General features: G+C 39.1%; 3 protein-coding genes across 4 annotated transcripts; all 3 read left to right on the forward strand.

Annotated features, from left to right (window-relative positions):
* Positions 1–3,777: 3,777 nt before the first annotated feature.
* On the forward strand, positions 3,778–31,738 carry MMP2 (matrix metallopeptidase 2). The gene is made up of 14 exons (XM_004057657.5): positions 3,778–4,162; positions 4,340–5,148; positions 8,418–8,644; positions 9,525–9,673; positions 10,833–10,961; positions 11,138–11,311; positions 14,039–14,212; positions 15,150–15,323; positions 17,314–17,469; positions 18,667–18,802; positions 22,430–22,566; positions 23,793–23,952; positions 28,278–28,387; positions 30,837–31,738. Exons 2-14 carry the CDS (start codon positions 4,996–4,998, stop codon positions 30,938–30,940), a joined length of 1,983 nt encoding a protein of 660 aa, XP_004057705.3. The 5' UTR covers positions 3,778–4,162; positions 4,340–4,995; the 3' UTR covers positions 30,941–31,738.
* A 1,830-nt stretch (positions 31,739–33,568) lies between these two features.
* On the forward strand, positions 33,569–110,702 carry LPCAT2 (lysophosphatidylcholine acyltransferase 2). 2 transcript variants are annotated; one of them, XM_055364255.2, is made up of 15 exons: positions 34,790–34,850; positions 45,078–45,136; positions 50,966–51,105; positions 53,832–54,049; positions 55,291–55,403; positions 57,366–57,426; positions 58,274–58,332; positions 59,888–59,922; positions 63,034–63,088; positions 71,239–71,321; positions 74,828–74,953; positions 76,354–76,507; positions 100,020–100,118; positions 104,504–104,639; positions 108,306–110,702. In XM_055364255.2, exons 2-15 carry the CDS (start codon positions 45,134–45,136, stop codon positions 108,488–108,490), a joined length of 1,467 nt encoding a protein of 488 aa, XP_055220230.2. In that variant the 5' UTR covers positions 34,790–34,850; positions 45,078–45,133; the 3' UTR covers positions 108,491–110,702. The 2 variants fall into 2 exon arrangements, with proteins under 2 accessions (XP_004057710.3, XP_055220230.2); XM_004057662.5 differs by lacking the exon at positions 45,078–45,136 and having other exon boundaries at positions 33,569–34,850.
* CAPNS2 (calpain small subunit 2) lies at positions 92,042–93,644 on the forward strand. Its single transcript, XM_004057661.4, has one exon. It carries the CDS (start codon positions 92,128–92,130, stop codon positions 92,872–92,874), a length of 747 nt encoding a protein of 248 aa, XP_004057709.1. The 5' UTR covers positions 92,042–92,127; the 3' UTR covers positions 92,875–93,644.
* Positions 110,703–144,179: the final 33,477 nt, after the last annotated feature.

The raw sequence follows: 144,179 nt of genomic DNA on the forward strand, positions 1-144,179 counted from the left end.
CGGGTTGAGCCCAAAAGGAGAGTCAGCGAAGGGAGATAGGGGTGGGGCCGTTTTATAGGATTTGGGTAGGTAAAGGAAAATTACAGTCAAAGGGGGGTTGTTCTCTGGCGGGCAGGGGTGGGGGTCACAAGGTGCTCAGCGGGGGAGCTTTTGAGCCAGGATGAGCCAGGAGAAGGAATTCCACAAGGTAATGTCATCAGTTAAGGCAGGGACTGGCCATTTTCACTTCTTTTGTGGTGGAATGTCATCAGTTAAGGCAGGAACAGGCCATCTGGATGTATACGTGCAGGTCACAGGGGATATGATGGCTTAGCTTGGGCTTGGAGCCCTGACATTTGTGGCACTTCAAAACAATTAAATAGTAAGATCAGAGATCACTGATCACAGATCACTATAACAGATATAATAACAATGAAAAATTTGGAAATATGGCAAGAATTACCAAAATGTGACACGGAGACAGGAAGTGAGCACATGCTATTGGAAAAATGACATCAATAAACTTGCTTGACGCAGGGTAGTCACAAACCTTCAATTTGCAAAATTGCTATCTCTGCACAGCACAGTAGGGCAAAGTGTGAATAAAATGAGGTAACCTGTACCTCCAGCTAAAGTCCCAGAATTAACTTTCCTTGGCTCCAGTGGATTCACAAGCCGGTATCTGAATCATCACCTCACCAAGATGCCTGGATCTGCCTTTTAGCCCAGCTTGGGTCACATTGCCACTGTGGAGCCAGGAGGTGGGTCACATCTGCTGAACTCAGACGTAAAGTTGGGGAGAAGTGGCTTCCCAATGGGAAACTAAGGGGCAGCTACTAAAAGTAGGAGGACAGGGTCTTGGGAAGGCTTACATGGCACATGGCCACTACCTCCCTCAATGCTCTGTCCCCTGCTTAGTGTCCCGCACTGTAATTTCTGCCTCTTCATCAATAAAACACCACCTTAATGCCACTGTACCCCAGCACCAAAAACAGTGTTCATCAAAAACTCCCCGAATAAATGACAGAATTCATGTCATATCGCGACGTCTTCTAATCACAGCCTGCGTAGTTTTCTGGGGCTGCTGTAAAAAAGCACTACAGACTGGGTGGCTTACAACAGAAATTTATTCTCTCAGAGCTCTGGAGACTAGAAGTCCAAAACCAACATGTCAGCAGGGCCACGATCCCTCTGAAACCTCTGGGGAAAGAATTCCTTCTTGTCTCTTCTAGCTTCTGGGTTGCAGGCAACTCCTTGTCTTGCAGGCATTCCTTGTCTTGCAGGCATTGCTCCAATTTCTGCCTCCATGGTCACATGGAGTTCTTCTTGCTGTGTGTCTCTGTGTCCAAAGTTTTGTCTTCTTATCATGACAACAGGCTTTGGATTAGAGCCCACTCATCTTAACTTGATTGTATCTGCAAGGACCCTATTTCCATGTGAGGGCACAGTCACAGGCATTGGGACTTGAACATATCTTTTTGGCAACACAATTATATCCACTAAACAGCATTTTTGCATCTATATTAAGAATGACTAAAAGATGCTGCAGTAACAAACATATCCCAAAAGCTCCATGGTTCATTGCCTAAGAGTTTGTTTTTCACTTACAAAGTCTGTAGTGGGTCTGGTTGCTTTCATTTTATGACTTTGCTAGATCAACACAGGGCTCCCAGGGTTACCATGGCAGGGGAAGAGAGATATACAGGAGTGCACAAGGGCCCTGGAGCATATTGCATGTGCTCACCAACAAGCCCATTATCATCAGATACTGCCTGTTCTCTCCTCGTCCCCCGGGCCATTCTAGTCCCCAAGTGAGGGTTCTTGGATCTCACACAAGAAGGAATTTGAGGCAAGTCCATAAAGTGAAAGCAAGTTTATTAAGAAAGTAAGGGAATAAAAGAATGGCTATTTCATCGGCAGATCAGCCCCAAAAGCTGCTGGTTGCCCATTTTTATGGTTATTTCTTGATTATATGCTAAACAAGCGGTAAATTATTCATGCTTCTGCCTTTTAGGCCGTATAGGATAACTTCCTGATGTTGCCATGGCATATGTAAACTGTCGTGGCGCTGGTGGGAGTGTGGCGGTAAGGCTGACCAGAGGTTTTTCTCATCATCATCTTGGTTTTGGTGGGTCTTGGCCGGCTTCTTTACTGCAACCTGTTTTATCAGCAAGGTCTTTATGACCTGTATCTTGTGCCAGCCTCCTATCTCATTTCATGATTAGGAATGCCTTAACTTACTGGTAATGCAGGCCAGCAGGTCTTAGTCTAACCCCTATTCAAGATGGAGTTGCTCTGGTTCCAATGCCTCTGACATAGTCATTGCTGGGCACAGAAGCCTCTCTCTCACTGAGTGCTGCTTCTGCAGCCATTGCCATCTCTGAATGGGCACCAAGCCCCACACTGGAAACCGATACCCTTAGAATGCCAAAACCACAGAGGCTGTGAAGAGGTACAGTCAAAGCTGCCCTCTGCCAGAGGAGCCCCAAAGCATGTTATGCAGACTCCAGAGACTTTCCAAAAAGGTTAAAACTCAAATTGGGCAAGTGTAAATGAACAACACCTAGTGAAGGGAGTCACATACAAGGCAATACAACAGAGAGTGGTGAGGACTGTGGCAAACCAAAGTATGTGCCTCATCTAAAGGGAGCAGTCACTACTCAACTTCAGCAAATTATTGCCATATGGAAACTGGCATCCAGTATTGCCAGATTTTTGGGAAATTTTTTGAAAAAAGAAAACCAGAAAGTCAGATTTTTACATGAAGTTTCCCAAATTTCAAAATGCTGTTCAGGCTGGATTTAGCCCACAGGCCACGAGTTTGCAGCCCCTGCTTTAGTGAGATAACTTTTTCCATTTTCACTCTCAGCTCTCAGCTCTCCAACTTGGCTCTCTGGCTATCCACAGGACGTGGACATGAGCCCAATGGGGCTGGGCCAGGAGGCAATCCCCCTTCCCAACTGACCTCAGTCTCGCCCTCTCCAAAACAGCCAAGGTTTCTCACTGGGTCAGGCTGAAGGGCCTGGCTCCCTCCTGCGGGGCAAGGTCCCTCCCAAGAGGCTCCTTTAAAACTGACTCTGGAAAGTCAGAGCACACACCCACCAGACAAGCCTGAACTTGTCTGAAGCCCACTGAGACCCAAGCCGCAGAGACTTTTCCAGCTGTGATGATCAAGACATAATCGTGACCTCCAATGCCCCCCACAAGCATATTGCTCCTGATTCTTTCAGCCCCTGACCTTACTTCTCAAACTGTTCCCTGCTGACCCCCAGTCCTATCTGCCCCCTTCCTAGGCTGGTCCCTACTGACCCCTCCAGCTCCATCCCCTCACCCTGTGCCCCACCTTTTTCAGATAGAAAAAACTTTCTTCTCCAGTGCCTCTTGCTGTTTTTCATCTCTGGGCCATTGTCAATGTTCCCTAAAACATTTCCCATATTCCCCACCCAGCACTCCACCTCTTTAGCTCTTCAGGTCTCAGCTCAGAAGTCACTTCTTCCAGGAAGCCTTCCTTGATTGGCTTTACTAGTTTAGGGGCTGAAGTCAGGCGTTCCCAACAGCCTGCTGGAGTTCCCCATCACAGCTTATCTCTCAACTGTCTTTCCTGAGAGAGGGAGAAGACATTCCTCAGAGACGGTTGTCACAGGGAGAACTTCAAAATTGGGATTCGACCTGAGAGGCCACATGGATTCTTGGCTTGGCGCAGGAAAGGATTCAAGAGTGAGTGGGGAATTCGTGGAACTGAGGGCTCCTCCCCTTTTTAGACCATATAGGGTAAACCTCCCCACATTGCCATGGCATTTATAAACTGCCATGGCACTGGTGGGTGCTTCCTTTAACATGCTAATGCATTATAATTAGCGTAAAATGAGCAGTGAGGATGACCAGAGGTCGCTTTCTTTGCCATCTTGGTTTTGGCTGGCTTCTTTACTGCATACTGTTTTATCAGTGGGGTCTTTGTGACCTCTATCTTATTAAACCAGTCTTGCCCAATTTCTATCTCATCCTGTGACTGAGAATGCGGACCCTCCTGGGAGTGCAGCCCAGCCCCCTGTTCAAGATGGAGTCGCTCTGGTTCCAACGTCTCTAACGCGGGGCCCGTGACTGCTCTATTTCCCAAGGTGTATCTAGCATCTCGCACTATGCGAGGCCAAGTTAAGGCTGACACATTTGCAGAAGGAAAGAGGTAAGGAAGCAACCTGGGACCTTCCACTGTCTCTGTTTCCATCTCTCTCTTTCCATCTCTGTTCATCCCAGAATCTCTCTGTCCCTATCCCTAAATATCGAAAATTTCTGTCTCTGACCATCTATCATTGTGGCTGATCATCTGTTTCTGACCATTCCTTCCCGTTCCTGACCCCAGGGAGTGCAGGGTGTCCTAGCCAAGCCGGCGTCCCTCCTAGTAGTACCGCTGCTCTCTAACCTCAGGACGTCAAGGGCCTAGAGCGACAGCGCCAGATGTTTCCCAGCAGGGGGTTCTGAGGCTGTGCGCCCAGATCGCGAGAGAGGCAAGTGGGGTGACGAGGTCGTGCACTGAGGGTGGACGTAGAGGCCAGGAGTAGCAGGCGGCCGGGGAAAAGAGGTGGAGAAAGGAAAAAAGAGAAAAGTGGAGGAGGGCGAGTAGGGGGGTGGGGCAGAGAGGGGCGGGCCCGAGTGCGCCCCCCGCCCCCAGCCCCGCTCTGCCAGCTCCCTCCCAGCCCAGCCGGCTACATCTGGCGGCTGCCCTCCCTTGTTTCCGCTGCATCCAGACTTCCTCAGGCGGTGGCTGGAGGCTGCGCATCTGGGGCTTTAAACATACAAAGGGATTGCCAGGACCTGCGGCGGCGGCGGCGGCGGCGGGGGCTGGGGCGCGGAGGCCGGACCATGAGCCGCTGAGCCGGGCAAACCCCAGGCCACCGAGCCAGCGGACCCTCGGAGCGCAGCCCTGCGCCGCGGAGCAGGCTCCAACCAGGCGGCGACGCGGCCACACGCACCGAGCCAGCGACCCCCGGGCGACGCGCGGGGCCAGGGAGAGCTACGATGGAGGCGCTAATGGCCCGGGGCGCGCTCACGGGTCCCCTGAGGGCGCTCTGTCTCCTGGGCTGCCTGCTGAGCCACGCCGCCGCCGCGCCGTCGCCCATCATCAAGTTCCCCGGCGATGTCGCCCCCAAAACGGACAAAGAGTTGGCAGTGGTGAGTTGCTACGCTGGCCTCAAGGAACCACGTTTAGACAAACTTCGGAGGCAAAGGATGGCGGTGTCTCTCCCCCTGCCCTCGGTGGTGGGCACACGGCGTGGGGGAGGGGCTTCAGTAAACAGCTTGTGGGGTCTTTGGCAAGCTATTGGAGTGATCTCTTGCAAACGGTGGGGGATCTTTTGTAAGCAAAGAAAACTTTTGATAAACAATTTGGCAACCTTCAGCATACAGCAGTGGGGCGAAAAACAAGCCAGAGAGTGGGAGAGGGGTGACCTGGCAAACTACTGGAAAGGGACTCTTATGTAAATAGCGGGGACCTCCTCTAGTATCTGGGACATTTGGCAAGGTGGGGGGGCGGTCTTTGTAAACAACTTTTGGACACATCTGGGCAGTTGCTAAGGGCTCTTGCCAAGCGTCTAGGTAGGCCTTTGGCAAACAGCTAAAGGGGTCGTTTTTGCTAATGTAGGACTTTGGGAACGGGGCTCTGGCACACAATTTGGGTAAACTTATGCGCGCATAAGGATGGGAGGGAGCTTGGTCAAAGCGGGGCTTGGCAAATTTCTGGGGACCTTCGGCACAGATCCGGAGAGGGACCTTTAAACAAACAGCTCGAGGGGGCCATTTGGGAAGTGATTGGGGCAGGAGGGAAGCAGAGAGCGCATCTTTTTTCTCCTGGCTTAATGGACAAATTGGTCAAGGGCTGGGCCTCGGAAAGTTTCCTCGAACTTCTCCAAAGGGTCGGAGAAAAGAAGGAGAGAGCTGGCCCGGCAGGAGGGAGGAGGAGTGGGGCAGGCGCTGGAGGGCCCGGCGCGTGGGGCGGGGGCGGACTGCGCTCCGCTCGGGTCGGAGAGCGGCCAGAGAGCCCTCCTTCCTGGCTGGGCTCCCAAACCGCGGTTCAGAAGTTGTCTTGTGAGCGTGCGCGCGCCTGGCTGGAGGGGCACTGAGCCTGGCCGCAATGTTGCGTAAGTAGGGCCTGTGGAGAGAGGCAGGCCAGGGACCCATCAAGATGTCCTTTCCAGTCCAGGGGATATCTGCTCCCTTGTTGCCTCAGCCACCCTGCCCTCCAGCCTCCCCCTCAACCTGTCCGGGAGAAGACGCCCATGCCCTCTGGTCACCCTAGGAACTCCTTCAGGAGGTGACACCTACCCTCTCCCAACTCTCACCCTTTCCAAACAGCTAGGTCTCAGCCCCCTCTGGATAGATGGGTTGGGAAACCTCCATACATTTTTAGAGGGCTACTTTTTTCAAGGATCTGGAGCTGGCTGGCATAATGATGTGGCTGTTGGGTGGGGGTGAGAGTGGAGCTTTGGGACAATGACAAAGCTACTTGGTTTCCTACACCTTTTCCAGCCAATGGGTCACAGGATGAACACCTAAATTGGTTGTGGCCTGGGGGCCACATGGGTTCTTGGCTTGCACAGGAAGGAATTCAAGAGCGAGCCCACAGAGTAAAGTGAAAACAAATTTATTAAGAAGGTAAAGGAATAAAAGGGTGGTTATTCCATAGGCAGAACAGGGAATGGGCTGCTGGACTGAGTATACATATGGTTATTTCTTGATTATATGCTAAACAAGGGGTGGATTGTTTAAGAGTTTTCCAGAAAAAGGGTGGGGAGTTCCTGGACGAGGGTTTCTCTCCCTTTTAGACCATATAGGGTAACTTCTCAATGTTGCTATGGCATTTATAAACTGTCACAGCGCTGGTGGGAGTGTCTATAGTACTTAACATGCTAATACATTATAATTAGCATATAATGAGCAGTGAGGACGACTAGAGGTCACTTTCATTGCCGTCTTGGTTTGGGTGGGCTTTCTCCAGCTTCTTTACTGCATCCTGTTTTATCATAGGGGTCTTTGTGACCCGACCTGTATATTGTGAAATCAGTCCTACCAACCTCCTGTCTCATTCTGTGGCTAAGAATGCATGCCTGCCCTCCTGGGAATGTAGCACAGCAGGTCTCAGCCTCATCTTACCCAGCCCCCACTCGAGATGGAGGTGCCTGGTTTGAACACCTCTGACAAATGGAAGTCTGTGTTGTCCAGAGGCAATGCAGTGGGGGCTTAAGAAGATAACTCTGGACTTAGACCGCTTGGCTTCAAATCAAAGAGTGCATGAACCAACCAGCTGGCCTAGTGATGATGTTGGGCAAGTGACTTCTCAGTTTCTTCATCTGCAAACTGGGAAATTTCCTATCTCAGGGTTAAAAGAGAGGTAATCTTAGGTGCTTACCTAGCACATGGTAAGTACTCAATAAGCACTAGCCATTATTCCATTCTATTATTATTATTGTTATGTCCTCCATTTCCCCTTTCCTAACTACTTCCAACAAGGCTAGGACCATTGTCAGAAGATCTCCTGGCTCCTTTCACCATTCTAACACAGTACTTATCACATACTTCATTTTGTTTTATTTGTGATCTATCAGCCTCCCTGCTAGGATTTGAACCTTGGAGACAGAGTTGTCTATCTTGTTCACCAGTTTTTCCTCAGCAGTAGCACTGGGCTTGGTACATGGTAGGTATTAAAGAGTATTTGTTGAATAAATAAATGAGTCGGTTGCTCCCTGAACCTCTGCAGGGACCTGCTCAGTTTTGGCCTCAGTTTGGGCAGGGCCAGTTTTATGGCTCATGAAGGACAGGACTACTTTCTTTTTGCAAATGGCTGATTCAGGATTTAAACCCAGGTCTGTCTACTGCCAGAGCCCATGCACATAGTCCTTGAATCTCTTTAGAAGAAAACAGGAGGAAAAAAGTCCCCAAGTCACCAGCCGCAAGGTAGACAAATGAGTTGATAGAGGTAAAGGAAGGATGCTGGAGTATAATGATTCCGTATCACAGCCTCTGGAGCCAGATTGCTTTGTCCCAAATCCAGATCTACCATTTGTGAACTGTGTGATCGTAAGCAAGTTTCTTAACCTCTCTGTGCTTCAGTTTCCTCCTCTGTATAATAGGGTTAGTATATCTACATTACAGAGTTTTGAGCATTAAATTAGTTAACATATTCTGACTTTAGTGCCTGGACATATAGTCAGCACCCAGCACCAACAAGTGGTAGCCATGCTCTCTATAGCTGTATGTCCTGTCGCTCAATGGGTGACCGTGCTGGTTTGGGAACCCAGTACTCCACCCAGTGCTCTGGGACCCCTGGCTTATATCCTGTCTGGACTATGGCACTTGGTTGGGGGGCTGATTGCTGCAGCCTGCTTTGGTCAATACTGTGCCATCCTAATGTGGCTGATTGCCTTGGGGGTGTGCATGTCTTTCAGCAATACCTGAACACCTTCTATGGCTGCCCCAAGGAGAGCTGCAACCTGTTTGTGCTGAAGGACACACTAAAGAAGATGCAGAAGTTCTTTGGACTGCCCCAGACAGGTGATCTTGACCAGAATACCATCGAGACCATGCGGAAGCCACGCTGCGGCAACCCAGATGTGGCCAACTACAACTTCTTCCCTCGCAAGCCCAAGTGGGACAAGAACCAGATCACATACAGGTGCCGGGGCAGGGCTTGGGGAGGCAGGGCCATGGGGCTGAGGGACATGAGTCTCCTTGACCCATGCATTCTCTCCACTCAGGGGATCCACGAGGTATCTTTTGTGAAGGCTTGGCATCTTAGGGAGTTTCAATACACAGTTCTTAGAAAATGAAGTCAGACAGACTTGAGTTTCATACTTGCTAGCCATGAGACTTTGGGTTACTTTTCAGTGCTGTGAATGTTGGCTTTCCAATCTACAAAATGGGGCTTAAAAAATGCCCTTATATGGTTGGTTGGGGAACTAAGCTAGGCTGAACTAATACAAACGGCTTCTATGATTTTTGACACAGAGCAAGAGTGTAGTAATGCTAGTCATTGTTATTGTTTTTAGATGAGGTCATTGGGATGGGCAGAAGGAACGTGATGATTGGTAGCTAATTGGGTTTAGCAGCCCAATTGGGTTACAATTGGTTGCTAATTGGGCCAAGAGCTGTGCTCTGTATGGGTGGTGCTGGGTTCCAATGGTGAGATCTTTGCCCTGTGCCCCATAATGCACTACTTATGGCCCTCCCCCACCAGCCAGAAGTGACAGATGGAACTCCTGAGCTGGGGCCTAAAAATGTTGGCTGGCCTGGGACTCCCTGGGTCTTCAAGGCGTTCTGGGAAGGTTGTCCTTGGCAGTGAGCCCTGCCCAGCCTACACACACATACACGCAGGCACATGCTCACATATACATACACATACCTGTGCACCCTTCCCGTGCTTGTGCATATACTTGTATGTTCACATACACACACACACTCAAACTTTTTCATATATCTGTGCACACACACATACTTGCATATACACACACTTATGTGCATGCATACACACTCACATGCTGTTCTACCACCTCCAGGATCATTGGCTACACACCTGATCTGGACCCAGAGACGGTGGATGATGCCTTTGCTCGTGCCTTCCAAGTCTGGAGCGATGTGACCCCACTGCGGTTTTCTCGAATCCATGATGGAGAGGCAGACATCATGATCAACTTTGGCCGCTGGGGTAGGCAGAAGATGGGGCAGAAGAGGGGCCAGCAGGGATCAGTGTTGAGACGAGGGGGTGAGATGGACATTAGAGGGGCGTGGGGATCCTGAGGGCGGCTTACATAGGACAGTAGATGGTGTGGGCCCTGGGGGTGATTTAGTTGGGGGCAGCACAACACGGAGTGGACACTGGAGAGCCACGTTGACATGGGGGCAGATGGTGTGTTGTGGTATAACCTGGAGGCCGTCTAAACCCGAAGCAAGTGGTCTACTGTGCTGTCCAATATGGCAGCCATTAGGTAGAATATACATGGCTGTTTAAATTTAAATTAGTTAAAAATTTAAAATTAGTTTCCTGGTCACACTGGGCACATTTTAAGTGCTCAAAAGACACAGGAGGCTAGTGACTATTGATTTTGGACAGCACAGACAAAGAATATTCCTCTTAATCACAGAAAGCTCTGTTGGATGATGCTGGTAGACACTGAGGAACTGTAGATATATGAGAGTGGTTTGGAAACCACTCCAGTGCTTTGGAAACTGCTCCAGTGGAGCAGTGTAGACCTGAGAGGAAGGGTCGTAGAACCTGGGCCAGGTGGCCATGTGAGTTTATGGTGTGAACACTGCCAGTAGCACAGACATAAAGGTATGTGGTATAGACACTGAGTGGTAAGTGATGAAGGTAAAGAGCAGAGGAAATAATGTAGACAAGTGGGTGGGTGGTACAGGCCTTGGTGACAAGGTGGGCATGAGGATTCATGTTGCAGATATTGGTGACAGTGTGACATGAAGGCAGGATTGTGGTTAAGAGGGGAGTATTGACAGGATGGAGGATGGCATAGACACTGGGGATGATGAAGATGGGGTGAGGACACTAGTGTGGCAATGTGGGTATGTGGTAGATATAGTGTCATGGTGGTAGAGTAGACAATGAAGGTAGAGGGTATGGATACTGGGAGTCATGTAAACCTGGGAGAGCAGTGTAGACCATAGGATGGTAACAACCAGGTCAGCAGATCTCTACTGAGCTCCTGTTCACAGTCCTGGATAACCCCACTGGGACAAGGGAAGGGGACAGATGCTGGGTGGGCTGACAGGCTCCACATGTAGATGGGGTGTGGAGGGGTTTCAGGGTCTAGGTGGCACAGCTAGAAGCTAAGACCCAGTGTGTGTTTCAGAGCATGGCGATGGATACCCCTTTGATGGTAAGGACGGACTCCTGGCTCATGCCTTCGCCCCAGGCACTGGTGTTGGGGGAGACTCCCACTTTGATGACGATGAGCTATGGACCTTGGGAGAAGGCCAAGGTGAGAAAGGGGCCCTCTGCATGCCCCAGACCTTCTCTCCTGTCCTCTCTCCACTCCATCTGCTTGGACCAGAGAGGTGGGAGGGGAGGAAAGTCACACATCTGGGTGAGTCAGAATCTTGGTCTCCAAAGAAGGCCTGGAGAAGTCCAACCTCCCCCTTCCATGTCACTCTTTAGTTGTCCGTGTGAAGTATGGGAATGCCGATGGGGAGTACTGCAAGTTCCCCTTCTTGTTCAATGGCAAGGAGTACAACAGCTGCACTGACACCGGCCGCAGTGATGGCTTCCTCTGGTGCTCCACCACCTACAACTTTGAGAAGGATGGCAAGTACGGCTTCTGTCCCCATGAAGGTGAGCATCCACTCTAGCCCCCAAGACTTTCCACCCCAAGCCTCCAGCTTCCCGGGCTCCCCACTGTGCTCTGCCCTCCACACTCTCCAGGACTGGCTGGCACTGCCAGTCAATGAGCATCCCTCCAACATCCTTCACTCAGTTCCCCCCCATCCTGATCTGAGCCATTGCTGTTTCTCTCCCACCAGTACCATGATGAATGTAGTACTCTAATTAATCAAGTTGATTTTTTTTAAGTTTCACCATTAGCAATCATTTAGGAAGTCACAGATTTGATTTGCTAATCATTTATTTCTAATATATATTGGGGTGAACTTAGAACTATTACAATGCCCAGTGGTTCTCTCTAGAACCAGTCTCTACACTTCAATCAAGATTGATACTTCAAGGGCATGAGGAAAGGCTTGCTGGTAGCTGGAAACCTAATAGTGTGATAGGGAGGCAGGACTCAGACCAGGGCTGGACTCAACCTGGTTTGCGTACTCCAACTGAGGAATTTCAGCTATTGCTCCTGCCTTGGTCCCGATGCTGCCTCTGCTAATGTGTGTGTGTGTGTGTGTGTGTGTGTGTGTGTGTGTCTGGGCACGGGGGTATACTATCTGCCTCTCTTGGGCACTGTCTTTCTGCCTCCTGTCTAGCTTGTGTCTGCATCTCTGTGTCTTGATAAAGACTTTAGGCTTGACTCAGTATTTGTGTTTGTGTGCTTGTCAGTGCCTGAGATGCAACATTTCAGAGATTTTGAAGCCACATGGGGGAAATCTTTTAAAATGGGATACAGATATTGACATACACACTCAATCCTTTTTAAAAATATCCTTGACACACTTAGTAGTCATAAATCACAAAAAGACAATGTAACTTCATACTCTATGAAGTCATCATATTTGATAATTCTGCAGATTGAAAGCCCAGAAAACCTGGCGAAAATGGAAAAAAGTCTAAAAATTTTTAACACTATCTTCTTTCCCATGTCACAAAGACTCTTTAGTCTACATAGACTAAAGACTGTCTTTATGTCTGTAATTTTACGTCTGTGAATCTCCCTAACCCCACTGTAACTGAAAACTAAGCACCAACCATCTTGACAGAATGAAAGAAACAGAGCTAGTTAATTCCCTTCCTGTTTACGCTTTTATTACCAGAGCTAAACTTTATATTAAGTAAGAGTTTAAGCCATTCACCATTAATAAGTCAGAAATTTTGAAATAAAAATATTTTTTGTATCTTGCGTTTCCCGGTAGGGATTACATGTGGCGTTAACCCTTCCCTGTGTCACCCCTCTGATAGGAACAGAATGCTTTGGTGATAGTTAGATGTGGAAACAGCTGTATTTCATACATTTGGGAAGGGTTATTCCCTGCATTGGACATTAGCCATTTACTTTGTGCTTAGCCAGATGCAAGTACGCACAACACGCACGTGTCTGGGTCTCAAGGCAGAGACTGTTGTTACTCAGCCCCTGCTGACTGCTGAGTCAGTGTCTGATTCTTGCCATCCTTGTCAGGGGAATTTGGGAGGAGACAGGGGCTTCCTGGGTGGTAGAAATGGGAGGTCAGAGGCAGGGGGCTGGCATTGGTCGAAGTTAACGCTTTGCCTTTCTCAACTCTGAGGCCACTAAGGTATCTGGACTCAGTCTTGCCTTTTCTCTAGGTGCCATTGTTTCTGGCATTGCAGGACAAGGTCTTTTGGTAGAGAGGGGAGTGGTGAGGATACAGGGCCTCGAGTTCTGTGGTGGGAGGCCAGGGACTGGGCTCCATTCCGGCCATGGTGGAGTTAACGGGGGCTGGTGAGGTCACCTCTGGCGCCGTTGTGCACAGATGGTCCTTGTTATGGACTTGTGGTTTTGCTGGTTGGCAATTCCAGAGACACACAATTTTTTAGCTTTGGGTGGATGAGGGGAGGATGGGGAGAATCCAAGACAGACAGGCCAGGCTCTGAACCCCACTCCCTCCCCCAACTCTCCATTTATGGCCCCTGTCTTGAAGATGTCAAAGTAGGAGCCCAGAGTGTTTAGTAAAAGGGACCTGAAGGCACCACCTCCCTCTCCCTCCCTCCTCCTCTTCTCTCTTTCTCTCCTTCCTACAGAGACTGCAACAAGGCCATCCAGGAAGGGGCCTGGGGTTGACAGGAGGTAAAGCGAGCTTTCTGTGTATGCGTGTGCACACACATACACATGTATGAGAGTGACAGACTGAGCAAGAGAGATTGAGATTAGTGTGTTTTGTAGTTTTTAGTTACAACCTTCATTCACTTCTTTCATTTCTGTGACCATGAGCAGTTTGAGAATCATCTTTGTCCTAGCTTTGATTTCTCCACCTATCAAATGGAGAGAAATTCTCGTGGTCCTGCCTGCCATGACTGATATACTCATGTCATACATCATTATTACATGAAATTTGCATGGTACAGGCGTGGACCAGGCAGAATGGACAGTGCCCTTGGGGCTGAGGCAGGGTTCTAGAAGCCCTTGCTCTGTGCCAGGTGTCAATCATTTTGTTGTTGGGTGGTCCACAAGGTCCCAAGGGAGGGATTGGGATAACCAGGGAAGCAGGGGTTCTCTCTGGGAGCTCAGAGAAGCAGCTCCTTACCAACCAGTAGAGATGTTTTCTTAATATTTTAACAATGCATCAACTTCACTGGTGTGAACCGGCAGGTGGGCAGCCAGCCAGCCCTATGCCCATGGAAGCATGTCTCATTCACATCCTTCCCTCTCTTCCCCACCCTTAGCCCTGTTCACCATGGGCGGCAATGCTGAAGGACAGCCCTGCAAGTTCCCATTCCGCTTCCAGGGCACATCCTATGACAGCTGCACCACTGAGGGCCGCACGGATGGCTACCGCTGGTGCGGCACCACTGAGGACTACGACCGCGATAAGAAGTATGGCTTCTGCCCTGAGACCGGTGGGTGCCACTGCCTCTCCCTCCCTCAGGGCCCAGCACCTGCTGTCTGATTAAAAAAAACCCATAAGACTCCGTGTGCCCACCTCCTTTCCCCAAGACAGGGGTGCTAAGACATCTGTGCGAATGACATCCACACCCAAGATGTCCATGTAGCTAGTCAGGATACTTGTCACCTGGTACGGCCTGGGCACTGAAATCAGAACAGACACTGGGCATCAACAGTTGAATTGGTGACACCTAAATGTCAGGCCTACTCAGGATCCTCTGACCGACCTGCATCCCTTTTCTCTCAGGCTCTCTGGCAGATACTTCTCTCTCCTCCTCTCTGACCCTGCAGTCTCTCTTCCCTGCCTTTCCTGGTCTGTATCTCCACCTTTTAGTCTGTTTTTTATTAAGAGCTCCCTGCTTTCCTCCCTGTCTCCCTCCTGCCCTCCTTCTCTCCATCCCTCCCTCCTTTCCTTCTTCCCTTCCTCCAACAGGAATTTACTGAGCGCCTGCTTTGTGCAGCAGACACAGAGGTTGGTCTCTGCAAAGCCCTGCCCAAGAGGGCTCACAGTGGAGGGGCATGTGCTGGTGCCATCAGCTTCATCCAACTCCCTTTGCCCCTAGCCCATCTGCCCCCTTCCATGGGAGGCTCATTAGAACTCTGGAATCTGGCTTCCTGGGTTTGAATTGCAGCTCTGATACTTCCTAGCAGTGTTGGCTTAGGGAAATTTCATCATCTCTCTGATCTGTTTCCCATCCATGAAACACGGTGCTATTCAGTCCCTCCTGCACAAGGCTGTTGTCAGGGGTGGGTGAGATGAGTCTAAAGATACAGTGCCTGGGACTGAGTCTAACTTAGGTGTGGTTCGTTAAGGTCAGCGTCATGTCATTGCTTCCTGGTGGTAGCCTCAGACTCTTTGCTGCGCCTTGACCCGTATCCCTAACCCCACAGCCATGTCCACTGTTGGTGGGAACTCAGAAGGTGCCCCCTGTGTCTTCCCCTTCACTTTCCTGGGCAACAAATATGAGAGCTGCACCAGCGCCGGCCGCAGTGACGGAAAGATGTGGTGTGCGACCACAGCCAACTACGATGACGACCGCAAGTGGGGCTTCTGCCCTGACCAAGGTACGAGGCCCTGGTCATTGGACAGAGACCCTGGACATTGCCCTTGCCCCTAAACTTGCTCCAAAAACCTTCCTGAGACCTCACCCACTTCAAGCATAGACACTGCCCCCCAGACACCCACCTACCCAGACCCGCCCTCCTGGGCTGAGACAATGCCCATCTCTGGTGGAGCCAAGGTCCCTGCTTAGATCCTGCCCATCCAGGTGGAGGCACAGCCTCCAAAATCAGACCCTGGTAGACCAGATGCTGCTACCCACCTCCTGGATAAGAACTGGCCTTCCTGAGGGGTCACTGCTCTTGCCTTCCCCTTCGGCCACCCTCCAGGCGGGCTTGTGACTACCAAAATTGGCTGAATTCTGAGCACAGATTACCAGAGAGACAATTCTCCTAAGAGACATTCCCACTGCACAAAGAGGTGCCTTCAAGGAGCTGGTAGGCAGTAGAAGAAAGGAAAAAAGGAAGACCCTCATGCTTGATCTGACCCCATGGTCCACGCAGCCCTGGGGGAGCCCCTAGAGCCCTCCCTCCCCCATCAGTCAGCACCGTCTGTTACCAGGGTGTAAATGGTGGGTCCTCGTCAGTCCTGGGTGCTGAGGATGGAGCTGACTGGGACAGCTCTCTGCCCCCTAGGACTCACAAGCTCAGGGGAGAGAGTGACCAGGAGACAGCTAGTGACCTTACTATGTGCTCAGTGCAGTGAGCAGGGTGCTTGGGGCCCTGTGCCCAATCTAGGCTACAGGGCCCAGGGTTGCAGGGTTGCTTAAAGCTCCCTGATGGCTCATAATGGCCAGGTCAGTGGGCAGGTCCAGGGCCTGTCAGAATTAGGCAAGCCTGTCTTTATGTTGCTTTCATTCTTTTTAATCATCATGAGATGGAACTTGGCAGATGTCAGTGGACAGAGGCTGGCCAAAGGAGGTTTTCTTATCCCCTGCTAAATTCCTTGCTAGGACACAGTCTGATTTTACCAGCCTAAAGGTGGGATTCTCCATCTTCCTGAGTGGTTCAAGGATCCAGAGCTCAGTGGCTCACCCAGGGTGAATATTATAGTCTCCTGGGGCTGCCATGACAAAGTGCCACAAGCTGATGGCTTGAAACAAACCCCATGTATTCTTTCATGCTTCTGGAGGCTGGAAGTCTAAAATCACGGTGTCAGTAAGGCCATGTTCCCTCTGAAGGATGCGTCACTCCAGTCTATGCCTCTGTCATGACATGGATGGCCTTCTTCCCACTCTGCCTGCCTCTCCTCCTTTTCTTTTTTTTTTTTTTTTTTTTTTTGAGACGGAGTCTTGCTCTTGCTCAGCTGGAGTGCAGTGGCATGATCTCGGCTCACTGCAACCTCCGCCTCCTGGGTTCAAGTGATTCTCCTGCCTATTTCCAAATAAGTTCACATTCACAGGTCCCTAGGGTTAAGACTTGGGCAAATCTTTTCTGGGGGGATGCATTTAACCACAACAGGGTGTGACACAGGTTTTGCTTGCTGGCTGTGGCTGAGCCTCTGCAACCACGCTAAGTGTGAATGGTTTTTACTGCTTTCACCTGGGCAGAAATGGTGGCAACATGGGGCCAGCCTATCCCCACTCTTCTTACCTCTTCAGAGAGGCTGAGGAGCTGGGTTTGTAGAGCTCATCTTTTATAGAGAGACATAAAAAGCCAGGAAGCAGAATTTTAAAATGAATGGGGTTTTAAATAGAAAATTCGCAGATACTACTTGTTCTGTTCCTTTATAGCACACCTGTCCTGATACTGACTTGGAAAGAGACAAGAAGACTTTGGCTGACCCCACTTGGAAACAATAGGCACTAATCCCAAAATTGTGTATTGATCCCAGAATTCTCAGGAAAAGAAAACAAAATCAATACATGCCGCTTCCAGGGTTCTCAGCCCTTACTGTGGGGCTGTCCTCAAAAGTCTGCATCACTGGGTCAGGTCTTGACTTCTCTCTCATCTCTCTTCCTGTCTTTCAACCCTCTCTCCTACCTCCAACCCTCAGGGTACAGCCTGTTCCTCGTGGCAGCCCATGAGTTTGGCCACGCCATGGGGCTGGAGCACTCCCAGGACCCTGGGGCCCTGATGGCACCCATTTACACCTACACCAAGAACTTCCGTCTGTCCCAGGATGACATCAAGGGCATTCAGGAGCTCTATGGTAAACCTCTGGGCGGGGGTTGGGGGTGGAGGGTGGGGAGGGGGGAGGTCATGTAGCCTGGGATGGAGGCCCAGGGGGTGGGACCAGCAAGATCTCATCCAGCCAGGAGTGCTGGAGACGAGGGCAGGAAATGGGAGTGTTGACCTGGTCCTGGGAAGGCAGAGCAGCTCTCCAAGGGGATACTTGGATAACTCTTCCCTATCCGAACAATGCTAATATCCATGTCACTCTTAGCGCTCCATTTCTGGGTTTCTCCCATTTTCTAGGTGAGTAAGGTCACCTGGTGCAAGGTTACACAGGTTTGAGCAACCCAGTGGAGTTTAGAATCCAGGAGAATAGCCAAGTACAGGACAGAATTTTCCATCATGTGGAATGACCTTAACAATACGGGGGTGGAAGTTTCTAGTTTTCACAATAAGCTTTGATTTTAGTATGTAGTAGAAACAGAACAACCAGTGCCTTAAGCCAATTATTTATTTATTTATTTATTTATTTATTTATTTATTTATTTATTGTTGGTTCTTACAGTGAGGCTAGAGTTTAAAAAGTCAGTTCATTTTTAAAAAATATTTAATGGTCCTGGTGATATCTGAGCCAGGCCAAAATAGTGAAAATGGTGCTCGAGTGATGAAGTTTGGGGACTGCTAGACTCAGGAAAAAGCCCAAGGTCTGCCGTGAGAGGTGCTGGGTTCAAATGTGGCCTCTGCCCTTCACTAGCTGCAAGATATTGTCTAAGTCTTTATACCTCTTTGGACTCAGTTTCCTCATCTCTAAAATAATTGCTTATCATGAAAAGTGCCATACTGTCAGTGCTGGACACACCAGTGGCCCCCTGACTGCCCTGACTCTTGTGGGTATAAGAATCTCAGCTTTGGGTTTGAATCCTTGGGCAAGTCACTCAACTTTTCTGGGCCTCAGTTTCCTCACCTGTGAAATGGTGCAATCATGATACCCCACTCCCAGGGCTATAGAGAGGACTGATTTGGGTGATGTCAGTAAAAAGCATATATAAAGTACACAGGGCCCCGGGACTCCCCAAGTCCAGGCATCTTCTTGTTACCTTACGGAGCTTACACTATGGCCAGAAGGCGATTTCTTCTGACTCTTAGCTGGTTGGGTGGGCACCCCTCGGGGCTCAGCCTAGTGGGGAGATCCTCTGGAGCTGCAGAGAGTCTAAGGTCAGGTGTTCTCCCCCAGGGGCCTCTCCTGACATTGACCTTGGCACTGGCCCCACCCCCACGCTGGGCCCTGTCACTCCTGAGATCTGCAAACAGGACATTGTCTTTGATGGCATCGCTCAGATCCGTGGTGAGATCTTCTTCTTCAAGGACCGGTGAGTGCAGGAGCTTGCTTCTTGTCCTCCTTGTCTCCTGTCCTCTGCTCTTATACCATTATTCTTTTCCCTCACTCTTTGCTGAAGACTCCACCAAGTGCTTCCCAGAATGACCTGTATTAGGCAGTTTCTGCTGTGTATCAAACAACCTCCAGGTTTCAGTGGATTTGCACCCAAGCATTTTGTTTGCTCTCTCATAGTCTGTGGGTCTACTAGTTATCTTGACTTTCAGCTACAGTTTGGGTTCAGGTGTGCTCTGCCTGTTGTTCTCATGGGATTAGCAGCTACTCATGGCAGACGACAGGGTGCAAGAGGCCAAACTGAACTACACAAGCTCATTTAAAGCCTCCACTCACATCTTGTCTGAGAATATTCCACTGCCTGAAATAAGTCACATGGCCAATCCCAACACCTACCCTAGAGGGTAGTACTGCAAAGTCACATGGAAATGCATATGAATGCATAATCCTAAAATCGAAATGGAGGGAAGAATTGGGAACCATAATTCAGTCTACCACAGGCCTTCTAGAATGGCGTTGCCCTCAAATGGCCAAATTACTCTGTGTATGGGTGGTGAGTGACTGCAGAGTAGAAAGAGGTGGTATTCTTCATGCTATAGATAAGGATCACCACTCAGTTGACTAAAGACTGAGGTTTACCCTAATGCCCTAGTTCCCTGGAGAATGGCAGGCAGTATCTAGGACCTCATTAAAGGGTCTGTCCTTCCATTCTTCTATCATCCATCCATCTACCCATCCATCCATCCATACCTATATCTTTCCATCCATCATCCATCCATCCAGCCAGCCATCTGTTATCCATTATTTATTATCCAGCCATCCATTATTCATTATTCATCCATTTATTCATTCATAGAGTGTAGTAGTTGAGAAAATGGACTCTGAAGCCAGATTCTCTGGGTTAGAATTCTGTAACTGCTACTTACTGGTTATATAATCATAGATAAGTTAATTAAGTATCTTCTTTGTACCTTGGTTTCCTCATTTATAAAATGGGGCTAATATTCCAACCTATCTCCTAGGGCTGTTGTAAGGATTAGATGAACTTAGTGCTGAGAACAAAAACAATGCCTGACACAGTAAGTGTATTCATATTAGCTATTGTTATTGACAAATAATTGTTTGGCATCTACTGTGCCAAATACTTTGCTAGGCTTTAGTAGCTGGAGGAGGAAGAATGATGTTCTCGGGACAGTGGGGTTGGGGGCTGCTAGATCAGTGTTCTCAAAGACAGGCGCATGGGCCTCCTATAACAGAACCACCTAGAGTGTGAGTATTAAAAGGTGGGTTTTCTGCCCCAGCTTCAGACCCTCCTGACTGGAACTCTGGGGCTAGGCCCCAGGAATCTGCATTTTAGCAAATTCTCCCAGTGATTCTGATGCACATTAAAGTTTGTGCATCACAAGTCCAGTTTGAGAAATAGGCATGGAGAACTGACATGGCAAGATGAAAGAAAAGTGATTGCAGAGGTGTTAGGTGCTTTTGTGAGCACGTCCCAGTCAAGGAAGGCTTCACAGATGCAGCAGCATTTGAGCAGAGCCTTTAAAGGAGAAGCAAGAATCTGATGGGGGTGACAAGTTAGGAGGTTCTTTGAGACAGAGGGACCTGCAGAGCCAAGCCATAGTGATGTGAAATTTTCTGGATTAGCCAGTGAGAGTCTGGTGAGGCTAGAAGATGTTCCATAAACTTTAAGGAAGAGTTTCCTCTACTCTAGGCACTGGGCCACATTCTGGGGTGCAGATGCCTTGCCCTTCACAGGGTCTGCTGGCCAATGGGGAAATGGCAAGAATGCAATGAGAGATGAGACTTAGAATGTAGTGAGAAATCAGGTCCCATCAGGCCTCGAATGCCCAAATCAGGATATATAACAGCAGATGTCAGCACTGCTCTGCAGTTCCCATTGTAAGGATCTGGCAATGTCCTTCATCTGGAGCTCCTCCCACTAAGAAAGCCCTGACCACACATGCAGATCTCAGATGTGTGGGGCCTAGGAAAGGATGCAGAGCACAGACCCAGGCTGGAGCCATCCCTGGCCTACCACATCACAGTTTTCTTTCAAAAGGAACTTGATGAGTGTTTAATGGGTTTATTTGATTAACCAGTAAATATTAAACTTCAACCACGAGCAAAAATTGCTGCTAGGCACTGGTGAGGGTGGGGGTCATGAAGGACAGTATCGCAGGGTGATTAAACTCAGACTTTGGAGTCAGATCTGGATATGAATCTTGGTAATAACTAATTTACTTAGTCATTGACATAGTAATAACTAAGTAATTTGAATCTTAACCTCTCTGAGCTTCATTTGCTAAATAAAAATTGTGACACTTTCCTATGCTAGGATGCTTTTCTGCAAATAACAGAGACCATCCCTCTGCAAACTCAATCCAGCCTAAACAGTAGAGAGAAATTGCTTTCATTTGGTACAAAGTCCAGGGGTAGAGCTGCCTGCAGGGGCAGAGAGAGGGTCAGTGACTTGATGTCTTTGTGCACTGCTAGCCTCTGCACTGACTTCATCCTAAGGCTGGTTCCCCCTCATGGTCACAAGAAGGTTGCCAGTGGCAATTGGGGCTCTAATCCCTGCCCTCTCCCAGGAAGCGAGAGAGAAAGAGACACGCACAGATACACACACACAGACCCCCAGATGTGAAATACAAGTCTGTGTGTTCCGTCTTTACACCACTGTAAGTCATATGGCAACTGCTGAATCAGTAACAGTGCTAGGGAATGCTAAACTCTGATTGGCTTGGACCAGTAGTTCTCAAACCTTGGCATGCATTAGAATCACCTGGAAGGCTTGTTAAAACACAGATTCTGGGCCCCAAGCCCAGAGATTCTTATCTGTAGATCTCTGTAAGGACCCAATCATTTGCATTTCTAATGAGTTCTCAGGTGACGCAGATGCTGCTGGTCAGGAGACTGCACTTTGAGAACCAGTGGCTTATACCAATCAGTATCTACCCGTAGAATGGGGGTTGGGGACACAGGGTCTGAGGAGGTGATGGCTGGATCATAAATGTGGAGTTTTGTGAAGAAGGATGGTGGGGAAATAGATAATTAATGCTAGGTAGACCATCCAGAGTGCGTGCTGTCTTAAAAGATTGTGAGGATTAAATTACAAGGCACATAAAGCACACGGCATTTAGTAGGACCTCAATAAATGATAACTCTTACTCTTGACAAAGTACACAAATTCATTTCATTTTAATTCAGGAAATACTTGAGTGTCATCAGCTTCTGCCCCGATTGGCCTCTAATCAAATAGGAGAGTTAAGACAAACAGACACTACTGTTCCAGGCACTCAGAGTTGATGATTTTGAGAGGCTTAGAGAGGGAAAACACAATATGGACAGAGGTAGTCAGGGAAGGCTTCCTGGAGGAGGTAGAGGGAGAGAACAGGGTAGGAGGATGTTTCTCAGCTCCAGCAGATTGCAGACAGGAACTCTGCCCGTTCTCCAGTCCTCCTCCAACCTTCCTTTGATCCTGCCTCCCACTCCCATCATGGAATCATCTCTGGGATGTTTCTGGGTGGGTTTGGGGGTGTGTGTGTGGTTCGAGCTGCAGGGTGACTGAAGATGTGGTTTCCTGTGCCCCCTTGCCTCCTGCCAGGTTCATTTGGCGGACTGTGACGCCACGTGACAAGCCCATGGGGCCCCTGCTGGTGGCCACATTCTGGCCTGAGCTCCCGGAAAAGATTGATGCGGTATACGAGGCCCCACAGGAGGAGAAGGCTGTGTTCTTTGCAGGTGTGTGGGAAGCACCCTTCCTTGGCCCTCAGCTCCACAGAGCTCTGCACCAGGGCTCCTGGGTGTCCCAGGCTCACTCCCCCTCTCAAACCACAGTTCCTATGCACCCGTGGGTGCTCCCTTTCCTTTATGGATTCATTCTTTCAACATTATTTCCTGAAGTGCGCAACTCCTCTGGGAGATTGGTTCCGACACCCAACATCAGATAGCATTAACCCTCAGTGTACACATTTCATTTTCTTAATTCTTTTCAATCCGTCTCATTTCTTTTCTAGAAGAAAAAAAGTCTCAGTTTAGTGCTGGTGTGTCCCTAACGCCTTTGTAGTGATACAGTCTTTGGCAGGTAACAGTTTTAGTTCGAATGTTTTAAAGAATATTTGTTTTCATTTTTACTTTTAGACATAAATTGGTTTTAACAGAGGCAGTTAGTTATAATAGTGTGGAGTTTCAAATCAGGACAGAAACGGATTATTCAGTAACTGATATTTTGACAGTCAAAAAACATTTTTTAATAAATTTATTTTTAAAGATTTCAAAATGAATTCACCGAAAGCAGAATGTTAAGTAAATAATAGTACAGGGAGCCCCTAGAAGTGGTAGAAATCATCAAGGTGAGGTCTGTATGGCTAAGGTTTACTCATTTAACATTTATTGGAGCATTTCCATGCGCTGGGCTTTGCCAGACCCTGGGGATACAAGCTCTGCCCTCGCGTTGCTCACAAACCACTCAGGGAGACAGACAGCTGGGCTGTTATGAGGGGTAAAGAAGGACTTAGGAGGTCCCTGTCCTGGTCTGAGGTGGGATCCTAGAGAAGATAAAGGCTCAGCCAAGACTATTGTCTCCACCACCTGGCTCCCATCTCCCCCAATCCACCGTAATAATGGGTCCCGGAGAGGACAACTGCTGGCTCCTAGGGCACCTTTTTGCAAATTAGCAAAAGGTGCCTCTTTATGGCAGCAAGGCCCTTAGAGTGCACGACTTGGTGAGCAGAGTGTGAGCTGGATTTATCCCCCAACTCACGTCCTTGACCAGGCACCTTCTGTAATTGACTTCTAAAGCCCTCTGTGTGAGCCCTGATTCTGGGCACTGCAACCAGGAGTGAGCAGGAAGTTGCACTCTGTTGGGAATGGCTGCAGTGGGGCCCGTGGACAGACAGATGATGGGAGGAACAGGCTGGCCTAGGGCATGTCAGCACCAGCCAACACACCCTTTGCTTCCACCCCAGGGAATGAATACTGGATCTACTCAGCCAGCACCCTGGAGCGAGGGTACCCCAAGCCACTGACCAGCCTGGGACTGCCCCCTGATGTCCAGCGAGTGGATGCCGCCTTTAACTGGAGCAAAAACAAGAAGACATACATCTTTGCTGGAGACAAATTCTGGAGGTAAGGGAGGGTGGTGGGTGGGACAGCAGCACAGTTGGCTGCGAGAGACAGAGAAGCCACCCTGAGGCTTCAAGCCTCCTGGGTTGAGTTCAGAGGTCGGTGGGCTCTGGATGCCCTCTCTCTGGTCTCTAACCTCTTTGGTATCTGGCACCTCTGAGATGTTGCCAAAGGTGAATCATTCTTGTACACATTGCTGATATAATTCTGGTTGGAATATCCTTTCTCTTTGCAGAATTCTTTTGATTGGCCCATGTCTGGTCTGGACCCTCATATTTTGAAATGACTCACTGAAGAAGGGGGTAATAAAAATAAAGATAATAACTGCTCCTATTGACACTATGTGCCAGAGACTGTCCCAAGGGCTGTATGGGATAGGAATTATTATTCCTCCCATTTTACAGATGAGGAAACCTGGGTTCAGGAAGGTTAGGTAACCATGGCTGGGCACAGTGGCTCACGCCTGTAATCCCAGAACTTTGGGAGGCGAAGATGGGCGGATCACTTGAGGTCAGGAGTTCCAGATCAGCCTGGCCACATGGTGAAACCCCATCTCTACTAAAAATGCAAAAAAAATTAGCTGGACATGGTGGTGCATGCCTGCAATCCCAGCTACTAGGGAGACTGAGGCAGGGGAATCACTTAAACCTGGAAGACAGAAGTTGCAGTGAGCTGAGATCACGCCACTGCACTCCAGCCTGGGCAACAGAGTGAGACTCCATCTCAAAAAAAAAAAAAAGAAAGGTTAAGTAACCAGCTTGGAGTCACATAGCCAGGTAGGGACAGGTTGGGATTTGAACCCTGGCATTCTGTCTCCTGGGAAAACATGTTAGTCTTCACTCTTCACTACTATTCTATACCCGAGATGGTGGAATGGGGGTTCCAAGAGATGGGGGAACATGAAGGCAGTGGACAAAATATGAAGAAGACTTAGAGATGGGTGCACCAGTCATCCATAGAAGCCAGCATCCAAATCAGACCCCATGGAAGGAGCAGGTGCCCTGTGTCATGCTCACAGCAGGCCCGTGGCTGTGGGTGCAGGTTGGCAGGGGAACAATTTGGAAGCAGATGGTTCTGTGCTCCAGGTTATCTACAGGAAAGGGTCCAGTTCTGAGGGGCTATAGTCATGACCAGGGAACCTAATATCCAGGAGTGGCTGGTGAGAGGTAGCCCAAACCTCAGGAGTTTGACTGTAATTCTTCACACTTTCTAGAAAAGGAAACGGAGGTCCAAAGAAATTAAATAACTTGTCCAAGCTATTGAGATATGTGTGTTTGCACAAAGCCAGGATTATAGCTACTTCTCTTGTATTCTAACTGAGTACCCCCTCCACTATACCTGCCAGTCCATTTGATTAGTGAGAAAAGAGTGGTTGGGGCACAAAGACTTATGGTGTGTCTTTCCATCCCCTCCCTCCTGGTATCCCCACATTCCTTCCATGGCTGCCACTGCATCTGGGCCCTCCCCAAGAATTTTAGAGGGCACTTCCTGAGGCCTTTGTCTGCCATCCCCAAAACAATCCCGCTTACTTCCTAAGGCCTCTGTCTTCTCCCCCTTCCCTCCTCCCCACTACTCTGCCCCCCAGCTGCCCTGCATTCAGAAACTCTTTATATCCCAGGCCTGCCCATGTGAGGGTGGAATTCCAGACATATTGCTAAGACACTTAGCAACCTAAGCTGATTGATATCTCAAGCCTCAAGAAAGAAAACAGTCAGGCAGGAAACCACAGAACGGGCTTTCCACCCACCGGCTCCAGACACTAGCCCCAGACAGTGTGCATGCGCGTGTGCACACACACACACACACACGTACTGCGAATGGCATCTCAGCATTGTAGGAGCCCTGAATCTCCAAGTCTTAGAATTGTGGCTGGGGAGCCACACAGACCCACAGAAACGTGAATCTTAGAATCCTAAAGCCCTGAAGTTTTCAAATTATGGTGTTGGAAGAACTTTTTAAATCACTTTTCCATGCACTGTATCTATGTAAACATGCAAAAACAGACCTGTTCCTAGCATATAGGAACATGATTGTGTGCGCATGTGCACACACACACACACACACACACACACACACACACACATAGACAGGCATGGAGGTTGTGGCAGTGCCTTGCTGGATTTCCAGGCAGAGTTATTTGCATCCCAGTCCTTTTCCACACAAGCCCACCTCCCAAAGCCAGAGCCAGGACAGACAGCGTGCTCTACAGAGGAACCACCCTGAGACTTCCTGAAAAGGGGCAGAGCTGAAGGGCCTATCAGAAGCTCTGGGCTGGCTTCCAAAAGAGACAGATCTCTATTCCAAGAGAAGTGGTGAATGAGCTTGTGACACTGGCCCTGCCGTGGAGTCTGCAGAGGCCCCAGAGGCATCTTTGCTGGAGAAGGAGAGAGAGCCCCAGAATGACAGAGGCTGAGCAGCTGTCTTCAGCATGCCAGGAAGAGCTCAGGCCCTGCTTGTAGAAGCTTTCACTAAGCTACAAATATATGTTCCACATCTGCTGTGTGCCAGGCACTTAGCTAGCTGCTGGAGAGACGGGGGTCAAGAAATCATCACACCCTGCCCTCATGTAGTTTATAGTAGAATGAGGGAAAATTATGTAAACACATTTGAATCAGATAATGATGGCTCTCAGTATGGGGCCTCTACCATAGCCCAGCCTGAGGCTATGCATGTCACCTATATTTCTCAGTTGAGGTAGATACCGTTAGCTCCTTTTCCCAAGTGTGGAAACTGAGGCTAAAGTGGCTCAAGGAAAAGCTGGGACACAAATATCTGTGTTCTTAACACCTGCTATACATGGCAACTTCTACAGCTGCAGAGAAGTACCACATCTTCTGACACCACAGTGCTTGTATTCTTTCTGGATGAAAAGAACTTGGAAGCAAACTAATTCTCTTATCTGAGCCTCAGTTTCCTCATCTGTAAAATGGGCTTGACTTCTGCCATCCCCACCTTCTGTGGGTAGAATGAGAAAGAAATGAGGGCCAGTTCAAGTGTGGGACACACATCTCCAAACTATCCTAATGCTAGGGAATGTAGTTTGAGGGCTCAGTGGAGGTCCCTTGGATGGGAGTGTTGGGATTTTGAGCTAGGGAACTTGGTTTTGGTGACCCAGGGCATGAGGAAGCATGCCAGGTTTTGTAAGAATGAGTTTTATGCTGCAGCTGGGATTAAGGAAGGCGTTAGTTCTTCGGGGTGATGGCTGAGGGAGAAGTCCCTTTGAGGGAGAAGTCTCCTCTAGAAGGGAGCATATAGGGAAAGCTGCTGTTGGGGTCCAGGGTGGAGGTGGTCAAGGCTGGCTGCAGAAAGGAAGGGAGCCCACTAGGAGGCACTGTGGAGCAAAGGGTGGCTGCTACCAGGATGGGATGCGAACACAGATTCATCTAGAAACAGCTCCACTTGGGCAAGACTTGTTTACTAGGATATCCACAGCTCCCATAGTAGGAGCTCAGTAAATATTTATGGAATAATGAAGTGGAGAGGCAAAGAAATCAACATGACAGCAGCATTTAAAAAGTTTTCCAAAAATCTTAAAAGACAGAAGGGTTGCTAGCCAGGGAGAAGAACATACTAACCGATGCCCAAAGTATTTACCTGAATTAAAGGCGGGGCCCAGGATTGCTGCCGCCGGAACTGAGGTGGCATGTGGCCCACCCTGTGACTAACAGGCCTTGGACTCACACGTACCTTCCACCTTGCATTGTAACCTCACTGCCCCAGCCATGATCATCTCCCAGGGCAGGGACTGTCATCTCCCTGTGGCAGATGAAGCAGCAGCAATTTTTCCAAGCCATGAAGTGAAAGAATGATGGGGCAGATTCCCATCCCTGGGCTTCTAGTTTAGCACTCCTCGGATTACAGCAGGGATTTGTTTGTAAGGGAGCTAACATTTCTTAAGTACCTACTAAATATTTATAAGACATGGGGATAGAGGCTCTGCATGTGCTGTTTTATTTAATGCATGCATTAAATTAAATACACTAAATTAGACACAACCCCATTTTACAGCTGGTAAAACTGTGGCTGTATGGAAAGTGGTTAACATACTGTTTGGCATGTAGTAAGTGCTTTATAAATGTTAGCAGTAATCATGAGATTGTTTTTATGGGGTCATCCAAAGTCATATAATTAAAAGTGGTAGATCTGAGGCTCAGACTCAGGTCTGATTCCATGCCCTTCCTTCCACTGCAGCTGGCTGCTTCCCTGAAGGGCTAGGTCCAGTTTCCGAGGCCTATCCGGGAGCCATCAGCTGGGTGCTCCCATCCAGGCCAGGGGGGAAGTGTCCTTTAGAGAGGTCCTGCTGGTTCACTGTGTCTGTTTCTTTACAGATACAATGAGGTGAAGAAGAAAATGGATCCTGGCTTCCCCAAGCTCATCGCAGATGCCTGGAATGCCATCCCTGATAACCTGGATGCCGTCGTGGACCTGCAGGGCAGCGGTGAGCCACCCAGGACTGTCTCCGCTTTCTAGGACTCCCTGCCCCTAGCCAGGGCCCAGCTCCTTGCAAACACACACTTCTTCATTGTGCAGGGCAGGCAGGCAGGCAGCGCCCGGGAAAACAAATCAACTCCTTCATCCCAGGGCTGGGAAGGTTTCCAGATCCCTGACCTCTGCTCCTTGGCCTGGCTCCAGGCAGTAAGATCCAGAAAGACTTCTCACAGCTGCAGGGCCTAGAGCCAGGGCAGGGGAGGGCGGAAGGCCTGGGCCGGGGGAGAAGGAACATGGGCTCTGTGCCGTGGATTCATTCTGGGGTTTGATCCTGGCCCTTTTGGGTTTTGCAGGAGGCCTGTGACCACCTCCCATTAGCAGAAGGATGGCTCCATTTGAGACAAGGCAAACTTTGTCATGCTCTGTTGCTCATGTGGCAAAGATCCTCCACTCAACCAGTTTGCCCCTGGCCCCCTGCTGATTAAAACACAACCAGTAGCAGCGAGGGATAGAACTTGGAGTTTGAAAATCACACTCTTGAGGAGGCATCTGTGAGCTTTCTAGGGTCCTGGAAATGGGTCCAGTTTGGCTTTTTTAGAGGAGATTTAAACTGAATTCCACAGATTTTTTTTTTGAGCACCTACTGTATGCTAAGCACAGGCCCTGACCTCCAGTAGCTGAAGGTCTTACATGTCCAAGAAAAAGCAGTGTACAATCAGATGCTAGATTAGGAGTTATCTTCAAGAATAAACATCTATTGAGCACCTACTACATGCTAGCATATTAATAGTAAATGAGATTATGTATGTCAGGAGTCACAAACTCCAACAGCTCCATGTGTCAGGCAGGTAGCACAAATGAGTAAAGCAGGCAGGGGCAGACAGTGGGGAATTGTGGAGTCTGTGCAGAATCAGAGCACATGCCTCATTTACAGGAGACACTTTCTTCTCACCTTCAGATAATTATTGGCGGGCAAGATTAGGGGCCTAGGCCAGCTGCCATGGTTCACACCTGTCATCCCAGCACTCTGGGAGGCCAAGGCAGGAGAACTGCTTGAGCCCAGGAGTTTGAGACCAGCCTGGGCAACATAGTGAGACTCTATCTCTACAAAAAATTTTAAAGGACATTAGCTACACATGACAGCACATACCTGTAGTCCCAGCTACTGGAGAGGGTGAGCAGAGAGGATCACTTGAGCCCAGGAGTTTGAGGCTACAGTGAGCCGTGTTCATGCCACTGCATTCCAGACTGGGTGACAGAGTGAGACCTGGTCTCAAAAAAAAGAATGGGGCCTGGTGTTGTTAGATATTCTATATTAGATATTCTAGTTTTTTTAAAGGAAGCCAGAAATCTGTACTTCTGTGTGACTTTTTGGATGTTTACATGTTGGCAAGTTATTCAGATTTAAAGACAAAACAAAACAAACTTGTGAGAGTCAAATAAAACCCATCTGTGGGCCTGATAGGACTGGATATATCCTGTTTTGCCACCTCTGGTACATGGAATGTGCTTAGTTTGATGCTTGTGTTAAGTGGAGTTACTGTTTTTAATAATAGCATATGTTATCTGACTTAATGCTCACTGCAAGCCCTAGAAGGTTGATAATCTTTATCCTCATCTTAGAGATGAGCAAACAGGGAATAAAAGAGCTTATTTCACAGCCATTTCCCTTCTTCCACTCCCAGAGGGGGCTCTTCTGGGCTTTTGTTGTGTTTTGGTTTTGTTTTTGTTTTCTTTTCTTCAATCAGCTCAGGTTGAAACAATTGAATTTTTTTTTTTTTTTTTTTTTTTGAGACAGAGTCTCCCTCTGTCACCCAGGCTGGAGTGCAGTGGCGCGATCTTGGCTCACTGCAAGCTCCACCTCCCGGGTTCACACCATTCTCCTGCCTCAGCCTCCCAAGTAGCTGGGACTACAGGCGCCCACCATCACGCCCGGCTAATTTTTTGTATTTTTAGTAGGGACGAGGTTTCACCATGTTAGCCAGGATGGTCTCGATCTCCTGACATCGTGATCTGCCCGTCTCGGCCTCCCAAAGTGCTGGGATTACAGGCGTGAGCCACTGCGCCCAGCCACAGTTGAGTTTTTTTTGGTGGGGGGGGACAAGGTCTTGCTCTATCACCCAGGCTAGAGGCACAATCGTAGCTCACTGCAGCCTCAAACTCCTGGGCTTAAGCGACCCTCCCACGTCAGCCTCCTAAGTAGCTTGGACTACAGGAATGCACCACTATACCCAGCTAATTTAAATATATTTTTCGTAGAAATGGGGGTCTCTCTATGCTGCCCAAGCTGGTCTCAAACTCCTGGGCTCAAGCAATCCTCCTGCCTCAGCCTTTCAAAGCTCTCTTCTGCTTTAAAAGCTTCTTCCCTATGCCAGGCAGAAATTCAAAGTTCCCAGGAACCTTCTGTGTGCCAGAATGTCAGGATAAGGGGGTCACGGTCTCTTCTTTCTCTATCCCAGGTCACAGCTACTTCTTCAAGGGTGCCTATTACCTGAAGCTGGAGAACCAAAGTCTGAAGAGCGTGAAGTTTGGAAGCATCAAATCCGACTGGCTAGGCTGCTGAGCTGGCCCTGGCTCCCACAGGCCCTTCCTCTCCACTGCCTTCGATACACCGGGCCTGGAGAACTAGACAAGGACCCGGAGGGGCCTGGCAGCCGTGCCTTCAGCTCTACAGCTAATCAGCATTCTCACTCCTACCTGGTAATTTAAGATTCCAGAGAGTGGCTCCTCCCGGTGCCCAATAACAGATGCTGACTGTACTCCTCCCAGGCGCCCCTTCCCCCTCCAATCCCACCAACCCTCAGAGCCATCCCTAAAGAGATACTTTGATATTTTCAACGCAGCCCTGCTTTGGGCTGCGCTGGTGCTGCCACACTTCAGGCTCTTCTCCCTTCACAACCTTCTGTGGCTCACAGCACCCTTGGAGCCAATGGAGACTGTCTCAAGAGGGCACTGGTGGCCCGACAGCCTGGCACAGGGCAGTGGGATAGGGGCATGGCCAGGTGGCCACTCCAGACCCCTGGCTTTTCACTGCTGGCTGCCTTAGAACCTTTCTTACATTAGCAGTTTGCTTTGTATGCACTTTGTTTTTTCCTTTGGGTCTTGTTTTTTTTTTCCACTTAGAAATTGCATTTCCTGACAGAAGGACTCAGGTTGTCTGAAGTCACTGCACAGTGCATCTCAGCCCACATAGTGATGGTTCCCCTGTTCACTCTATTTAGCATGTCCCTACCGAGTCTCTTCTCCACTGGATGGAGGAAAACCAAGCCGTGGCTTCCCCCTCAGCCCTCCCTGCCCCTCCCTTCAACCGTTGCCCATGGGAAACGTCAACAAGTATGAATAAAGACACCTACTGAGTGGCCGTGTTTGCCATCTGTTTTAGCAGAGCCTAGACAAGGGCCACAGACCCAGCCAGAAGCGGAAACTTAAAAAGTCCGAATCTCTGCTCCCTGCAAGGCACAGGTGATGGTGTCTGCTGGAAAGGTCAGAGCTTCCAAAGTAAACAGCAAGAGAACCTCAGGGAGAGTAAGCTCTAGTCCCTCTGTCCTGTAGAAAAAGCCCTGAAGAATCAGCAATTTTGTTGCTTTATTGTGGCATCTGTTCGAGGTTTGCTTCCTCTTTAAGTCCGTTTCTTCATTAGCAATCATATCAGTTTTAACGCTACTACTAACAATGAACAGTAACAATAATATCCCCCTCAATTAATAGAGTGCTTTCTATGTGCAAGGCACTTTTCATGTGTCACTTATTTTAACCTTTCCAACCATATAAATAAAAAGAGGCCATTATTAGTTGAATCTTACTGATGAAGAGACTGATGGCTCAAGAGAAGTGATTTTTCCAGGGTTCCATAGCTATTAGGGACCTACAAGGCCAAAGGATAGCCAGAGGAGCTTTAGCTCTCAAACCAGAATCTCACCACCCTCCGCCACCCTCAAAACCACCCCCACCACCTTCAAAACCACTCCTGCTACCCTCCACCACCCCCAAAACCACGCTGGGTAAACACAGCTAGGGGAGAAATACTGTGCTTGCTTCTAAACACAGCTGGTATTAATGGATAAGCTCCTTACTCCTTCCTACCAGTCTACCCACCCCTAATCTCCTACATGGAAATTCTGGAGCTACTGTTGAACAGAAATTGAAGGCCTGGGGTTTTTCTGAGGCCCTTTCTGGCTCTGATAGTCTGATTGATAGTATATATATTGCTTCTGGCCTCTTATGATGGGGCTGGTGAGGAAGGTGCGTAAGGAGTGAACTCTACAGGTGACCTCCTCAGTGAGCCTGATGTCATTGTTTCTATCTCTTTTTTCTGTTTTTGAGATGGAGTCTTACTCTGTCACCCAGGCTGGAGTGCAATGGCGCAATCTCGGCTCACTGTAACCTCCGCCTCCCAGGTTTAAGTGATTCTCCTGCCTCAGCCTCCCAAGTAGCTGGGATTACAGGTGCACGCCACCATACCCAGCTAATTTTTTTTGTATTTTGGTAGAGACAGGTATCACCGTGTTGCCCAGGCTGGTCTCGAACTCCTGAGATCAGGCAATCCACCCACCTCGGCCTCCCAAAGTGCTAGGATTATTGGTGTGAGCCACCACTCTCGGCCCCATCTTTTCTATCTTTTATCCTCCCATGGCCTGTCCCCTTGACTCAGATTCTTTTTGTTTCTTCTTCTTCTTCTTTTTTTTTCTTTTTTGAGACAGTGTCTTGCTCTGTCACCCAGGCTGGAGTGCAATGGCATGATCATGGTTCACTGCAGACTTGATCTTCTGGGCTCAAGCAATCCTCCCACCTCAGCCTCCTGAGTAGCTGGGACTGCAGGCATGCAACAGCACAGCCAGCTAATTTTTAATTTTTTAAAGAGATGGTGGAGTCTCTCTTTGTTGCCCAGGTTGGTCTCGAACTCCTGGGCTCAAGGGATCCACCCTCCTCAGCCCCCAAAGTGCTAGGATTACAGGCGTGAGCCACTGCACCTGGCCTGGCTTAGGTTGTTGACAGTTGGAAAGACATCTTTCTGTGCAGGTATCTGGCTAAAGAGTCTCAAGGGTCTGCCAGTCCCAACTTGAAGACCCCCTAGACTGGGGAATCTTCTATCATGGCTGTAATGCACTGTTATTAATGTTCCCTGTTACACTGACAGAAAAGTCAGTGGCTCCACAACATAATAATGCTTAAAACATGCCATTTCTTCAGTGTTTCTCTATGAACACTACACATGCATTATTTTATTTAATCCTTGCTACAATTCTATGGAGTTAGAATGAATCTCCCATTCCTAGACAAGGAAGCAAACTCAGGTTAAGTGACTGACTCAAGGCCACACATCTATGTGGTAGGGCTGGAAGATTCTGGCATTCAGAGGGTAACTTTGGAGAACCCCAGGGCTCAGACTCAGATTTTCATCCTGGCCTTCCTACCTGCTGTGAGCAGAGTTGATCAATTGGGATGAGTTGATTATCATCTCCTTCCTTTAACTCTCAGCCACTCAGGGTTGATCAACTGTCCTCAGATAATGGGACAAACCCCTGCCCTCCCACCCCCACGAGCACCCACATAGGTCCAAACAGGCTTGAACTTCCTCAGTGTGAAATGGAGCCACAGCCCAATACATTTCCCTTTTCTGGGTCAGGTTCCTCATCTAGCGTGGAGGGCAACTGTAATTTTTGCCTTTTCTGGTAATAGTAGCTCAGTTTTCCTCTGGAGAACCATCTCTCCCCTGTCAGTCCATTATGTTTTGAGTGAAACAAATTCCACTCCTAGTGCCATCATGGGTGTATTAATATTAGCTCACTTAATGGAACAGCCCAGGGGAAGTGGTTGCTCAATGGCATTACTGGATCCAGGTTAGGATTATCTGAGAATACATTTATCTGCATTTTACGGAAGGCAACTGAGGTTCATAGAGATAGTGATTTGGCCAGCGTCACAGGCCCAGTAAAAGGGATTGAAAATCCAGGTCCGTCCGACCCTAAAGCAGGGAACTGCCTAGTGTCTCGCTGTGGAATGTTAGGGATCCTGGGGTACCCTTCAGGGTCTTGGCTCCGAAGGAAAAGCATTCCCCTCCAAGGGGATGGACTATATTACCAAGGGGGTGGAGCCAGATGCCTGAGGGGGTGTGGCCAGAGCCTGGGGTGTGTCACAGCCGAAGGGGCAGGGCGGCAGCAGCAGGCGTCTAAGTAACTTCAGCGCCTGCGCAGAGGCTCCCCAGCGTCGCCCTAGGCTGGGACTCTAGTAGGTCTTCGGCTCAGTTTTGGCTGCAGCGCCCGCGTAGGTCGCTTCGGCCGGGTTCTACGCCCGGCTCAACTATGAGCCGGTGCGCCCAGGCGGCGGCAGTGGCGGCCACAGTGCCAGGTGCAGGCGTCGGGAACGTGGGGCTGCGGCCGCCCATGGTGCCCCGTCAGGCGTCCTTCTTCCCGCCGCCGGTGCCGAACCCCTTCGTGCAGCAGACGCAGATCGGCTCCGCGAGGCGGGTCCAGGTGAGGGGCGTGGGTCTGACAGGGGAGGTGGTCTGAGGGGGATGTGGGTCTGAGGGGAGAGGTGGTCTGAGGGGGGCCTAGGTCAGAGGGGGGTCCAGGGAAGGGGTGTGGGTCTGAGAGAGGAGGGCGGCCGAGGGGGGCGTGGGTCTGAGGGAGTGAGGTGGTCCGAGGCGGGCGTGAGTCTGAGGAGGGAGGTGGCCTGAAGGGGGCATGGGTCTGAGGAGGGAGGTGGCCCGAGGGGAGCCAGGGTCTGGGGGGCCGGTCCAGGTGACTGGTGTAGGTCTGACGGGGGAGGGCGGTCGAGGGGCGCGTGGGTCTGAGGGGCGTTGTGGGTCTGGGAAGCAAAGGCATCAGAGGAAGAAAGAGCAGTGGATCTGAGAGGAGAGGGCTTTTGAGGGGCCGTGAGCCTGAAAGGGGCAGAGATGTGTGTCTGAGAATTGAGGACATTTAGAGGATGGTCTGAGCGGGCACGGGAGGAGAGAAGATGCTGGGAAGATGCGGGCCTGAGAGGAGAATCCAAAACAGGAAGAGACTGAGCTGGCTGGTGGCGCAGGCTACATTCCATGCCCCAGAAGGTTGAAGGAATCTGTGAATCTGTGACAGAAGCTTCAACTTGAGTTTAGTGGGAGGCAGATCTACCACGGGAGAGTAGATTTGAAGAAGTCTTTTTTTTTTTTTTTTGCCTTAGGAAGGAGAGGAGTCAGTATGGGATGGATAAGAGTGAGGCAGAAGGCAGAGAGCCTAGGTCTGTAGTTAGAACAACAGGTAAGGCTGGAAAGATTTAGCTAAGCAGGAGCATGATGGAGGGTGGGAAGTCAGAATCAAAGAAAAGGGACAACTGAGTCAGCTTAGGATGTTCAAGAAGTTTTGGTCCAGAATCAGTCTTCACCTAAAAACGTTTCCTAAGTTGAAGCATGAGAAGTAGTAGCCCAGGCTGTTTTCCATTGTTAAAAATGGCTATACTGTTATGCACAAAGGAAGTTTCCTTTCCTTTCCTTTTTCTTGTAAAGGGTTCCTTTTACCATTGGCAGTTGCACTCTTTGGACTTCCTCTTTGTTGAAGTTAGTGATCAGAGAACAAGATAGACCCTGCTAACCACATTTGTCCTGTGTGTTCTGCGGGGGTTGGGGGGGTGGGGGAACAATTTTGAAGTTTTCATGTCCATCTCACACATTACTTTGGATTTGAAGCAGTATAATATTTGCAATCAGCTTGTATGCACTAAGACCATTGTCCTCTACAGTGGGGGAAGGTTAAGTGCAGAGCTAAGCAACACAGGTGGTGGCTTGAGTAATGGTAGATGGGTGTCTGGTTGAAGACGGGTGTGAGACAGGAAGAAGATAAAGAATGTAGTAATACTGCTTTGTGAGGAAATTAAACGTTTAAAAATGTGATCCTCATGTCTTTAAATTAATAGATATTCTTTTTGTGTCTTCACATTCTGAAACATTTGTAAATACATAGACCATTGTTCAAGATTAAATTCAGTCTGATTTAATTAAATCATACTTAAATGAAAATATGCCCATCTATTTGACTTCATATTTTGGAAAGAAACAGCATGGAATGTTGGCAAATATTTATATTGCACCTATAATAAATTATTAAGTTTTTCCATCACCTGGTTTGTTACTGTTTAAAGATCTCTTCCAAATAACTCTCTGAGAGTTATAGTATAATGGAATGATAGCTAGTCAGTTATAGGAACTGGTATGACTTTGGCCAAGTCACTTAACCTCTCTGAACTATACTTTTCTCGTCTATTACATTGGAATATTAATAACTCAAAGCAGGGCTACAATTAAGTGAAATAATCTGTTATTGTTTATTGATCTTAATATTGATAATATTGATAGTTATCCTATATATTTTCTACAAAGTATATACTGTACTTAAAATTTACTACTTGGATTAAATGGAATTTAACAAAGTCTGGATATTAAAAATACTTTTTACATTTATATAGATCAGAGATACCAAAGAGGTTTCAGTGGCTTGAATCATCTGGGTAAAGGGAAGATTTGAATAGGCATGGTAGAAAAACAATGTCCATATTATCCAGTTTAAAAGGTGGACACACTTTCATTTAAGTATGGCTTAGTATGATTAATTTAGACTAAATTTAATCTTAAATGATGATCAATGTCTTGCTTAAGGACTGTTGTCCTCACATTTCACTAAGATAGTTAAACAAACAAGTACAAAAATATATAATCTCATGTTTTAGTAAGTGTAATGAAGGAAAACCAGAGAATAACACTGAGAGAAGGCCACCCAATGGAGATGACATATTACCAAATGGAAATATGATGAATTCTCTTAATTTGTCAATGAGTTAACTCAAAATTGATTTACTATTAGGCACTATTATTTGTTGCAAACCTTGAAGATGGCACAGAAAAAAAAGTTGCCTAATATTTTGCAACTTGTTCAATTAAAATCCATATGGGTTGCTCAGTGTAGACATGAGTGACTCTTATGCTAATATACTTTAAACTCATTCCAACTCTTTCTTCAGGGTCTATGCTATATGGTCCTTTCTTTCAGTCAAGATTATTTCTTGTTTTTTAATAATGATACCTCTTTGAAGAGAATCTCAGCCAGTGACCTACCAGAGTGACTTGGGAATTTGAGTCGTCTCATCTTCTCCACAGTACTCTTCCCCAGTATACCACCATACTTCATTGCACCACCATTCAAATAAATATAACATTAGCTAAAAATAGTGTGCTTACCATGTACACAGAGCTTCAAGAAAAATCTCCTGGATCCAAGATCCCTTCTATATTATAGTTCTGAAACTCCTACTCATCTTACCTAATATGTATTCTGTTTTATAGGAAATAAGACTGATAGCATAAGTTTCATTATATTTGTAAGTCAGTTTTCAAGTGAATAATAATAATTTAACAGGACTAGTTTTAGTCTCAGGAATGGTGGAGTAGCTCAATGTAGACAATGTAGACAAACAATTATAAACCCTAGTCAAAATATGAAAAACTACACGAAGGCACTATAGAGCAACACAAATCAGACAGAAACTGGAGGGATTTGTTTCTTGAAATAATACTTCTATACTGTGTAACATTACCCCAGCCCCTTTTTTTCCCTGAAGGTTATCACTTGACACCACATGAAGGGATTGCTAGAAAGCCTCAGCCTTATTGACATGATATATCAGAGCACAAAGTTCAAGACTATCAAAGTGACTAAAAATCGAAGGTGGAAGTCCCAGAAAGGAGGAACCTAGAAATGAGGGAGCCCCTAAATTGGCATATAAATGATCTCAAAACCTTGGCCGATTCCTGAGCTGTGTATTTACAAAGGAGCCTTCAAGGACCCTGGAGGAAAGTAACAGCTGGAAGGAAGAAGAAACTGAGCAGACATTTCAACTGATAGACACCACAGGGAAGGCACAGTTAGAATCCCACCAATTAAGAGGGCCTTGGCAAACATCTCAGGCTTTACACTGAAACCTCACAAAGGTGATACCATAGGAGAAAAGCTAGTCCTATACCCTAGGACTAAGGCTTCAGTCTGAGACTAAGGGCTAGCTTCAAACAATTTTTCCCTAAAAAAGTATAAAACTAAGCCTTCACAAAGTGAATGCAATCAGCCAGAATTTTACCTACCTGCCAGGAGAGAAATCAACATTCTTTAGAAAAGGATAACAGAATCCGGAATATCTGTAATATATCACCCAAAATGGCCAAAATATTATAAAAACTGTACTAGACACTCAAAGAAATAGGAAAATGTGACCTGTGACCAAAAGAAAAATCAGGCAATAAAAACAGACCCTAAGATGATCAAATGTAGGACTTCACAGAAAAATACTTGAAAGGAGCTATTATAAAAATGCTCAAGGACTTAAAAGTAAAGAATGGCATAATGAATGAATAGTTGGAAGGAGCTTAGCAGAGAAATAGAAAATGTAAAAGAGAACCAAATGGGCATTCAAAACTGAAAACTGTTATATCTGAAATGAAAAATTCACTGGATGGGCTCAACAACACATTGAAGATGGTAGAAGAAGGTGTTAGTGAACTTGAAGATAGGTCACTAGAAATTATTCAGTCTAAAAAGCAGAATAAAAAAACTGAGATGAGACATCAGCAAAACTGGTGAAGTAAAGGCCTCTGAAAATTATCTTCTCTATAAAAGCAATGAAAACAAAAAAAAATCAGAATCGACTTTGTCTTAGCTCTGAAAATTAACCAAAGGCTTTCAACAATCCAAGGAGCATTTATTTAAGAGTGCTGACTCTTAGTTAGAATAGTAGGCTTCGTTACAGTTTAATTTTATTCTAATTCCTCATCCTCAGCTCTATAGTAGCCTTAAAAACCAACAGCCTACAGTCATAATGAAAACCAGCAACCTGTCAGCCACTAGAGGGGGAAAAATAGTGTTGGAGCATTTTCAAAGCCCCATTACTGGTCAGTCTGGTGGCTGCCTGGAATGCCTCATTTGGAAGACTGTCTTTATTTGATTTGTCTTGGTGCTTACACAGTGCAAATAGCCTTCTCTCAAGGGTGTTTGTTAAAAACAATCAGAGGAAAGCGAGTGCAGTGGTGCACACCTATAGTCCCAGCTATTCAGGAGGCTCATGTGAGAGGATTGCTTGAGACCAGAAGTTTAAGGCCAGCCCAGGCAACATAGGGAGACTGCTTCTTAAAAAATAAAAATAAAAAAATCAGAGGCAATTGCTTAACATCACAGCTGCCTGAGACAGGGAGTAACAGTTGGAGCAAACAGTAGGCTAGCCAAAAACCTTAAAAGAAAAGCTAAGGGATGAGATGATCATAGGGGACTTTAAAAGCTTTGACATATTCCTAGGAATCTAGAAGGCTGTCCACATGAGTAAGGCTTTGTTAATTCTCAAGGCTATGCACATGTCCTGAAAATATCTAAAAATACCCTAAGCTGTCACCTCTGACTAACCTTGAGGGACTGTACAAGCAGAAAGTGAAGGCTAAGGCAGAGTTGTCATCTGTCACCTGACTGTTTATGATGTGCCCCAACATGTACACAGAGACCCTTGCAAGCATCAGGAAACTTACTGGTTTCAGGTGCTTAAGAAAATCTCTAATTATTAGCTGATTACTAAGCTAACTGGTCAGAGACTTTAACTTTAGTAGCCACATTGACAAAGAATAAAAGCTTTACAAATTAGTTTATAAAAGACACTAAACAAACAAATAACAACAACAAACGGCAACCACAACAAACCCTGGAAAGGGATGAGAATAATTTCCAGAGTTGCTATATTATTTAAGATGTTTAGTTTTCATTTAAAAATTGCAAGGTGTGTAAAGAAAAACAAAGTATAGCTTATAAATAGTTTAAAAAGCAGTCAATACAAACTTTTCCTGAGGAAGCCCAGACTTTAGTCTTACTATACAAAGACTTTAAATCAGATATTTAAAATATGGTCCAATAACTAAAGGAAACGATGTGTAAAGAGCTAAAAGAAAGTATGGAGCAGGGTATCACCAAATGGAGAATATCAATAAAGATGCAATGCATTGTGTGTGTGTGTGTGTGTGTGTGTGTGTGTGTGTGTGTATTCACTAGAGGGGCTCAACAGCAGATTATATCAAACAAAAAAAGAATCAGCAAACTTGAAAACAGGTCAACTGAGATTATCTAGTTTGAGGAACATAAAGAAAAAAAGATGAAGAAAAATGAACAGAACCTCAGAGACCTGTGGACGCTATCAGCTTTACCAACAGTTTCGTAATGGGAGTCCCAGGAAAGGAGAAAGATGCAGAAAGAATATTAGAAGAAATAATGGCCAAAAACTTGCTGATTTTGATTAAAAACACTAATCTGCCTTCCCAAGGAGCTCAAGGAACTCTAAGAATAAACTCAAAGATACCTATATATACAGTTACATTATGTACAAAGAATCCTCAACAAGATTGACTGATTGCTCATCAAGAGCCACAGAGACCAGAAGGGAGTAGCAGGATGACATATTCAAAGCGCTGAAAGAAGAAGACTGTCAACAAAGAATTGTATAGCTAGAAAACTATCCTTGAAATGAAGTATAAATGAGCAAAAACTGAGAGAATTTGTCATTAGCACATATGCCCTAAGATAAATAATAAAGGGAGTCTCTCAGGCTGAAGTGAAAGGATACTAGACAGTAATTCCAATTCACATGAAGAAATAATCAGCAGTGGTAAAGGTAACTACATGGGTAGACATAAAGGACAGTACAAATGTAATTTTTTTGTTTGTAAATCTTTTTTTCTCTTATCCAACTTTAAAAACATCTACATAAAGCAATAATTATAAATCTGTGTTGATGCACATACAATGTATAAAGACATAATTTGTATAACAATAATAGCAAATAGGAGAAAGGAGGGAATGGATCACAGTTTTTGTATACTATTGAAATTAAGTTGGTTGATCCGAACCAAAAAATTATTATAAGTTAAGATGGCAACACTTAGGACAATCACAAAGCAAATACATTTTTAAATATAGCAAAAGAAAGAATGAGGGAATTAAAATGATACACTAGAAAATATTTAACACAGGAGAAGGCAGCAATGTAGACATAGAGAAATTTAAAAAGACCTAAGACATACAGAAAACAAATAGCAAAATGTCATATATAAATCCTACCTTATTAGTAATTACATTAAATATAAACTGATAAAACAATCCAATTAAAATTAAGATTCACAGAATTGATAAAAATACCTAACTGTGCGCTTCCTAAGAGAGACACACTTTATTTATTCATTTATTTACTTAAAGGCAGGGTCTCACTCTGTCGCCCAGGCTGGAGTGCAGTGGTGTAATCACAGCTCACTCTAGCCTTGACCTCCTGGGCTTAAGTGTTCCTTCTATCTCAGCCTCCTGAGTGGCTGCAACTATAGGCATGCACCACCACACCCAACAAATTTTTGTATTTTTTATAGAGATGGGATCTCCCTATATTGCCCAGACTGGTCTCGAACTCCTGGGCTCAAGCAGTCTTTCCACCTTGGCTTCCCAAAGTGCTGGGATTATAGGTGTGAGCCACCATGCCTGGTCAAGAGACATACTTTTGATCCAAATACACAAATAGGTTGGAAGTAAAAAGATGGAAAATGATATACCATGCAAACAGTAGCCAGGAGAGAGCTGGAATTGCTGTATTACTATCAGATAAAATAGACTTCAAGACAGAAATTGTTGCTAAAGAAAGACATTTATAATGATAAGAGGGTTGATTCATTAAGATGTAATAATTATAACCATATATGCATCTAGCAGCAGAGTCCAGAAATACACAAAGGAAAAAGTGACAGAATTGAAGGGTGAAAGATTTTCAACAATGCTAGAGACTTCAATTACTCAATAATGATAGAAGGTAGAACAATGAGACAGTATCATAAGGAAATTGAAGACTTGAAGAACACTATAAACAGACTAGATCTAACAGATATGTATGTAGAACACTCAACAACAGCAGAAAACACATTATTCTAGTGCCCATGGAACATTTGCCAAGGTAGGTCTGTATGTTAGACAATAAAACAATTCTCAATAAATATAAAGTGGTTAAAATAATACAAAGTATGTTCTCTGACCACAGTCGATTGAAACTAGAAATCAATAACAGAAAAAATTTGAGAAATTCACAAATATGTCAAAATTAAATTACTTCTAAATAACCAATGATTCCAAAGTAATAATAAAACAATAAAGAAAAATAACAACTCCAGAAGTTGGTACTCTGAAAAAAAAAACTGACTAATATTTGTCTGCACTGACCAAGAAAAAAATGAAAGAAGACTCAAATTAAGAGAGGACAATACTACTGACCTTTCCAAAATAAAAAGGATTATAAGGAATTATATGAACAAATGCATGCTAACAAATTAAATAACTTAGTTGAAGTGGACCAATTTCTAGAAAGACACAAAATACCAAAACTAATTCAAGAATAAATAAAAAATCAAATAGACCTATAATATATAAAAAGATAACTAGTTATTAAAAACATCCCACAGAGAAAAGTTGAGGACCAGATGACTTCACTAGTGAACACTACCAAAGGGTTAATGAAGAATTAATGCCAATCCTTCACAAGCTCTTCCAAAAAATAAAAGAAGATGGAGCACTCCCCAACTCATTCTGTGAGGCCAGGCCTACTCTGATACCAAAACCAAAAAAGGACATCACAATAAAAGAAAACTACAGACCAATATCCATTGTGAATATATATGCAAAAATCCTCAATAAAATGCTAGCAAACTGAATCCAGCAACTAATAAAAGGAATTATACCATGGCAAAGTCATATTTAGCCCAAAAATGTAATGTTGGTTCAACATAGAAAAATTAACATGAGCACCATATTTATTGAATAAAGGGCACAAGAAAATAGACACAGAAAAACGATTTGACTCACTTTCATGATAAAAACCACTCGATAAACTAAGAATGGAAAGGAATTTCCTCAGCCTTATAAAGGGCATCTGTGAAAAATAGCTAACATACTTAATAGCGAAACACCAAAAAGTTTTCTTCTAAGATCAGGAATAAGACAAAGATATCTACTCTCATCACTTCTATTCAACATTGTACTGGAGGTTCTAGCAAGGGCGCTTAGGCAAGAAAAAGAAAAGACATCTATATTGGAAAGGAAGAAGTAAAACCATCAAGATGGCATGATTTTTTAAACATAGAAAATCCTGAGGAATGCACAAAAACACTTGGAGCTAATAAATCAGTTCAGCAAGGTGGCAGGATACAAGATCAATATACAAAAATCATGGCATATTTTTTCACAAGCAACAATCTTAAAATGAAATTTAAAAACAGTTCGATTTAAGTTAGCATCAAAAAGAGTGAAATACTTTAGCAACAGAAGAATTCTACATTGAAAACTACAAAATATCATTGAAAGAAATTAGAGACGACTTAAATAAATGGGAAGACATCCTGTGTTCATAAATTTGGAAAACTTAAATAGTTAAGATAATGACACTTCCCAAACTGATCTACAGATTAGTATAACCCTTATCAAAATATCAGCTGGCTTCTTTATTTTTTTGCAGAAATTGATGAGCTAATTTTAAAATTCATGCAGAAATGCAAGGGACTACAAACAACCAAAAGAATCTTGAAAAATAAAAACAAAACTGGATAACTCACATTTCTCATTTTCAAAACGTACTGTGAAGCTACAGTAATCAAGACTGTGTTGTACCAGTAACAAGACAGACATATAGATCAATGAAATAGAATTGACAATACAGAAGTAAATTCATACGTCTGTGGCCACTGATTTTCCACAGGATTGCCAAGACAATAAAATGGGGAGAGAGTAGTTTTTGCAACAAATGGTCTGGGACAATTGGATTGACATGTGCAAGAGAAGGAAGTTAGGTCCTTACCTGAGAGCATATACAAAAATTAACTCAAAGCAGATCAAAATACTAAATGTAAGAGTTAAAATCATAAAACGCTTAGAAGAGAACATAAGTGTAGATCTTCATGACCTTGGATTAGGCAGTGGTTTTCTAGACATACAACAAAAGTACTAGCCACCAAAGACAGAATGGGTAAAGAGGACTTCATCAAAATAAAACACTTTGTGATTCAAAGTACACTACCATGAAATTGAAAAGATAACTTACCAAATGGGAGAAAATATTTGCAAATTATACATTTGGTAAGAGTAGAGTGTTCAAAACATATAAATAACTCTTAGAACTCACCAATAAAAAGATAACCCAACCGAACTATCCACCCATAATCCTATATCTAATGAAAATATTATTCAGAAATGAAGGGAAAATGAAGACATTTTCAGATAAGAATGAAGGGAATTTGTTGTCAGACCTGCATTCAAGAAATGGTAAAGAGGCCGGGCACGGTGGCTCACGCCTGTAATCCCGGCACTTTGGGAGGCCGAGGTGGGCGGATCACGGGGTCAGGACATTGAGACCATCCTGGCTAACATAGTGAAACCCCGTCTCTACTAAAAAAAAAAAAAATACAAAAAATTAGTCGGGCGTGGTGGCGGGCACCTGTAGTCCCAGCTACTTGGGAGGCTGGGGCAGGAGAATGAAGTGAATCTGGGAGGCGGAGCTTGCAGTGAGCTGAGATCGCGTCACTGCACTCCAGCCTGGGAGACAGAGCGAGACTCCATCACAAAAAAAAAAAAAAAAAAAAAAAAAAGAAAGAAGAGAAATGGTAAAGAACGTTTTTTGGGTTGTAGGAAAATAACACCAGATTGAGACTTGGATATACAGGAAAGAATGAAGAGCACTGGAAATGGTAAATATGGAAAGAATGATATAAAACTTTTTTCTTTATATTAATTTCATCAAAGAGCTAGAAAATGTAACCATTTAATACAAAAATTATTATTTTCTTGTGTTTACATATATGTAGGGGTAAAACATAACAATACTGAAAGAGTGGTGGATGGGATGGAATTGTACTTTTCTTACACTTTCTGCGAAGTGGTACAGTATTAACTCTGAGTACATTGTCTTATGCTAAGCACACATTGTAATCTTCAGACCAACTGCTGACTAAAAATACAAGAAGGTATAGCGAAGGAGCCATAAAAGAAATTTAAATGGATCACTAAAGAAAAATTTCATGAACTCAAGGAAGAAAACAGAAAAGGAGAAACAGAAACAAAACTGATGGGATATATAGAAAAGAAATAGCAAAACAATAGATTTATACCCAAATACATCAATAATTACATTTAGTATACATTAACATTCTAACTTAAAGGCAAAGATTTTCAGACTAGACAAAAGAATAAGACCCAGCTATACATTAATCCACAATACATGCACTATAAATGTAAATACAAAGATAAGAAGGGAGAAAAGATAATGTGGAAATAATGTAAGTGTAAGAAGCTGATATGACTGTATTAATATCAGATAAAGTAGACTTCAAGACATGTCATGATATCAGATATAAAGAGGAACATTTCTTTAAACGGTCAGTGGGAAAACTTAGCAGCACTTAATGTTTACGTACGTAATATCAGAACTTTGAAAACATGAAGCTAAAATTGAGAAAACTAAACAAAGAATTAAATAAAACATAATTGAGGATGGTAACACACCTTTCTTGGTAATTGACAGAACAATCAAACCAAAGATTAATAATATAGAAAATTTGAACATTGGTAACCACTTTTACTGAATTGACATTTATGGAACACTACCTCCAAAAACACCAGCATATAATTTCAAGTACACATTTAGTGCTTACCGACATAGACCAAATGCTGGGTCATAAAAAACCTCAATAAATATCAAAAGTTTGAAATATTACAGAGAATGTTCTCTGAACACAATAAATTATATTAGAAATCAATAACAAATATATCTGATAAAAATCTACATATTTAGAAATCAAGCTATGTACTTTAAAATAGTCCTTGGGTCAAAAATATATTACAAGTGAAATTACAAAATGTTTTAAACTAAATATAAACAAAATGCAACATATCAAAATTGTAGGATGCAGTTAAAGCAGTGTTTGCAACTAAACCAATACATTTAAATACCTAGAAAAGAAGAAAGATTTAAAATTAATGATTTAAGTTTTTACCTTCAGTAGCTGGAAGAAGAACAAATTAAACACAAAGTAAGTCAAAGAAAGGAAATAATAAAGATAAAAGCAATAATCAGTGAAATAGAAAACAAACCACATAGAAAATTAAAATCAAACATTTGTTTAATAGATTAATAGAATACATTAAAGGAATTGATAAATCCTTACCAAGACTGATAAGAAAACAAGAAAGAAAATGCAAATTACCAGTATCAAGAATGAAACAGCATATATCATTCTAGGCTAAATGGCTAATAAGGGAACATTATTAACAACTTTATGCCGGTAAATTTGAAGCATACATGAAATGGACAAAAATCCAGTGTATCAAAAATAGACACAAGAACTGGAAAATATGAATAGCCCTTTATCTATGAAGGAATTTGAATTTATTTTGTATCCACACATATACATTTAAAGAAAACGTTTCACCAAGATTATTTTACTAGTAAATTTTGTCAAACTTTTAAGAATACAATAAAATCACTCACACAAGCTCTTTCAGAAAGTAGAGAAGTGTGGAACGGTACCTAACTAGTTTTATGGGGCTAACATTACCTTGATACCAAATCTGAAAAAGACATTATAAGAAAAGAAAATTATAGATCAATATTCCTCATGATCATAGCTAAAAGAACTCTTAACAAAACATTAACAGGTCAAATATGGCATTGTATAGAAAGGATGATACTGTGTATATCGCTTCTAAATTTATCTTATATCAGGAATATAAGGTTGATTTAACATATAAAATTCCAATTTCAATGTAATTCACCATATAAGCAGGACATATGATAAAATGCATGTGATCATCTCAATAGATGCAGAAATTTCATTAACTCACCTGACAAAATTCAATACCCACTAGTGATAAAAAAAAATTCTTAGTAAAATAGGGATAAAGAGAAACTCTCTCCATCAGATACAGGGCATCTACAAAACACCCACAATTAATATCATAGTGGTAAAATATTGAATCTGTTTCCTCAAAAGTTTGGAATAAGACAAATATCTTGTTCACCACTTCTGTTCAACATTATGCTAGGGATCCTAGCCAGTGCAATAAGATAAGAAAAAGAAATAAAAGACATACTGATTAGAATGGAAAAAGTATAACTGTCCTATTCACAAATGATATAGACTGTATATGAAGAACTTCCTAAGGAATCAGCAGAACAACTAACTACTAGAACTAATAAGTGAACTTGGCCAGGTCATAGGATAAAAGATCAAAACTTAAAGTCAATCTTACATTTATATACTATAGGAGCAAACAATTGCAAAATGAAATCAAGTAATCTAATTTATAACAGCAATAAAATGATATTAAATACTTAGGAAAAACCAATCTTACATTTATATACTATAGGAGCAAACAATTGCAAAATGAAATCAAGTAATCTAATTTATAACAGCAATAAAATGACATTAAATACTTAGGAAATCTCAGTAAAAATCCTAACAGGTTTTTGTGTATGTGTAGAAACTGACAATTCTAAAACTTATATGGAAATGCAGAGTATCTAAAATAGCCTTCAGAAAAATGATGAAGAAGAATATATGGGCAGACACATACTACTTGATTTCAAGACTTACTTCAAACCTGTAGTAAGTAAGGTGGTGGAGTATTGACAGAAGTATAGATCAACAGATCAATGCAACAGAAAGAAAATCCATACATTAATATTCAATTGATTTTTTGCAAAGTTACCAAGAAAATTCATTGAGGAATGTCAAGTCTTTTGGTGCTGCAACAACTGGATAAATTAATGGTTAAAAATGAACCTTGATCCATACTGCATACCACACAAAAAAAGTCATTTAAGATTGACCATAGATTGAAATGTAAAAGTGAAAATCATACAGCTTCTAGAAGAAAAAAATATAGAATATCTTCAGGACCTTGAGGTAAAGATTTTTTCAGAAGGACACAGAAAAGAATTAAACATAAAATAAAAATTAATAAATTAAACTTCATCATAATTAAAATTACTTTAATCAAAAGATACCATTAAGAAAATGAGAAAGCCACAGAATGAGAGAAAATATTTTCAATGCATATATTGACAAAGGGCTTGTATACATTTATGTAAGGAACTCTTGCAAATTGATAAGAAAAAGACTAACAAACCAGTAAAAATGGGCCAAAAAGACTTGAACAGACACTAATATTAGAAGTTAAAGGAATGACCAATAAGTATATGAAAAATGTGTTCAACATTATTGTTCATCAAGGAAATGTGGATTAAAGCCACATGAGATATCCTTTTATACTCACTTTAATGGCTAACATTAAATATTAAAAAATTGACCATACCGTATATTGGTGAGGATGTGGAGTAACAGGAACTCTCATACCTTGCTGGGGATGTAAACTGGTGAAGCCACTCTGGAAAACAGTTTTATAGTATTATACAAAGTTAAACATGCCCTATGACCCAATAATTTTATTTTTAGTAAAATGAAAATGTATGGTCACACAGAGATTTGAACATTAATGTTCATATGAGGTATAATAGCTGAAAACTTATAATAGGCCAAATGCCCATGAACAAGTAAATAAATAGATCGTGATATATTCATACAATTGAATAGTACTCTCCAATTAAAAAGAGTAAATACTGATATATATGAAAATATGGTTGACTCTCAAAAATATGAAGTGATCAAGCCAGATATAAAAGAGTAAATAAATGCTAGTGATTTTATTTATATGAACATCTAGAGCAGGTAAAACTACAGTGAAAGAAAGCCTATCAGTGGTTGCTTAGGTTTGGGGAGGGTGTAGTAATTGCAAAGGGCAAAAGAAAACTTTCTGAGATGATGTAAATATCTTGATTGTGGTGGTCATTGCATAGGGGTATGCATTTGAAAAACTCATAATCTATGAACTTAAAATAGGTGTTTTTTCTTTTATGTACATTGTACCTTAATAAAGTTTTTTTTAAGTCTACCAAACCAAATGCAAGGATGTACAGCAGCTGAAATGCTCACACATTTCCACTGATACTTTTAAATGACACAACTTTGGAAAACTGGTGGTTTATTATAAAGTTAAATAACATCTATGAGCCAGCATTTCCACTGCTAGGTATTTACTTAAGAGAAATTAAAACATATTCACATAAAGGCTTGTACAAGAATGTTCATAGTGGCTTTATTCATAATAGCCCACAATTGGAAACAACCCAAATGTTCATCAGTAGGAGAATCAATAAACATATTGTCATATGGTCACATAGTGAAATAATACTCTGCAATTAAAAAGAATGAATTACTGGTGTATGAAAAACATAGTGGAATAAAAAGTATGAAGTGGAAGAATGCATGATGTATGATTCCATTTATATAACATTTAAGAACAGATAAAGTTAAATTATGGCAATAGAAATCTAGCATTGGTTGCCTAAGAATATAGGGTTTGACTAGAAGAGACACAAGATGACTTTCTGGGAGTGGTAAATATGTTTTGTGTCTTAATTGCGGTGGTGGTTACATGAGTATATATTTATCAAAGCTCATTGAATTGTATACTTTAGATCTGTACATTTCGTTGTGTTACTGTTTAATATTCTAAAGATCAGATAATTAGAATATTTTGGCATTTTTTTCTAAATTATTTGATGGTGCTCAGAATCAGATAAGGGCCAGCAGAGACAGAAAAAGAAGGCTACTATTTGAGTAATATAATTAGCTTATAGAAAAAAAGGCAATGTGTCATACATAAGCACAGTCTATTTTACTCAAAAGGCAGTACAGTGAAAGAATTAAGAGCACAAACTTTATAACCAAACTAAGTTCAAATCCTGGTTCTACCACTTGTGATCTTAAGCAATTTAACTCCCTCTGTGTTACTCCTTTCTGGTATGTAAAACTTGAAACTTAAGGTTGTAAGAACTAAATAAGTTACTACATGCCAAGTGCTTAGAATGGCTGGTGTATTACATAGTAAGCATCCATGTATTATTTGCTATTCTTTTTTATTTACTTTTCATTTCTTCTTATTATTTATTTTTACTTTCTCATCTATCTCCTTATTGTTATTAGTTATAAAGTTCTGGCAGGTATATAAAACAATGTATTTACTTCTTCACACTCTGATGCCTTCACTTTTCTACCTAAAGCTCTCAAAAAGCAATTTCCCCTTCTTACCTTGCTAGCTCCTGCTTACTGCAAGATTGTTCAGGCTACAACTCCTCCAGGAAGCTTTCCCTGGCTGCTAAATCATATACACCTTTTCTTTGTTCCCCCAGCATTCTCTATTCGCTTTCTTTGGTATGCAGATCATTTGTCTTACGGTTTTCTTCAGTGTTTCTCTTGCTACACAGTAGGCTTTGTGAAGTCAGATATAATTTGTTATTTTTCTTTGTGCTTAAATCCTTGTCTGGTACAGGATAGTAGTCAATTCATCCTTGACTGAATGCATGAACACCATACAACTTTCCTATTACATGTTTCTGTTTGATAGCCATGAATTAAAATAATGTCCATTCATTTATTTTTACCAACTTTGACTTTCAGATTTTCCTTCTTGGGATTATCTTGCTTCCAATTCGTGTCTTATTGGTTGTGTTAATTTTATTACTTGCATGGCCATTTGCTGCAATTTCAACAGTATGCTGTCCTGAAAAGCTGACCCACCCAATAACTGGTTGGAGGAGGTAAGAAATAATTTTGTCCAAAATATTAGGACATAATATTAAATTAAGATATACTAAATCAATATAAGAAGAGTTCATCATAGTTTAGTCAGTGATCTAACTGCTGTTAGATAAAACTATTTTATCTGCCTACTCAATAATAAATTTTACAGTTTTATCTGCCTACTCAATAATAAATAATTTATTTTTATTTCTCATATGAAATACGTAGAAATTACTGCCCAAATGCCAACTACATTATGATAATCTTCTAAAAGTTATAATTGCCTAATGTTAAAATATTTTGTTTTCTGAGTTATTGCCAAATGCGATACATCCCTAGTTCGGAAAGATACCCAACTGCTATACTTGAAACCACTGAAGCTACAAAATACCTTGCTCTCAGTTTTCACATTTGCTTTTCTCCCTCTACAGCTTTCTGCAGTGGCATAAGTGGATTAGTTATACTATTTTTATTAATTACTTTAGTAGTAATTTCTATTAAAACAATTATTAATAACAATTATTAACCAGGACAGTCTTGTTATTTTAAACATTAGCATGAGGCAGAATGGAACTGCTTTTCAGGCATTATCTAATTAAGATAGTAATAGAGGAGAAACTGATCATGAGTTGACAAAGCTACTGGTAAAAGTTTATTCTTATTGAACAGAACCAAATTGTTGTGATCTGTATGCCTTAAAAGTGCAGCCTCTTATGTGGACTCCATGGATTCCATGTGAATTCCAGATCTGTAGATGGGTTTCAGGGCATTGTCAAACCTTTTGAAATTGTTGCCAAATTTTTATATGCAAGGATATTTTTGTATTTAAATCTCAAATGTGAATGCATCCTCCAAAAATTTTGAGAAAGACTGTTCTAGAAACTTTTAAAGAAATACATAGTTTGCTGTTCAGTTCATGTTCCAGTGAACAAATTTCACTATCAAAGTGGAAATGAATTCAATGCTGGCAATGCCCCAGAGAAATCTCAGTTCTTGCAAATCATACTCCTTTGTTTTAAACTCAAGGTTGTGTAGTATAAAACAATGCTTCAAGGAACGTTTTTATGACTCACCAATTCTTTTCAGATTACCTCTTTGATTTTTATTGTCGGTGGCTTATGAAAACCTAGGATGATAGAAGGAATAGTCTAAATAATCCAGACAATAGATATAATAAATGTTAGAAAAGAAAGTTTTACTTTTGTCAATTAAACTAGTACCTCTTTCTCCTCTCAAACAGGTAATGTTGAAGTCTGGGACCAGACTTAGAGCCATTCTTTAAACATGTTAAATAGGAGTGTTTAATGGCTCAGAATATGGGATAAATATAGTTATCAGAAGCTATATCACTATGGATAAAAAATAAGAGGTGTGGAAATTTGATAAAGGAATACACTTCGTATCATTACATGAGTAGAAATCTCATCTCTAAACTAAAGAAGAAAGGGAGGTACAGTTTCTGTGCCCTCTGGGAAAGTATTGTGGTTTTCTTTACCTCCTTCTTGTGAAATAAAAGTCACAGAAACTTCTTCGGAGCTAGTTGCTAATAGCTCCTCAGTATATTATTACAAAAATGTGGAGAAAATTAGATGAGAATCCTATTTTTAAAAGCTGAGGCAGGCGGATCACTTGAGGTCAGGAGTTCAAGACCAGCCTGGCCAACATGATGAAACCCCATCTCTACTAAAAATACAAAAATTAGGCCTGGTGGTGGGCGCCTGTAATCCCAGCTACTCGAGAGACTGAGGCAGGAGAATCGCTTGTACCTGGGAGGCAGAGGTTGCAGTGAGCCAAGATTGCACCACTGCACTCCAGCCTGGGCACCAGAGCAAAACTCCGTCTCAAAAAAAAAAAAAAAAAAAAAAGCTCTCATTAGATACCTCCTGGATGATGTACATATTTTATTTTTCATAAAAAGCTATATGCTTATTCACATACTGAGATATCCCTCCTGTGTTTGCACTTCTAGGAATAATTTTTGTTTCCCTACTCAATTGGATCTTACTTGTCTTGTGTGTCTGGCATAGTTCCTGACACAGTTTGATAAATTAACTAATCTATAATGGCAGAATCTTTTTTAAAGGTTTTAAAAAAAAGTAGTTTCTGGAATTGCTTAAGTGCATCTCTGTTCCAGGGAAGTGAGATGGTGAACTCACTTCTGATGATTGTTGATGATATCTAAAAACTGTAACAATACGGATTACAAGACTTCTAAAAAAATTCCTAAAATAATTCTGAGAACAGTTTCAGTGTGAGAGCTCCAAAAGTGTTTTAGGAGATAGTAGCATCTTCATTACACAAATGTGGATTCCCAAGATAACCACTTTGAAGGACAGTACTGATTTGGATATCTCAGTAGGGGATGTGTGTTGAGAATTCATGTTTAACACTTTATAGTCTCAGAATGATGGAGCTGTTTCTTAGCCACACATACCCTTGGGTGAATTAACTTCTCTGTGCCTCTGTTTTCTCATCTATAAAATGGGAGTAATAATTTCAGAATACCTACTTCAAAAGATTAGGCTGAGGATTAAAGAGATTAATCTATATATAAAGCATTTAGAATAGTGCCTGGCACCTGGCAGAAACAGCTCCATGTAAGTGTTAGCTATTATTCTCCTCAGCTCATATTTTCATATGAAATACTCTGACATGTTTTGGTTTTCTTATTGTATTATAGAGTAAAACCCTGCTGCTAGCTTTAATTAACAAAGCTAATTATGTCTTTTCTATATTTTCAAAGGAAAATTACTCAAACAGCTTTGAAATTTCTGGGTCGTGCTATGTTCTTTTCAATGGGATTTATAGTTGCTGTAAAAGGAAAGATTGCAAGTCCTTTGGAAGCACCAGTTTTTGTTGCTGCCCCTCATTCAACATTCTTTGATGGAATTGCCTGTGTTGTAGCTGGGTTACCTTCTATGGTATCTCGAAATGAGAATGCACAAGTCCCTCTGATTGGCAGTAAGTACTTGTAAGGTAACGTAGATAAAATATTTTCATGCTCATGCTTTAAATTAAAATAATCATATATAGTTCATTGATAACCTTTTTAAAAACTTTAAAATAAACATTCAAACATATTTACTTTATTGTAATAAGTTACTACATGGAAACAGTATATTTGTGAAAAAAGATTAGAGACTTTCCTTTTATAGCTTCATAACTCTTTAAAACTTTTTATCACTATGTCATTGTCTTTCTGTTCTTATGTATAGCCAGAAAGACTAGTTTTCAGATACTATCCATGCTTGATTTGCGAGAATTTAACCCATGTTTGATTTGAGAGAATCTATGAAAACACAGGTATATGCTGTTTCATGAATTTATCTTCAGGATATTAGGCTGCTAAATGCAGTAAGTGATTTCTCCTCACTCTGTTTTCTTCATTATTGCCCCCCAAATCTCCATGAGGGACCTATGTGTAGCTCTTTGAAAATTATGATGTGGAACAATAGGTACTTCCTGCCATAAAAAATAATGACGCAAGTGAAGTGTTTTTCCTACCAGATGCTTTGGTCTCCCTCAAGAATTGTCTCCACGTAACTACTCCCTGTTGTCCCAAGTTTATTGCAAACATCAGATGATGAGAGAGTGTGAAAGTTCCCTGATGTTGCCTCAGTGCTCTGGAGAAGTAATAGTAGTTCTTGCAGCTTTGTCATTCAGCTAAGACATTTTTTTTTAATGTAACTACCATGCTTTGTGTAATATGGCTTTTTCCTGAAAAATTGTGTAGCAATAGATCTTTGGTAAATTGAAGTTGATTTTTCGTGTGTTAGGAAGCTATTTTAAAAAAATGTTCTACTGAAAATTGCAGTATTATGAGTAACGGTTACTCCTACTTATGTGTACTATGAATTCACGTAATCAGTTTTCAAGGTATTCCTAAAATAAAACAATAATCTTGTAGCATATCCCAAAGGTTTAATGTCAATTGAGGAAGAAGACCTTTAGGGAGAAAAGTACATTTGCTTCCTTTTGTATTTTTGCTGCTTAGTTCTGTTAAATTAATGAAATGTTTTTAGTTGTAAATATCCACTTCTCCTTTCAAAATTAGAAGCTAAGTTCTAATAAATTGTTTTTTAATTGTTCTCTTTGATTTACTCATTTAAATTTTCCATACAATATGTTATCTATCCAGTATTATTGCTGTGGTTGCTTTAGCCAAAAAATGGCTTGCCTGTGACTTTTCATTTGTTTTAAAGGACTGTTACGGGCTGTGCAACCAGTTTTGGTGTCCCGTGTAGATCCGGATTCCCGAAAAAACACAATAAATGAAATAATAAAGCGAGCAACATCAGGAGGAGAATGGCCCCAGGTAAAACATGGTAGATGTTAATTTAAATATAGTGGGAGTTTATTAATTGTATGTATATAGACTTACTCATTTGGATCCACAGATAGCAATATCTGTGGACACCTATACTAGGTATCGTTAGCATAATAGATGCAGAATAAATACAGTAGCAAGTATTAAGAAGTCCTCTTCCCCATGAGATACTCTGTGGAATTAAATGTATTATTCTTTTTTATTCTCCAAACTCTTTGAACCAATTTTCTCTTTGTGTTATAAAAATTTGATTCTCTAACTCTAAATTTAATTACCACTTTATAGATGAGATGGGGATACCGTAGTATCTATTACCATTATACGAAAGTATCTCCTATTTCATATTTTAGAAGCTTAATTATATAAGCTCAGTTATACTCAATATTGTGGTGGGTAAGTGATTAAGATTTTAATCTCACCTGAAGTATATTTAGATAGTGCTTTTCAGTTCAAGGGGCATATCAAAATCACCTGTAGAACCTTTTTTCAAACTTTACCATCTCACCACTCCCTTCCCTGGAATGCGGGGGTGGGGGGTGTAACATTTACTGCAAAATAAACCAAGGGTGATTCTAATAGTCACTCCTTTATCTTTGCCCAGTTGAAAACAACTCATCTCTAGCAGACTAATAGTCCTACAGTTATCTAGCCACACATGATGACATGAAGATGTTAAAGTCCAAGAGAAAGTATGTCACCAAACACGTTGTTTTAGAAACCAAAGCATGTAAGGAATGATTAAAAAGAGGATTGAGAATAGGTGGCATTGGGAGTAGGGTTTGATTTTTCTCTGTGGATCCAAAGAATATATCTAGGACTGGTAGATGGGAGATAACAAATATATAAATTTCAGCTCATTTTGCTCATCTTGAGGAACAACTTTCTGTCCAGAAGTGGAATGGTCTGATGTGGAATCCTTTTCTAGAATTTTCAGGCATTGGCTGAACTACCACTATTGTAGAAAGAAATCAAGCATTAGATATGCTAGGTGACTTTTAATGGCCCTTCCAGCTCTGAGATTTTACGATTCACTGTATATCCATTAATCGTTAGTAGTTTAGTTGTTGAATTTTCACTGAATAAAATATATTTGATATTGTATCCCGTTGTCATAGGAATCCCACTTTTAAACTGGAGAATGGAATTATATCTATTCATAATTTTTATTTTATAAATAACCTGTTATTGTGGCAATGTAGCCCAATAATATTTTCCCTATCTAATTATCATAAAAACACTTTGCTAACTGCTGTGAGTGCAGGATTTTACTTTATTTTATTTTATTCACTTAGCAATTTATTCATGGCTAAATTTTAAAAGCATCAGAAAATTAAGTTGCTATTTTACTTAATGGGGAAACTAACGTACTGCATATCTTTTACTTTGAAAACATGAAGAAGTATGTTAAAAGCTAAAAACACTGCCTCAAAAAGAAAAAAGATATTAAGTTGTATTCCATATGTCAACTAATTCAAGTAAACATAAAGCACATTGTACACATATCTTTTTTCCTTTGTCCTCAAGACATGCCTGAACTATATGTTGTGGGAGTAAATATTAATGGGAAAACTGAAACAAAGTTGGAAATTATTTGGTTAAGGATATATAGCAGAAGAAAGAATTTAATGTAGCCTAATGCACACTTTGACCATGAATTATGCTCTACATCTTTTAAGTTTATTCAGATCATTAGTTTTATCATTAAGAGACATTTGTTAAGTATATTCTTTATTCAAAGCTTAAATCCATTTTCTAATTAAATTAGACAACACTTTCTTTACAAGAAAATTGAATAATCTGATAGTAGCTTTCATTAGAATCAAATGTTAGCCTTTTATTTTGTTTCTGTTTTTTAAGCATTGGCAGCTGTTTGTGAAGTCATAAGAAAGCGAGTAAAGAGGTAATTTATTAATTAGATTGAAATATTAAATCTATTCCTTTTTTCCCAAGATACTAGTTTTCCCAGAAGGTACTTGTACTAATCGTTCCTGTTTGATTACTTTTAAACCAGGTGAGAAAAATTAAATTATGTATTCTAACAAAGTAATATGTGAGATTTTGCAAATGATTTTATAGAAATACACAAAATAACTCTTTAGCTTGCTCTGAGCATTTTTTTCTTTTCTGATAGCAACTTTTTAACGTTGTGGATCCACAGAACTTACTGCTTTGCTTTCTCTTTTGGGGTCATAATTCCTCTCCCCTTGGAGTGTCCACTCCATGCATGTGCACTTAGGATGTGTGGCTGTGTGTGTGTTTGGGAACCCTCACGGACACGTAAGGTTCTATGTCATCAAGTAGAAAACCTATCTCATTATCATTATAATGTCTTCAGATGCTTTCTAAGGTTCACCTCTTTTTTAACATTAGAAGTCAGTGAATGCAGCTTTCATTATAATTTTTAATACTTTAAAATGTTTTTGTATTAGCTGCTAGAATGCTCAGCAGCAAAGTTATGACTCACTTCTAGCAAGTGTGGTAGTTCTTGCTTCAAGCATTTGGTTTCATGTAGCTTTTCTTCTTATTTTTTCTTTGTCTTGATTTTATCATTACTTAAAACAATTCTGTTGAATATTAACACTTGGAAAATGAAAAAAAGTGGAGAAACAAATCAATGAATAAACAAATATTTTAAGTGGCATAGGCACAGCATTTAATATTTTGCTTCAGTAGTTCTTAATTCAAAAAAAAATCCCTCATTTTGGTAAGCACTAGGGATTTACCAACATTTAGCAAATGATTTCTGTTACACATACTCTTAAAATATTCAGTCTATTTATACTATTTATTAATTTTCTCTTCATCATAAAACTTTTATTCACATAAAAACACATTATAAACTTTCAATGTGGTTGCAGGAGCCTTCATTCCAGGAGTTCCAGTGCAGCCAGTCCTCCTCAGATACCCAAACAAGCTGGTAAGCACAGTATTTTACCACAGGAAGAATTTCAATATTCCAAGTAGCACAGATTCTCTGGAACCCCTTTTAATATATAAATAAGGTTGTGAACAGATAAATGGTGGAAGCAAATGGGAGAGCTCATTCTGCTTGCCACATCTAGTTTTTAAAATTTTGCAAGATAGGCACATATCCATTGATACCAATATTAAATATTATTTTGCTATTACTGAACTTCAGGAAGATATTTTCTTAGCCTCTACTCTGTTGTCACCATGTTGGTGTGATTAATTCCCAGATTAGGGTCTCATTAAAATGAATAGTTAAAAATCTGTGATTTTCATTAACTCTAGAAGGAAATTTTTCCTGACTCAGTGGTCATTACTAGTGAAGAAGTATTGCAATAGCAGGATAAATATTAAAGAGGCTTGGTCTTTCATTACTGCCTCAGTACTTACTAATTTTGTGAGCCTTGGCAGTAGGTAACTTAATTAAATAAGAAAATACCTGAGAAAACTTAACATCTTTTTTTGTTTTTCGGGTTTTTTTTTTTTTTTTAAGACAGAGTCTTGCTCTGTCATCAAGGCTGGAGTACAATGGCGTGATCTTGGCTCACTACAACCTCCGCTTCCTGGGTTCAAGTGATTCTCTCCTTTCTCAGCCTCCTGAGTAGTGGGGATTACAGGCATGTGCCACCATGCCCGGCTAATTTTTGAATTTTTAATAGAGACAGGGTTTCACCATGTTGACCAGGCTGGTCTTGAACTCCAGACCTCAAGTAATCCACCTGTCTTGGCCTCCCAAAGTGCTGGGATTACAGGCATGAGCCACTGCATCTGGCCTAACTTAACATATAAAGTCCAGAGTTGACTCAGGAAGTAGTCTCTTCTGTTCCAGTTGGGTACATTGTTGTCCTCTAGATATTAATTGTACCACCATTTTCCTAAAGAAAGATTTTTGAGGGAATGTTTTCGTTCTGAGAGGAACTTTCTTTACTAGAGAATTTATATTAAAAGCCAGGATATAATTATTAGTTATCTCTACTATTTAATATTAAGGGTTATTGATCAAATCAGTTTTCTATTTAGAGGCTGGTTTTTCAACCTTGGACATCTATGGTTAAAAAAAGAATTAAAATCTATCAAACTTTTATTTGTTGTACTTCTGCCTATAGGTTTGAGTTTATTGTATGTTCATATTATTTTATTTCCCCCAAATAAGCTTTTTTTTTGAAAACTGATATATTCTGAGTTTTTTGTAATCAAATTAATTATCCAGATATGTTCATATTAGGAGAAAAGTGGCTAAGCATGTAAAATAGTTTTTAAAAAATTAGAACAAGTCATTTCATCAAAAGTTGTTGACATTAGGAAGATCTTTGCTATGTAGATATGTAATCCAAGAATTCATAGATCAGTTCACTGTTCTTTAACAATAATGTATTTATTTTACTTCTCAACATGTTGCTTTTAATTTCAGAAAAAATACATGAATCCCCATATTAAAATAAGATCTTTATTTTATTTAGTATTTTTCCTCCAGACCAACAGCTAAAATAATTTTGTTATTATAGGATACTGTGACCTGGACATGGCAAGGATATACATTGTAAGTCACTTATGTCTATTATTAGTTTATATAAATTTTATTTTAGTGAATAAAAAGAAAGATCATTTATTCATTCTTTAAAAAAGTATTATTTTAGAAATATTGTTATATTTAAAAACATAAAGATTTCTGATCAGAGCCCTAAGTCTTATAACTGATAAGTCTCTGTAGAGAGCATCACTATCTCGACCACTAACCCCTGGAGTCTTCTGTGTGCAAAATTCTAGTCATCTGTCCTATTCAAATGGGTCTCAAGTGTTTGCTAGTTCGTAAGTGACCTAGTTTGCATCATAGTTAGCTTTAATTTTGTAGTTTTATTTCCATTGCAGATTTGGCATTATCTAGTGTCTCTATCATTACTTACTATGTTGGTTTAAGCCATTCAGAAAAATTTAGTCGTATGGCCTGAAATAGCTATGATGTGTCTGATATGAGTTGAAAAAATAGCTAACCAAGATTTCAGTTCTGCTCTTGGATTTGAAAAGCATTGGAATCAGCAGTTTCTATAAGCACTTTACTTAAGAGAGAAGAGGAATACAGTTTCATTATTAAGCAAGCTGATGTGAAGTAGGCCTTTAAAAAGAACAGAACATGTAGAAACTTGGTTTCTCTCAAGATCGTTTGTTTAGTTCCCTCTGAATAAGTCTGAGCCTGTTTAAATTTTGGTGAGAGCCATATGAAATACCTGAATTTGAAGACTTCCCTTAGGATCTTACCCAGTTTTCATATTGTTAAGCACAAAGCTCAGATAACATTGTTGATGGGTAGGTGACAATCACTTGGAAATATTTAAGGAAATCATCAGTTGCTTTAAGCACATTGTAGGCTTTTTAGATAACTTCAACGTAATCCAACCAACTTCTGAAATCAAAACTGCATAATTTCTCCATTTTGTGTATATATACATTGCTTTGAAATAATAAATTTAAATCAGAATAGGTAACTGATGAGACAGTAGAATAAATATTAACACATATGAAACACTTATATTCTTGTTATGCTTCAGTCCTTGATAATTGAAGATAAGCAAATAACGCCAAAAATAAAGAACATAAATTGTAAAAGATATCTAAACAGCATATTATCTTTCACTTACCAGGAAATCAATTTATTCATTTGACTAAAATACATGTTTCATGCCATTACTTATTTTGAATTCCTGATTGCTTTTAGACATGGGAGAATTGGGAGAAACAGGTAGTATGAAAGTATTTGGGAAAACGAAGTGTCTTAACAATGGATGCATAGCATACTTCCACTTTCTGAGGTGTGCCATCCTTTGGGCCTTTACAGGTTAAGTTCCTTACAGAGATAGTGATGTGGCCAATAGGACTTTTTTTGGTTGCCCAGCAGTCCGGGTTAATGTGATGATCAAATAGGAGAAAGCTTTTCTGGAAGAGGAACTGGGGATAGAAAATATAATAGACGGGTTTAGTTAATCTAGCCTTCTCAACTGAGAAGTATGTGAGAAGAAGAAAAGGAAATTAGGAGAAAGAATTCAGGAATGAAAGGGAGAAAAAATATTTTAAGAGTCAAAAATTTTTCAGGACTTTTAAACAAACACAAAATCTTTAAAAGGCACAGCTTTCTTTTGTTCAGTCTATTGCAAATCTCACTTCCACTTTTGTCTTCTCATCTACTTAATATTATTAGCACTGTGTCTGTTACTTCTAAATCTGTTTTCTCAATTGTCCTTACTCAAAGTGCTACTCCAGATACGGATTCTAAGAAACAGATTTTATACCAAAACGAATATCCCAAGGAAAAGGAGACTTGGAATAAACTTAGAGAAGTTTTGTATCAGACTAAGAAGTATTTGGTCTGTCTGTAGGGTGGACAAGACAGGTTAAATGAGATTTTATGTGTGGTTTCATATTTTTTACAGTATTCAGAATTTTCAGAATAGAATGCATCTATTCAAGTAATTGAATTCCACAGCTCCATTTAAATAATTAAAAACAACTTATGCTAGATAGTGTGGATTGACTTTAGAGTTTATAGATAGTAAAAGATTTTTTTCTTTCAAATGGAAGATTTGTGAACTGACACATTAACAATTTATAATTAATTATGAAAGTGATATATCTACTTTCTAAATTATTTCTTTTAACTAAATTCTTAAGCTGCTACATTCCTTAAATAAGTTCCCTCAGGTAATTTTTACAGATAAATTATGTTTTAATTTCTTAACAGTGAAAAGAGATTGGTTGGTTCTTTTTTTAAATGTGTAGTTTAATCCACTCTGCCTGGTTTCTGGGTCAATTGTCTAATGAGACTAAACTAAAAATCCAGTAGAAATCTTATCCAGAGAGTCTAAATATGTACTGGAAAGCTATAAGTAGGAACAACTATTTCAAACATTATCTTTCAGAGGGTTGCTTAACCACTTTAAAGACAACCTTTGCCTGCCTTTACAATGAAATTTGAAGCTTTTCAGATTTCCTCATAACTAAAACATTTATTAATAACTGGGACAATTTTGATAAAGCTTCCACTTTTAAGGAAACGCCCATTGATTTTTTTTAATGTCAAAAAACAGTTCAGAAATGTAATGATCTACCTAGGAGTTTTATAAACACATTTACATACCTTAAAATGTGGCCTTGGGTAGTTTCTCTAGGGACTTGGGCCTTTGAGTCTGTGTTGTCAAGGAAACTTCAAATTTGTGGTTTAGTCTGTTGAGCTGAGGCTCTGACTGAAATACATATTTGGTATTCATTTGATGATTTAACTTTTGAATAATAATTGTCAAGAATACTTGTCTAAGCCGGGCACAGTGGCTCACACCTGTAGTCTCAGCTACTTGGGAGGCTGAGGTGGGAGGATCACCTGAGCCCTGGAGGTTGAGGCTGCAGTGAGCCGTGATTATGCCACTGTACTCCAGACTGGGTGACGGAGTAAGACCCTGTCCCAAAAAAAAAAAAAAAAAAAAAAAAAAAGAATAGTTGTCTAGGCCCAAAAAGTGTTATAGCTGCAGTGTAGCATTTGTAAATGCAAAATATATATGAAGTGTGATGTGAGGGTATTTGTGTATAAAGAAATGATTGTTGAATGATATAAGATGATACTTGCATGACTGTATAAAGATAGACTTTTCTTTTTTCTCTTCAGCATTCAGCTTTGTATGCTTACTTTCTGCCAGCTCTTCACAAAGGTAGAAGTTGAGGTAAGTCATTCAAAATGTAGCCTTGGAACTTGAGATTTGGCCTTTCCTTTAATTTTGAATTTCTAGTCTAGAGAGACCAGATATAAAGGTCCATCACCAGGTGTTTTACAAATTGTGTATATAAACCTAGGCTGTCAGATTTAGCCCTTGAAATCATGTTAGAAAACACCTCTAGATTCTGGGAACTTGAAACATGTAACCACCCTGGCTGGCCAGAGGGGCATCACCTTGCTCTCATCTTTTTACTCCTTTAATGCTGACCTCTGCCAAATTGAATGATATATTTTCACATCCTGACAAAAGGAACTGACCATAGCTGATAGAGCCCCACACCTCCTTAAAGAAAATGTTCTGTGAAAGCTAAGAGATGCTACTTGGGGTCTAGGGGAGAGACATAGAGGTCAGAAGCCTTCGCTGTGAAATCACCCTGCACATGAAAAGCCCAAGGAAATTCTATCTGGGAGGCAGCACGTATCATCATCCACAGGACAGTCTTTTGGTTTGAATTACAGTGGCAGGTAGTGAGAGAGGAGTTATTACAACATTCTGAAAATTTCGACCAGGTTTTTAAGGCTCTGAAGGTTAGTTCCAGAGCTGTTCTTAGTTTCTAGATATGATGTAAAATAGACCCCTGAATTCAGCATCCAGTCGGTTTTAGCAGTACCCTCAGGTAGTCTCCGAAGAGAGACGGTTTGATAATGGGTCTCCTAGATTTTCTAACTGCATCCATGGATTGTGTAACGAAAACCTTAAGTTTGCCTGTGTCATGCAGAGTTCTGAGTGGGGTCTAGTGCCTAAGTGACAGGACTGTGGAATTTAATTCACAAGAATACTATTTTGCTTTGCTAGATAGCTTAGTGATTTGGCCATTTAGAGATTGTCAGTAATACCAAATGTTTTAGGAGGGCAAATTACATTTCAGAATGAGTTTTGTGAAATTTTCTTGAGATTTGCATGTTTTCTGCCTGTCTTGAAAATATCTGTTTATTAATTATATTTCATACACCCCCACTTTTAAAACCAGTTCAGTTATCTCTCACTGTGGCCAAAAAAAAAAAAAAAAAAAAGAAAAAGAAAACCCACACTTGTTCTTGGGTTTTTCTTAGAGGTTCCTGGGGAACAAAAACTAATTTAATAACATTTGGAAGTATCAAGGGAAACAAAATGAATTTTTTTTTTTCTCAGGACTACTCAGTGCCTTTGAAATGTCTGACTTACAGAACCTTTTTCTCTGGATATCTCCCGGAACCAGTGTTCTATAGGATACACTTCAGGAAGCCTTATATCATAATATTTCTAAATACTCTGAGCACTGCTCTCGCTTCTTTAATAGCTGCTCAGGTAGTCTAGGCCTGCTTCACTTTTCTAAAAAAACAAGAAAACTCATACTTTAAAAAAGCCATGCTACCTTCTCTGCAAGATATTGTCTCTTCCTCTCAATGTACCCCTCTGTAGCTAAAACAAGATCTAGCAACACATGTAGAAATGTACACAAAGCTGTCTTTTTTGCCATAGCATGTCAGTGGTCAAACTGCATTACAACAGAGGTATTCAGATTCCTCTTTTTTTTTTTTTTTTGTCATGACCATTATTACCACATTTCCTTTCTGTGTCATGGCTTTCTTTTTTTTTTCTGTCTTTTTTTTTTTTTAAATTACAATATTTGCATTCTCCAGCCAGTTCTGAGACCTGTTTGGATCATATTTTTTTGTCAAAGAAAACAATGTATTCTTTGTTCCATAACTTCACAAATAAAATGACTTTCAGCTGCTTGAAAATAGCCGCATTGACAGAGATTTGATGAATTAGAATCGTAGTGCAGAACAAGAGGATGGGAATTTGTGGACTTCAAATTTAGTACAAATATTCTTATTTTAATTATGTTTACTTTAAATTTATGACTCCCCCTTTCACCCAGGTGACTCCTAAATACTTTATGATATTTTAATATTTTAATACCCACTGTTGGATTTAACTGAAAATGTATCCCAGCAGCCCTTCAGGCACTAAGTATACCACACCCTGGCTTGAAGCTCTGTAAGAGCTGGGCCATCTCTGAGGCTCCAGCTTTTCCACTACGTCTGCTGAGGCCCAGCTTGAGATTGGTTTGTGGTCTCAGTACATTTAGTTGCTCCAGTTTCAATTGTCTTGGTTGTTCTCAAGTAACCCCCTTTTTTCTTTTTTTTTTAAATGGATGGAAATCCTTGTTACTATCTTATTTTAAACATGTTTTTAGAACTTCTTGAATATTAGGTAAACCTAATTCAAGATATATTATTCAAGAATATGGTATTAATTTTATGGTTTTTCAAATGAACTTTGAATGAATTATCAAAGTGCCGTTTTAGACAGTCTTGCTTTTGTGAGTCACATGACACCCCATTATGTTGACTGCCATATCCTTTGGTTTCACAAGTCTCCCCTCAGTAATGATGACTACCAAAGTCTTTAATTACCAAAATCATTAGATATCTAAGATATAATGAGTCTAATATTTAGGAATATTTTCTTACCACCTCTTCCCAGCCCTCTCTGCTTCCCAACATAGAGACATACAGTATTTTTGAAAAGGTTATTATTTTCTCGACTCTTGGATCTTAAAAATATAGTTAGTTATAAACCTCATGTCCTGTGTAATTGTTCTTCTGGCATCCTTGAACAATGATGAAGTTGTCTGTCTACAGAATGGTTCTACTAAAAGTTATTCTTTGAATTCTAATGTGGCATAATGGGTGTTCTTAAAGTATCTTTTAGTCATACTTTTATTAACCAGCTGTTTCACAAGTATCCCTTTATAAGGATATGGCTTAGGGCATAGGGAATAAAATAGCTAGTAGGAAACATTGCAAAATGTTACATGAATTAAGAGTCTGTTCGTTTATCTCATGAGAGAGAATTCATGCTATGTCACACTATAAAGCACTAAGTGGGCCGCAGCTAGTTTATGAATGGAAACAAGCCATTTACACTGACTGTGCAGTCAGTTTCCTTCATAGGCTATATCTCAGTTTGCATTAAAAGCATGTTGACTTTAGAAGCCATTTAGTATCTATTATAGATAAATAAAAATTGTCATAGTGGGCATATTAGATATATAATAAGCCCCCCCTTATCTGTAGGGGATATGTTCCAAGACCCCCAGTGAATGCCTGAAACTGCAAGAAATACCAAACCCTATATATACTAACTTTTTTCCTAAGCACACATACCTCTGATAAAATGTATTTTATAAAATAGGCACAATAAGAGATTAATAGTGATAACTAATAATAAAATAGAACAGTTGTAACAATATAGATAAGAGTTGAATGTGAATGTGTTCTCTCTCTCTCTGTCAGCATCTCATTGTACTATATTCATCCCTCTTCTCCTTGTGATAAAGAAAGAATAGAGAAGGATAGCATGAAATGTTATCACCCTACTCAGAATGGCATGCAATTTAAACTTATGAATTGTTTATTTCCAGAATTTTTCGTGTAATGTGTTTGGACCATGGTTGACTGTTGGTAACTGAAACCACGGAAAGCAAAAACCCAGATAAGGGAGACTACTGTATTTTCTTTAGGAAAATTCCTTTAAAAGCTTATAGTGAGCTTACAGTGGCTAGCATTAGGCCTAAAATACTCTGTGGTGGGCGTTTAATTTCCTTAAAGTAATAGAAAGGTTTGTTTTTTTAATTTAAAAAGAATTTCTGATTTAGGGAAAGATTGCAATTAATAATGAGTATTATGATCAACAGCTACATGTACATATCACTTTTAAGATCTTTAGAGAGCTAATTACTTAGGGAAGATTCAAAGACATTTATATAGTTTAAGTATCCAAATGCACTACAATTATTTGTAGTTTTTAATCTAAAATGAGCCTTTTAGAAAACCTCAATCACACAACTACACACACACACACACACACACACACACACACACACACACACACCCTACATATATACTTGTTCTAACAAAGCTAATTTCTTCTGGAACTTGGTAAAATTCTGGAATTTGTGAATACTAATAGAGAAATAAAAAGGGTATTAACTAGAGTTTTTGTTCTAATCCTGTTACTACCTACCTGTATGTACTTGAGAAAATTAAACCTTTCTAAGCCTGCGTTCTCACTGACAAAAATGGGGATGATGACAGAAAATTTATAGAGTTTTGAGGAGTAATAAAGTTACTTATGTGCTGGTACATAGTAAGTGTTCAATAAGCACTAACTTTTACTTTCTGTCTCATCTAGATGTTTCTGTTCTTTTGGGAAGGAAGCAGCAAGCATTGTTTAAAAATATCTTCCTTCTTTTGCATTTTTTCTCTTCGAAGATTTAAAAGAAGAATTACAGAAAGAACTAGAACTGCGCATTTGTTAAGATTGTCCTTTTAAAATTCTTTTCTGTTACAAGGAAAAAACAAAAGATTGATTATAGTGTCATAATTCTTCAATCTTCCTCATCATTTTTTTAGTAGAAAGGAATGTGCTTGATGTAGTCAAGAAAAAATGAATCAACTAGCTTTAGTGATACTGAGAATCTATGTAAGTGACTGGCTTTGGTTGATGGATGTCTTAAATAGTAGGCTGAAGAATTTTATATATTGCTTGTATGCAATTTAAGGACCAAGAGGAAGTCGGAGACTCTGGGACCAAAAGCACAAATGAGATGTTAACCTGAGAAACATGTCGCTTAGTCTCCTCCTCATCTGGGACAGGAAGGTGCAAAGTTAAGTATGGGGAAGGTACAGAGAATACTGTATTTGAAAGGAGAGGGGAGTGGAGCTGTGAAGCCAGTTTCAGGTGCAATAGAAGGGAATAAATTCACGTAAGCTGTCTTCTTTATAAAGTTGAAAGTGAAGTACCATTTGTACCTCACAAGAGTGAGGTAAAAGTGGAATTGCAACTTGAAAAGCATGGAACATATGTAACATTTTTAGCATCTCTCAGTGGTCCCTAACAGGAATATGAAGGCAAGATCAGGAGAGGTGGCTGAGGATGTGTGATTGGCACTGTGGGCATGGCAGAAGTGAAAGATTCTAAGTAACAGGTCATACAGAAGTATCTGACTCCCAAGTCCAGTGTAGATAGTCAGGGAGATGTTGCCAGAGGGAGTGGATAAAGAGGGATGATTGATCCAGATGTGACCATTAGGTTGTCATGGTCTATGCAAGGCCAGATTAGGGAAGAAATAAACACTAATGGATAATGAGGGGAAACTGAAGAACTTAGCAGAGATTAGAGTCATAAGTTTGTTTCCATGGCTGAGGTAGAGTCTAGAAGAATATCTGTGGCAAGATGTCAAGTGAGTCATCAATGTAAGTATTGAGGATACTGAGAGAAGATGAAGTTAGAAAGGAAAACTTGGGGGCTTGAAGTCATTGGGGTATATAGATGTGTGTTGGGAACCATAAAAGATAGTGGCAGTCATGTTCCCCTCTCTTTGATTGATTTTCCTTTCCAAATAAAGGATACATTCATACTGTGAGCCTTGAATGACTGTACAAAATGGAAATGTGATATAGAGGGCAAGGTCTTATTCTAGGAGAGGTGACTTTTTATTAGAATTTCCATTGAATTGCTTCTTAGGAGGAATGGGGCCTCCAAGGCCCATGGGTGTCAAATTTAGGATTTTAATTATTTTATACTCTCAGTGGAACTTTATTCCTTAAGAATAAGATGTCACGCCAATATGAGAGTTATTAAAAATCATTTTATGAAAAATACTACCTGCACTAATATAAAACCAAACCTGTATTTCATTGTATTATGTTTGGTTAACAGTGTAGCAGCAATTTATTTTTCAAGGTTTTCAGTATGTGCTTTTATGACCTACAAATCAAACAAATGGTTGTTTGACTTTTTTTAAAAATGAAGAATTATATGGCAATTAAAAACTTTAATTTCTTACACTGTTTTGGTAGAGATTTTATGAACGTTGATTTCAACTTACTGTTTTTTTCTTGGATTTTATACTAAGCAAATACAAGAAATTTTACTAGATCAGGATGCAGGGAATTTTTAGAAATATTTCTTTGCAAAGATAGTTATTCTAGATATATAAGGATGTGGGGACCTCTGGTGGCTTAGTTTATTTTTCTATCTTAAAAAACAACTATGCAAAATAGAGAGCCACACACAGAATTCCAATGGGAAGGACTTCAGAGATCGTTTAGTTAAATTTTTTCATGTGACGGGAGAGGGCACTGAGGCTCGTAAAGGCCAAATGACTTTTCCAGGATCACACGGCAGATCTCAAGCAGCAACCCAGTCCAAGAACTCTTTCTGCAGCTTGCAGCTGCCCCCTTAGAGAGGAAATAATCAGATAAATGTGAAAAGTAAATATCCTGTAGCACATTATTCTATAATTCCATACATTTTATCTTAAAAATGCAACTTGCATCCATGCCATCCTCCACATCCTCACTCCCTCTACTCAAGGTCTTATTACCTCTCCCATGATTGCAGCTGCTTCCAGACATTCTCCCTGCTCTTAGTCTCTTCTTTGGTGCATACACTCCTTACCGCTGAAGTTACCACTTAAAAACTTGGACCTGGTCATGTCATTCCCTTGCTTAAATGTCACCCCCTTGCTTAAATGTCACCTCTGAGATACCAGTGCTTACAGTTTTCTTAATATGATTGACAAGACTTGAAAACAGGTCCATTTGGAAAAAAATGGTATTTTTAACTACTTCTAGTTGCATTCTTTATTTATCAAATGGAAGTGGTAAGATTTACCTCAAGGAATTGTTTAGAGAGTTAATCATATAAAGCCCCTAATATAAAATACCCAGCACACAGTAGATGTTTAATGGATGGTAACTCTTATTGGTGGATTTAGCTCACTGTTTCATAAATTTCTACCCTACTGAATGGAGAGCTTCTTGAGGGCAGGGACTTTGCTGTCATGTTTGTAGGGCTTAGTGCAGTGCCTGAGCACCTACTATGGGGGAAAAATTAATGAAATAAAATAACGTATGTAAAACACCTAGCATGATGCCTGGTTTGTAGTTATAATTCAATAAACAGTAACTATTGGCAAAATCTCACTTATTCTTAAAAAGCCAACATCAAGTATTAGTTCTTCTATAGAGCACCCTTAACAGAATTAGCTTTCCTGTGTGCACTCTCTCCCTAGGCACCACCTTCCTCTTTGGCTGCATTTCCCTGGCCCCTGACAAAATTAATCCTTTCCTACCGCTTGCTCTCATCCTCCAGGAAGGATGGTTAGTGGAGAAAATAAGGTTTTTTTTTGAATCTGACAAATCTTGGGCTGAATTCTGGCCATGTGACTTGCATGCCTTTAGGTAAGTTAATTAAGCTATTGAGCCCCATCTATAATTGGGGGTAATAAGGGTAATGACACTTAGCATATGGGGTTATTAATGTGTTGTTCTATACTATTAAAATATTGATCTTCTTTAGAGCAGGAAATAGGGTCCTATTAATCTTGCCTGGTATATAGTAGGTGCTGAAAAATACGTAATAACTTGAATATGGCACTAAAACCTTGTTAATGTTAGGAAACCATAAATAAAAACAAGAACAGTACAATTGAGGCATCACAGAACATCAAGTGGAGAAAAAGTAGAATTAAAAATGCTGAAGCAAAAAATGGTGTTAAGCAAAAAAGCTGTAAAGCCAATACTAAGAGTTTTTTAAAAAAGCAGAATAAATGACAAAACATAAAGTTCAAACAAATAGTAAAAATATGGTTGACATTAGAATGGATAGAGAGGATGAAAGGCAAAGAGAAAAGAAAAAAAAGTTTTCACATAAAGGGATGGGAATTTCACATAAAGGGGTGGGAGTAGTAGAAAATGCAGTTCGAGGAGAAAGATCTTAGTAGCTACAGCTTTACACTTCCAGAATTCCAGACACTGACTTGTTTCACTCACACAATCACCAGGGAAGTAGTGATCTTAGCCCTCTTTTTAGAGTTGAGATGGTTCAGCAAAGTTAAATGACATACTAGTTAACACACAAGCAAACCTAGGGCTTAGAAACAGATCTCCTGAGTAAAGCCCAGTGCCCCATTACCTCATATAACCTATGTTCTAGAAAGGTAGATGATTCAATATATTGATAATGTATAAATTAATTTACTTGGCATTTAATGTCTTAGGCTTAAGACATTGTTATGGAAATGTATATTTGTCTTTCAGTTTATGCCAGTTCAAGTACCAAATGATGAAGAAAAAAATGATCCTGTCCTTTTTGCCAATAAAGTCCGGAATTTAATGGCAGAGTAAGTGTCCATATTTGATTATAACTCATAAATAATTTGAAAATTATTTGTGCATGTCGTTTAACTCATTTTAAGGATTTTTTTTAACCCCTGAAGGCCTCGTTCCCGAATTCATTTTGATACGTAAAATAATGTGCCCAGGGATGAGGTCAGTATAACAATCTATAAATATTTTCCCCAGCTGCATACCACAAATAAGGAAATATATCTTTACCAGAAAGACTGGAGAGGATACAATAACCAGAAAAGACCAGTCAGTGCCTTGCACAGGGTAGATTCTCCTAAGCTGGCCCGCCACTGTCAGATGAGCCTTGTGATGATCTCAGTGGTTCCTGCCGTGGCCCACCTTCTATCCCTTCGACCTTCATATAGCTGCCCAAGGATGAGTGTTTCTAAGGCATTACTGACTATAGCACCAAAAAGGAGAAAGTTTGCAATGCAAAAAGAGATGCATAGAAGAGGGAAAAAGTCACCTCTTCATGGATGGCTATAAAATAGGATTTAGAAACGATAAAACATAAGGTTAATATTTTCCTGCACATAAGGGAGTTCTAACTGGCCGTTATTCTGACTGGATAAATCACCCCCTATCTTGTAATGAAAGAATGTATTATACTATACCACCACCCAGGTAGCCTCAGAGCCCTCCAGGTGTGCATCCTCTTCCCACACACCACCTCTGTCATTCCCAGTAGTAGGTTTGGAGCTAATAGACCAGCAGTGTTTATTCTCTTAGTAAAAATTCAATGAGAACTCTGAATTTAGCTTCATAGCTGAATTTAGCTTTATAGCCAGATTTCATATATATATAGCCAGCCATGTATATATGTATATGTATGTGTCTCTATAAGTATATGTTTTATTCTAATATATGTATCTTAATATTTTTCTGCAGAATAACTATTTTCAAAATAGAATAAATGTTTGGCAAAAAATTTGCTATTAAGTGTATATAGATATGCTTGTTTTATCTAGTTTCTAGATCAGCTACAAAGTTAGTTTTTATGTTTTCTTCTCTTCCTTTCTTATGTTTTCATGCCAGCTTATATCCAAAAGGTAGAAAGCAAGATAATTATTAGAAATTGAGAGAACTGGGCTGCGCGCGGTGACTCACACCTGTAATCCCAGCACTTTGGGAGGCCAAGGTGGGTGGATCACAAGGTCAGGAGTTCGAGACCAGCCTGGCCAACATGGTGAAACCCCGTCTCTATTAAAAATACAAAAATTAGCCAGGCATTATGGCAAGCGCCTGTAATCCCAGCTACTCAGGAGGCTGAGGCAGGAGAATTGCTGGAACCTGGGAGGCAGAGGTTGCAGTCAGCCAAGTTTTCATGCCACTGCACTCCAGCCTGGGCGACGAGTGAAACTCTGTCTCAAAAAAGAAAAAAAAAATTGAGAGAACTTATATCAGATATTTTGGCTTCCCACATTGTGCTTAGAAACAAGAGAAGGGATTTGTTTAGACAGCCTTTTTTTGAATTCAAAGGTGCGGAGGTAATAATGACTTGTGATAAAGAGTAAGAAAAACCTTGATTAGCTGCACAACTTTGGACAAGTCTCCTCCAAATCCCCTTCTCCTCACATGTGAAATGGGAGTTAAAATCATTGCCTTGTCTTTCTCATGGTTTTGATTATTAGGAGACTCAAGTAGGAAAGTATATGATAAAAGCATTGGAAAACACAAGTACTGTGGTAGGCCCTCAACTTAAGTTATTTAACATTATCTTTACATCAACTCTATGATATAAGTAAGAAAGCTGACTTGGGGAGGTGAGTAGTTTGCCCAAAGTCACACTAGGTAGTGACTGTCTGGGCTAGAACTCAAATCCACATTTCCTGTTACCAAAGCCCAAGCTCTTAACTATTATACTGTACTATTTATTGTTATAAGTCCCAAAATATTTTAAAATTTAATTTTCCATCTATATATTCTTATACCAAAACACTTATTAATCAAAGAGCTTAGAAAAAATATTTTAGATAGAAAGAAATTTTTTTTTTTTGGTTTTTTTTTTTTTGGAGACAGTCTTGCTCTGTCACTCAGGCTGGAGTGCAATGGCGCAATCTCGGCTCACTGCAACCTCCGCCTCCCGGGTTCAAGTGATTCTCCTGCCTCAGCCTCCCGAGTAGCTGGGATTACAGGTGCCCACCATCATGCTCAGCTAATTTTTGTATTTTTAGTAGAGATGGGGTTTCGCCATGTTGGCCAGGCTGGTCTCGAACTCCTGACCTCGGGTGATCCGCCTGCCTTGTCCTCCCAAAGTGCTGGGATTACTGGCGTGAGCCACCGCACCTGGCCGAAAAAAATGTTTTATTCTGATTGTATTCATTCAAAATTTAATGTTTCTAGCAATGATTCAACAAAATCCAGTACAGCTTAAAGACATAATTTTATGGTTTTCACTGAATATTTTTGAATAAAAATTTAGTGAAGAGGAATGTTTATCTCATGTACTGCACCTTTTTTTTGGTATTCAGTGTTTTTCCAGTTCTTATAAATATGTATTTTTTTCAAATCTAATTCACTATCATTTAATTTGTGAGTAGTGAAGTAGGAACTAGGAGTTATACTTTACCTTAAGGATGGAGGATGTTTAGGTTTAGAAGAAATATCTTTTGCTTCAGTATTTTTGGAAGATTGCTATGTAGCAAGAAGGTGATCTCTAGCTATAAAAGATGAAAAACATAGACAGCTAGCAATTTGGATAGATTGTTTACTTACACTATATACAAATGCCATTTATCTGTTTATTTTATTTTATTTATTTTTTGATATGGGGTCTCCCTCTGTCACCCAGGCTGGAGTGCAGTGGTGCAGTCTCAGCTCACTGCAACCTCTGCCTCCTGGGTTTAAGCAGTCCTCCTGCCTTAGCCTCCTGAGTAGCTGAGACTACAGGTGTGCCTCACGTAATTTTTATATTTTTAGTAGAGATGGGGTTTCACCATGTTGGCCAGGCTGGTCTCAAACTCCTGGCCTCAAGTGATCTGCCTGTGTTGGGTTCCCAAAGTGCTGGGATTACAGGTGTGAGGCACTGTGTTCGGCTCCATTTATCTGTTTAAACAGTACCCTCCACAGGCATTCTTTTTTTGTCCTTACTATAACCATTTGGAATAAGGATAGTATTCACTCCTATGTACAGATGAGAAAAGTGAGGCTTCATCCACAGCTGGTGAAAAACTCCACTACGACTTGAACCTAAGTCTTCTAATTACTTTCCATGAGACTGAAGGCAACTATTATTATTATTATAGTTAAAACACAAAGCAAAAATTATCAGCTACACATACAGAAGCATGTAGATATAAGGAGATTAACTTGATCCTTAGTAAGCCTGCGAAGAAATGGAGAAACATGTCTCTTTGTCAAGAAAAGCGAGAGTTACTGGTTTAAAAAGTAGTAAATACTTTTTCATTTGCTGTCGTTTGGAACCAGTTAAAGCCTAGTGAAATATGATTACTTTTTTTTTAAAAAAAATGAATTTTAGTTTGCTTCTTAATACTTTTAGAGCTCTGGGAATACCAGTAACAGATCATACCTATGAAGATTGCAGATTGATGATTTCAGCAGGACAGCTAACATTGCCAATGGAAGCTGGGCTGGTGGAATTTACTAAAATTAGCCGGAAATTGAAGTAAGTGTATTTTAAAATGACTACACTTTCATAAAGTTGTCCAAAAGGGATCTGAAATCCTGTTTATTTTCTCCTGCTTTATTAATGCTCAGCTCTAGTTCCCATTTGGTGTATATTAGGAAAGTCAGAGTTGTGAATTTATCTCACATTTTATTCATCTACTTTTGCTTGTTCAAGAACAGTTAACTCAGAGATATGTGCATTGGTCACAGGAGGAGACCAAGGGATAATAAATGTGGATCCACACAGATCTGCCTCCCTACTCAGAGGGAGTTAGTGGCTCAGAGAAGTTAGTCCTGCCACCTTCTTACAAGGACAGCATCATTAGATGATACTGGCATGTGGTAGTCAGAACTTCACATGTGAAACATGAATTGATTTGTATAGTTGCAATTCTTACCACCACTGAACATTAAATACTTGCCCTAGATCTGCCTTTTTTTCTGGATACCTATTTTTTTAAAAAAAAGGCAAAAATCTTCTTCCTGCTCTTTTGATCTAGTTTAAACCATTGAGAACATTCTTGTTGAGCTTTTTGCTATAAAAGGTGTAACCCTCAACCTCCCTCTACCCTTACTGCAGTTCATTCTGTTCTCAGCCCTAACTGGAATTTGCAGAATTTATTAATTAACATCCTGTCTATGAAGGAGCTGAAGAACCAGTTACTATATCAAAGTTCAGTATTAAAGTATAATATTTTGATAACTGATATAGAAAATATTATTTATATTGTAAGATAATAAAAATGTTTTGCTTTTGTTTGCATATTATAGTTACAATGTTCTGTAGATTTAAAAAGTTTAGTTAGTCACTGAAATTGGGCTAAGAATATATGTTAGGTCATTTGTTTAATTCAACAAAGCAAAGATAGGCTATGATGTAAGCTACAGTACATTTTCCAGTGTTTTATCACCGTAGTTTTTCATAACTAATCTTGGAGGATATGTGTGTAGTCTAATGAATCCCCCTATCATAACATTTTGTGAAATATGAATTCATTATCAGCCTGAAAGCTTCTTGAAAGCAAGAATTGTTATTTCATCTTTAAAAACTTAATACATACTATAGACTCACTAAGTAATGTTTAGATTTAAAATATTTGCTTTCTTATTTTCTTCTCATGAATAATTTATTATTCCACTACAATGTTCTTCTTTTCATGTACTTTTCTTTCCCTGAGATATTTGAGATAATTGTCAGTTATACAAGTATCCTTTAAAAGATTAAATGCCTGCATATATGTTGAATATGTGCTTTTAAGTACCTATTTTATTCTCCTTTACAAATTTAACACTTAAAATATTTTTCTCTCAGATACGTTAGTAAAATAATGATCATAAAATGTGCATGTGAATTGGAAAGGGCTAATAACATGTATCTATAATTCTTTGTTTGTTTAGATTAGATTGGGATGGTGTTCGTAAGCATTTGGATGAATATGCATCTATTGCGAGTTCCTCAAAAGGAGGAAGAATTGGAATTGAAGAATTTGCCAAGTATTTAAAGTTGCCTGTTTCAGATGTCTTGAGACAACTTTTTGCACTCTTTGACAGGGTATGTTAAAATTTAATCTTTCACATTTTTACTCTGTCAGTCCTACAGTGAGTAAATCAATATGGTAGGCAATTTGAAAAACTTGATAGGTCAGTGTTAGAAGAATCAAGGCTGAGCCTATGGTTTAATTGCATGATTTTGTTTTTTTCTCCTTAATAGTAATATTAATAATTGTGTGTGTATTGTAACATTTATTATACTGTCATATATAATAAAATATCATATCATATCATATCATATATGTATCTATTATTTAGTGTAATATGATATAATATATGTATCTATTATTTTAAATACCAGGTCAGAAATAAATATTGTGACCATATAACCACATTTGTGGTATGGAACTGGAAGAGTTTATATCATTGGCAGGAATTTTAAAATTTATATCAAAACTCATACATTGATGACATGAGTGTTTAGAATTTTATTCTGAAGGTTTTAGACTTCCACAAACCTGTATGAAGACCAAATAGATTTTTATTTTCAAGTGACATTTTGTAACAAAGATTTTAATTAAAATCTGGCCATTTGCCATTATATTGGGGATACAGTTTGCTGCTTATGAATATTTAAGTACATGCAATTAGATAATTGAATTGTCAAAAAGTTTCCCTAGGAAAACTGTTCACAACTTCAGGTTTTCTATTTTTTAATTTGTGTTTTAATATATAAAATTGATAGTATACAGAAATTAGCCAGGCATAGTGGTGCACACCTGTAATCCCAGCTACTCAGGAGGCTGAGGTGGGAAGATCACTTGAGCCCAGGAGGTGGAGGTTGCAATGAGCCAAGATCATGCCACTGCATTCCAGCCTGAGCAACAGAGCAAGACCCTATTCTCAAAAAAAAATTGATAGTAAAATGCACTCTTTTGGTTACAGTTCTATGAGTTCTAACAAATGCACAGAAGCATGTAACTACCACTGCATTCAAGATACACAACAGTTGAAAAAATATATATATTTTCTTGCAGCTATTCCATTTGTAGTCAAGCCCTTCCCCCAGTTTTAAGTCCTGGCAGCCAGTGATCTGTTCTCCATCAATATAGTTTATCTTTTTCTAGATGTCATATAAATGGAATCATACAGTATATAGTTTTTTGAGTATGGCTTCTTTCACCAAGTATAATGCATTTGAGATCCAGGCATGGTGTTTTATAGATCAATAATTAATTCCCTTTCATTGCTGAGTAGTATTCAATTGTATAGATGTACCATAGTTACTTTATCTATTCCCTAGTTGAGGAATATTTGGTTTGTGTACAGTTGGGGGCAAATATGACTTTAGCTGTCATTCTAAGAATTTGTGTATAGGTTATTATATAAATGTAGGTTTTCATTTCATTTTACTTGGGTAAATACTTAAGAGTAAGAACCCTTTGTTTTATCTTATTTGAGAATTACCTTATTTTGCATTCATTCTGAAGGATATTTTTGTTGTACAGGCAGGTCTTAGAGATGTTTGGGGTTTGGTTCTAGCACTGCAATAGAGGGAGTATCACAATAAAGTGAGCCATATGCAGTTTTTGTTTTCCCAGCGCATAGAAAAGTTTATTTATAATATACAGTAGTCTAGTGAGTATGCAATAGCATTAAGTCTAAATAAACAATGTGTATACCTTAATTTAGAAACACTTCACTGCTAAAAAATGTGAGCAATCATCTGAGCCTTCAGCAAATTGTAATCTTCTTGTTGATGGATTGTCTTGCCTCAGTGTTGATGTCTGCTGACTCATCAGGATGGTAGTTGCTGAAGGCTGGGCTGGTTGTGGCACTTTAAAAAAATAAGACAACAATGAAGTTTGCTGCATTGATAGACTCTTCCTTTCATGAAAGATTTCTTTGTAGGCTGGGTTCAGTGGCTCATGCCTGTAATCCCAGCAGTTTGGGAGGCCAAGGTGGGTGGATTTCCTGAGGTCAGGAATTTGAGAACAGCTTGACCAACATGGTGAAACCCTGTCTCAACTAAAAATACAAAAATTAGCAGGGCATGGTGGTACATGCCTGTAATCCCAGCTACTTGGGAGGCTGAGGCAGGAGAATTGCTTGAGCCTGGGAGGCAGGGGTTGCAATGGGCCAAGATCATGCCATTGCACTCCAGCTGGGCAACAAGAGCGAAACTCCATCTCAAAAAAAAAATTATTTTTGTAGTATTCGATGCTATTTTATAACATTTTACCACAGTAGAACTTCTTTCAAAATTGCTGTCAGTCCTCTCAAACCCTGTCATTGCTTTATCAACTAAGTTCATGTAACAGTCTAAATCAATTGTTGTCATTTTAACAATGTTCACAGCATCTTCATCAGGAGTAGTTTCCATTGCAATAAACCACTTTCTTTGCTCATCTATAAGAAGCATCTTATCCATTCAAGTTTTATCATGAGATTGCAGCAATTCAGTCACATCTTCAGCCTCCATTTTTAATTCTAGCTCTCTTGCTATTTCCACATCTGCATTTACTTGCTCCACTGAGGTCTTGAGCCCCTCAAAGTCATCCATAAGGGTTGTAATTGGCTTCTTCCAAACTCCTGTTAATATTGATATTTTGACCTCCTTCTATGAATCATGAACGTTCCTAATAGCTTCTAGAATGGTGAATCTTTTCCAAAAGGTTTTCAATTTACTTTGCCCAAATCCACCAAAAGAATCACTAGCTATGGCAGCTATAGCCTTATAGCATTTCTTATGGCAGCTATAGCCTTATAGCATTTCTTAATAAGGCTTCAAAGTTGAAATTACTCCTTGATCTATGGGTGGCAGAATGGATGTTGTGTTAGCAGTCATGAAAACAACATTAGCCTATTTCTATATCTCCATCAGAGCTCTTGGGTAACTAGGTGCATTCTCAGTGAGCAGTAATATTTTGAAAGGAATCTTTTTTTCCTGAGCAGTAGGTCTCAACAATGTTCTTAAAATAATCTTTAAATCATCCTATGAACAAATGTGCAGTCATCCAGGCTTTGTTGTTCCATTTATAGAACACAGACAGAGTAGATTTAACATAATGTTTAAGGGCCCTTGGATTTTCAGAATGGCAAGTGAGCATTGACTTCAACTTAAAGCCACCCACTGTATTAGCCCCTAACAAAAGGATCAGCCTGTCTTTTGAAGCCTTGAAGCCAGGCATTGATTTCTTTCTAGGTATGAAAGTCGTAGATGGCATTTTCTTTCATTAAAAGGCCATTTCATCTGCAATGTCATCAATTATCTTAGCTAGATTTTCTGGATAACTTGCTGCAGCTTCTCCATTAGCACTTGCTGCCGTACCTTGCACTTTTATGTTATGGAGACAACTTCTTTTCTCGAACCTCATGAACCAACCTCTGCTAGCTTCAATCTTTTCTTCTGCAGCTCCCTCACCTCTCTCAGCCTTCACAGAATTGAAGAGAGTTAGAGCCTTATTCTGGATTAGGCTTGGGCTTTACAAAATGTTGTGGCTTTGACCTTCTATCCAGACTATTCAAACTTTCTTCATAACAGCAATAAGACTGTTTCACTTTCTTATTATTTGTGTGTTCACTGGGGTAGCACTTTTAATTTTCAAGAACTTTCCTTTGCATTCACAACTTGGCTTGTTTGATGCAAGAGACCTAGCTTTTGGCCTGTCTGGGCTTTTGACATGCCTTCCTCACTAAGCTTAATCATTTCTAGCTTTTGATGTGAAGTAAGAAATATGCAACCATTTATTTCACCTGAACACTTAGAGGCCGTCGTAGTGTTATTACTCGGCCTAATTTCAGTATTGCTGTGTCCAGGGAACAGGGAGGACCAAGGAGAGGGAGCAAGACTGGGAATGGCCAGTCAGTCCATGGAACAATCAGAACACACACATTTATCAATTAAGTTTGCCATCTTACATGGGCAGAGTTTGTAGTGCTCCAAAACAATTATAATAGTAGCATCAAAGATCACAAATTATAGATCACCATAGCAGATATAATAATAATAATTTTTGAAATATTAGGAGAATTATCAACACATGACATGAAGACATGAAGTGAGCACGTACTGTTGGAAAAATGGCACTGATAGACTTGCTCATACAGGGTTGTTACAAATCTTCAAATTGTTACAAAAAATACATTGTCTGTGAAGTGCAGTAAAGCAAAGAACAATAACATGAGATATGCCTGTATGTAGAATTCTGAGTTGACTGTTCTTTTCTTTTAACAGTTTAATAATGTCTTACTTTAAGTGGCCTCCATGGTTTTGCAGCCTTACTAGTTGTTCTTCAAGTTTTGACTTTCCTCACCAATCCTCCTCTTATGGTATTTTGTCCAGAGGTAGTTGCTTATTGTATTTTGTTCAAAGTTTCCAGTTATAGTCGAGAATGATAGGCTGGCTAAAGATTCCATCCATCTTGGTGTGTAGCAACAGTTCCAGTTTTATATTTACTATTGGGAAAAAAAGTAGTTTGTAAAGAAAACATGGCTTGATGACCAAAATAACCAGGGCTTTTTTCTTTTTTCCCAGAGCACACTAAATTCTTCTAATGACTTATTCTGTGATCTCATAGATGAACTATTCTTTAACAAGATGCTGTTAAGCAACCTTCTTTTAGGTGTAGTGCCTGGACCTCTCTTCTGGGCTTGCATGCAGCATACAAATAATCTGTCATCGTCTATGAAATACTAATGTATGACTGCAGCAGTACTACTATAAAGTGCAATGAAGATTTAGGGGAAGAAAGAAGTAAATTATTGTTTATTTGTTTTTTTCTTGAGACTGAATGTCACTCTGTCACCCAGGCTGTAGTGCAGCGGCGTGATCTCAGCTCACTGCAACCTGTGCCTCCCGGGTCCAAGTGATTCTCCTGCCTCAGCCTCCCAAGTAGCTGGGATTACAGGCATTCGCTCCTACACCTGGCTAATTTTTATATTTTTAGTAGAGACAAGGCTTCACCATGTTGGCCAGGCTGGTCTTGAACTCCTGACCTCAGGTGATCCACCCAACTTGGCTTCCCAAAGTGCTGGGATTACAGGTGTGAGTTACCACACCAGCCACAAGTAGATTATTGGATGTAACTGCGCAAGTTGGAAAATTAGAGGTACCTTTTTACTTGTGTGATTACTAATATTTCTGAGATTTATATAGCATTTTCCACTATGGTTTTAGAAACCATGCAAGTAATTTTAAATAAAATGTATATATATATATATGAAACTAGTGACGGGAAAGAATATGGCAGGGATGTACAAACCAGGACAGGAGATAGGGAAATAGGAAGAGACATGAAACAGGGACAAAGAACTAAGTTTATAGCATATCTTAGACATTGTGCTCATCAGGATTTTTAATCAAAATTAAAAATAATATCTGTAGAGCTTGCCCTGTCCTTCAGGTGTCAAACTATTATAGCTAGCAGTTACAGAATTGTTATGACACCAGGGCCGGGCGCGGTGGCTCACGCCTGTAATCCCAGCACTTTGGGAGGCCGAGGCGGGCGGATCACGAGGTCAGGAGATCGAGACCATCCTGGCTAACACGGTGAAACCCCGTCTCTACTAAAAATACAAAAAAAAATTAGGTGGGCGTGGTGGCTGAGGCAGGAGAATGGCGTGAACCCAGGAGGCGGAGCTTGCAGTGAGCGGAGATCGCGCCACTGCACTCCAGCCTGGGCGACAGAGCGAGACTCCGTCTCAAAAAAAAGAGAAAGAATTACTATGACACCAGTTCTGTCTTTTGATGATTGATGATACCTGCCAACACCCTCATTGTTTGTACAGCACTGTTAACTATAGGAAGATTTGAGTGGGGAAGGGCATATAAACCAAAGATTAAAATAACTGCCAGCTAGCTGATTGACTAACTCAGACTAGAGATAACAATTGGCCCAGGCAGTTGGAAGACTGGTGAGCCTTTGCAGCCTATTTGGTTACCGCATTTTCGCATGAACTGATTTGGTAGGCTGACATATTATTTTATAATTGTGGGGTTTTTTTTGATGTTGTTTGTTTGTTTGTTTTGCTTCTTTGTATGATATGTCTGAGGTTTATATATAAACCGTAACTGTTCTTCAAAGCACTTTTCTTTTGATCTCCAACATACTGGATGGTAGAGAAAATAGTCTGGAGAATTAATGATTAATGCATTTTCACCTTTCTTTCCTTCCTTTTTCCTTTTTTCCTTTCTCTATCTCTGTCTCTCTGTCTCTCTGTCTCTGTCTCTCTCTCTTTCTGTTCTGAACACACCTGAATGTCTGTGCCTGTGAAGATTTACTTTGTTTTGAGAAGCTGAATTGTGCAATTGATGCCACACCTTATACACATACCCACTTTCCATGCTAGGCTTCTTTTCTCAGTCTCTGTGAGTGATTTAGCAGAGGGAAGTTTGATGGGAAAGGCAAGAAATTTCAGCAGCTCTATAGTTTGTTTCTCTCAGGGTAGTTTATCTTGCTAAACTAAGTACACAATGGGAGGAAGGATGGGAAAGAGAAAAGGTAAGGTGTCCCTGTTGCTCTTTCAGCAGCTAGAAATTCCTGTAGTGGAAAATGCTCCCATAAGCCCTTCCCATGTTCCCTTCCCACTTTATCCTCCTTTCCCCCTTTCTTCTTTTCTTTTCTCATCTTTCCTCAAGTCTAGTGCTGTTGTGGTTGGCATTTGGGGGATGGAGGGAAAACCTCAACATCTCTCCACCATTCCTTTACTTTTTCTTCCCACCTGCATTCTTGGTTAGTCTACAAAAACTTCATAATAGTTTTTGTCTCAATTTATCCTACAAAAATATGCTATTGGCTCCTTCTAACATGTCTTTACATTCTAAGATATTTGATGGCAGACAGTTTGAAGGCCCAACAAAAATGTGGTATTCATGATCCAAAGCATGGCATAGTTCACTAGTTTGGGATAATTTCCTTTGGAAGGTCTCATATCTTTGAAAAACAAAAAAGACCCTTTCCATCTTTGGGTTTAATTTCGCTTCTTTATTTTCATGAACGTGTTCTTAACTCTCTGCTTCAGAGTTTCATTGGGGATTAGTTAAATGTCCAGATGAGTGAGAGCTAAGAGCTTAAACAATGGTTTAAAACAATGACTTCTCAACATTTTTTATGTTTATAATTCAGATTAAGAGTAGACGTTATGCCAGCACACTTGAAGGGATTCAAAGACACTTAACAAGATTAGGAAATTTTTACACTGGCTAAATCAGAAGTAATTATAGCACAATCATTTTTACAGTTATAACAATGTCTTGCGATGTCCAAACAGCATCATTGTTCATTTCATCCTCCTTCAGCACCACGTTATTCAGCAGTTGTGTGCTGCCCTGGCAGCAGTATCTTGTGTACCTATAAAACAGTTCTCACATATTTCTGTAAGCACATAATTTTTTTTGCAAACTTGCCAATATACTATATTATCTGCCTCTTACCTCCTACCACAAGCAAGTCTTATCTCTTCCACACTACATCTCAAGATGCATTCATCTGAATTTTCTATCTAACACTGTCACCATATTCACTAGCAGCAAAGCTACATTTCAGTCAGGAAACTTTTTCTGTAAAGGACCAGATAGAAAATATTTTTGACTTTGCAGACCACATGGTGTCTGTTACAACTATTCATCTCCACTATTATAGAGCAGAAATGGCCATAAAAATACATAGATGAATAGCATGACTATGTCCCAATAAAACTGTATTTGCAAAACAGGCCCAGATTGGATTTGGCCCACCAGCTGTAGTTCGCTGGTCCCTACTGTATTTCCTAAGCTGATGAAAACAAAGCATGCTCATAGGTTTAAGAAGTGGATTGAAGGATTACTACAAGTCACTATAAGTCTGACTTATAGTGACTGTTATTAATTTGTGGGTATTCTACATCTGATTTAAAGGGATCACTAAGACTCTTTATTATTGACTAATCTGTCTAGCTCTTGTTACTATCCTCCCATAGTTGTAAGTAGTGGTGTATCATTCATCTTCACAGATGAGAGGAAAAGAGTGAGGAAATTGATTTCTTATTCTGAGCTGTAGCCTGGCATGAGCTCACTTTCTCTTTTTACCAACACTATTATGTGCATCATAGATTATTCCCTAGTAAAATTTAGATAGGTGATTATGATTTCCATTCTGTAAGAAATTTAACAACGGTCATGATTTTTCCCATTTCTGCTCCTAACAAGTACTTAGTTCTTCTGGCATTACTATGTACTTCGTTTAAATACTAGACAGGAAAAGTTTGTGTATACTTTAGCACTTTGGCAATCCAGCCTTCTTGGCTATTGTAAACTTCTGTAGATGTTTTATTACTGTTTCACATTATGTGGAATGAATGTGTTTCTTTATTCCAAGTTTTTCCTGTCTGCCCTGTTCTTGTTCTTGGTATTAGTTCAAGTGTTAAATCTTGAGTGCCAATAATAACAAACATCCTTGCCTGCCCCTTCCTGTTAGAGAAGGTAGGGTGCTGTAGTGTACAGGTTTTCTGCTCATGCTGAGAGTTAGGACAGGGCACTTAGGTGGCTTAAATGACTGGAAACAAATAGTAAAGTCTTCTATATTTTAAGTTTCCAGTTAAGGTTTTATATGTAATACAGTATTTCATAATTCACATGAAAAGAACCATTTTGATTCCAATCCCAGTTAATCAAGATTTGCTATATGAAGTCTATTCCACAACTTATATGATACAATTTGCAAAATAAAAAAAAAAAGTCTACAACTTTCTGGGTGTGACACATAAACTTTTCTATTCAGTTGCATAAGCTGCCTTGAAAGTTTGGTTCTATATGTCCGAGTATTTCCCTATTCAATTCTCAGGTTCACTTAGCTCATCCATTTAGTCCATCACAGTATTTTCTATGTCCGAGTGTAGTTAACTAAAATGTCCATTTAGACATGAGAATTATATGCTTTACTTTTGGCTTCTCAATGCAAGCATACTTGGGAGATGCACAGAGGAAACAGAAAGGAGACTGTAAAATTAAAATGTAACTTTTTAAACTAGAGCAAGGGAGTAATTACTGGCCTCCTCCAAGAGCACAAGGAAGTAAAGAACAAGGCTTTGTAAAAAGAAAATTGTGTCAGACCAATTTAATTTCCCTCTATGACAGAGTGACAGTCCAAGATGATAAGGAAAACCAAATAGATTTCATCTGTATGGACTCTAGAAAGGCTTTTGATTTCATCCAACATGACATTCTTATCAACAAATTAGGAAGGTCTGGTCCAGATCATATTGCAGTTAGATGAAGGCCCCACTTGACAGAAAGGCTTCATCTAAAGTGGGAGTTGTGAGTCCTTCTGTGTTATTCTAGACGAGGTTCAGTTCCCCTTGGAATTCTGTTTGGAAAGCAACATACTTAATAGGTTGCAGTCACCAGACAATATGTCAAAGTGGGAATAAGGGCAAGTGAGCATGTCTTTAAAAGTTGTAGAACCAGACCCAGATAAAGAAAGATTAAATTAAATTAACATATAGCATAAAAAGGTGTAGGCACCAGAAGGAAACTAAATACAAGAATGATGTTGCTGTCACAAATCTAGATTCACAGAATTGTGGAGCTAAACAGATCTTTGGGTATCAAATTGCCCATCTTCTTCATTTTGCAGAAGATTGCCAGCTCAAGAGAGGAAGTTACATGCCAAGGCCACACAGCTGGTTAATTGCAGGACTGAGACTAGAATTCCTAGTTTAGTATTCTTTTTTACTACAAACTGTCACTATTTTTAAAAAATAATTCTCTTGAGGCATATTTTACATATCCTAATTCACCCAAGTATACAATTCAATATTTTTTTTTTTGTAAATTTACCAAGTTGTGCAGTCATCAACTTTCAAGCAGTTTTAGAACATTCCCATCACCCCAGTATGATTTTTTATGTCATTAACTGTTAGTTCCTGTCACCTACTTATCCCCTAGCCCTAGGCAAGCACCAATCAACTTTCTATCTGTATAGATTTGCCTTTTCTGGACATTTTATATAAATGGAATCCTATAATGTATGTCTTTTGTGTCTAGCTTCTTTCACTTAGCATAATGTTTTAAGGTTTATCTATCTTGTAGCATGTATCAGTCGTCATTTTATTGCCAAATTGTATTCTTTTATGTGGATATATCGTATTTTGCTTATCCATTTGCCAGTTGGTAAACATTTAGGTTGTTTCCATTTTTGGACTATTTTGAATAATGTTTTTAATAACATTGTGTCTCACTGTGTACTTTTTAAGTCTAATAACTTTGTTCCCCAAATTGGGACTAAATTATCCATCAGATGTGGCTTCTTCCCCTCCCATACTTTTTTTTTTTTTTTGCAGATATGGATGGTAGAGTTCCCACAGACAGCAATTAAGGTTGCTATTAATGTTCTAATAAATAGCCATAGGGGATTAAATCATCCAGAGGAGAAAAAGCTTGTTAATCTAATAATAGTCTTTTATTCTATGATGGCTTATGAGAAACTGTTAGCCAAATGCCCTCCATCTTCACGGAAAATAAATGAGAAGAATTGGATTTAAACCACAGCAAAAAAACACTTCAGATGGGCACAAGGAGGCACATTTTATATGACAGTCGATATTATCAAGTTAATTTGCAATATTATAAAAACAAAGTTCATGTAATTTTCTCTGAGAGAAGCTTATATGAATGGGTTTAAATCTGTCTAAAGCCAGATGGCCCCTTGTGATTCCCTAAAAGGAAGACAGTTCTTTTGTGATACTTTTGCTGAGTAGTTAAAGAAGTCATTTGGTTTTTGGTGTTCACAGAGGCCATTTCATTGTGCCTATGAGAAATAAAATCAGTTGTTGGAAAGTTTTACACAAACCACTCAGTGTGGCAGAAGACAGGACATTGCTCTCATATCCTAGAGAGAGCGATGTCCCTTGACTACTATTCTCTCCCTAATAATAGCTAGAATAATCATTATTCAGTTCTAGAATTACATAATTTCCAAAGTAATTTCACATCTAATCTCCTTTTGACTTTACATTTGAGCTGTCAGTAGTTTCTACAATTACTTGTGAGAGAGACTCTGCCACAGAGCGGTTCAAACCCCTTTCCAATCTGATTCCATTTTATTGATCTCCCTTTATCTCTCATCACTCCTAGCAATAGAGTCTCATCTCATTGTACTATTCACCATCTCTTGAATACCTCATATCCTTTAGCTATTCTGTGTTTTTGCTAGACTGTCCTTTTATATCCCTTATCTATTTGGAGAACTCTGAGACTCAGCCTGTAGTCAGGCCTACACATGATCTCTTCTATAGGTAAATGTTCTCCTTTCCTTTGCCTCAGTAGAATTCATTGATCCCTTTTTGTGTGCCTATACTTGTTTGACATCATAGGACAGTGTACTAGCTGCATGACCTTGGGTAACTAGCTTAACTTTTCTTGAATTTTTCTTACCTTATCTAAAATACATTTGTATCTTTCAGAGGAATTCAATGAAACCTAAATACTAAAACATATTATATACAAATATAATAGATTAGTATTAATAGTAGAAATGTGAACACAGACTTCATATTATAATTATACCAGTTTCCTGTAGTTCTACTTGATTTTTGAGCACAGCCATCCTGCTTTATTCACCTTTGTAACCTAAGTACTGAGCCCAAGTCCTGATACATAATAAATCAGATTGAATCATTTGAAGTAAGCAAGGGCGATATTATTATTATCATTTTGTAGATTCGAAATTGAGACCCCCAAATGCTAAGTAATGTAATGACTTAATCATTAAGTCCTAGCTACTTTTCCCCAAGCTCCCCAGTAGAACTTCCAATAACCTCTGGAGGACTTGTACTCTGACTATAACTAGTATTAAAGGTAGGATTTCTCAAAGTATTATCCAGGCTACCTGTTACAGACTGACTTCTGAAGATGCTTCTTAAAAATATAAAATCAAATCTCAAAAATATACTGTTGAGGGGGGAAAAAGCTAGACACATAAAACCAGAAATGAAAGAGAAGACATTGCTACCAATTTTACAGAAATAAAAAGGATGATGAGTGAGTACTATGAACAACTGTATGCCAACAGATTGCATAAGCTAGATGAAATTGTCAAATTCCTACACAACCTACCAAGACTGAATCATGAAGAGGTAAAACATATGAATAGACCTATAACTAGCAAAGATATTGAATCAGTAACCAAAAACCTCCCAACAAAGAAAAGCCCAGGACCAGTTGGCTTCACTGGAAAATTCCACCAAACATTGAAAGAAGAACTAACACCAGTTCTTTTCAAACTCTTCCAAATAATTAAAGAAGAGGGAATACTTTCTGATTCATTCCATGAGGCCAAAGTCAGATAAAAACACTTGGAGGAAGAAAACTACAGACCAATATGCCATATGAGCATGGATGCAAAAATCAACAAAATACTAGCAAACACAATTCAACAGCACATTAAAAGTATTATAGACCATGATCAAGTGGGATTTATTCCTGGAATGCAAGATGGTTCAATATATGAAAATCAATTAATGTAACACAGCATATTCTCAGAATGAAGGGGAAAAATCACATGATCATCTCAACGGATGCAGAAAATGCATTTGACAAAATTCAGTACTCTTCCCTGATAAAATCACACAACAAACTAGAAGGAAAGTGCCCCAACATAATAAACACCATATATGGAAAGTTGATAGCTAACATTGTGTTCAGTGATGAAAAGACTGAAAGCTTTTCCTCTAAGATCAGGAATAAGACTAGGATGCCCACTCTCATGCTTCTACTAACATGGTATTGGAAATCATCACCAGAACAGTTAGGCAAGAAAAAGAAATAAGAGGCATATGAATTAGAAAGGAAGAAGTAAAATTATCTCTGTTAACAAATGATATGATCTTATTTGTAGAAAACCCTAAAGATTACCCCTCACACATACAAAACACAGAACTAATTAAGGGACTTAGCAATGTTACAGGATATGAATCAACACACAAAAATCAGTTGCATTTTATACACCAACAATGAACAATTCTGAAAAGGAAACTAAGAAAACAATTCCATTACAATGGCATAGAAAAAATTAAAATACTTAGGAATAGACTTCAAGAAGGAAGCTAAAGACTTGTACACTGAAAACTACAAAGCACTGCTGAAAGAAATTGAAGAAGAGACAAATAAATGGAAAGATATTCCATGTTTATGGATTAGAAGACAATATTAAGAGTCAGTACTTCCCACAGTGATCTACAGATTTAAAGCAATCCTTTTCAAAGTCCCAATGTTTCTTTACAAAAATAGAACAATCAATCCTAAAATTCATAGGGAATTTCAAGGCACACTGAATAGCCAAAACAATCTTGAAAAAGAATAACAAAGTTGAAAGCCTGACATTTCCTCATTTCAAACCTTACTTCAAACCTACAGTAATCAAAACAGTGCAGCACTGGTTTCAAGAAAGACATATAAGCCAATGGAATAGAATAGAGAGCCCAGAAGAAACCCTTGTGTATATGGTCATATGATTTTCAGCAAGAATGCCAAAACCATTCAATGGGGAAAGGATGGTCTTTTCAACAAATAGTGCTGGGAAAATTATGTATCCACATGCAAAAGAATGAAGTTGGACCCTTACCTTACACATATCCAAAAGTTAACTCAAAATGGATCAAAGATCAAAACATAAGAGCTGAAACTATAAAACTCTTCAGTGAAAACAGAGGAAAAGCTTCATGACACTGGATTTCTCAATGATTTCTTGAATATTACGCCAAAAGCACAGGCAGCCAAAGAAAAATAGATAAATATGACCACATACAAATTTTAAACTTTTGTGCATCAAAGGACACTAACAGCAGAGTGGAAAGGTAACTTACAGAATGAAAGAAAATATTTACAAATTATATATCTGATAAGGGATTAATATCTAGAATATTTAAAGAACTCCTGCAACTCAACAACAAGAAACCCAACAAATAACCAGATTTTAAAATGGCCAAAATATTTAAATAGACATTTTTCCAAAGATCTTCTTTGGTCAGTAAGTATTAATAAATTAAAAGATGCTCAACATCATTAATCATTAGGGTAATGCAAATCAAAACTACAATGTTATACCACTTTACACCCATTAGGATGGCCATTATTAGAAAACAAAACAAAAGAGAAAATAACAAGTGTTTGCAAGAATATGGAGTAATTGGAACTCTTGTGTATTGCTGGTGGGGATGTAAGTGGTCAGTCAATAAGGAAAAGCATACGGTAGTTCCTTAAAAAGATAAAAATAGAATTATCGTATGATTCAGCAATTCCACTTCTTGGTATACACCCAAAAGAATTGAAAGCAAAGACTCAAACAAATATTTGTATACCCATGTTCATAGCAGCATTATTCCCAGTAGCCAAAAGGGCAACCCAAGTATTCACCAATGGGATAATGGAAAAACAAAATGAGTATATTAATGCAATACAATATTATTCATCGTTAGAAAGGAAGGGAATTCTGACACATGATACAACATGGATGAATCTTGAAGAAATTATGCTCATTGAAATAAGCAAGTCACAAAAGAACAAATACTGTATGATTCCACTTATATAAGGCATGCAGAGTAGTCAAATCATAGAGCTAGAAAATAGAGTGATGGTTACCAGGGGTGGGGGAAGGGGAGAATGGGAGTTATTCTTTAATGGGTACAGTTTCAGTTTTGCCAGATGAAAAAAGTTCTGAAGATAGCTGGTGGTGATGGTTTCACAATGCAAATATACTTAATGCCACTGAACTCTATACTTAAAAATGGTTAAAATAGTATATTTTATGGTATGTGTATTTTATCACAATTTTAAAACATTTGACATTTTTATAATGAAAAAGGAATAAATGAAAGAGTCTGTACTGTCTGATTTAATTTATTTAAGGTGCAAAAATAAATCTATGGTGTTAGATGTCAGGACAGTGGTTATCCTTGGAAGACGGAAGTAACTAGAAAGAAGTATGAAGAGGCCTCTGGGATGTGTGCAGTCTGTGAAATTCTTTGAGCTATCCATTTGTGATTTATATGATACATTTTTTACATGAATGTTACACTTCAAAAAAGATTTTAGCAATGTCGATCACAGACACCACAGCAGACCTATGGAATCAGAATCTCTGGGAGTGGAAATTCAGGACCTTGCATTTTAAAAATCTCCCTTCTAAGTTTTTCTTAAGACTACTGGATTTTGAGAATCTTTGCTAAAGGAAGAGGATTAAATATTCTTCCAATGCCCAAGATTTCTTCAATTCTATTCTAACAATAAATATTTCTTAGAAAAGAAATTTTTGATTTCCTTGCATCATTTACCTTCTTCCTGTTAGGAAAATGCACATCATTTTTTAGGTGCTGAGACAGAGGACTAAGAAATCAATCACATAAAAATGCATACTTTAATATTTTTTCTTTATTATCCAAAGGTGTCCTACATACTATAATTTATAAATATCTGGAAGAGTGAAAACAATTTTATTGAGGCCTTGTAAAATATGGCAGGTGCTAGGACCTCATGGAACTCAGGTATCTTCAGTAGGATGTGAAACATCACATCATGGGGCGTGGTGCAGTGTAAGCAGGTAAAGAAAAGCCAGTTCTTCCACATGTAAACTACTTGAACTCCATTTCATCTTTTTTCATACCATCTCTAAGATTGCTGCCGCATTTGCTTGTTAAACTGAAAGCATGTTTCTTGCAAAGGCTCTATTGGAAGGAGCAGATCGAGGTCTTGGAGAAGCTCTTGGAGGCCTCTTTGGAGGAGGTGGTCAGAGAAGAGAAGGAGGAGGAAGAAATATTGGAGGGATAGTTGGAGGAATTGTGAATTTTATCAGTGAGGCTGCAGCAGCTCAGTATACTCCAGAACCGCCTCCCACTCAGCAGCATTTCACCAGTGTGGAGGCCTCAGAAAGTGAGGAAGTTAGGCGATTTCGGCAACAATTTACACAGCTGGCTGGACCAGACATGGAGGTGGGTGCCACTGATCTGATGAATATTCTCAACAAAGTCCTTTCTAAGCACAAAGATCTGAAGACTGACGGTTTTAGTCTTGACACCTGCCGGAGCATTGTGTCTGTCATGGACAGTGACACCACTGGGAAGCTGGGCTTTGAAGAATTTAAGTATCTGTGGAACAACATCAAGAAATGGCAGTGTGTTTATAAGCAGTATGACAGGGACCATTCTGGGTCTCTGGGAAGTTCTCAGCTGCGGGGAGCTCTGCAGGCCGCAGGCTTCCAGCTAAATGAACAACTTTACCAAATGATTGTCCGCCGGTATGCTAATGAAGATGGAGATATGGATTTTAACAATTTCATCAGCTGCTTGGTCCGCCTGGATGCCATGTTTCGTGCCTTCAAGTCTCTGGATAGAGATAGAGATGGCCTGATTCAAGTGTCTATCAAAGAATGGCTACAGTTAACCATGTATTCCTGAAGTGGGAACTGAGAAGTCAAGATCCTCCCTGGAGGACAGGACTGAAAACCTTGCCAAGCTATACACAGTTGCTGATACCCTGTGCAACAGCTCTCATTTCCTGGCAAGCTCTTTCACAACCCTACATATTTCTGATCGTGTGCTGCCTTTTACTGCTGAATTAAAACAGATATTTCACGAAAAATGTTCTGAGTGGTTTGTATATCAGCTTTTTGAGATTTGGCTTTATATGGACTTGCATATATATGGTGGGGAGGTTGTGGGGTAGAGTTCTAATGGAGTAGATTTTAAAAGGTGTTGCTTATTTAGTGAATAAATTCCAAGGAGTAGGAACTTTATTATTGTTGTTATTGTTGTTAAGAATGAATGTTTTTAATCCTAGAATAAATCAAGAAAGCCCTCAGGAGATACATTTTCCATTTTAAAAAGTTGAGGAGAGAGGTTCAAAATCTGTTTTTCTTGTAATTTTATACCTGGTTTTTCCATTATGTAAAAAAATGAAAAGTGCTTTTTAGGAAACTTATTTAACCATAAAGAAACAGGTTCAGACAATGAAATTAAGCAGTTTTATATAAGGGTAGCATTTTTTTAAATGATGGAGCTACTATCTAAAATTCTAAAGTTCTTTAATTCTGTTTCTTTAGTAAAAAAAGCACATAGCAATTTTGTTTTGTTTTGATACATTTGTAAAGAGAGTCAAAGACATTGAGGAATAAAACAGTATGCTCATAGTTCAAAAATGTCTCTAGCTGCCTTAATGAATCAAAATGTTTGCTCTTACACATACTTCATACAAAATCAGGCATGCCCTGTTGACGTTAGCCAGCTCTTGTCGTGTCTTGTCCTGCCTTAGAGCAAGGAAAATTCTTTTGTTCATCTTTGAAAACTACAGGCAGGAAATAAGCAGCAAACAAAGAAAAACAAAAAAAGAAAAACACATGAACAGTAATCAGTTAAATGGAATGTAAACCAATATAGAGAACATATACTGCTGACTATTGCAATTATTCTCAGCCCTGGCTGCAATTTGGAATCACTGGGAGAGCTCTTTAGGAATACTAATACTTGAGTCTCCAAATATGTTAAATAAGACTCTTTAGAGGTGGGGCCCAGAGATGAATATGTTTAAAGCTCCCCAAGTGATTCTAATGATCAGCCAAGGTTGACAGCCTTGATTGCTTTGAAGTAGGGCCACCTAACAGTATTTTTCAAGCCTGTCTCAGCCAAAACTAAGGCCATGCAGGAGAGTCAGTGTTGCCAACATTCAGGAGAAGGAAGATAGAAATACCAAGAAAATGCCACCCAAAAGCTGGGGTAGTTGTGCCTTTCTTGCGTACAGACCTTCGTTTGGCTTTATAATTTTGATAATAGGCTAATATAGCAGAGCAAACAGAATCCAGAATTCCGGTGCCAGTAGACACAGCTAGAGAGGCTACATTTGTAAGTGCTCAGTTCCTCTGTCTGCTATTTAATTGGTCTCTACCCATTCTGCTTCTCTGATTTTTAATGCATTGTCTCTATCCCAGGCTACTTTGGAGGGTCATCCCGAGTTTGCAGATAAATTCTTTCTTCCTCTTTGGACTCATTTAGAAGAAAGTTGTAACTATGGAAATGATGTAACTAGCCTGTTAACATCCCTCAGCTTCCTGTTAGAAATCCCCAGTGAAATGTGGAGAGGTTGGCTTTTGACCTTTGTGTTCACCATCATCACCATCATACAATATTTATGAAATACCACACACATATAATTCTGAACTGAGCCAAGCACAGAGATCACATCCACTTTCCTCAAGGGACTTGTAATTTAACCTTGGTCTGGTGTGCTACTTAGACCAGGTGTGGTTACATAAGAAGGAGGCTGCTGCCAGCAACCACACATTAATAACAATCTCTCTATTTTAGAATAAGTCCAGGAATATGTTAGGCATGGATGTAGTAAAGTAGCCAAGAAAGGGGAAAGCTGCCAGACATCTTTTAAGGTCTCAGAATATTAGGTTTATAATTTAACCTTTCCATAGGATGGTTGTGGAAAGAACAATGTAACCACATTTTTGTTCCTCACTTTATTGTAAATGTTTCATAAAAGTTAAAACAATCATCTCACACTAGGAGTGGTATTATTGCCCTTGCTTCTCAAGTTGAGGGATTACCTACTTTTACAATTCTCTTCCAGCATGCTCATGGAAAAACATCCCGAAATTACCTAAGTTTCTCTCCTTTTCTCTTCTGAATTTGTATAAGTAATCTCAGACATCAGAGTGGATACTAGAACTAAAAAATCTGGACTTTTTCCAAGTAACCAAATATTTAGCATTGTGTGGAACCAATAGCCTAGCAAGTGATTGAATTTCTTAGTTTTCATTCAATATTTGATGTTTTAAAGGCACATTTTTAATGTTAGAAGCAATATTTAACTTGACACCTTTTTAAAAATTTGCCTGCTCTATATGCAAGACTATATATAGCCTAAGATTTATATAATTCATATAACTCCATGCCATTATTCTCAAATTTCTGACATTAAGTAATTTAATCAATGTAAATTGAAAATCATAGTGATAAAAATATGTGAAATTATACATCTACATTTTTAAATTTCAAAAGATCCCATGTGATTTTGAAAAGTAACTTTCTCTTGATATAATCCACTAAATTTTATAACCTATAAAAAAGGAAAAAGAATCATGTGCTTTGTAACTATGAACAGCAAACTTCCAGAAACATTCAAAATTTGTATGTGATCTTAAAGGTCACTTTAAAAATGTTTTTGGGTAGCAGTGCATGTGTTTTTAAAAGTTGGTTTATCTAGCTACCCCAGTCAGAAATCTTATCAGTACTGGCTAGGCATGGTGGCTCATGCCTGTAATCTTAGCACTTTGGGACGCTGAGGTGGGCTGATTGCTTTGAGCCCAGTAGTTCAAGACTAGCCTGGGCAACATGGCAAAACCCCGTTTCAACAAAAAAAATTTAAAAATCCCCACAACTAGCCAAGCAAGTTGGCGCACACCTGTAGTCCCTGCTACTTGGGAGGCTGAGGCGGAGGATCGCTTGAGCCCGGGGGGTCCAGCCTGAGTGACATAGGGAGACCCTGTCTTGAAAAAACAATTATTTTAAAAAATCTTATCAGTAGTATTAAACAACTACCCATATAGTGGGGACTTAAAAAATATTTGTGGAGGCACTTACAAAGTATGGATATCTAATGTGCCTACTGATCTTGAAGAACCTTCAGAATTGCTTTTTAAAAATATTTAAGTATATTAAAACAATTTTATTCCTAGAAACTGATTCAATTATGTATATGGGTAGAAATATGCTCTTAGAATATTCAGTTAAATCGAATACTTCTTCCCGTACTCTTCTGTACAGCTCAGAATTTACTGTATTTTAATAATAATACTCCTTTGGATTTATAGAGTATCTCTGACGATGTGAAGACTTTTTTCTGTTGGTTGCTGCCAAGTAAATTCTGTTTTATGTAAACGTTTTAAAATTATTTTGACAACACTGATTATCTCTCATTTACAGGGATGATATATTTCAGTTATAACATCAGAAAGAAAAATAGTCCCTCTTCTTGGGAGTTTATCATTGCAAAATGTATTCAAAACCATATCCTTAAATTTTACTAAACATAAAAAGTTATAAAGAGTATCTAATTCCACATGAATAAAGATGTGAATAAATTCAACTATGAAACAACTGGAAGGAACTGATACCTGAGAATCAGACACATGAGAATCACCACTTATTTTTTCAAGAGTTTTAAGTGGACAATATTTGAACAAGTAGCCTAGAGCTTCCTGCTGGCCCTGAAAGCTGGTGTTGCGTGACTAAGCAGATGAAAGGTGCTGGGGGGCCATGAGCTCACAGTGACCTCCCCTCACACACACTTCCATGCTTTTCTGATCCTGCTGACTTCCAGGAGAGGGATGGGGCCCACTGTCTGGAGTTTCCATGAGACCATTATCTTTTCTATTTGTACTTACCCAGTGTAACTCCTTAGTTCTAACTCTGGACTTCTCTGGGCTCCAGATTAGGACAGGTTATGGAGGGATTACGGCCTCGCTCCAAAGAGCTGGTCTCCTTTGAAATGTGGCCCTGAAATATCTTCAAGTCTGGATTTTTTTTTATTAAGTTTATAATTCTTCCTGGGGACCTCAGTAGGTTTTAAAGAAAAGAACCAAAGATTGTGCAATAATTCTTATCATGATACTGATTTGACATTTAAGAATTAAAAATAGTATATTTTGCTGTATAATTTTTATCTGTTTTGGGGTACATTTTATCAAGCTATTTGCTTTAGTAAGCAGCCAGATTATCTAAATTTTAATTGCAGCTATGGCAATGGTGAGTTTTGTGACCTCAAGAGAAACTTTTGTCTCATTTTTTTCATTGGTAAAATGAAGAAGTTGAATGGATGATTTATAAGATTCCTTCCAGTTCTAAATTTTGTTATTCTGAATTTGGAATCTTAACAGTATATTGATTTACTAATCCAATAATATAACCTCTCAGAGTAATTTCCATGCTGCTTTTTCCTTCACATTACTAGGATGAAAAGATTCATATACCCTCTCTTGTGATCATCAAGATTCTGCTTTAACATTCTTTGTCATTCAAAACCACTCATATGTTAATGAAATTAGGGGTCCAGAATGTTACCTTGTTCTGTGACTAGTGGTAATGTTAAGAGTTTGTCACATTTCTATTTCTCCATCTGCAAAATGACTTAATGATGCTTCCTGACAAGTGTTACACATAGGGTTTGGTAGTATAGATAAAAACTGGATATCTCACAATAAAGATACAACATAAATTCAAAGGGGCATTTCCAATTATACAGACAATCTATGATAGTAACTTCAGTGTCCAGAAATCATTCTTGGATCTGTTCTTAAGAATTTCTATTTAAGACTTCTATGTTGCTTAGTGGAAAAAGCTAATTGCAGAAGAAATGTATCTATGTTGAGCAATAAAGCCATGGTTCAAGAAGCTCCTCAACCTCTAAGGTTCAGTAAAAACAGCCCTCCAGAGTACATAAGAAAATTAAATGGTGGTGGCAAAGAAGGAAATGATTTCCTTTAATACTCTGCCTTCTCTGAAACGTCTGGAGTGATGACATGTAGATATTGACTTTGGCGCTGGTTACCATGGTGTATACATTTGTCAAAACACATCAAACTAAGCTGGGTGTGGTGGCACATGCCTGTAGTTACAGCTCCTTTGGAGGATGAAGTGGAAGGATCTCTTGAGACAAGGAGTTCAAGCCTGTAGTGCGCTTATGGTCATGCCTATGGATAGCCACTGCACTCCGGCCTGGGCAGGAGAGTAAGAGCATATCTTTAAAAAAAACAAAGACCAAAAAACACATCAAACTGTACATTTAAAATGGATGCATTCGGTTGAATGTAAATGTAATCAACACAAATAAAGCTGATTAAAGAAAAGGAAAAACAAAAAACAAAACAAAACAAAAACAGCTCTCTGACAGACTGGTAATCAGACAAAAGAAAGTCAGATGACCTGAATGTTTGTTTCAGGAATAAACCTTGTTCCTTTAGGGAAATCTTGAAACCTCTGTTTCTACCTTCTCTGGTGAGAAAACGAGATTAAATTATTACTCCTTTTAGTTTCCACCCTGCAGTAAGATAAAGTAATATGGTGAAAATGATTCTTAACTTTTTAAGTTTTGGTTGCTTTGAGAAGCTAATAAAAGCTACATTTTTCTCTAGAAAGATGTCATAAAAATTGCATACCATTTCAGGGGCTTCACAGCCCTTCCTTCCCCAAATTCATCCATGAAACTCCAGCAAATAATTCTTGCCTTAGTGTTTTAAAGTGAAAGTTCTATGAACCTAGAGTAGTAGGTAACGGTAGATGAGAAAAAGTTGTGTTTTTTTGTTTTTTTGGTTTTTTTCTTAGCCCCTGTCTCTGTGCCTCGGAATGAGAATACATTGTTACACAAAGGAAACAGCCCTTGCTTTTAAGAAACTTTTGATTGAAGCGTAGATACTTCATCACAGATGATTATCATACTCTTGTTGTGTCAAATATTGTTATTAGTCTATCAAATTAAGTACTGCCCTAGCTTTGTTGTTGCTGGTTCATAGTTTATCTGGGAATTTATCACTTGAAAATTTTGCTGCCAAAATAATTCTAACACCTGGTATTATAATCAAGTACTTACTTACAGTTTCTCTTTCTTTCTCCCTCCTCCTCCCCTCCCTCCACCTCTTTATCTTTTTCTAACACTTCCATCTCATTTGTCCCTTCTCCTCTACTCCCTCTTTCTTTTTTAGTTCTCTGTCTGGCCTCTCTTCCTTCAGTCCTCCCTACTTTCTACTTTATCTCTCTCTCTCTTTCTTCCTTTTCTCTGAAGCTTTCTTCTCTCCATTTTCATCTTCTTAGTGCTCCTGTCTAGGTAAACAGTTAATGTACAGGGAAAACTCTGTATTTAGTCAGCCTGAATTACAATGATCAATTTCTTCCTTTATATTGCCATCAGGAAATGCCTCCTAAGGTATATTATACTAGTTATGCTTTATTTTCATTGGCTTAGAAGTGTAAGATCTTCTGGGGTGATGTCCCCCAGGGCTATTAAAGTTGCCCAAGTTTGCTTCAGTTGCTCCTGGTTTACTATAGATTAAGCCTGGAAAAAAGAAAAAATGTAGCTGTGATTATTGCCCTTTTTCTTTTCTTTCATTTTCCACATGTGGAAGATTGCTTAGTAACCCCTTAGGACCCTTAATGACCCTTTGGTGTTGGTCTTTATGGCAGGACCACCAGTAATGGTGAAATGAACACTTCACTTCCACAAAGGATGAAACTCATAGGTCCTGCCTCCCAGAGGGGCTCCCATCATGGCAAAGCTGAGCTCAAGAACCCACACTGGGTGCCATAGAGCCATGACAAATGGCCCCAGTCATAAAAAGTTTATATTTGTTGCTGAACAGAAAATATATTTTTCTTCCTTCTTGGGAATAGTTGGGCTACTTGCTTGCTGTTCCTTCTTAGTGAGACTTTTCTCCAAATAGTGAATGATGAGGTTGAGCTATAAGACATACCTGAATTTTACCTTGTAGTAGGATTAATAGTAATTCCTCTAGTGGCCCTCCTAATTGATTTATCCCATCCTTTCACAGAACCATGATGGCAGCATTGACTTCCGAGAGTATGTGATTGGCCTGGCTGTCTTGTGCAACCCTTCCAACACAGAGGAGATCATCCAGGTGGCATTTAAGGTACTGTCAGCCCCATTGAAAGCATCTTGGTCTGCCTTGTAAACAAGTGTTGACTCTAAGTGTATTATCTGAAAATCAGAGAATCTATTACGTGATTTTATAGATCTGCTGTGACATGTACAGGACAATAATGTGATTAAGTCAGTTGCTACTAAGAATAAAGAAAACACAAGCATTTATTTAAGCAAAAAGTCTCTAGAAGTAGCCTAATTAACAGCATCAAGATTGAAGAGCAGGAGATTTCACAAGCTAACTTAAAAAATTATTTCTTTTCAGCTTCCCCATTTTGAAGCCCCAAAGGGAAGTTTATAAATAAACACCACCTGTCACTAGTCATCCTAATTCACTCTCTGGAAAGTTCTGATCTATCGTTATTTTCTCATTCTGTATGTCAGTGATATTTTCAGTGGTACTTTTTCTAATAAAATTTGTTTTGGCATTGTGGCATCACATGAACACCATCATAAATGTCCCAAGTTCCTACCCCTCATGTCTTCCTGTAGTATCACATATATTTTCACAGCAATACAGCGATCTGAATTGGGAGCAGATGAGTAAAATTCGTGTCCCTGGTTCCCACAGAGCTTGATGAAAGTTTGAATTTTGAAGACCATTTACTTACAAGTGCAAAACAAGAGGGAAGAATACATTTCCAAAATGTGTGTTCTGTTCTGAGAGTAAAGGGGCTTCATCTGATCTGTATGTTTAAATATGACACTCCCTTTTAGTTCTAAGGTCGTCTCTCAAGTAAAAGAGAAACTTCATTTCTCTCCTTGTCTTGCTAAGCTATGTATATTGGCTCTTGTTGTACAGCCACGTAGTTTCCTTGCTTTTGTCCGGCAGGAGAGCTGCAGACCTTCTCTGTTTCTGTTTTCTACTCATCTCTTCCTGACTTTCTTGGAGAAGAATGTCTCCCTGCAATTCCAAGAAGGCTTTTCCCCCTCTATTATCTAGAAAGACTTTCTTCTTCCAAGAGTTCTTTCTTATGTCTTAGAGGCCAATTGGGATAAGCCTTAGGAATTTTCATGTGCACTATCATTGACAGAAGAGCCCCTGAGTTTACTTTTTATTTCAGATTGGTTTAAACTGAGTTAACTGCTAGGCATATAAAGAACCTAAATGGTTGATGCTTAGCAGATGGTCATAAGGCAAGGGCCAGACTTTTTCCAAAGTTTAAGCCCTTCAGCTTTTACAGACTTATTCATCATAAAACCTAAAATTACACACATAGCTAACTTATTCTGATCTAGATATTTCTGTTTCTGTTTGGGGATTGTACGTGTAATTATCAGTTTAGTTGAGCAAATGGTCATTTTTGGTTTACCAATGAAAGACCTGATATAAAATTTGGCTCTTAATCACAGTAATTACGTTTTGAAAGAAGCTGTGAGATTTTTTTCTAGCCTAGACCTTGGTTTGGGGAAGGGGAAGGGAAGAAAGGAGGGCTTAAAACTATAATTAGCTTTCTTTTTTTCAGTAAGACAAGAATTATGCTTTACATTGGTTATTTTTTAACCCTCCTTTTTAAATGTGTTTTATGTTTTGGAAGTATTTTTGCATGCTTTTTATTTAGTAGTATCCTTTTACATATAGGATTCTTTTACATACTTTTATTTGGATAGCACTTCACAGTTAATTTCCCATCTTTTATCTCATTTCACCTTCACAGTGACACTTAGAGTTAGAATATTAGTCAAGATTCTTCATTTGCAAGCAATAAGATAGACTGGCTGACTGACGCCAAAGTGGAATTATTTGTAAGGCCAGGGAGTAGACTCAAGGGAAAACTCACAGCCAGGAAGCTTCAGAGGTCCTGGCTGCAGGAACAGCCTTACAACCTCCCTGGCCACTGCAGTTAAAATGAGCAAACTCCAACTCTGTTCATAATGCACATTTCAGGGAGGGTCCAGCTGGTCTTGGGCCATGTGTGTGATGGGAAAGACAGAATGTTTTCATTAAGATTCCACATTATTCTGTGCAATGGGGAGATATCAGTCCCCATTTCAAAGGAAACTGAGGTGTTAAACTTTCTACCAGAGTCTAGATCATGCATGGGGTTTACCTTAGATCTAGGAACTTTGTAGTGGGGAGTGACGAGTAAGTGAGGGAAATTGAAGAGTTTAGAGAGGGGAGTTATGGCAAAGGACACATATAGAGGAAGTAAAAGTCTTTAGTATGGACCATGTAAAAGAAACTTATACAGAAGTGAGAGACACCAAAGCACCAAACCTGGCAAGAATTTAGACTGTTTAGATGAGTTGGCACAAACTGTTTAGAAATGGAAGGCCTCTGAAGAAAGCTTAGAGCTTGTGAGGAGGGAGCTATGACTGAGTCCTGGCAATTACTGTGTGAAGTCCAAGGCACATGAAGAGCCTGAGGTCTACAGTTTGTGAAAACAGATGTCAATTCACTTTTCACTTTCCAACTATTGTATCCCCTAACTAGGCACTGAGTGGTAAGAAATGGACTTGAAGCCAGAGCTTTGTCTGCTGAGGCAACAAATCTCAACTTCAAGTTATACTTTTTTATCCTCCTACCCTTTAGGGACCATTAAAACATGATTCAGTATTTGCTTATTATTTTTTTCATGGTTATCACCCCTTATCTAATAGCTGTTTTTCTCTGTTTTTGATCTTGTATTTGGTCAGAAGTAGAAATCTCAACATCAGGAACTCTAGATATTATCTGCCTGGATTTGGATGCCCCCTGTACTACTTGCAAGTGGTGTGACCTTGGGAAAAGTTACTTAACTTCCTTGTGCCTCAGCTTTCCCATCTGTAAGATAGGACTGACAGTGGCACCTACCATAAGACTATTGTGAGGGTTGAGTGAGTTAATACATGTAAAGTGATTTGAACACTTTTGATCAGTGCTTATAAAAAGTAAGTACTCATATCATTAAAAATTCTTAAGACCCAGGAGAGGATTTTGAGTATGGAATATTAATTATCCATCAGTTATCTTTATTTTGCTGCATGACTTTCAGTCTACCCCACTCTACTGCCTTTTCCCCTCCTCTTAAACCATATTCAGTCTCTCCCTTCCTAAAATAACCTCTTTCGTGCTTGGATACTACCCCGATTATCTCTTTCCCTTTGTTTCATAATTCCTTAAAATGAAGAGTCCATATTTCTTGCCTCTGCTTTTCACTTCTATTCATCTCTTGATTCCCATTACCATCTGGCTTCCGGTCCCCTGAAATTGTTTACTAAAATCATCAGGATCCTCTAATAATCAAATCCAACAAACGGTTTTGCTTCTTGCTAGGACTTCCTATGGCATTTTGCTCTGTTGGCCCTTACCACTGTTAGCGTCTCTTCCTCTTTCCTGAACACACCCCCTTAGCTTCTAAGATACATGCTCTAATTTCTTGGTTCTCCTATCTGGCTGCTGCTTCTAAGCCTTTTCTGTCAGTTCCTCTTCACTACTCATACCTCAGCTGTTGCTGTTCCCAGGACTTTGCTTTACTTTGTGCATTCTCTACAGATAAGCTCAAACATACCCATAGTTTCCATTCTTACCCAAATTCGTATCTCAAGACTCATCAGTTTCCTAAAACGATATTCTGAATCTCTTCTTTACTCCTGGCACCTCTGATTCAAATTTAACCTATCTAGGTCTAACTCTTGATCTCATTTGGCGCTTGTTCTGTTTTCCCACTTTGGCTAATGTAATCAGCTTTCACCCAGTTGCCTAAACTAGAAGATACCATTTTTACTTCTGACCTTTCCATCACTACAGACCCCTTATTGATATGCAAGTCTTGTCTTTGCTTTTCATGAATTCTATCCCTTCCTATCCTTGCTGCTTCTCAAACCCAGACTCTTAACTGGTTTTCCTGCCTCTGGTTTTATCAACCTCTTGCTCCCAATTCATCCTCCATACTCTGCCTTAAAGTTTTCTCAGTTCTCATAGGATCACACCACCTCCACTCCCATTATAATCCTAGAGGATTTGATGAGGAATTATATACCCACCATGATCTAATTCCTGTTTGTCTCTATCTCCTGACTGGAGCCCCAGGCAATCACTTGCCATTCTTTGTATATTCTGGGAACTTCTCTTCATGTTCTAAGACCCAACTCAAATGTCAACTCCTATGAAGCCTTCTTGGACCTCTCTGGGTAGGATTCATTATGTTCCCCATGGAGATCCCCTGTCCCTTTGTACTATGGACCATTGGTATAGCTCCTGTTTTAATCCTGTCTCTCTCAAACACCAAGCTACAGGTGTTGTGAGGGTAGTAGAGATGATACTTTCTTAATATACATATTTCTAGCCCATGCCACAGTAGATGTTTGAATTATTAAAGACTTTATTTTCCAAGATTATTCCCTACCACTATGATCCTGAGGGAGCTAATTCTTACATTTTATTTTCTTCAGCTGTTTGATGTTGATGAGGATGGCTACATAACGGAGGAAGAGTTCTCCACCATTCTACAGGCTTCCCTTGGAGTGCCTGACCTTGATGTTTCTGGTCTCTTCAAGGAAATAGCCCAAGGGGACTCAATTTCCTATGGTGAGTAGGTAATCTGGCCTCCTGACTTAGTTTACAAGGAGGACATCCAGACTATGGACTGATGCTCAAGAGTACTGTTTCTCTTAACTAATTACATTAATAATAGACATAATAGTAATAATGATGACCACAGTAATAATAGTAGTAATGGCATGATAGTCATAGCTAATTATTGAGGACTTATATGCTAGGCACTCTTCTAAACATTTTATATATATTAACCCATTTAATCTTTATAGCAAGACTATCTAATCGGTATTCTTAATTATTCTTATTTTACTAAGATACAAAGACTTTAGTAACTTATCTAAGATAATTTAGCTAAAGAACATCAGAGCCACAATTCAAAAACCAAAACAGTTTGGCTTTGGAGCCTGCACTATTGACTCTACACTTCAGTGATCTCTGCTTTCAGTGTGGCCAGGCAAAACTGAACAAGTAAACCAAGTAGGTTGCAACTATAGTAAAGGAACATGGACTGAGGCACCAACAATAATAGTAGCTAAACGATTTATTGATGTTTACTATTAGTGACCTATGTAACTTTTCACATTCCTTGTCTCATGCCATCTTGTTAGCAACTCCTGTGAGTTAGGGTCTATCATGGAGAAAGAACTTGTGGCAAAGTGGCAGGTCTATCCATCAGTAACTGTCTTTTCTCTTGATGGCTCAAGTCCACCCATCAAAACAAGTTGCACTGGACTGACGCTTCTCTATATTCACAATGCAGTTGTTGAGAAACACACCTCAATGGAGAGACCAAGATAATTGTTTCCCTGTCTTGGGTTTGATGTGGTCATGGATGTCAAGCTGGCTTAACTTCCGCAGTCTTTCCCCTGAGGCTGGATGGAGATTCCTCTTTAATTACTCTTTCCTTATGGTGTTCAAGAGTTTCAGCTTGTTAACTTTCATGGGATGGGAAAGTAGATCACATACTTCTCTTACTCTCTGTTTTTAATTACTGTCATTTAGGTAATTAAATGCCTAGGGCACTTAATCTATTGAGTTCATTTGAAAAAACAGGATAAAATGGGAAGTATAAATACTGAGATGAAACTTATGAGTCATAAATTCAAGTGTACTAATTCTTCTCTGGCTGTTTTCATAAGGAAGACTATTACTCCAAACTACTAAATTTTGAAAAACTATTTGGAATAACTACTTCAATGGAAGCTAATACTAAAAATGATTTGTAGATAGCCATAATAACCTGTTGATTTAAGTAATTTTTCAGGGAAATCTGCTTTGTTTTTTGGAGTTCAACCTTTTTCTTTGCAGAATACAGAATATCTCCCCTTTCCCGATATTAGGCAAATCTGCTATTTTTTTCAAGAATGTTTGAAGTATTTAAGTATAATTTTGTTTAAAAAGTAGATATTGATAAATGTCATGAATGTGACCATTTAGATTGTTTAAATGTGATCCTTTAAATCAGGGGTTCCCAACCCTTAGGCCATGGACCGGTGCCAATCTGTGGCCATTAGGAACGGAGTTACACAGCAGGAGGTGAGTGGCAGGCGAGTGAGCATTAGAGCCTGAACTCCGCCTCCTATCTGATCAGTGGAGGCATTAGATTCTCATAGGAGTTCATGAACCCTATTGTGAACTGCACATGTGAGGGATCTAGGTTGCACGCTCCTTACGAGAATCCAATGCCTGATGATCTGAGGTTGAACAGTTTCATCCTGAAACCATCTCCCCAATCCCCTTTACCATCCATGGAAAAATTGTCTTCCATGAAACCAGTCCCTGGTGCCAAAATGGTTGGGGACTGCTGCCTTAAATTACTTTATTTTCAGTTTTCCATTATCTAAATTAATGCTCAAATTCCACGTAGAGTCAATCACAGGACTTCCAGCAATGAGTTACTCTTTAATGCCACTGACATCCCAACAGAGGATCTTGATCTTTTGGCCATAGCACAAGTCTTGAAATTAAAGTTCTTGGTTTCAGTAGATCAACTGTCATGCTCACTTATCTTCAAAGTCACTTAAGTCTTCCATGTGTCTCCGTCATTGAAACAGACTCATGTAGATTAAACTTCATTTATTTTTATTTTTTTCTGTAATGTATCCCTAGAAACAAGAACCTTTATTTTGGAAGTTAAAAAAGAACAGTTAGTAGTTTGCCTGATTTAGAAATAAAAAGTGGTTTATTAATGCAAAATAACATTGCAATTGCAAATAATGATTTGAGTTCAATCTGGTGACTTCCTCATCACTAAGACCTGTTTGTTTATTTGTTTTTTTGAGATACGGTCTCACTCTGTTGCCCAGGCTGGAGTGCAGTGGCATAATCAGAGGTCACTGCTGACTAAGACCTATTTTTATATTCAAGAGTTAGGTAGCCTAATATGTCATGAAGCAGACCCTTGCTTATCAGAGGATTTTTTAAAAGTAAATGTATAGAAATAGGACATTTAGTTAACATTATTTTATTATAGAGCCAAATGGCAGCTAATCCAAAGACCATGCTATCTTTGCTGTAATAAGCTCAATAAAGTTTTATCCACCCAAAAGAAGAGAATAGAAGGATTTCAAAATAGAAGACAGAATAATATTTCAGAAACTCCAGGTTACTGGAGGATTGAGGTTCAAGTCCTGATAGTTAACTAAGTAAGCCTTCTGTAGCCCTATCTCAGCTTCTAAAACACTTGAGATAAAAAGAACTCCTCTACTTGGAGGTCTTGTGGTATGATTATTATATATTGTACACTTTCCTATCCATTATTGATTATAAATCAAGGCTCAGCTTTTTAAGACTGTATTTTTCTGTACCAGAGTTAAGGGCTCAAATGGTTTTAAAAACCAATTATAGAAAGTGGTGGGTAATATAATTTTTTAAACATTTTTTAAATTGCTAGAAAGAACAAAAATACAGAAAACTAAATAAAACATATAAAGCACAATGAAGTTTTATAAAGTGAACACCCGTGTAACTACCATTCAAGTCAAGAAATAGAGCTTTTCCACAACTCCAGAAACCCCTGTGTGCCCTTTCCCAACCACACCCCTACCTCTCTCTTAAAGAAGGGGGTTGTTATCCTGACTTAAAAAGGAATCTCTGCCTTGCTTTATTTTACTTTAACAGTTCACCCCTAAAGTATGTATCTTTAAATATTAAATTTTAGTTTTGTCTAAGTTTTTGGACTTTATATAAATAGACTCATACAATTATGTGTTACTTTATATCTTGCTTTTTTCATTAAACATTATGGCTTTAAGATTAATCCACATTGTTTCTACATAGCTTTTTATTCATTTTCATTGCCATATGGCCTTATGTTCCATGAGTATGACACAATTTATTTATGCATTTCTACTGTTGATGGACATCCAAGTTGTTTTTATTTTTATCTATTATAAATAATGTTGCTGTGAACATTCTCATACATGTCTCTCAGAGCACAATATGCACAAATTTCTCTAGGATATATACCTCAGAGTAGAATTAATGGGTCAAAGAGTATGTATATCTTCAACTTGACTAGATAATGGAAAAACTATCTCCCAAAGTGGTTGTACAACTTATATTTTCATCAGCAATGTTTGTGTGTTGGGTAGTAGAATTTCGTAATTATTGCATTATTAGAGTCATTTATTAATCTGCATCATGCCAAAAGAAGATTCACCCCAACTTATTGGATTTTTTTTCTTTCTCTTCTAGAGGAATTTAAAAGTTTTGCCTTAAAGCATCCAGAATATGCTAAGATATTTACAACATACCTAGACCTCCAGACGTGCCATGTGTTTTCATTACCAAAAGAAGTCCAGACAACCCCCTCCACCGCCAGTAATAAAGTCAGCCCTGAAAAGCATGAAGAGAGTACCTCAGACAAAAAAGATGACTGAAAGCAGTATTTCCAATAAGGAAAACACAGTAGCTTTTGCTTGAAATTGTAAAGGCACTTATTGATAATACTTTTAATGTGTTGGTAATGATGTTTAAAATTGAAAGATTTTTAAAATAAAAATGATAGATTTTCTTACTAAAAATGTTTTTATTAACCTTGCTTTTATTGGAAAAAATCAAGCAATATTTCTTTTTCTTTTGTGTTATATTGTACTTTACTGATTCATTTACTGGTGATACATATGTTTTTATGGATTTTCCAGTTTAATTTGCATATACAAATGAATGCAATGGTCTATTGGTTAGCATTGAGCAACACTGTATAAAGTTTTAAAAATGTAAACACTTTTTAATCTACTTTCCTCTAAAAATCAATAATATTCTATTATTTCTAATCCTTTTCCACTTGGGAAATAACAATGAAGAATCTGAGAATTTTACATCTATAACTTTACAGATTCATTTTTCCATTTAAATTTCAGTTTCTTGGATCACTGAATATGGGAAGGGAGAGCTTCACTAATTAGACGCAGCTTCTTAAGAACTTATCTTCTCTTTGACATACATCTCTATTGTAGTTTTTTGTTTTGTTTTGTTTTTTGAGATGGAGTCTTGCTCTGTCACCCAGGCTGGAGTGCAGTGGTGCAATCTCAGCTCACTGCAACCTCTGCCTCCTGGGTTCAAGTGATTCTCGTACCTCAGACTCCCGAGTAGTTGGGGTTACAGGTGCCCACCACCACACCCGACTAATTTTTGTATTTTTAGTAGCCATGTGGTTTTGCCATGTTGGCCAGGCTGGTTTCGAACTCCTGACCTCAGGTGATCCACCCACCTCAGCCTCCCAAAGTGCTGGGATTACAGGCGTGAGCCACCGTTCCCGGCCTGTTGTAGATTTTCTTAACTACTTGCTAAGGAAATCATATCCTTTTACATGAACTACAGGTTTAGAACTTGGTTTTAAGACAACTGCTATGGCCAGAGGGTAAATGGGAATTGCCTTATTGAAGGTAACATTGATTGCCTAATAAGAAAATGAATTGTTTGCCACAGAGTTGAATTTAATTTGAGTTAGATAGTTCAGAATGTAGCACTTGCCCTATAAATGAATCAGATTTGTTCTATTTATATAATATTAGAATTAATATATTATCATGTAAGTGGGAATTTTATTTGTTAAGTGGACTCTCAAATTTTAGAACTTGTGTGAAATATCTCCCAGAAAACACAAAAGGTTTCAAGGTATCACCCAAAGCTAGGGAATCAACAAACGTACTTTATTAATGCAAGACCACAATTTAAGCCCCAGGCAGGAATCCAACAGTAACATTTTTCGTTTAGGTTAAGCAGTAATTTTTTTGAATTGTCATTTTTAATGGGTCTCATACATGCATATTGCTAATATCATTCATGTTTGAGGTTTTCAACAAAGAACCAATTTATTAATATAATGTACAAAAATAGTTGGTTCATTTTCTGAATTCGATCTTTGAAATAAAACTCCTTGTTTTGGCAGTGTTTCTGAATGTATTGGTGATTCACCCCCAAGCTAATTTTTTAAAGTCATTTTTGAAGTTGGGAAGTCTCATGAGAGATGTTGAAGTATGTATTTAATCAAGAGTCATGATTTCAAACTAGCTTTACATATTAAGCAGTTAGTGTTCTAATTTAATGGGTAAATGTGTGTTTGGATAATTAAATATCTGAAAATTTTATCCTTAAGTATATATAATTATTTGCCTCTTATATGTCTTAAAGCTATTTAAACAAGGTGTTAAATGAGCCAAAACAATTAAGTAGTTAGAACAGTACATTTTTATCAGAGTGTCTGTCGTATGCAATGAATGTATGTAATACTAAAAAATCATGACTACTTTCATCAAAGAAAAACCACACATTAATCCTATGAATCATGAAAGCGTAGCATTGTAAATTAAAGGTTTTCTTTGAGGCTCTTGAAAGTGATCCCATTGCTTTCGTGTTTTAAAAATATTTTATGCTCTTTATTTCCACTTCTGTGAATGTGATATTTCTATTTTGTGATTATGTTACTGAATAAACAAACTTGCTACATAAAATTCTTAGCAATTAAAAAAATTCTGATTCTGCCATTTTGTCTCAAATGTAATATATCCTTTTAATATCATATGTTTACATATTTATGAATATGATTAATCATTTTTGTTTGTATTAAACTTTATGAAATGTCAGAAATGATTTTACTCTAATGAAAAACTCAAATTTTGCCCAAAGTAGCAATATTCTTAAAGATGTTGAATTTTGACTGGTTGAATTTTATATAGTAACACCCAAGTCGTGATCATCAATATTATTGCAGACCAGGACTCTGCTTATATGCCTTGCTAACAAAGATTTCTTTCACAGAGGCTTTTCTCCTCTTAAGATTTAAAGTAAGAATTACATTTTATTAAGTCAGTTAAATGCACCATGGCTTCATATAGTAATATAAAAAAACTCTTTGAAGTGAGAAATATTATATCCTAAAACCTCTAAACCACAAAAATTCAATTGAAAGAGTTCTGTTGAAGGATAATGACATACTGACTGCTTATAGACCAAGTTGCTTGCATTATGTATGTTTAGTCCTCCTTTGCCACTGCTTTTAGAGCCTTGGAAGGCTGAGCGTGATAGTAATGCTAGTTCTAATGCATATTTAAAGGAGACTGCCTCGCTTTTAGAAGACATCTGGTCTGCTCTCTGCATGAGGCACAGCAGTAAAGCTCTCTGATTCCCAGAATCAAGAACTCTCCCCTTCAGACTATTAACGAATGCAAGGTGGTTAATTGAAGGCCACCAATTGATGCTCAAATAGAAGGGTATTGACTATATTGGAACAGATGGACTCTCTACTACAAAAGTCTTTGGGTATTTGTTTCTTACATAGAAAATGCTAACATGAATAGAAAGATACTGGTGCAAGACCATTCCCGGGAAAGTAGACATACTTACATTTTTTTCCTTTTCTGCTCATTTGAATGAATGAACTCAATTTTATGTTAAATTGTTATATCAGAGTGACAAATAAGTGCTATGGCTTGATAGAAGTGAAGCTCTTCACATATATTCAAAATACATATCACAAACTTTGGTAAATAGGATAGTAATCTGAAGAACTTTTGCCCTTTTTACCCCATTTACTGTAACTCTTGTTTCTAGGTAATCGTTCTCTCTCAACAAACTTCTCAAGGGTCTGTGTAACAAGCCACATGTTCTAACAAATTGTCTCCATTGCACTTCAACAGCCAGGTCCCTATTTTTTATAACGTATTAACTGTATTATTTTCTTATTATTTTAAAAGAATCTATGCACATTAGCAAATTTTAAAAGAGAAAAATATAAATAGAAAAAATTATGTTTACTTCTACCACCCTAAATCAACTATTATCAATTTTATACATATTTTACTCCATCTTTTTTCAAAGTTTCTGACATTTTCAAAATAACAATGTGTATATGCTGTTTTATATCCTACTTTTTCACTTACAGGATCACATTTTCCAATGTCATTAAAATTCTCTGTGAATGTAAATTTTAAAAACTGTACCTACTGTTTTTTGGAAATCTGTAACAAGCTATGTGTAATCATTCTTCTAATATTAAACATATTGTGTCCAGAATTTATTTCTTCTGGTGGGTTCTTTGTCTTGCTGACTTCAAGAATGAAGCGACGGATCTCACTGTGAGTGTTATAGCTCTTAAAGGTGGCGCGTCCAGAGTTGGTTGTTCCTCCAGTGGGTTCGTGGTCTCACTGACTTCAAGAATGAAGCCACGACCTCGCAGTGAGTGTTACAGCTCTTAAAGTTGGTGCGGACCCAAAGAGTGAATAGCAGCAAGATTTATTGTGAAGAGCAAAACAACACAGGCTCCACAGCGTGGAAACGGACCCCAGCGGGTTGCCACCACTTGCCCAGGTGGCCAGCTTTTATTCCCTTATTTGGCCCCACTCATGTCCTCCTGATTGGTACATTTTACAGAGTGCTGATTGGTCTATTTTTATAGAATGCTGATTGGTGCATTTACAATCCTCTAGCTAGACAGAAAAGTTCTCCAAGTCCCCACCCGACACAGAAGCCCAACTGGATTCAGCTCTCAATATGAGTTTGATTTTCATTTGGGATCTTTTAAAAAATCCAACTCAATATTCCATAGTAGTTCATAATTAGAAATAGTTTGCTAAAACTTACTGAGAAATCTGCTGAAGATTTTATAATTATTAAAATTGGGCTTAAACTACTTTTATTACAGGAAAAATTTGATATTATTATTATAGATTACATGGAGTATGGTAATTTTAACCATAACTTAACGTGAAGGTAATTTTACATGAAGTTAACAGGTTCATGTCTTTTAAAGGTGAGTAGATTTCATCTTTTCAAAATATTTTTTTCCTTTGTAAAAGTAACAGACAACAATTATTACAATAAGCAATAATAATTATAATGGCTACCTATTTGGAGTGCCTACCATGTATTAGTCATTGTGCTAACTGATGTATAGGCATCTCATTTACAGTTCAACTCATTTGAACCTCAATGAAGAATAGTTATGTTTGTCCCTTATTTTATTTAACAAAATTTAAAACTATTTCTAAGTCGCTCATTAAATGACAAAGCTTAAACCAAATTTTGTCTGATTGTAAAGGCCATACTTTTAATCATTTATATAAAACAGCGCAGCTGCCTGATATATAGAATTTATAGATTTAACTTCTGCCATATATTTTCTTACCGATGAATGATGTATATCAAATGTTGACTTAGTTTTTAAATGGAAGACAGAAGCGGTTTAGAATGGCCTATTTTCAGTCAGCCAAAAATGTCAAAACCTTCTGTGAGTAGTCCAGGTACTGGAAATCAGACAATTTGAACTTCAGGGTACTACAATAATTTTTTCCTTTGTGGGTAGTGGTGGAGCATGAATTCTCTACTTCTTATTGGTCCTTCTGCTGTGATGGCCCTTTCAGTCACACCTCTGTTCTCAAAATAACAATATAATCAATAAAGTAGAGTTTGAGGGAACGGAGGACTAAGTCAAAAGTGGGATACCTAGGACTTCATTCTAGTTACTGTGGAATTATCTCCTTTGCTTTTCTTCCTGTTTGTGCTTTTTCTATCCTGTTAATTCTCCTGCCTTATGGAAAGCACAGTGATTGTTTCAAAGCATAAACCAGACATCACTTTTCCAGTTTAATTTTTTTCAAAGTCCCCCATTGCATTTTGGAAAAAATTCAAAATATTCAACATGGCCTACAAAGCCCTGTCACCCTTAAATAGGGAGTTGAGTCTGGCTCCTACCCACAGTCTAAATCTCAACTGTCTCCAATCTTCTCCCTCACTAAACTCCTACCAGCAAATCTTTTCTTCAAACTGGCTAATGCCCTATTCTAGCCTCAGAGTTTTGTGCTGCTGTTCTCTTAGGTACAGTGTTTTTACCCAAGATTTTTATCTGGCTTTCTCTTCTTCATTTAGACTTTTAAACAAACAGCCTCATGAATTACTTGAGATGTAATTCATATACATACAATTTACCCATTTAAGGTATACATTTTAATGTTTTTACTATATTCACAGAGTTGTACAACCATCACAATCTAATTTCAGAACGTTTTCATCTTGATTCAGATTTTAAATCAAATGTCACATCATCCAGTAGGAACTCCAGACACTAATTAGAAATGCCCGTTATGTTTCAACACACATTCTCAATCCCACTACCTGTTTTGTTATTGCACTTGAACTTACATGAAACTATTTACTTGTTTATACATTTATTGTCTGTTATTCCTAGCACATAGAAGGTATGTCTGGCACATAGCAAACACTCGATCTTTGATGAATGAATGAATAATGATAACATTCACTTTTTTGCTTATTCTGCCTTGTATTGTGTAAGATTAGAGACAATCCTTACAACAAACTTGAAAACCCAGACTTACGATCTCTAAAACTCATATGTAAGTTAAGGCTCAGAGAAGTTTCATCACTTGCTCAGAGTTACGTAACTGGTGAATACCGAGGCTAGATTTCAAACCCAAGGCTGCCCGGCTCTAAATGAGGGGATATTTGATTAGGCCAAAGTAACCTGAACCCTTAGAATAACCAGGCTTTAACTTGCAGAAACATGGGAACTAGATAACCTGAGAACCTGCTGGCCACGAAACCCCTAGAATACTGAACACAATATCACAAACAGATTTTGAAATGCATAGATGAGCATGCAAAATACTGAGGGAACTCCTCAATGGCCAAAAGTGGAAAGCAGATGAAAACCAGAACTGTGTAAAAGCCTGAAAGTTACAGTTGTCCTGCAGACATTTGTCAATCTCAGTAACAAAGGGACTTAGTATTTTTTGGCTATGGAAGACAAAAACAAGCTTTTTGTATAAGGTGGGAATGTTGAACTGAGACCTCATGGGAGAAAAAGCAGATGAAGGGTTAGAGGCTCAGTAAAAGAATGAACTGGAAAAATCCATCTTCTGACAAAGAAAGACGATGAGGAAAGTTTTCTGTCTTGGGCTGGGTGCTTGGTTGGAGCAGGGGGAAAGAATCTCTGATTTTTCAAAAACTTTCAATTAAAAAAATGTTTCAAAACTCATTTTATGGCCCAGTCTATGTATGTCTTGTTGAATGTCCCATGTGCATTTGAAAGGAATATGTGTTCTGCATTTGTTGAATGTAATGTTCAATAAAGGTAAATTAGGTTCAGTTAGTTAGTAATGCTATATAAGCCCTCTATAGCCTCACTGATTTTTTTGTCCGCTTATTCTATAATTATTGAAAAGGGGATATTGAAATTGTCAACTGCAACCATGGTTTTATTGGCAGTCAGTTTGTTTGACGTCCTGCCCTTAGATTCATAATCACTTATGATTTTCATAGTCTTGATGAATTGACCCTTTTATCATTATGAAATATTCCTCTTTAATTCTAGTAATACTCCTAATGTTACCATAGCTACTCCAACCATGCCAACTCTCTTATCATTAGTGTTTGCATGGTTTATAGTTTTTCATCCTTTTACTATTAACTTGTGTCCTTATTTTTTAAATGCATCTCTTAAGTGAATGTTTTATGACCCATTCAGGCCTTGATTTTTTTATTCTATATGACAATTTCTGTCTTTTAATTGGAGCAGTTACTCCACCTACATTTAATGTAATTATTGATACAGTTAGGTTTACTACCATACAGAGTCTACTATCTTGCTTTTTGTTTTCTGTTTGTTCCATCTGTTCTAGGATACTCTCTCTTCCTTTTCTGACTTCTTTTGAATTAATCATTTTTTTGACATTTTATCATTTTATATTTTCTTTTGGCTTATTAGATATAATTACCTATTTTTAATGGTCGCTCCAAGGCCTATAATATCTTTCACATCTAAACTGTATCTTTAATGTAGTATAGTTTACTTTCAAATAACAGTATACTTTTTCACCTATAGCATGTGAACCTTACAACAATATACTTTCATTTTACTCTACCTTATTATTTCTGCTATTGTCATATGTTATTTATGTGTTTTAAACCCCACAAGACACTTAAATTATTTTTGTTATAAACAATTACCATTGAGAGAAAGTAAGACTTTGATAAAGATATTTTATATTTATCTACATATTTACTGTTTCTAGCACTCTTCTTTATATAGTTCCACTTTTCATCATTTTCCTTAAGCATGAGGACCTTCCTTGAACAATTCTTGTAGCACAAGTCTTCTGTCGATAAGTTCTCTCAACTTTATTTTGTCTAAATGTGTCTTTATTTTGGCTTCATTTTCGTAGAATATTTTTGATGGATACAGAATTCTAGGTTGATTTTCTTTTCCTTCTAGTACATTACAGATTTCATTGTCTTTTTCTTTTTATTGTCTCTGATGAGAAATTAACAATAATTATCTTCCTAGTTCTGTTGCATGTAATTTATCATCAGGCTACTTTTAACATTTTTTTCTTTATTACTAGTTTTGAAAAATTGTATTATGATTTGCCTTGGTGTGATATTCTTTATGCTTCTGGGGTTTATTGAACTGCTTGGATCTGTAAGTTTAGAGTTTTCATGAAATTTGGAAAATTTTCAGCTATTATTTTTTTCAAATAATTTTTCTGCCCCTAATCTTTCTCATTTCTCTCCTCTAATTACATATATGTTAGCCCATCTGGACTATTCCATAGGTCACTGAGTCTTTGTTAATTTTTTTCATCTTCCTTTTTCTGTATGCTTTGGTTTTCATATTTTTTGTTGCTCTTCAAGTTCACCAGTTGTGTCTCCTGCAGTATAAATGTTTCATTTCAGATACCACATTTTATGCTTCTTGAATTTTTATTTAGTTTTTTTCTTAGTTTCTATTTGGCTAATGAGAATTCCTATTCTCTCATTATGTTCACAGATTTCCTAAATTTCTAGAATATATTTATATGTAGTTTTAAAGTTCTTATTTCCTATTCTATCTTTGTTATTCCTGGTTCTATTTCTATCCCTGATTTACCTCCTAGTAATAGGTCATATTTCCTTTTTCTTCACGTCTGATAATTTTGTGTTATATCCTGGACATTATGGATGCCACTTTATTAAGTGTCTAGATTTGGCTGTCATCCTTAAATCGGGTGTCTAGTTTTGTTCTGCCAGGTAGTTAATTTACTTGCAGATCAGCCTGGTTCTTTCTAAGCTTATTTTAAGGTTTTACAAGAAAGAGTCCATAGTATTCTTTACTCTAGGATTACATTAGCCTTATGCCTAAGGTGTAGCCTTTCTGAGGGTCTCTTTTGAATCTCCTGTATATTCAACAAGGTCTCTACACTCTGGCTGTTCAAAAATCAAATGTGTTTTAACCTTGTGTGAGCTTCAGTAGTTATTCAATATACAGCTTCCTTTGTAGATATTCTTTCCTCAGTACTTTTTGTTTCTCCAATAGATGTTCTTTATCTGTCCTCATGGAGTCTTTCGCTGAGCATGTGCAGCTTAGTAGCTATATTAGTCTACTTAGGCTGCCATAACAAAATAACACAAACTGGGAGGCTTAAAAAAAACCAGAAATTTATTTTCTTACACTTCTAGAGGCTAGAAGTCCAAGATCAAGATGCTATTAAGGATGGTTTCTGATAACATTTCTGGTTTATAGACAGCGGCCTACTCATGTGTCCTCACATGGTCTCTTCTCTCTATACATGTCTGGAGAGACAGAGAGAGAGCATGCGCTCTGGTATCCCTTTCTCTTATAAAGACACCATTCCTATTGCATTAGACCACCACTCTTATGAGCTCATTTAACCTTAACTTACCTTTCTAAAGGCCCTGTCTTCACAGACAGGCACACTGAGGGCTAGGGTTTCAACCTGTGAATTTAGGTGAGGGAGATGAAAACACAATTCATTTCATAACAATAATTAACCAAAGACTTAAGGGGTTTCCTATAGAGATGTCTGTAGCTCTGTCTATAACCAACTTCCTTTTTCTCAGTACTATACTCCACACTTTCCAACCAACTCAGCCTCCTCAGGCTCTAATGTCTGTCTCCTTGGCTAAGTGACACTTCTGTGTTCTGTTTGGGCTCTTGCACTCTACGAAACAGTCCAGAAAATTTTCTAGACAGAATAAAACAGAGTGGTCATTATATCACCTCATTTGTTTTCCTTCTCTTGGGAATCATAATCCTGCATTGCCTCTTGTCCAAAGTCTGAAAATAGTTTTCATATATTTTGTTCATTTTAATAATACTTTATAGCAAGAGGGCTAACCAAGTACTAGCTATTCCATCATAGGTGGAAGCAGAGTGTCCTCACTGCCTCCATCCCAAGCATTTTAAAACGTAGAACTGACCTCACATGTGTTCGAAGTTTGAAAATTACTGACATGGTCATGAACCCCCAAAGCTGAGAATTAAGAATTCCCTGGGATACCAACTAGACAGAAATGTAAATCTTTGGAAGGATACATTTTCAACCTAACATGTGATAGAATGCCAAGTAAAGCCCAGCCAAACCAAAGTTCTGAAATTATGAAATATGCAAGGATATAAGGCAAGAGTCAGCACAAACAAACATCAGGAAAAATCTCAGAATCTTTGGATTATAGAATTGTTGAATATAAAAATTAAAGCAAGATTTTAAAGGCTGTTTAAGAAAATTATGAAACTATGAGAAATGAACATGGTACCATAAAAAAGACCAGATCTATTTGAAAAAGGCTTCTAGAAATAGAACATCTAGAAAATAAAACTATATATTACACTAAATAGATGAGTTAAACTGTAAATATTGACACAGCTTTACAAAAGAATTAGGAAACTGATAATAGATTTGAAGAAACTATCCAGAATGCAGCATACAGAGGCAAAGAGAGAAAAATGAGGAAAAGAAGGTAAAAAAAATACAATAGAATGAGAATAATTGGCACACATTTCATTGGAATTCGAGGAGAGAGTAGTAAGAATGGGGAAAAAAAGCATTGTTTGAAGAACTAATAGATAATGCTATTCTGGAGTCAACAAATATGAATCCCTTGGATTCAGAACTGTAATGAGCCCCAGGGAAATTTTTAAAATGAAATCTGTACCTCAATTCAACATAGTGGACTGCAGAAACTAAAAGACAGAAGTTCTTTAAAGCAGCCAGAAGTAAATATATTACTTACCAAGGAACAAACTTGTCAGTAGCACTGCTAGATTTGTCAGCAGCAACCACGGAAGCCAAAAGACAGTGGAATAGTATCTTTAAAGTGCTGAGAGAAAATAACTGTTGACCTAGAATTGTATATCTTACTAAGCTAATTTTTAAGTATTGAGAGTAAAATAAAGCTATTTTCAGACAAACAAAAACAGGTTTGTAACAAAGAAAACTTATTCAAGAAATATCTAAAGTATATACTTCAAAAATAAAGAAAATGAACCCTGATGTAAGGACCAAAATTCAAGGAAGAATGGTAAATAAAATAAGTGGTAGATAAATCTTTTTTTAAAAATTGACTGTAAAGAAAAAGAAATATGAGGAAGAAGAGGAGAAGACAGTGGACAGTGAATAAATATCAGTAACAAAGTAGAACTAATATACTACACAATCATAACATATAAAAGAGGAGAGGACCATGATCAGGTTTAAAGCCTTAGTCAGGAGTAGGATTGAGATATGGATTTCTTTAGATTTTATTAATTATCTGTGTTAAGATTTTAAGGGAACCATTAAAAGAATAGAAATAGCAGGTGAAATGTGGAAACTATTTTGGGAATTTTAATTTAAAATTTTAATTTTATTAAAAATCAAGCAACCACTAGTGCATAAAATAGATAAGAACATGGAAAAAGCAACGTAAATATCACAAAAACAATATGGCTGAAATAAATCCAAATTAACCAATAAGCAAACTGATGTAAATTGATTATATGTAAACAAAATTATCAAGATAGCTAAAGTTAATCCAGTGCTGTGCAGTTTGTAACAGATATAAGAAAAGTTTAATATCAGAAGAAACCCTATAAGCCAAAAGAGACTGTGGGCCTATATTCAGCATTCTTAAAGAAAAGAAACTCCAGTGAAGAATCTTATATTCAGCAATCTAAGCTTCGTAAGCAAAGGAGACATAAGATCCTTTTCAGACAAGTAAATGCTAACAGAATTTGTTGCCACCAGACATGCCTTACAAGAAGTCCTTACATGAGGAGTGCTAAATATGGAAACAAAAGACCATTACCAGCCACCACAAAAACACACTTAAGTACATAGACCGTTGACACTATAAAGCAACTACACAATCAAGTCTGCACAATAACTAGCTGGCAACATAATGACAAGATCAAATCTGCATATATCAATATTAACCTTGAATGTAAATGTGCCAAATGCCCCAATTAAAAGGCACAGAGTGGCAAGTTGGATAAAGAAGCAAGACCCAACTGGATACTGGTTTCAAGAGACCCATCTCACATGCAATGATACCAATAGGCTCAAAGTAAAGGGATAGAGAAAATCCTACCAAGCAAATTGAAAAAAAAATCGGGGTTGCTATTCTAATTTCAGATAAAACAGACTTTAAACCAACAATGGTCAAAAAAAGACAAGAAAGGGCATTACATAGTGGTAAAGGGTTCAACTTAACAAGAAGACTCAACTATCCTAAATATATAGGCACCCAGCACAGGAGTATCTGGATTCATAAAACAAGTTCTTAGAGACCTAACAAGAGACTTAGATAAACCAAACAACAATAATAGGAGACTTCAACACCCCATAATAGTGATCATTGAGGCAGAAAATTAACAAAGATATTCAGGACCTGAAGTCAACATTGGACCAAATGGATCTGATAGACCTCCACAGAACTCTCCACCCCAGAACAACACAGGATACATTCTTCTCATCACCACATAGCACATCTTCTAAAATCCACCACACAATCAGGCTAAAATAATCCTCAGCATATCCAAAGAAAAATAAAATCATACCGACCACACTCTCAGTATAATAAAAATAGATATCAACATCAAGAGGATTTCTTAAAACCCTATAATTACATGGAAATTAAACAACCGGCTCCTGGATGACTTCTGAGTAAGCAATGGAATTAAATCAGAAATCAAGAAATTATTTGAAACTAATGAAAACAAAGACACACCATACCAGAATCTCTGGGACATGGCTAAAGCAGGGTTAAGAGGAAACTTTATAGCACTAAATACCCACATTAAAAAGTTAGAAATATCTCAAATTAACCACCTAATATCACATCTTGAGAAACTAGGAAAACAAGAGAAAGCCAACCCCAAAGCTAGCAGAAGACTAGAAATAACCAAAATCAAAGCTGAACTGAATGAAACTGAGACACAAAAAAAATTCAAAAGATTGATGAAACCAGAATTGGTTCTTTGAAAGAATAAATATGATAGATAGGCTGCTAGCTAGCTAGACTAATAAAGAAAAGAAGATCCAAATAAACACAATCAGAATTGACATAGGGGACATTACCATTGACCCCTAGAAATGCAAAAAAACACTAGAGATGATTGCAAACACCTCTATGCACACATATAGAGAACCTATAAGAAATGGATACATTCCTGGAAACATACCTCTCAAGACTGAACCAAGAAGAAATTGAAATCCTGAACAGACAAATAATAAATTCCAAAATTGAATCAGTAATAAAAAGCCTACCAACCAGAAAAACTCAGGTCAAAACAGATTCACAGCCGAACTCTACTAGAAATACAAAGAAGAGCTGGTACCATTCCTACTGAAACTATTAAAAAAAAAATTAGGAGGCACTCCTCCCTAATGCGTTCTATGAGGCCAGCATCATCCTGATACAAAAGTCTGGTGAAGAGAGGAAAAAAAGAAACCTTCAGGCAATATCTTTGATGAATAAAAATGCAAAAATCCTGAACAAAACACCAGCAAACTGAATTCAGCAGTACATCAAAGAGCTATTGCTCCACAATCAAGTAGGCTTTATCCCTGGGATGCAAGTTTGGTTCAACAAAGGCAAATCAGTAAATGTGATGCACCACATGAACAGAAATAAAAACAAAACCACATTGTCATTTCAACAGATGCAGAAAAAGTTTTTGATAATATTCAGCATTTCTTTATTTAAAAATCCTCAGTAACCTAGGCATTAAAGAAATATACCTCAAAATAATAAGAGCCATTTACAGCCAATATCATACTGAATGGGCAGAAGCTGAAGCATTCCCCTTAAGAACTGAAACAAGACAAGGATTCCTACTGTCACCATTCCTATTCAACATAGTACTGGAAGTCTTAGCCAGAGCAATCAGGCAATAGAAAGAAATAAAAGGCATGCAAATAGGAAGAGAGGAAGTCAAACTATCTGTGCTTGTAGACATTATGATTTTAAACCTAGGAAACCTGATTGTCTCTACCCCAAAGCTCCCAGATCTGATAAACAACTTCAGCCAAGTTTCTGGATACAAAATTAATGTGCGAAAAACAGTAGCATTTCTATACACCAATAATGTTGAAGCTGAGTGCCAAATCAAGAACACAACCCCATTCACAATAGCCACAAAAAAGAAACAATGCTTAGCTAGCCAGGGAGGTGAAATCTCTCTATGAGAACTACAAAACCCTACTCAAAGAAATCAGAGATGACACAGCAAATAGACACAAACAAATGGAAAAACATTCCATGCTCATAAATAGGAAGAATCAATGTTGTTAAAATGGCCATACTGCCCAAAGTAATTTGCAGATTCAGTGCTATTCTTATTAAACTACCAATGATGTTCTTCACAGAATTAGAAAAAAAACTTCTGCGATTTTTATAGAACCAGAAAAAAGGAGCCCAAATAGCCAAAGCAATCCTAAGCCAAAAGAACAAAGCTGGAGGCAACACATTACCCAATTTCAAACTGTACTACAAGGCTACAGTAACCAAAACAGCATGGTACTCGTACAAAAACAGACACATAGACCAATGAAACAGAGTAGAGAGCCCAGAAATAAAGCCATACACCACAACCACCTGATTTTCAACAAAGTCAACTAAAACAAGCAATGGGGAAAGGATTCCCTATTCAGTAAATGGTTGATGAAATGACTGGCTAGCCATATCTAGAAGACTAAAATAGGACCCCTTCTTTAAACCATATACAAAATTAACTCAAGATGGATTAATGGCTTAAATGTAAAACCTAAAACTGTAAAAACCCTTAAAGAAAACCTAGAAAAATACCATTCTAGATATAGGCCCTCGTAAAGATTTTATGACAAAGATACCAAAGGCAATTTAAACAAAAACAAAAATTGACAAATGGGACCTAGTTAAAGAGCTTCTGCACAGCAAAAGAAACTGTCAATAAACAGACAACCCACAGACTGGGAGAAAATATTTTCAAACTATGCATCTGACAAAGGTCTAATATCCAGAATCTATAAGAATCTTAAATTTACAAGAAAAAATAAAAAAAACTCTATTAAAAATGGCAAAGAACATGAATAGACACTTTTCAAAAAAAGACATACACACAGCCAACAAGCATATGAAAAAATGTTCAACATCGCAAATCATTAAAAAAATGCAAATAAAAACCACGGTGAGATACCATCTCATACTAGTCAGAATGGCTATTAATAAAGTCAAAAAGTAACAGATGTTGGCAAGGCTGCAGAGAAAAGGGAATGCATATACACTGTTAGTGGAAACGTAAATTAGTTCAGCCACTGTGGAAAGCAATTTAGTGATTTCTCAAAGAATTTAAAACAGAACTACCATTTGACCCAGCAATTTCATTATTGGGTATGTACCCAAAGGAATATAAATTGTTCTGCTATAAACACACATGCACATGTATGTTCACTGCAGCACTATTCACAATAGCAAAGAAAAGGAATCAACCTAAATTGATTATCCAGTAGACTGGATAAAGAAAATGTGGTGTATATACACCATGGAATACTATGCAGCCATAGGAAGGAGCAAAATAACATCCTTTCCAGCAACATGGATGGAGCTGGAGGTCATTTTCCTAGTGAACTAATGCAGGAGCAGAAAACCAAATACCACATGTTCCCACTTATAAGTGGGAGCTAAACACTGAGTACACATGGGCACAAAGAAAGGAACAATAGATACTGGGGCCTACTTGGGCATGGAGCGTGGTAGGAAGGTAAGAATTAAAAAAAAAAAACTGCCTTTTGGATACTATGCTTATTACCTCGGTGATGAAATGGTATAGGGACCAAACCCCTGTAACACGCAATTTATCTATAGATGTACTCTGAAACTAAAATAAATGTTAAAAAAAAGGAAAAGAGGGGGAGGAGCCAAGATGGCCGAATAAGAACAGCTCCCGTCTACAGCTCCCAGCGTGAGCGATGCAGAAGATGGGTGATTTCTGCATTTCCATCTGAGGTACCGGGGTCATCTCACTAGGGAGTGCCAGACAGTGGGCTCAGGTCAGTGGGTGCGTGCACTGTGCACCAGCCGAAGCAGGGCGAGGCATTGCCTCACTCGGGAAGTGCAAGGGGTCAGGGAGTTCCCTTTCCTAGTCAACAAAGGGGTGACGGACGGCGCCTGGAAAATCGGGTTACTCCCACCCGAATACTGCACTTTTCCGAAGGGCATAAAAAATGGCGCACCACAAGATTATATCCCGCACCTGGCTCGGAGGGTCCTACGCCCACAGAGTCTCGCTGATTGCTAGCACAGCAGTCTGAGATCAAACTGCAAGGCGGCAGCGAGGCTGGGGGAGGGGTGCCCGCCATTGCCCAGGCTTGCTTAGGTAAACAAAGTAGCCGGGAAGCTCGAACTGGGTGGAGCCCACCACAGCTCAAGGAGGCCTGCCTGCCTCTGTAGGCTCCACCTCTGAGGGCAGGGCACAGACAAACAAAAAGACAGCAGTAACCTCTGCAGACTTAAATGTCCCTGTCTGACAGCTTTGAAGAGAGCAGTGGTTCTCCCAGTATGCAGCTGGAGATCTGAGAAGGGGCAGACTGCCTCCTCAAGTGGGTGCCTGACCCCTGACCCCCGAGCAGCCTAACTGGGAGGCACCCCCCAACAGGGGCACACTGACACCTCACAGGGCAGGGTACTCCAACAGAGCTGCAGCTGAGCGTCCTGTCTGTTAGAAGGAAAACTAACAAACAGAAAGGACATCCACACCAAAAACCCATCTGTACATCACCATCATCAAAGACCAAAAGTAGATAAAACCACAAAGATGGGGAAAAAAACAGAACAGAAAAACTGGAAACTCTAAAAAGCAGAGTGCCTCTCCTCCAAAGGAACACAGTTCCTCACCAGCAACAGAACAAAGCTGGACAGAGAATGACTTTGACGAGCTGAGAGAAGAAGGCTTCAGACGATCAAATTACTCTGAGCTACGGGAGGACATTCAAACCAAAGGCAAAGAAGTTGAAAACTTTGAAAAAAATTTAGAAGAATGTATAACTAGAATAACCAATACAGAGAAGTGCTTAAAGGAGCTGATGGAGCTGAAAACCAAGGCTTGAGAACTACGTGAAGAACGCAGAAGCCTCAGGAGCCAATGCAATCAACTGGAAGAAAGGGTATCAGTGATGGAAGATGAAATGAATGAAATGAAGCGAGAAGGGAAGTTTAGAGAAAAAAGAACAAAAAGAAATGAGCAAAGCCTCCAAGAAATATGGGACAATGTGAAAAGACCAAATCTATGTCTGATTCGTGTACCTGAAAGTGATGGGGAGAATGGAACCAAGTTGGAAAACACTCTGCAGGGTATTATCCAGGAGAACTTCCCCAATCTAGCAAGGCAGGCCAATGTTCAGATTCAGGAAATACAGAGAACGCCACAAAGATACTCCTCGAGAAGAGCAACTCCAAGACACATAATTGTCAGATTCACCAAAGTTGAAATGAAGGAAAAAATGTTAAGGGCAGCCAGAGAGAAAGGTCGGGTTACCCTCAAAGGGAAGCCCATCAGACTAACAGCTGATTTCTCAGCACAAACCCTACAAGCCAGAAGAGAGTGGGGGCCAATATTCAACATTCTTAAAGAAAAGAATTTTCAACCCAGAATTTCATATCCAGCCAAATTAAGCTTCATAAGTGAAGGAGAAATAAAATACTTTATGGACAAGCAAATGCTGAGAGATTTTGTCACCACCAGGCCTGCCCTAAAAGAGCTCCTGAAGGAAGTGCTAAACATGGAAAGGAACAACCGGCACCAGCCGCTGCAAAATCATGCCAAAATGTAAAGACCATCGAGACTAGGAAGAAACTGCGTCAACTAATGAGCAAAATAACCAGCTAACATCATAATGACAGGATCAAATTCACACATAACAATATTAACTTTAAATGTAAATGGACTAAATGCTCCAATTAAAAGACACAGACTGGCAAATTGAATAAAGAGTCAAGACCCATCAGTGTGCTGTATTCAGGAAACCCATCTCACGTGCAGAGACAGACATAGGCTCAAAATAAAAGGATGGAGGAAAATCTACCAAGCAAATGGAAAACAAAAAAAGGCAGGGATTGCAATCCTAGTCTCTGATAAAACAGACTTTAAACCAACAAAGATCAAAAGAGACAAAGAAGGCCATTACATAATGCTAAGGGATCAATTCAACAAGAAGAGCTAAGTATCCTAAATATATATGCACCCAACACAGGAGCACCCAGATTCATAAAGCAAGTCCTGAGTGACCTACAAAGAGACTTAGCCTCCCACACATTAATAATGGGAGACTTTAACACCCAACTGTCAACATTAGACAGATCAACGAGACAGAAAGTCAACAAGGATACCCAGGAACTGAACTCAGCTCTGCACCAAGCGGACCTAATAGACATCTACAGAACTCTCCACCCCAAATCAACAGAATATACATTTTTTTCAGCACCACACCACACCTATTCCAAAATTGACCACATACTTGGAAGTAAAGCTCTCCTCAGCAAATGTAAAAGAACAGAAATTGTAACAAACTGTCTCTCAGACCACAGTGCAATCAAACTAGAACTCAGTATTAAGAATCTCACTCAAAACCGCTCAACTACATGGAAACTGAACAACCTGCTCCTGAATGACTACTGGGTACATAACGAAATGAAGGCAGAAATAAAAATGTTCTTTGAAACCAACGAGAACAAAGATACAACATGCCAGAATCTCTGGGATGCATTCAAAGCAGTGTGTAGAGGGAAATTTATAGCACTAAATGCCCACAAGAGAAAGCAGGAAAGATCCAAAATTGACATCCTAACATCACAATTAAAAGAACTAGAGAAGCAAGAGCAAACACATTCAAAAGCTAGCAGAAGGCAAGAAATAACTAAAATCAGAGCAGAACTGAAGGAAATAGGACACAAAAAACCCTTCAAAAAATTAATGAATCCAGGAGCTGGTTTTTTTGAAAGGATCAACAAAATAGACCGCTAGCAAGACTAATAAAGAAAAAAGAGAGAAGAATCAAATAGATGCAATAAAAAATGATAAAGGGGATATCACCACCGATCCCACAGAAATACAAACTACCATCAGAGAATACTACAAACACCTCTACGCAAATAAACCAGAAAATCTAGAAGAAATGGATAAATTCCTCGACACATACAGTCTCCCAAGACTAAACCAGGAAGAAGTTGAATCTCTGAATAGATCAATAACAGGATCTGAAATTGTGGCAATAATCAATAGCTTACGAACCAAAAAGAGTCCAGGACCAGATGGATTCACAGCCGAATTCTACCAGAGGTACAAGGAGGAACTGGTACCATTCCTTCTGAAACTATTCCAATCAATAGAAAAAGAGGGAATCTTCTCTAACTCATTTTATGAGGCCAGCTTCATTCTGATACCAAAGCCGGGCAGAGACACAACCAAAAAAGAGAATTTTAGACCAATATCCTTGATGAACATTGATGCAAAAATCCTCAATAAAATGCTGGCAAACCGAATCCAGCAGCACATCAAAAAGCTTATCCACCATGATCAAGTGGGCTTCATCCCTGGGATGCAAGGCTGGTTCAATATACGCAAATCAATAAATGTAATCCAGCATATAAACAGAGCCAAAGACAAAAACCACATGATTATCTCAATAGATGCAGAAAAGGCCCTTGACAAAATTCAACAACACTTCATGCTAAAAACTCTCAATAAATTAGGTATTGATGGGCCGTATTTCAAAATAATAAGAGCTATCTATGACAAACCCACAGCCAATATCATACTGAATGGGCAAAAACTGGAAGCATTCCCTTTGAAAACTGGCACAAGACAGAGATGCCCTCTCTTGCCACTCCTATTCAACATAGTGTTGGAAGTTCTAGCCAGGGCAATTAGGCAGGAGAAGGAAATAAAGGGTATTCAATTAGGAAAACAGGAAGTCAAATTGTCCCTGTTTGCAGATGACATGATTGTATATGTAGAAAACCCCATTGTCTCAGCCCAAAATCTCCTTAAGCTCATAAGCAACTTCAGCAAAGTCTCAGGATACAAAATCAATGTACAAAAATCACAAGCATTCTTATACACCAATTACAGACAAACAGAGAGCCAAATCATGAGTGAACTCCCATTCACAATTGCTTCAAAGAGAATAAAATACCTAGGAATCCAACTTACAAGGGATGTGAAGGACCTCTTCAAGGAGAACTACAAACCACTGCTCAATGAAATAAAAGAGGATACAAACAAATGGAAGAACATTCCATGCTCATGGGTAGGAAGAATCAATATCGTGAAAATGGCCATACTGCCCAAGGTAATTTACAGATTCAATGCCATCCCCATCAAGCTACCAATGCCTTTCTTCACAGAATTGGAAAAAACTACTTTAAAGTTCATATGGAACCAAAAAAGAGCCCACATCACCAAGTCAATCGTAAGCCAAAAGAACAAAGCTGGAGGCATCACACTACCTGACTTCAAACTATACTACAAGGCTACAGTAACCAAAACAGCATGGTACTGGTACCAAAACAGAGATATAGATCAATGGAACAGAACAGAGCCCTCAAAAATAACGCTGCATATCTACAACTATCTGATCTTTGACAAACCTGAGAAACACAAGCAATGGGGAAAGGATTCCCTATTTAATAAATGGTGCTGGGAAAACTGGCTAGCCATATGTAGAAAGCTGAAACTGGATCCCTTCCTTACACCTTATACAAAAATCAATTCAAGATGGATTAAAGACTTAAATGTTAGACCTAAAACCATAAAAACCCTAGAAGAAAACCTAGGCATTACCATTCAGGACATAGGCACGGGCAAGGACTTCATGTCTAAAACACCAAAAGCAATGGCAACAAAAGCCAAAATTGACAAATGGGATCTCATTAAACTAAAGAGCTTCTGCACAGCAAAATAAACTACCATCAGAGCGAACAGGCAACCTACAAGATGGGAGAAAATTTTCGCAACCTACTCATCTGACAAAGGGCTAATATCCAGAATCTACAATGAACTCAAACAAATTTACAAGAAAAAAACAAACAACCCCATCAAAAAGTGGGTGAAGGACATGAACAGACACTTCTCCAAAGGAGACATTTATGCAGCCAAAAAACACATGAAAAAATGCTCATCATCACCGGCCATTGGAGAAATGCAAATCAAAACCACAATGAGATACCATCTCACACCAGTTAGAATGGCAATCATTAAAAAGTCAGGAAACAACAGGTGCTGGAGAGGATGTGGAGGAATAATAACACTTTTACACTGTTGGTGGGACTGTAAACTAGTTCAACCATTGTGGAAGTCAGTGTGGCGATTCCTCAGGGATCTAGAACTGGAAATACCATTTGACCCAGCCATCCCATTACTGGGTATCTACCCAAAGGACTATAAATCATGCTGCTATAAAGACACATGCACACGTATGTTTATTGCGGCATTATTCACAATAGCAAAGACTTGGAACCAACCCAAATGTCCAAAAATGATAGACTGGATTAAGAAAATGTGGCACATATACACCATGGAATACTATGCAGCCATAAAAAGTGATGAGTTCATGTCCTTTGTAGGGACATGGATGAAATTGGAAATCATCATTCTTAGTAAATTATCGCAAGAACAAAAAACCAAACACCGCATAATCTCACTCATAGGTGGGAATTGAACAATGAGATCACAAGGACACAGGAAGGGGAACATCACACTCTGGGGACTGTTGTGGGGTGGGGGGAGGGGTGAGGGATAGCATTGGGAGATATACCTAATGCTAGATGACAAGTTAGTGGGTGCAGCGCACCAGCATGGCACATGTATACATATGTAACTAACCTGCACAATGTGCACATGTACCCTAAAACTTAAAGTATAATAATAAAAGAAAAAAAAACTTAAATAAAAGGGAAAAGAAAAGCTGAATATCCAAGGAGAGAAAGATATACCATGCAAAAAATAAAGTTTATATTAAAATAAGTAAACTTCAAAGACATTAGGAGGGATAAAGAGAAGTCATTATATGATGGTAAAAGGTATAATTCTCTAGGAAGATACAATAATTCTAAACTTACAGGCATCTAATGATCTAACATCAAATATATTCAAAGAAAAAGTGACAATTAAGGAAAATGAAGAATCCGTAATCACAGAGAAAGATTTTAATACATTTCTGTCAGTAATTGATAGATAAAGCAGACAGTACTTAGTAAGATTGTAAAATACTAGAACAAGTTAATTAATAAGCTGGAGCTAATGAACATACACAGAATACATAGAATTTTGCACCCAACAATTAGAGAATATATGTTCTCAAGCATACATGAAATTTGACCACATACTGAAGCACCAAGAAACACTCTAAAATTTAGCCAAGTTAGAATTCCATGGCAGTTTACCAAAAACCCCCAAAACACATCAAAATAACATGTGGGAAAGATACAAAAATATATATGTATATGTATATGTATATGTATCTGTGTGTGTGTGTATATATATATATACACACATATACATGTATATATATGATGAGTTAAAGCCAATAGATAAGTGGATCAATAGGAAGATCGATAGATAGATACATGAAAAGAGAGAGAGAGAGAGCTTTTAAGAAATGGTCTCACATAATTGTGGAGGCTGGCAAGTCCCAGATCTGCAGTGTTGGCTGGCAAGGAGACCCAGTGGACAGTTAATGTTGCAGCTGGAGTCCAAAGACAACCTGGAAGCAGAATTCACTGTTCTTTGGGGGGACCTCAGTCTTTTTTCTCTTAAGGCCTTCAAGTGATTGAATCAGGCTTACCCACATTGTCAAGGTTAATCTGCTTTACTCAAAGTCTACTGATTTAAATGTTAATCTTCTCTAAAAAATGTCCTTACAGCTACATCACACTGGTGTTTGACAAAACATTTGAATACCTCGACCTAGCCAAGTTGACACATAAAATTAATCATCACAACTCCACTCCTTGGCACCCATACAGACCCCCCTTAAACCATACTTAATCTCCTCTAGAGAAGTATGCCAAGTGAAAACAACCAATCCCCCAAAGTTACATATTGTGTGATTCCACTTACACAACATTATTGAAATGACAAAATTACAGAAACGGAGAACCAATTAGTGGTTTCCAGAGACTAAAGTGGGTAGTGTGGATGGGAGGGGTGGGAAGTGGCAGTGGCTATAACAAACAAAATGAGGACTCCTCCCTCCTGGTGATGGAAATGTGTTGTATCTTGACTATATCAAAGTCATCTGGTTGTAATATTGTACTGTAGTTTTGCAAGATGTTACCACTGGAGAAACTGGATAAAGGATACACAGGATCTCTCTGTGTTATTTTTTACAACTACTTGTGAATCTATAGTTATCTCAAAATAAACAGATGAGTTTTTAAAACTTCCAGAAAAATGAATTAAGAGAAAAACAATTTTAAGTATCTAAAGACAGGCACTACTACATATTGAGAAATATTTTTTTAAAATCATAAGCCAACACTATGAGACACACTCTTCAGATGAAACAAAATATTCAGGAACAAGCAATGTTTATTCATGAAACTCACAGTAATATAGTTTGTTGGGGTAGAGAGATAAGAAGGAGAATGACCTCTTAAAATTAATCTGCTTTGCTTTAAAGGAGACCCCTTTTACATTTACATTTCCTATATTTTACAGAGAAAAAGGTATATTTCTCATGTATTCTGAATCTTAAGATCATATTTTACCCTGGGGTGTCAGAATTTCCTGAGCATGAAACAAAGGAACAATTTGAAATAGTGACAGGTGGGGAAATATAATCGATAAATAATTGGGTAACAAATACTTTTGTAAATCAGGTGGTTTTCATTGTTTTCAACAAAATTGGAGGAGGATCAATCAACTCGTGAGCTGGTGAATAATTACAAATAATCTGTGATAATTGATCACTATATGATTTTTGGCAAATAAATGTAATTCAAATAAATTTTTTATAACACACTCTTCCATTCCCATCTCATATATTCAAATGATTTTTTCAGGGCTTTTATCTATCAAAATGAAAATAGGAATAATACTGATGATAAATCATGACCTTTTAGCAATAAGTAATATTCATGAACAGATGCATGAACTAATTAGAAAGAAATCCTGCTCATCTCATAAAAAGATGCACTTCCAATGAAAGTTTGTTTTTGTATTTGATAGTACTAAAATATATAATACATTCCATTCAACACATTCAATACAGAAGACGTTTTAATGCTTATGGCCTTAATTTACACAAAAACTAAGAATATTGTGATAGGGTGATTAATAAAAGATTTTAAAGCAAAAACTTGTGAAATGGAAATACACAAAGAAGAGGGAATATTATAAAGTTTCTGACTGAGAAAAGTTTGTTCATGCATTTTTATTATTTTTATAGTTATTTTAATTAAAATATGTAAACATTGGAATGCAAAAATCTATCTGGAAACACTCATGTAAACCACACTCTTATTTCAAAAAGTTCCCTAAAGTCTATTTACAGCTAATAATCCTCATCACCACGGAGACAACTACTGTTTTAATTTCTATCACCACTAATTATCTTTGCCTCTTCTAGAAATTCATATAAATGAAATTATACAGTATATGCTTTAAGTACATAAAATATTCACCCTTTGGTATCCAGTTTCCTTTGCATTATCTATGAGATTCACCTATGTTGATGAATACTATTGCAGAGTAGGATTATATTGTATGAATATATCTCAGTTTGTTTATCTGTTTTCGTAATGATAGATATTTGAATTGTTTTGAGTTTTTACTATTATGAATAAGAGTATTCAGAAAATCTGCTTTGAACATTCATGTACAAGTGCTTTCTTTTAATTTTTATTTTAGGTTCAGGGGTACATGTGTAGGTTTATTATATAGGTAAACTTGTGTCACTGGGGTTTGTTGTACAGATTACTCCGTCACTCAGGTACGAAACCTAGTAGCCAATAGTTATTTTTTCTGATCCTCTCCCCCTTCTGCCCTCCACCCTGAAGTAGGCCCCAGGTCTGTTGTTCCCCTCCTTGTGTCCATATGTTCTCATCATTTAGCTCCCACTTATACGTGAGAACGTGTGGTATTTGGTTTTCTGTTCCTGCGTTAATTTGCCAAGGACGATGGCTTTCAGCTCCATTAATTTTCCTGCAGAGGACATGATCTCATTCTTTTCTATGGCTGCATAGTATTCCATGTTGTATGTGTACCACATTTTCATTATCCCATCTACCATTGATAGTCTTTGCTATTGTGAATAGTGCTGCAATGAACATACACGTGCATGTCTTTATGGTATGATTTACATTCCTTTGGGTATATACATAGTAATGGGATTGCTGGGTTGAATGGTAGCACTGTTTTTAGATCTTTGAGGAATTGCTACACTGCTTTCCACAATGGCTGAACTAATTTACACTCCTATCAACAGTGTACGAGTATTCATTTTTCTCTGCAACCTTGTCAGTTTCCGTTATTTTTTGACTTTTTAATAATAGCCATTCTGACTGGTGTGAGATGGTATCTCATTGTGATTTTGATTTGCATTTCTCTAATGATCAGTGATGTTGAACTTTTTTTCATATGCTTGTTGGCTGCATGTATGTCTTCTTTTGAGAAGTGTCTGTTCATTTCCTTTGCTCACTTTTTAATGGGGTTGCTTGTTTTTTTCTTGTAAATTTGTTTAAGTTCCTTATAGATGCTGGGTATTAGACCTTTGTCAGATGCATGGTTTGCAAATATTTTCCACTATTCTGTAGGTTGTCTCTTTGCTCTGTTCATAGTTTCCTTTGCTGGGCAGAAGCTCTTAAGTTTAATTGTATCTCATTTGTCAATTGTTGCTTTTTTGTGATTGCTTTAGGCATTTTCATCATGAAATCTTTGCCAGTTCCTATGTCCAGACAGTATTACCTAACTTCTTATCTTACAGGGTTTTTATAGTTTTGGGTTTTACATTTAAGTCTTTAATCCACCTAGCATTGATTTTTGTATATGGTGTAAGGAAGGGGTCCAGTTCCAATCTTCTACATATGGCTAGCCAGTTATCCCAGCATCATTTATTGAATACGGAGTCCTTTCCCTGTCACCTTTTGTTTTTGTCAGCTTTGTCACAGATCAGATGGTTGTAGGTGTGTGGCTTTATTTCTGGGCTCCCTACTCTGTTCCATTAGTCTATGTGTCTATTTTTGTACCAGTGCCATGTTGTTTTGATTACTGTAGTCTTGCAGCCTACTTTGAAGTCAGGTAATGTGCCTCCAGTTTTGTCCTTTTTGTTGATGATTGCCTTAGCTATTCATGCTCTTTTTTTGGTTTCATAAGAATTTTAGAATAGCTTTATCTTATTCTGTAAAGAATGTCATTGAAGTTTGATAGGAATAATATTAAATTTGTATATTGCTTTGGACAGTGTGGCCATTTTAATGACGTTGATTATTTTGATCCATGAGCATTAAATGTTTTTCCATTTGTTTGTGTCATCTCTGATTTCTTTGAGCAGTGTTTTGTAATTCTCATTGTAGAGATCTTTCACGTCTCCAGTTAGCTGTATTCCTAGGTATTTTATGCATTTTGTTGCAATTGCAAACGGGATTGTGTTTCTGATTTGGCTCTCAGCTTGGCTGCTGTTGGTGTATAGGAACTTTTTGTATGTTGATTTTGTATCCCGAAACTTTGCTGAAGTTGTTTATTAGCTGAAGGAACTTTTGGGCCAAGGCTATGGGGTTTTCTATATATAGAATTATGTTATCAGCAAACAGGGATAGTTTGATTTCCTCTCATCCTATTTGCTTGGCTTTTATTTCTTTCTCTTGCCTGATTGCTCTGGCCAGGATTTCCAATACTATGTTGAATAGCAGTGGTGAGAGAGGACATTCTTGTCTTCTGCCAGTTCTTCAGGGGAATGCTTCCAGCTTTTGTTCATTCAGTATGATGTTGGCTGTGGATTTGTCATACATGGCTCTTATTATTTTGAGGTATGTTCCTTCAATATCTATTTTATTGAGGGCTTATAACATGAAGAAATGTTGAATTTTATTGAAAGTCTTTTCCGAATCTATTGAAATAGTCTTGTAATTGTTGTCCTTAGTTTTGTTTATATGATGAATCACATTTATTGATTTGCATATGTTGAACCAACCTTGCATCCCAGGGATAAAGCCTACTTGATTGTGGTGGATTCACTTTTTGATGTGCTGCCAGATTCAGTTTGCTAGTATTTTGTTGAGGATTTTTGCATCAATGTTCATCAAGGATATTGGCTTGAAATTTTCTTTTTTTTTTCTTGTGTCTCTGCCAGGTTTTGGTATTAGGATGATGTTGGCGTCATAGAATGAGTTGGGGAGGAATCCCTGCTCCTCAATTTGTTTGAATAGTTTCAGTAGGAATGGTACCCACTCTTCTTTGTACATCTGGTAGAATTCAGCAGTGAATCTCTCTGGTCTTGGGCTTTTTTTGGTTGGTAGGCTACTTATTACTGATTCCATTTCAGAGCTCATTATTGACTTGTTTAGGGAGTCAGTTTCTTCATGGTTCAGTTTTGGGAGGATGTATGTGTCCAAAAATTTATCCATCTCTTCTAGGGTTTCTAGTTTGTGTGCATAGAGATGTTCATAGTAGTCTCTGATGATTGTTTGCATTTCTGTGGGGTCATTGATAATATTCCCCTTTGTCATTTCTGATTGTGTTTATTTGGATCTTCTCTCTTTTTCTCTTTATTAGCCTAGCTGTCAGCCTATCTATCTTATTATTTTGTTTTCCCAAAAACAAACTCCTGGATTTGTTTATCTTCTAAATGGTTTTTCGTGTCTCGGTCTCTTTCAGTTCAGCTCTGATTTTTGTTTTCTTGTCTTCTGCTAGCTTTGGGGTGGGTTTGATCTTCTTTCTCTATTTCTTTTAGTTGTAATGGTAATGTTAGGTTGTTAATTTGAGATCTTTCTAACTTTTTGATGTGAGCATTTAGTGCTATAAATTTTCCTTTTTCTTTTTTTTTTCTTGAGATGGAGTCTCACTCTGTTATCCAGGATGGAGTGTATTGGTGTGATCTTGGCTCACTGCAACCTCTGCCTCTTGGGTTCAAGCGATTCTCTTGCCTCAGCTTCTGGGGTAGCTGGGACTACAGGTGCACACCACCGCACCCAGCTAATTTTTGTATTTTTAGTAGAGATGGTGTTTCACCATGTTGGCCAGGATGGTCTCGATCTCCTGACCTCATGATCCACCTACCTCAGCCTCCCAAAGTGCTGGGATTACAGGTGTGAGCCACCATGCCCAGCCTAAATTTTCCTCTTAATACTGCGTTGCTGTGTCCCAGAGATTCTGGTATGTTGTATCTTTGTTCTCATTAGCTTCTTCTTGATTTCTCCCTTAATTTCATTATTTACCCTGCAGTCATTTAGGAGTGTGTTGTTTAATTTCTATGTAACTGAATAATTTTGACTGATTTTTAAATTCTTGATTTCTATTTTTATTGTGCTGTGGTCTGACAGTGTGTTTGGTATGATTTCAGTTTTTTTGTATTTGTTGAGGATTGTTTTATATCTGATAGTGTGGTTGATATTAGAGTATGTGCCATGTGGTGATGAGAAGAATGTGTATTCTGTTGTTTTTGCATGAAGGGTTCTGTAGAGGTCTATCAGATCCATTGGGTCCAATGTTGAGTTCAGGACCTGAATATCTTTATTAATTTTCTGCCTCAATGATCTATCTAATACTGCCAGTACCAACTTATTATTGTGTGGTAGTCTAAGTCTCTTTATAGGTCTCTAAGAACTTGCTTTGTGAACCTGGGCACTCCTGTGTTGGGTGCATGTGTTTTTGTGGGCCTACATTTATACTTCTCTAGAGCAAATATCTAGAAATATTGATAGGTCATTAAGTGACTGTAGGTTTAGCTGTATAAGAAACTAAAATAGCTTTACCAATTTACATTCCCATCAGCAATGGATAAGAGCCCTGATCACTCTACAGTCTTACCAACATTTGATGGTGTCACTATTTTTAATTTTATAGGTTGTGATTTTCGAGGAATTTGTTTATTTCATCCAAGTTTTTTATTTTATTGCAATATAGTTGCTCATAATATTCCTGTATTATTCCTTTGATATCTGCAGAATCTAAGTGATAGCCTCTCTCTTAGTGCTAACATTGATAAAGCATATCTTATACTTTATTAATTATAACTGTTGCTTATTTTCTTTTCAATAGATTTGTGTTCTTATCTTTCTTATTACCTTTCTTCAAGTTTTGGTTTTCATTTGCTCATATTTTTTTCTAGCTACTTAACATGGATTCTAAGATAATTGATTTTAAGCATTATTTCTTTTCTGCCAAAAACAAAATTTCAACGAATTGAGTTTAAAGATCTAACTGTCTTTTATTAGTGATTCCTGAATCAGGAAGCACCACATTTATTAAAAAAAAAAATAGAAAAGTGCTCTGTTGGACACGGCTGAATGGTTATTTTTATAAAGTAGGTTGAGTGAGAACAAAGAAACAGAGCAGTACAAAAGGCAAATTGGTAAAAATCAGGTTACTTACAGGCTACTTTCCTTGGAAAGGTTAAAGCAGGGGATTTCATTATCATACCAGCTCAGGTTAACTGGGCTTTCTGATTGGTTGCTGTGAATCTCCTATTTTTAGAAATAACCGGTCTGTTTGGAGATTTTCCTGCTTCCTTAACATTTCAGTTTAATTATGTGGCGCTTAGCACAAGTGACTCCAACTATTCTACAACTAAATAATTGACTGCTAAGTAAGCCAAAAGTCAAAGAGAAAATTAAAAGAGGAATTAGAAAATATTTGAAACTGAATGATAATGTGAATACAAAATTTGTGGAAAGCAATGAAAGTAGTGCTTAGAGAAAAATGTATAAATTTTAATTGCCTATTTGGGAAATGTTAAATAAAATTTGTGGGAGTCCATTGTTTTAGACTGAGCTCCTGCACTAGACCCCAACACACAAAACCATTTACTTTCAACCTATTTATGTCTGTATATTTAAAGAATATTTTTCTAGATATCCTATAAGTAGGTCTTGCTTTTGTATCCAGTATTGACATTCTCTGCCTTTTACTTTGAGTGCTTAGTTTATTTACATTTATTATAATTATTGATACAGTTGAATTTGGGTCTACCATTTTGCCATCTTTTCTTTCTTATATATTTTTTCTTTATTTAGATTAAACGAATAGCTTTTAAGATTCATTTTAACTCATTCATTGGATTTTTATCTGTACCTCTTTGTATTATTCTTTGGTGATTGCTGTAGGGCTTACATTATACAACTTATCAAAATCTTCTCAGTATTGCAATACTTCATGTAAAATATAGGAACTCTCAACATTATAGTTCCATTTACAACTCCTATTATTTGTGCAATTGTTATCATGTATATACCTACATTATTACAAGTGTAGCGACTCTTCATAATTTTTGCTGTAAAGAATCATATGTCATATACTTGTTGTTTAATTTGGAAATCATAACTGCCTTGAGATCAGTGTGGGTCTCTGCATTTCAGTCCATCATTAAGGGATCTACTTTTCCACTTGGATATTGGCCTGGCATTCCATTTGCACATTAGTGCCCACTCTTCTTTGTCCTTAGAGTTTCTAAACCTGAAGTTTTCCCAAATACTATGTTGCCAATAAGCAGATTAGTTTTTTCTTCAATAAAATAAAATAAGTCATATGTCTTTTAAATAAATTTAGAGGAAAAAATAAATGCAGACTTTTATATTTATCCAGTTATTTACTATTACCCATGTTCTTTATTCCTTCCTATAGATCTGAGTCACCATCTAGTGTCATTTCCCTTCAGCCTCCAAAACTTCATTTAATATTTTTTGTAATGCAGTTCTGCTTGTGAAAAAGTCTCTGTCTTTGTTGATTTGAAAATTTCTTTATTCATTCGTTGGTTTTGAAACATAGTTTTACTAACTATAAAATTCTGGATCGACAGGGCTTTTTGGCACTACTTTAAATATACCATTTCCATTGTCTTCTGGCTTCTATTGTTTTGCATACGAAGTTGGCTGTCATTTTTATTATTGTTTCTCTCTATGTAATCTGCCATTATACTCAGCCTGCTTTCAGTCTTGGGAGGCTATTTAGGCAATATTTTCCGTGCTGTCTTACATCCTATTGGTTTCAGTGAATGTGGAGACCTAGCAGGAGATCAGAGGTTGGAAAGAGGATGAAGTCAGAATATTTATCACCCTAACTTTCTCCCTAGAGTGTTCTTATGCTGACTATATCCCTTTGTTGAAGATCACAACTCATTTCAAGGAAACGAAATGTGACTATCCTATCAGAATTCTGATAACCACTTCCTCCACTTCCTCCTTCTGGCCTAAAGGTAGTAATAGCCTTCACTGTTACTAGTCCCAGAGTACCGTATCCTATACGGTTTCCCTGTATCTTGCACACATCTTTATGAAGCAGACCCTTTTTGAAATCCTCCACAAATTATCTTAATTTGACTGTTCAATCTGTTTCTTTTGGGGATCCTTAGAATTCAGGTCATTTAGAATTTAAAATAAGCCCTGAGTGCTCCAGAAAAATAGTTAGTTTTTACTAAGTCTGGCCTTGTGAGAGAGGCCTGTAATGTTTTCCTAAAAGAAGCAAAATCCAAACTGAGTCTGGAAGCTTGCATTAGCTACATACAAGCAAGGGAAAGATCCAGGGAGGCTTGGTGGTCTAAGTACTGCACACAGTTCAGTCTGACTTGGAGTAAATGAGAGCCTAAGAGTAATACATGAGGACAAGCATGGAGAGATAAATGGCAGCCTGGTTGTGAAGGGCCTTGTGTACTATGGTAATTGGTTGTAAATTGAAACTCAAGGAGCATGATTGATCTATAATGCTTGGCTTCAAAATATATTGCAATTGATAACATTTCCAGGAACCTTGGAAGCTTTTGTGTAACTTAAAGGCATCAAGAGCATACAAACCTTATCTTGTCAGGAGATCCTAAGGATTAACAAATTACTGTCTAACAGGGCAGCAGCAAGATGCCCTAAAGTAATTAATGCCCCCAGGATATTGTACTGCATTTGCATTATTTTACCCTGTTGTCAGACCAAGGTTTATTAGGCACTGGGGAGCCACCACTGTCCTTTCCTTGTAAGATTTGTGTGTGACATCTCTTTCTCTGGCTCCTGTATATGCCTAATTCCTTAGTGTTTGGGCTGCCAAACTCTTTCTGTACCACCATGACAAGGTAAGAACCTAAAACTTGAATTATGTTCTTGATTTTCCTTCCATTTTATATAAAAACAATGCCTGCATCTGCTTGTTTTGGCAGTTGAAAGAACCACAGACTGGCTTTGTGCCCAGTCCTAAGTAGCTCAGTGTGAAAGTGACAGAGAACAGTGTCTCCCACATACACTGATGTCACCTAGCAGGGAGCCCCTGTGGTCGGACACACCAGTAAGATGTAGTTCAAAGAATATCAAGTATTAGCCTGTTATCGGTTTATCAAGTGAGTAAAAAGAGGAACAGAAGGAAGATGGCCGAATAGGAATAGCTCCGGTCTGTAGCTCCAGCATGATCAATGCAGAAGACGGGTGACTTCTGCATTTTCAACTGAGGTACCTGGTTCATCTCACTGGGATTGGTTGGACAGTGGTTGTAGCCCTCAGAGGCTGAGCCAAAGCAGGGCTGGGCATCTCCTCACCCAGGAAGTTCAAGGGGTCAGGGGATTTCCCTTTCCTAGCCAAGGGAAGTCGTGACAGATGGTACTTGGAAAATCGGAACACTCCTGCCTTAATACTGCACTTTTCCAATGGTCTTAGCAAACGGAACACCAGGAGACTATATCCCGCGCATGGCTCAGCAGGTCCCACGCTCACGGAACCTTGCTCACTGCTAGCGCAGCAGTCCGACATCGATCTGCAAGGTGGCAGCCTGGGCTGGGGGAGGGGCGTCTGCCATTGCTGAGGCTTGAGTAGGTAAACAAAGCAGGCTGGAAGCTCGAACTGGGTGGATCCCACTGCAGCTCTATGAGGCCTGCCTGCCTCTGTAGACTCCACCTCTGGGGGCAGGGCATAGCTGAACAAAAGGCAGCAACAACTTCTGCAGACTTAAACGTCCCAGTCTGACAGCTCTGAAGGGAGCAGTGGTTCTCCCAGCATGGAGTTTGAGCTCTGAGAATGGACAGACCGCCTCCTTAAGTGGGTCCCTGACCCCCACGTAGCCTAACTGGGAGACATCTGCCAGTAGGGGCCAACTGACACCTCATACAGCCAGGTGCCCCTCTGAGATGAAGCTTCCAGAGGAAGCATCAGGCAACAATATTTGCTGTTCTGCAGCCTCCGCTGGTGATACCCAGGAAAACAGGGTCTGGAGTGGACCTCCAGCAAACTCCAACAGACCTGCAGCTGAGGGTCCTGACTGTTAGAAGGAAAACTAACAAATAGAAAGGAATAGCATCAACATCAACAAAAAGGACATCCACACCAAAACCCCATCTGTAGGTCACCATCATCAAAGACCAAAGGTAGATAAAACCACAAAGATGGGGAGAAACCAAGCAAAAAAGCTGAAAATTCTAAAAACCAGAGCACCCCTTCTCCTCCAAAGGATCATAGCTCCTCGCCAGCAGTGGAACAAAGCTGGATGGAGAATGACTTTGACGAGTTGACAGAAGTAGGCTTCAGAAGGTCAGTAATAACAAACTTCTCTGAGCTAAAAGAGGATGTTCGAACCCATTGCAAGGAAGCTAAAAACCTTGAAAAAAGATTAGACGAATGGCTAACTAGAATAAACAGTGTAGAGAAGGCCTTAAATGACTTGATGGAGCTGAAAACCATGGCACGAGAACTACATGACACATGCACAAACTTCAGTAGCCAATTTGATCAAGTGGAAGAAAGGGTATCAGTGATTGAAGATCAAATGAATGAAATGAAGTGAGAAAAGAAGTTTAGAGAAAAAGAGTGAAAAGAAATGAACAAAGCCTCCAGGAAATACGGGACTATGTGAAAAGACCAAATCTACATTTGACTGGTGTACCTGAAAGTGACAGGGTGAATGGAACCAAGTTGAAAAACACTCTTCAGGATATTATCCAGGAGAACTTCCCCAACCCAGCAAGGCAGGCCAACATTCAAATTCAGGAAATACAGAGAACACCACAAAGATACTCCTCGAGAAGAGCAACTCCAAGACACATAATTGTCAGATTCACCAAAGTTGAAATGAAGGAAAAAATGTTAAGGGCAGCCAGAGAGAAAGGTCGGGTTACCCACAAAGGGAAGCCCATCAGACTAACAGCGGATGTCTCGGCAGAAACTCTACAAGCCAGAAGAGAGTGGGGGCCAATATTCAACATTCTTAAAGAAAATAATTTTCAACCTAGAATTTCATATCCAGCCAAACTAAGCTTCATGAATGAAGGAGAAATAAAATGCTTTACAGACAAGCAAATGCTGAGAGATTTTGTCACCACCAGGCCTGCCTTACAAGAGCTCCTGAAGGAAGCACTAAACATGGAAAGGAACGACCGGTACCAGCCACTGCAAAAACATGCCAAATTGTAAAGACCATCGATGCTAGGAAGAAACTGCATCAACTAATGAGCAAAATAACCAGCTAATATCATAATGACAGGATCAAATTCACACATAACAATATTAACCTTAAATGTAAATGGACTAAATGCTCCAATTAAAAGACACAGACTGGCAAATTGGATAAAGAGTCAACACCCATCAGTGTGCTGTATTCAGGAGACCCATCTCACATGCAGAGACACACATAGGCTCAAAATAAAGGGATGGAGGAATATCTACCAAGCAAATGGGAAACAAAAAAGAAGCATGGGTTGCAATCCTAGTCTCTGATAAAACAGACTTTAAACCAACAAAGATCAAAAGAGACAAAGAAGGCCATTACATAATGGTAAAGGGATCAATTCAACAAGAAGAGCTAACTATCCTAAATATATATGCACCCAATGCAGGAGCACCTAGATTCATAAAGCAAGTCCTTAGAGACCTACAACAAGACTTAGACTCCCACACAATAATAATGGGAGACTTTAACACCCCACTGTCAATATTAGACAGATCAATGAGACAGAAAGTTAAAGTGTTCTTATGCTGACTACATCCCTTTGTTGAAGATCACAACTCATTTCAAGGAAACGAAATGTGACTATCCTATCAGAATTCTGATAACCACTTCCTCCACTTCCTCCTTCTGGCCTAAAGGTAGTAATAGCCTTCACTGTTACTAGTCCCAGAGTACTGTATCCTATATGGTTTCCCTGTATCTTGCACACATCTTTATGAAGTAAACCCTTTTTGAAATCCTCCACAAATTATCTTAATTTGACTGTTCAATCTGTTTCTTTTGGGGATCCTTAGAATTCAGGTCATTTAGAATTTAAAATAAGCCCTGAGTGCTCCAGAAAAATAGTTAGTTTTTTACTAAGTCTGGCCTTGTGAGAGAGGCCTGTAATGTTTTCCTAAAAGAAGCAAAATCCAAACTGAGTCTGGAAGCTTGCGTTAGCTACATACAAGCAAGGGAAAGATCCAGGGAGGCTTGGTGGTCTAAGTACTGCACACAGTTCAGTCTACTGTGTGCAGTATACTGAATAACAGTCCTGGATAACAAGGATATGCAGGGCTTGAACTCAGCTCTGCACCAAGCGGACCTAATAGACATCTACAGAACTCTCCACCCCAAATCAACAGAATATACATTCTTCTCAGCACCACATTGCACTTATTCCAAAATTGACCACATAGTTGGAAGTAAAACAC

This window comes from Gorilla gorilla, chromosome 18 (genome assembly GCF_029281585.2).
Source record: "Gorilla gorilla gorilla isolate KB3781 chromosome 18, NHGRI_mGorGor1-v2.1_pri, whole genome shotgun sequence".
Classification (NCBI taxonomy): domain Eukaryota; kingdom Metazoa; phylum Chordata; class Mammalia; order Primates; family Hominidae; genus Gorilla; species Gorilla gorilla.

What these genes read in the sequence shown, in the direction of transcription:
- MMP2 (XM_004057657.5), top strand. Translation starts at nt 4,996, where the DNA reads ATGGAGGCGCTAATGGCCCGGGGCGCGCTCACGGGTCCCCTGAGGGCG. An exon ending in GACCTTGGGAGAAGGCCAAG is followed by an intron (nt 10,962 to 11,137) that starts GTGAGAAAGGGG and finishes GTCACTCTTTAG; the next exon opens with TTGTCCGTGTGAAGTATGGG. An exon ending in GAAGGCTGTGTTCTTTGCAG is followed by an intron (nt 22,567 to 23,792) that starts GTGTGTGGGAAG and finishes CTTCCACCCCAG; the next exon opens with GGAATGAATACTGGATCTAC.
- LPCAT2 (XM_004057662.5), top strand. Translation starts at nt 34,680, where the DNA reads ATGAGCCGGTGCGCCCAGGCGGCGGCAGTGGCGGCCACAGTGCCAGGT. An exon ending in GTCCGGAATTTAATGGCAGA is followed by an intron (nt 71,322 to 74,827) that starts GTAAGTGTCCAT and finishes TAATACTTTTAG; the next exon opens with AGCTCTGGGAATACCAGTAA. An exon ending in AAAATTAGCCGGAAATTGAA is followed by an intron (nt 74,954 to 76,353) that starts GTAAGTGTATTT and finishes TTGTTTGTTTAG; the next exon opens with ATTAGATTGGGATGGTGTTC.
- CAPNS2 (XM_004057661.4), top strand. Translation starts at nt 92,128, where the DNA reads ATGTTTCTTGCAAAGGCTCTATTGGAAGGAGCAGATCGAGGTCTTGGA.